This window comes from Arvicola amphibius, chromosome 5 (genome assembly GCF_903992535.2).
Source record: "Arvicola amphibius chromosome 5, mArvAmp1.2, whole genome shotgun sequence".
Classification (NCBI taxonomy): domain Eukaryota; kingdom Metazoa; phylum Chordata; class Mammalia; order Rodentia; family Cricetidae; genus Arvicola; species Arvicola amphibius.
This window is the reverse complement of record NC_052051.1, coordinates 21,742,761-21,884,501: the sequence shown is the minus strand read 5'-3', so window position 1 is coordinate 21,884,501 and position 141,741 is coordinate 21,742,761. Positions and strand designations below refer to the sequence as shown.

Genomic DNA, 141,741 nt, shown 5'->3' with positions numbered 1-141,741 from the left:
CTTGGACTCTGTGTCCCCAGTGGTATCTCTTTGGCACTCTTCCACTGATCCATTCAGGAGATGTCTGGCATCAGGGAGTCTCCTTAGCTGACCCTGGAAGAGGGGGTTTTATGAGCGTTCCAACCTAGAGGGAGATGGCCCCGAGACTGGCTTAGGAGGCTCCTTAGTTTCCTAGGTTTTGTGTCTGGCTCTCACACAGTCTAGTCTGGCCACAGATACTGTGTAGCTAAGGATAACCTTGAACTTCTGATCCCCCTGCCTCAGAGTGTTGGGAGCACAGGTACATATTACTCCCAGTTTTACATTGTGCTGGGAATTGAACTCGGGGCTTCCTAGATGCTAAGCAAACACTCTACCAGTTAAGCTTCACCTGCCCTTCCCTGGCAAGTTACCACATGCTTAGGATCTTAAAACTCTGGAGTTAAATCAATCTGTACAGTTTGCCTTATGGGACAAAGGTCAAGGTTTCGGTAGGGCTTCCAGGGGGAACAGTACCATATCCTGTTAGCATGTGCAGGCTACCCCCATTCCTTGACTTGTCCTTCTTCCAATCAGCAATGGGTTCCTTCCAGCTCCTGCTTCCACTATCCTGTCTCGTCTGTTTCTCATGTCTTCATCTTTTACCACAAGATCCCTGTGTTTACATAGGCCCCATGGAAAATTCCAGATCGTCCTCCATCTCAGACTCTTTCCCTGAATCATATGTGGGAAATCTCGTTTGCATGTGAGGTAATGCCCACAGCTTCTGGCTGTGAGGGCATGAATACCTTTAGGTACAAGCCTTTATTCTACCTACCGTAGCAACTGATACCACGGACTCCTCTGGTCCCTCAGCTCCTGCCTGGATTTTTGTACCATCAGCTTCAAGATGGAGGCAGTACTCATGATTCAAGTCCACTGTGCTCTGACTGGGGAGGAACATAAGAGACGATCCCATCAGGAGCAGGGGAGATGGCTCAGTTGGTAAAATGCTTGTTACACAAGAATGAAGACCTGAATTCAGATCCTCAGAGGCCACATAGAAGCGGAAGTGGCAGGTTTCATCTTTAGTCCCGGCACTAGGAAGAAAGGCAGACGGGGGGCTAACCAGCATAGCTGCATTGAGGAGCTTTGGGTTCAGTGACAAAACCCCGTCTCAAAAAAATAAGGCAGAAGGCACTCAAGGGAAACACCCAGTGCCGACCCCTGGCTCCCACACATAGGAGCCAACGTGTGCACACACGCACACAAACAGATACGGATATCATTCTCACACGAAGAGAGTGTTTTGCCAGATTCTCTCTTCTAAAGGTGCTTGATGGAAGGCAATGTTTCTGCGACAGAGTGACAAGGTGTCCCTTATAACTCCTGTCTCCGACGGTTAGAGCCTCTCCCTCCACCACATCATTGCTGTGTCTGTGTGCACTCATCTGCGGCTGCGTCGGTACTCTCGGGATGGCCAAGGAGTGACTCTTTTAAAAAGGCCTTTTCTGCTCTTGTTCTAAGGAAAATAATTACACAAGTGACTAATTTTATCCCTAATCCCATAATTACTTTATTATGTAGCTGGTGAGAGGGCTCCGAGCTGTGCCTTTGGCGCCACTCTGGCTGCTGGCCCAGTTGGCCTGGTCCTACAGCCATGGGAGTCTTGCCCTGCTTCTGCCACGGGCCTATCAGAGGGCAGGATTGCTCTATTCCCACTTGGGCTAGGGCCAGCTACATTTTGGTGTTTGGGGCCTGAAAGCCCACCTTCTTTTCCTCCCAAGTCTGCAGAGAAAGGCAGCTTCCCTGACAGCAGGGATTTGTTCTGTAGGATTCAGTCAGTGGGAGTCAAGGTTATAGATCCTTTCGCAGTAATTCACTCCATGACCTTGAGTAAGTCGTTTTCTGACGGGTCTTGATCCTGTTGTCTATAAAATGGGGTTCCTGCTAGCTTTAATGGTCCACGATTTCAGGAGGGGACCTCAAGAGCTGGAGCTTTGAGACTAGGGTTCCTTCTTGTTACCCACAGAAAACATACTCCACATAGCTCGTGTGAAGCCCTGGGTTCAAGCCCCAGTGCTGCATCAATGAGTCAATTAAATAAACCCTTGTCAACTATCCCCACACCATAGTATTTGTGATATAGTACTGTGTAGCAGGCTTTCTATAGTTCTCATCAGGACTCGGATAGCAGGGCCCATAAGCCAAGCTCTTAGCCCCGCCCCCATTGTTTTCTTCTACTATAGAGGAATTGAAGAGCCACTCAGTTAGGAAGCAATGGGACTGGGATTTGAACCCAGGTCTCTCTGTCCCAACCCTTTCTTTAAAGTTGACTCCCAGAATTATTAGGCTTGTCGGGGTTATTAAACTCTTGGCTATGTAAGCTCAAACTCGATGTCATAAAACAATAAGGGTGGCACGATGAACCGGAAGGTCCTGTAGATAAGGAGGCTGAGTGGTTCAAGGTTGTGTGACATCTGAATGTCTTTTTTTGTCCTTTGTTTTTTGAGACAGGATCTCATTACGTAGCCCTGTCTGGTCTGGAATTTGCTGTAGAGACAAGGCTAGCCTTGAAATCCCAGAGCTCCATCTCTCTGTTGGGATTTAAGGTATCTCGGTAGAACTGCGGTCTCAACTCTCTCAGGTCGCTTATTCTGTCGTTAGCCTTTAGTCTTCTCTTCACGTTCGTTTTCCTGTGCAGCACTAAGTTTTTCTTTAAATTGTAGCAAAATGTACATATCCTAAAATTTGCTTTGTGTGCGTGTATGTATGTATGTGTATGTATATGTGTGTGTGTACGTGCAGATTGTATCTTTTTGTGTGAGTATATGGGGCACATGCCCATGTGCATCAGTGTGGAGACAAGACCAGGATACTGGTGTCTTCCTCTGTCACTTGCTGCCTTTCTATCTTGTCAGGGTCTTTCACCGACCCGGAAGCTTGTTCTTTCAGCTAGGCTGACTAGCTAGTGAGTTCTTGGGCTTGACCTGTCTTTGCCTTTGATGTGGAAGTTACAGGCATATCCATCTACGTCTGGCTTAAAAAACAACAATAACAACAACAAACAGGCAAACATGGGTGCTGGAGATTCGAACTCGGGTCCTGACGCTTGCAAAGCAAGTGTTTTTGCCCATTAAGCCGTCTCCTTCAACCCTCGGGCTTGTTTTTTTCATTTTTGTTTGTAGACAGGGTTTCTCTGTGTGACCATCCTGGCTGTCCTGGAACTCACTCTGTGTACCAGGCTGGCCTCAGACTCACAGAGATCCCCTTGCTTCTGCCTCCCAAGTGCTGGGATTAAAGATGTGCGCCACCACCACCACTACCTGGCTAGACCCTCAGTTTTTTAAGTGTACGTTTTAGTGGTGTTAAGGATGTTCTCATTGTGTGGCCATCACTACCATCATCTCTTTAACTTTTAAAAATAAAACAGCATTGTTGTTGATGATAATGGTGTGTGTGTAAGAGAGAGAGGGAGAAACGTGAGCAGGTGTGTGTGTGTGTAAGAGAGAGAGAGGGAGAAACGTGAGCAGGTGTGTGTGTGTGTGTGTAAGAGAGAGAGAGGGAGAAACGTGAGCAGGTGTGTGTGTAAGAGAGAGAGAGGGAGAAACGTGAGCAGGTGTGTGTGTGTGTAAGAGAGAGAGAGGGAGAAACGTGAGCAGGTGTGTGTGTGTGTGTAAGAGAGAGAGAGAGGGAGAAATGTGAGCAGGTGTGTGTGTGTGTGTAAGAGAGAGAGAGAGGGAGAAACGTGAGCAGGTGTGTGTGTGTGTGTGTGTGTGTGTGTGTGTGTGCGCCTTGACATGTTGGAAGATCAGAGGACTTTCGAGGGTTGCTTCTTTCCTTCCACGTTGGGATCTAGAGATCAATCTCAGGCTACCAGGTATGAGACTCTTACTTCTTACTTGCCAAGCCTTTTTGTTGGCTCTACAAAACTTCTTTATTTTGAAAAACTGAAATTCTATTCATTAAACAATAACTCCCCATCCCCTGTCTCTTCCAGCCTGTAGCAGCCACCACTCTATTTTCTGCCTCTGTGAATTTGACTAGAAATCTCCCCTACGTGGACTCACACAATATTTGTCTTCTTATGAATGGCTTATTTCACTTAGCATAATGTTCTTAAGGGTCATTCGTGTTCCTTTCTGAGGCAGAATAATACTCCATTGTGTATGTCACATTTTGTTATCAATAGATGCTCTTTTTTCTTTTCTTCTTCGTTTTCGTTTTTCTTACCTCTTGGCTATTGTGAATAACCCAGCTGCAGCAGCTCAGGGTGTGGAGCTGTCTTTGTGGATGATGTTTCCACCTCTTCTGGATTTATACTCAGAAGTGTATAGTTAGAGTGGGCACATGCATACCGGGGTGTTTGTGTGTGTGTGTGTGTGTGTGCGCGCGTGCGTGCACGCACATGCACACATGAGGGTCAGAAAATAACCTCAGGTGTTTTCCACTTTTTTGAGACAGGGTCTCTCATTGCCCTGGAATGTCACTGAATAGGCTATGCTAGCTGACCAGCGAGCTTCCAAGGATCTACCCGTTGTCATCCAACTTACAATTGCTGGGATTGCAGTGTGTGCCCCAGCACCCAGATTTTTATGTGGGTTCTAGGGATCCAAATTCAGATCCTCATACTTTGAAGGCGAGTGTTTCACTGACTGAGCCATCTCCCCCACCCCACTATTGCTTATTTAAAAGCCGGTGTTTATTGTGTCTGGTCAATCCTGTGGTGGGAACTAGGTTAGATATTTGATATATGTTGTCTCATTCTGTCTATCAGCCGGGTATAGCAGAGAAAATCAGCCCCAATTTATAGTGGACAAATAAAGACTCAGAGACTTTGGTTATTTGCTCAAAGTCCCACAGCTAGGAAGCCTTGAGACAGAGGAGTGCTGGCTGCTGTCCAAGCCCTGCTTTGAATCGTCGTCGTGAAGTGCTGCCTGCCTCCCTGCAGCCTGAGTGCCGCCACCAGTCTGGGCAGTTTTCTGCCTCGGTTGTGCTGTCCTGCTCACCTTTGCACCACTTTTGCCGCCTCGTGAGTTCGTGCTCTCTGGAAACCCCGAACAACGTGCATGAAAGCCTTTTGACGGCCAGGAAGGTTTTGTGTGGTGGAAACCGACAGAACAAGGCCTGTAATTTGCTTTCTAATCATAGACTTCCGGATTCACAGTGGCTGCCGGGATCTCCTTCCATATCATGTGGTGACCAATTTGTAGATCTTCAAAGAACCAGCCCCAGAGGGCCAGCTCCTTGGGGACAGGGGTACTATACCCCACAAAGAGTCAGGAGGGCCCAGCCTACCTGGTTGGGCGCCCCTAGCTCCCAGATTTCCTGGTAACAACATAAAATATTTTCTAGAAAATTCTATAGAAAGCTGAGGAAAGGGGCTACTAAGTAGACTCCATGACACTTGCCCTTCTCTGACTTTCAAAACTATCAGAGAAAAATATCCCGACGTTTGGATGACTTTTGTGGATCAGTTTAAAATTTGCATGCTCGCTGCCATCTTTCTGGGTCTTTTTTTCTGCTTTTTTTTTTTTTTTTTACTTTTTACTATAGAGAATTTCCAACGTTTGGGAAAGAGGAATAGCATCATGAATTCCGAGAAGCCGCCATGCACAGTCCTTGTCAGCGGCATGGACGATGGGCTTTCCTGCATTCATTCACAGCTTACCCTGTAGATGCTCGGCAATAAGGAAGTACCGCCTGAGTACACATCCCCTTTCTCCTGAGTCTCATTTTCCCCCATCACTACTTTAAGGGGCTAGGACCAGCTGATCTTTCATTTTTTCCTTCTTTTTTGAGACAGGGTTTCTCTGTGTAACAGCCCTAGCAGTACGTCCTGGAACTAGTTCTGTAGACCAGGCTGGCCTCAAACTCATAGATATCCATCTCTCTCTGCCTCCCGAGTGCTGGAATTAAAGGCGTACGCCACCACTGCCCAGTTAAGACCAGCTTATTTCCAAAGAGATCCAGAGGCCAGAACATGCACACCGGTGTCAGACAGTTGTTCAAATTCATGTGCTGCTATTTATTAGTTGGATTTCTTTAAGCATGTTAGTGATCAGTTTTGTGGTTTGTAAAATGGGTATAGAAACAGAAGTGTTTAGTTCTTAGGTGTGGTTGTGAGCATTACCTAAAGCAGCTTTCTAGATTTGTTTTGTTTTGAGACAGGGCTTCCTGTGTCACAGGTTGGCCTGGAACTTGCTATATATAGCCAAGGATGACCTTGAACTTCTGATCCTCCTGTCTCCACCTTCTAAATGCTGGGATTATAAGTGTGCACACCAGGCAAGTTTATGTGGTATTGGGATTAAACCCAGGCATCTTGCATGGTAGGCAAGCTCTGTGCCAACTGAGATATAGTCCAGCTCTAGCTAGTGCATTTTTAAAAGTTTTTGTTGTTGTTGTTGATGCTTGTTTGCTTGTTTGGTGTGTGTGTTGTATTTCTGGGAATCAAACCCAGGAACTTGTACTTCTAGACAAACTCTCTACCACTGGTCTATATCCCCAGGCCCCTTGTCACTAGTGTTTTTTATTATTGCTTTGAATATTAAATATTCTAGTGGGAAGAATCCATGCATTTTAAAAGTACAAAAATAAATTGGAGTCTACTAAAATTGAAGCCCTAAGATTTTTTTTTTGTCCCAGTCAGCAGACAGTCTGAGGTGCAAGAAAAGGTTACCACAGCCAGAACCAGCGCTTGAAATGTGGAGGCTGGGAGCAGGCCCATAATGGGGGCCGTTCAGGCTCAGAGTAGGGGCCATGCAGGCCAGCTCTATCTCCATGCTTCTTTTCCGCCTGCCCCCATGTGGATACAGTGGCCCCCATGAGAGGAGCAAGCCAGCAGTCCCCTCCCTGGTGAGACAGGCCCAGCTGGAAGAGCCCAGAGGTGGAGAGAGTGGTGGCCCTGCAGGAGATCTTGTTGCTAGGATACCCGAGGAGGCAGCAGGACCCATTGCCAGAGGTGGGAGGGAATGATGATGGGTTGATGTGGCGATGCAGGGCACGTGGCCCCAGATGGGCTTTTGTAGGGTTCTGGGAGGAGATGGTGGTGCAGCCATTGGGATCTTTGCCAGGAAGAGAAGAGTGGGTAGGAGGAGCAGAGACTCTGCAGAACCTTCTGTAGAGCATGGGCTCAGGACAAGCTGTTCATTTCTTCCATTTAGCTTCTCGTCCGTCAAAATTGCATGCGCACTGGCACCCCAAGTCATGGTATGACTCTCGCAAGCTGCATGGCTACTGCGTTTGCTGGGCCCCAGTCAACTTCTTCATCTGTAAGACGGGCTCCATCCATCCCAAGATGTGATTGAAAATGTGCCTCATGGGGAGGAAGAGCCAGTGCAGATGTGAGGCTTTGCTACCACGCCAGCTTGTCTCATAATTGCTTTTTTCCTTTGCTGTAGAATGAAGGCACTGAACTCCCTCTGGCAGGGATAGATTCACAGGCAGGGAGCCCTAGAGGGGACTTCCACTGTGGGGGCTATGTCAGGAGATGATGGGGACCTGCTGGCCAGGCTCCCAATTAGTGAGACTCCAGGGAGTGGCTGAGAAGGGCAGCAAAGTTCAAAAGCAGAGGGGAACTGTGGGGACTGAAAGAGGGGCTCTGTTGAGATTCTAGGAAGGATTTTTAATAGTTCTGGCCAGAGATGAGGCTGCCGTTTCTCTAATTGCTCTTTCTCTAATGCAAATAATACATGTCCATATGTCTACCACAAAATAAGCAAAACAAAGCCCAGAGAAGCAAAAATAAATGATCCTATTTTGATGAAAAACCTCTGGTAACATTAAAAAATGATGTATTTTAAAGTGTGAGGACCTGAACTTGACTCCACCCTTGTTTAAAAAAATGCTAGGTGACATGCACTTGTAATGCCAGCACTGAAGATCCGGAGGTCCTTGGGGGCTGGCTGGTCTGCTTGGGGAGTCCCAGGCCATCAAGAAACTGTGGCTCAGACAGCAAAGGTGTCGATGCCTGATGGCTGTTGCCCTTAGGTCTCCGTGTGCACATGCATGCAGGTATGCATACACACAGTATATATTTTTTAAAAAAGATTTGTGTGTATGTGCATATGTGTGCACATGCACAAACAAGTGTGTGCAAATATGTGTGTGTGTGTACATGTACACCCACGGAGGCTGGAAGGGGGCATCAGATCCCCAAGAGGTAGAGTTACCTGTAATTGTGAGCTGCCTGATGTAGGTGCTGGGGACTGGACTCAGGTCTTCCGGAAGAGCAGCACCTGCTCTTAACCGCTGAGCCACCTCTCCGGTCCAAGATGATTTTCTAAATTGAACATGGTGGTTCAAGTTTGTAATCTCAGTTCTTGGGTGGCTGAGGCAGGAGGATTGCTAATTTGAAGCCAGCCTAGGCTACAGAGTATGATTCTGTCTCAAAAAAATTGTGACATTTTCCATTTCTTATCTGTACATATACACACTTTCTGTAGTATTTAGATCACAGATTTGTGTTTTGTGGCTGCTTCATTTTTAACTGTGTGTTATAACCACAATTACATTTACATAGCAACACATAGATCTGCCTCATTTGTGTGTGTGTGAGATATGTGTGTGTGGTACACATGTTCTGCGTGCATGTGTGGGAGGGTATATACACATATATGTGCACATATGGAGGCCAGAGATTGACATTGAGTATCTTCCTCCAATGTTCCCCACTTTATTTCTGGAGTCAAGGTCTCTTCACTGAATCTGGAGCTCTCTAGTTGGCCACACCGTCTTGCCAGCAAATTCTGGGACTCTGCCTGTTTCTGCCCCGAGAGTGTCCAAATTGGTGAAGCTTCCCAAGGCTCGGTCCTTAATATCCAGACCACAGCAGTGTCGTGGGTATCGGGGAGAGACGCAAGAGTAGCCACCAGGAAGGGGCTCTGACTAGCCTGGCAAGGCTAGATGGCTGTGCTGTGGGGTTGCCTGTGCAGTCCGCTGTGTTGGCTCACACTGGTCAAGGGAGAGTGTGGTTGCTCCTTGGTGCAGTCTGGCTTCTCCTCATACTTGGTAGCTTTTTCCCTGCTGTGATCTGTGCCTTGCTTGCCGCGATAAGCATGGTTGCCGATCCAAGCCATCCATCCTAGAGGTTGGCGTGGCTTCCATGGCCAGGTTCACACATTAGAGCGTTCACGTGGTGGATAGTGACCTGTGGGGGCTGGCGGCGGCAGCTGTAACTCTGACAGTAGACCTGCCCCACGTCCTGTCTCTTGGCTTCTGAAAAGAGCTCGTGTGTTTCAAGCGACTATGCTACCAGGTGTCTGTCTGTAGGTACAGCCGTTGGCTTGGTTCTTGGAGGCGGGGAAGGGAGAGACAGAGTGAGTTGGGATGGAGGCAGCATCGGGGAGCCTTTTTATTGGTTGGCCTCCCAGCCAAGGGCTTGGAGTCGGGTGAGGATGAGAGGCAGGCTCTGCTCCTTCTGCTCGGCAGACCTGGGAACAATCTGTCTTTTCTTTGGGAAGCAGCAGAGCGGCAATAGTTTGTGTTCAGGACCCCGTGCCCATTCTCCACTGAGTCAAACTCCAGGAGGGAAACATGGCAGCGGCCCACTATACAATACTGTCCCGCCAAAGCCTGTCTCCAATTTTCCTCAGTGGAATCTTCACATGGGGTAAAGATGGGCAAGTTTGAGGCCAGTATGGACTATAGTGTGATCCTGCCCCCCCTGCCTCCCTCCCTCCTCTCTCTCTCTATATATATTTATATGTATATATCACATATATAGTAGATATATATATATATATATAGTGTAAATATAGGTATCTTTTGTTTTTCCAATGTGTGCATGCATAGAAAGTGTTCCTTTAAATTAAGATATTAACACAACACACACACACACACACACATGCATGCACATGCACACACACACACACCACACATATACACATGCACGCGCGCAGAGAGAACAGACTTATTTATCATGGTTCATCAGACAATGTTTCTAAGTACTCATGGACCCAGAGGGTGATCTATGCATGGGCTTCAAGAAGTCTCCTTTTGCCTGAAGGTACAATAAAGACATGAGCGTAACACTTGTCTGCTTGATGCCATGTGCATTTCTAAGGGAAAACCCTGCAGTTTTCATTGTGTTTTCAAGAAAAATCATGTTTCCTGATAAAGTTAAGATGTATGCTCCTTCAGCCTGTTCATGTTGTAGGTGAGGAAACTGAATGCTTGCTCTTTTATTGATTTGGTTGCTTGAGACAGTATCTCTTTCTATAGTCCTGGCTGTCCCACAACTGATGTAAACCAGGCTGACCTTGAACTTACAGAGATCCTCCTGCCTCTGCTTCTGTAGTGCTGGGTGCCACCATGGCCAACTGCTGCTTCCTCTCCTTCTCTCCCTTTGTCGTCCTCTTCTTTTTCTTCTTGAGACAGGGTCTTACTTTGTAGCCCAGGCTGGCCCTGTCCTCCTGTCTCTGCCTTCCAAGTAATGTCCATTGAACATTTTCTTTAGTTGGACATTTTACTTTTTCTTTTATCTTTTTTCTCTTTCTGAGATAGGACCTCACTATGTAGCTCTGACTCTCCTGAAACTCACTGTGTAGACCAGATTGTCCTTGAACTCACAGAGATCCGCCTGCCTCTGCTTCCCAAGTTCTGGGATTAAAGGCATGTACCACTATGACCATCTTAGTTAGATGTTTTCTAAGATATGATATGTTACCTCTGTTTGTCCTTACAATAACCACTTAGAGTTGTAATAAGGAAATTGAGGCACAAACATTAATCATTCCTGCTAAATGGCTGAGTGAGGACGTGAAGCCAGGTCCTCTGACTCCAGAGACCAAGGTTGCCCTTGAGCTGTGGTGTGGCTCTGAGCATCTATACCGCAGAGCTCAAATTTTAGCATCCATCATAATAAGGGAGCTGATGGACACTCTTGAGCCGGCTTCTGATTCAGTAGGTCTGGGCGGATTCTTAGGATCCCACACCGGGAGTTCCAGGTGGTTCTGCTGTCCAGAAACGACACCTGGAGAACCAGCACCCTTCTGCTTACTGGTAGGGAGAAATTAGTGGAGAGGAGAGATATGATTCTTTTATTCCCTGTGTGTATGCGTGTATGTAATGTGTATTTGTGTGTGCAATATATGTGCTGTAATGTGTATGTGTGTGCATGTGCATATGTGTGTAATGTGTGTATAGTGTGTACGTGTGTGATGTGTATGTGTGTGTAATGTGCATGTATATATGTGTGTACTGTGTATATATGTGTGTAATGTGTATGTGCATGTGTAATGTGTGTGTGTATAATGTGTATTGTGTGTTCATGGGCTCATTCCTGTCACTACTTACATGTGGAGGTCAGAGGACAACCTCACATTTTGGTCCCCCCTTCACCTCTTTGAGACAAAAGTCTATCTTTTCGCTGTAGTGTTTGGCAGGCTAACTTCCCCTCAGGCCCTGGGAATTCCCGTCTCCTCGTTCCATCCCTGATAGGTGCACTCTGGGATTATAGACATGCACATTACTGCAGTTACTGAAATGCATGCCTCCATGCCTGGCTTTTGCTGGGGTCTGGGGGTCAGGCTTGCACAGCAAGCTCTCTGGCCCACCCAGCTCTCGCCCTTCTCACCAAGAGGTGGCTCTTGGTCTCCCCAGGACTATTGATGTTCCAGTTTGGCTCCTGGCCTCTACTACGCTCCAGACATCTCCTCCCTCAGGTGCAAACCATCTCCGGTCACATCCCACATCTTCCTCAAGTCCTCTCACTCCCTTCTGTTGTCCCTGTCACTCTGCCACAGAGATTCCTGCAGCGATGGACGGGTTCGGACCTTCAGAGTCCGCTGAGCACCCAGCGCACGTGGCTGTGGAGTTCACGTTTTGCCTCGTTCCCGCACAGATCACGTGTGGCTAGTTGTTAGACAGGGCCGGCAACCACTTGGAGTATCATTCAAGGCTCTGATTGGCACCACCTGCCTTTCCAGTCCCTGCCTCAACGCTCAGTATCCCAAGTGCTCCCGTGCGTGCCCAGTTTCCTGCGCCCCTCTTGTCCTTTCTCACCGCCCTGTTTTTATACTAGCTTTTAATTCAGATTGTTCAGTCCTTAAAGCCTTTGACATCTGCTTTCCTTCCATTTCTTTCCCCTCCACGTTTCCCCATCATCATAATTTCTTCGTACCTTTCCTGATTTCTGTATTCTGCTGCAATTGGCTGGTATCCTATTTTATTTTCTACCGAACTGTTAGCTTTGAGATCATGTGACCATTTCCTATAGCAAGCTCTCACTTCCCACTGTAGGTCCCTTCCAAGTATGTAGAGGATCTAGATAAATGCCACAGACTTTTGCACTGGAGCACTGGGAAAGCAAAGATGAAAATGTATCTTTCCTATCCTCACGCTGCTTGAGGCTCCTATCAGTCTGATCCATGCCCAGAGAACCACGGCAGCCAATGGTTATTTTGGGCAGGGAGATAAAAGTCACAGAGGGCCCTGTTGGCCAGGGGACTCCAAGCAGGAGCCGTTGAAGCAGAAGGCTGTGTTTACACACAGGCATTTTCTCTACCCAATCTGGCCTGGTACAAGTAGATGGGAACACCCAGACGTCGCTGCCTGGCTGCCTTCAAAAGCTGGATTAAGTGGTGGTGCAGCGGCTGGTCTGGGCGTCTGGTCTCTGCAGACGGATGGATGAGGAGAAGGTTGCAAAGGCTGCAGCCCAGCGCCAGCTTGTGCAAACGGAGTATTGGAAGGGTGGTCCCAGGGTGGAGACTGAGAGGCAAGCACATGCTTGAAGCAGAACAATGGGCAGTGGGTGAATTGTTGTTGGTCCTGGCTCGGTAGTTCATGAGGGTTTTCAGATCAGCTCTTATCTGAATGCAGAGGCGATTGGAAAGAAACAAAGAGACGTCCTGCTGTTCTGAGACCCTAATGCTTAAGAGCATTTCTCGCCCCTAAAATCCCCAGCTCACAGAAAACATTTGTTCAAAAAATTTTCTGTCTTAGTCCTGGTGTGGTGGCTCATGCCTTTAATTCCAGCCCTTGGAAGGCAGAGGCAGGTGGATCTCTGTGAGTTTAAAGCCAGCCTAGTCTACTTAGTTCTAAGACAGGCAGATACATAGTGAGACTCTGTCTCAAAACTAAAACCAAAACCACCTTTCTAGAGCTGGGGAAATAATTTGAAGATCCAAGCTAAATCTTCAGGATCCATGGTTTTTGCCTTGTTTTTAAAGTAAGCCCTGGCATGCTTGCAATCTCAGTGCCAGGGAGCCAGAGACTGGTAGATCCCCGGGGCTGTGAGAGACCCTGCTCTGAAAACAAACAAGATGGACAGCATCTTCAGAAGGACAGCCAAGACTGTCCTTTCTCTGTTACTGCATTCGTTCCCACACACGTCCACACACAATAAACTTCCTTATTTATTTGTGTTCAGCCAAAGGCGTGCAGGGTCATGAGGGGACAAGCACAAGCTCCAGGTTTAGGTACGTCTATGGCTGAATCTTGGTCCTCTATCCATTAGCAGTGGAACACTGAGCTAGTGACTTCAGTTTCGCCCCCTGTAAAATCAGGGTGGATATGTAATTTCTGCCTTACAGGGCGGTGAGAGATTTAAGATGGAAAGTGGAGGCAAATTGCCGGGCGCTGTGCCAGCCTGTAACTGGGGATCCTAACACTCTGCAAAAATGATGCTGATGGGTAGTGACGCCGCGGCCTCATCTCGCACCTGGACCACGGGCACACAGACAGCTTCTCCCCTACCGCCCCTCCCTCCTCACAGCCTCTGTGTGATGCTCTCTGAGATCTCCTCTGACTGCAAGGAGCCTGTGATGCCACCACAACAAAACCCCAGCTGACGCCTCGGGCTCGGGATGGCAGGCTGGGTGGCAGTCTGTATCCAGTGGGAAGTCAGCCATTCAGGCCCCATAGCGTGGTTCCCAGACTCCTAGAGGAGGGCAGATTTCCCACGCAGTTCCTGGAAGCATGGAGCCCCCAGAAGGAATTGTAGCCAAGGTGAAATTGAGATGGCAGAGCTCATCCTCGGGAGTATCCTGACATTCTGGTGAACTCCTGACTCCCCTTACTTCCTGATCTCTGACTCTGGGGTGAAGGTGATCATACTGTGCATATGAGCACCAAGTAGGACCCACATGGTTTGAAAGATGCAAAGTGGCTCCTCTCAGAAAGCGCATCAGAAGGTTTAGAGCTTTCTGCAAGTCACATGACCCAGGGCCAGTGGGCAGAGTGCTGGAAGGAGGGGAAGGCCAATGTTGTGTGTAGCTGTAGGGGGTTGTTGCAGGGAGGAGGGGGTGAGCAGGGACTTCCTGGGCGCTGATGAGAAAGACCATGGGAAAGGGGCAGTTCATCCAGGCAGAGGAAAAGCACATGTGGAAGTAAGCTTGTGGCCGAGCTGCTGTCGCCTGGGGACCCAGAACTATCAGTGTGACAGAGCCAGTCTGAGGGCCTGAGACTGAAGCTGAGACACCAAGGAGAGACCCGGCTGGCAAAGGTCTCGAGAGCCAAGCTGAAGTGAGTTCCTTCACCAGAGAGTGAGGTGCTGCTACAGGCTCTTCACTTAGAAGGTGGGCAGAGTGTGCCCTTGGTTATGCCCCTTGGAGATCAGCACGATAGTCAGATGTCCATGCTATGGGGATGGATGCTCAGCTCTGTCCAGGGCTTGGTGGTGAGTACCAAGATGGCGGCGGAGAGCCAGCTTCCTGCCTGTGAGAGGAGGCAGTGTTGTTAGAGTGCCTCACTGACCACTGAGCCTGGAACTCAGAAGTGGAGACAGGAGGAGACAAGGAAGTGGCAGGCAGAGAAGGCTCGCTGGGCTGGGTGGGGCCTGGATGGAGGAAGCAGAGAGGGGGTGCAGGAGGGGAGGGCAGGGTGGCTTTCCTTGGAAGGAATGCACTCGTGAGGCTCTGCTGACTTGTACTCGAATACGAGGGTGCTGCAGAGGTAGTTGAGGGGTCTCACCTGTGGTAGGGGAGAGTGTCTGAGCTGCCCCCTTGGTGGATAATGTCTTACCATCTTGTAGCAGTGCTAAGAGGATGTGCCATAGCACCCCAGGTTCAGGCAGGTCAAGGCTTTGCCAAGGTCTTGGAGCTCCTGTACCGGAGTGCCCCCATCTTGTACTGGAGTGAGTGTCCCCATCTTGTACCAACCCTTCACAGGGGTGGCTTCACTCTCCACCGCGCTACGCTAGCTATGGACGCTAGCTATGGACAAGTTAGCACTTTATACTCCCGGCTGCCCTTGGGGCACCAGTGGCAATCTGCACCAGACTCTGCGTGGGAGCGTGCAGTTCCCAATCTAGGCCAGGGTTCAAGGGGAGGTGAGACCCGCTGGGTACTGCATTCTGGGAGGGTCCCTGCTGCTCTGTGCTGTTGTCCATCTAACCCTGCCTTCTCCTTCAGCTCAGACCCAGCTGTCCCGCAGTGGCATCCATGAGTGCCAGCAGTGAGGGAGAGCAGCCTTGCCAGGCTGAGCTTCCCAAGCCCAAGGGACATGCTGATTTGGAAAATTTGGCTCCAGTAGCTTCCTCCCTCTGGTCCAGCTCTCGGCTGCCTGGGGCTTAGCTCAGCCCTCCCAGGCCCTGCTGCCCTCTGGAGCCAGAGCAGGATGTCTTGCCAATCTCTTGCCCCGAAATACCCTCCTTGTGTGACCTCTGTTTTAATCCAGTGTGTCTTAGCTGCCCCTTCCTCCAAGATACCTTTTCTCACCTGCAGGGACTCTGTTAGGACGTCGGAGTATCTAAGTCCATACTGACCAAAGGAAACAGAATATGAGCCACACATGCAAGTCATACATACAATTAAGAAGACAAAAAGCAGCTCGTGTGAGCTTTTAGTCCCAGCACTTGAGAAGCTGAAGTGGGAGTGTCCCTTGAGTCTAGGAGTTCAACTCCAGTCTACTGGGCAGCATAACAAGACTTTATGTCAAAACAACAACAAAAACTGAGAACAAAACAAAAAGAACCAAATTGGGTGTGATGGCGCACACCCTTAATCCCAGCTTGTGGGAGGCAGAGGGAGATGGGTCCCCGTGACTCTGAGACCAGCCTGGTTGGTCTAGGCACTGTGTTCGGTGGAAAGACCTTGTCTCAAAACGATCAGGTGGAGCGCACCTGATGTACTCCACGTGCACTCACATCCATGTACATCCACATGTGCACATACTACATGCACACAAAGCCAGGACTGGCATTAAGCTTAGCTTAGATAGTGTTGTCTAGCATGCCCAAGGTCCCAGACTGGATTCTTAGCAACACACACACACACACACACACACACACACAGAGAGAGAGAGAGAGAGAGAGAGAGAGAGAGAGAGAGAGAGAGAGCAAATGACATTATTCTAATGAGATTTTATTTTATTGGATACATCTATAATTTTCAATTAATTAATTTTCTTTGAGCTAGTAACTAGGGCTAGCCTTGAAGTCCTGATTCTTCTGCCTCCATTTCTCAAGTGTTGGGAACCCATACTAACATGCCTGGTCTCATGATATCAATACAAGAATGACTGGGATATATAACTTTCTCTTTAATTGTATCACACAGACTTCAAAATCTGCCATCTGTCTTACGTTTACTGCCTGTTTCCATTTGTAAATTCTGGGTAGTTGATAGCCACCTGCGGCCAGCGGCTCCCGCGTTGATTAGCGCAGACCTTATGGACAGGAGGAGTCAGTCTGTGAGGGTCGGAGCTCCTGGTTTGGCATCAACTGGCTCTGGCGGTCACGTTCTAGTCGTGACATGCGTGTCAGCAGGGTGAGCTTTGGCATGCCATCAGTGCTCTGAGCCTCGGTCACTTCAGCTGGAAAAGGGATTAGTAATTTCAGGCTGGAGAATTGTCTCGGGGATTACTCACATGAATGTGTGTCTAGTGCCAGGCTCAGGGAAGTGCTCAGCGAGTGGCAGCGTGGTTAATCTGCCCTCCTCTGATGTGCTTGTGTGTGTGTGTGTGTGTGTGTATTGTCCTCGCCCACTGGACCACTGTGAATTCAAGGGCACACTTCCCGGATCTTCCTTCTCTGTGTCCGGGTATTGCCTCGGTGCAAGCGGCACTGATTACTGAGGGAAAGATGTGGCTTCCAGCACTGAGAAGGCCTCTCACCTCTCCCTGTTCCCACACCAGACCAAGAAGCCCTGGGTGATGCAATCCCTAGACCCCTAACTACCTGGGGTAGCTTTGGCAGGTTCTGTTTTGCTTGGGGCCTGAGTTCCTCCTCTGAAAGGTCCAAGGATGTTGGAGGAGTCCTGTCTGACTCTGGTGCAGTCTCTGACCCTCCAGTGGTCCTGGAGGCCTGGGGCTCTGCCTTCTCCCTGTGTCCTGGCTTTCATAGATCTTGGACTTTAATACCTTCAAATCCCCTTATTTTTAAAATTTAAGAGAAAAGACTTTCTCCTCCTCCTCAGGCAGAGCAGGGAGGAAGTTCAAGCGCCCTGCCCTCTCTCTTCTGCTAGCCTCTGCTGAACTCCCATCACGGCAGTAACAGATGTGTAGCAGGGAGTTCCTCTTAACTTATAAGTGATTAAACTGAGGCTCAGAGAGGTCAAACAGCCCATGCAAGTTAAATAGAAGCGGGAGACAGAGCCAGGGCTGGAAGCAGACTAGTTCACGTCTAAGGACACCGTGCCATAGGCTTTCTCACCAGGATCCCTGGTGTTTCTCTATGGAGGCTTTCATGAGACATGGTGGTGTTGAATCAGTCCCATGCCTCAATTTCCCTGTTTGGGGAGTGGAAGCAGAAAAGTAACAGGATAATGATTTCAACAATGCCTGTAGAATCATGCATTCTTTAGTGTCCCCATGCGGTCTCTTATTTGTGGTTTCTCTGGAGAAATTATGTGGGGGAAGTGGTAGGGCCCTGGTCCAGGGAGCCCACATTATTATGTAGAGTGACCTTGGCCAAATCACTTCCCACTCTAGGCCTTGGCTACTTATTTATAAATTGCGGGAGGGGAATGACATTGTGTCAAATGATGCTGTGAAATCAAGTACTTTGCAAACTGGAAAGCTAATAGTAGGACTAGAGAATAATCACAGAAAATGATGATAAAAACAATAGAAATAGAAACAAGCATCATTCTAGAAGCAGCTCAGTTTTCAGCATGTTGCCACTGACCGGAAGTGAATTGGGCCCTTTGGGTATGAATCCAAAATGAAGTCTGGGAACATCCTGCTTTGGTCCTGAAGTAGCCTGGGTTTTCCTGGGAAAGCGAGAGGTTCCATGTGGCTGATGAGGCTGGGAACCAGGCTCAGCCCCAGGGGAGGCCCGGGGGTGGTAGCGATGCCTGGGGAAGGGAGAGGGGGTATCTGGGAAAGAGTTAAACTGTGAGGAATGGGAGGGCCTTGGCTTTGCAGCCTTGGGAGCCTGTGGTTGAGAAAGCTGAAGAGGAAAGGTTACCGTGGAAGCAAAATGCCGAGAGGCAGGCAGTGGAGGGAGGCCCTCTCCACAAACGAGCCCATGGAGCAGCAATTTCCTCTGCTGTCGCTCCTGAGCTTGGCAGGTTGGTCCAGTAATGAATTCAAATAAATGCTGAATTCAAATAGTGTATACTTTTGAGGGTCAGTGGTTTACCCAAAGGTTCTCCTCCTAAGGAGCTATGTGAGGCTTCCTGGGTGAGGGAGGCCAGGGGATAAGGTCTGTCAGGGAGCACTTCCCACTTGGCTTGAGCGGATCTATTTCCCACCTCTTGTCTGGAGCTGGGTGTGCTAGTGTCATTCTGCAAGAGCAGAATGGACAGCAGGCAGCAGCAAGGTCCTGGGAGCTACCTCTTGAGGCACCAGATGAAGGGACAAGGCCTGGTTGGTGGTAGGGCAAAGGGATAGAGCTGTAGCTGCCTTGGATTCCCTAAGGAATCCTGGGAGAGGGCGTGGCCTACAGAGTTCCAGGTTTGGGGTTAGGATTTATGTTACCTGGAAGAGAGAGATTGGGGAGGAGGTAGGTGTGGGACAAGCTGAGCAGAGGTGGTGCACACACACACACACACAAGATAACACTGCCAACTGCAGTGTGTGGAGGGGGTAGATGACAGAGGGCTCAGACCACATCTGGGGGGCTTCACAGTTTCGGGCTACCCAGTACTATGGCACAGAGCAATGGCCTGCACATAGTAGGTATGAAGGTGGTTAGAAGGATGAAAGACGGGATGTACACATAGTAGGCATGCAAGATGGTTGGAAGACTGAAAGGAGGACTGCGCATGCCGGGGTAATGATTAGGAGTGAGGGGTCACTTGGGTTACCGTTGTAGACCCATGGAAGCAGTCGTTGGTGACCGTGTATGAGTTGTTTGAGTTGCTGCCATCTCTCCCAGGCCTTTCCCACAAAACTGGGGCCCAGAGACAGGTTTAGTTCAAATCTAATCCCTTCTTTCATGGTTTGCAAAGGAAAGCCTAGAGCGTAGCAGCAACTGGCCAACAGTACTTGCTGAACCAGTAGCAGAACTAGACTGGAACCCAGGTCCTCTATTTCCCAGAGTGCCCTGTGACTGCCAAAGGCTTGAGATAAGAGGGAGGTGTCCTGGTGGAACTGGCTTTCTGAGTTGTAACAGCGCTGCGGGAGGGGAGGAGCAGGGTTTAGCTTGGCTTTGAGCCATGACCTCTGTGGCCCCTTCTTAGAATCTGGCTGCACACACCACGGTGTGCCCTTATATATAGTAAACATCTTTATGCAGGTCCAACTCCTACAGGATTCCTTCGCTGTTACACTAATGTCATGGTCACAGAGGCACGTACTGGGGCACACACACACCCAGGAGACACTCAAGCCGGGATGATTCCCGGAAGGCAGTTGCCATGCGGATTCCCTAGTGGGAGAGGAACGCTACATCCCAGGCGGGTTGTGCCCCGCGCTGGGCTGCAGGGGAGTGAAGGGGATTCGACTCTGTGGGATGGGAGGCCCGCAGAGGCTGAGTCACCTCTTCTGAGTCAGGGATCCTCCTCCTTCTCCCCTCCCCCCCCTCCCTGAGCCCCCACTAGGGCTTGGCCCAGCGAGCCCGCGAGAGAGCGAGCGAGGAGGCCGGCTGTCCAGGGCCCGGGTGGAGACGGCCACCTCCGCCCGCAGTGGACCGCGGGTGGCTGGGACAGGAGAAAGGGCGGGGGAGGCAAGGCAGGCAGTCGAGGAGGCGGAGGCAGGGGTTGGGCGCCGCTAGCGAGGAGGCAGGCTCGCGGCCGCCCCTGGGCTGGGCACGGAGGCCGCGGCGGGGGCGGGCCGCGCGGCGGGCGCCAGGCCCGGGGCTGTGGGCACGGTGCCCAGCCCCCGGCGCACGCCGACCGCCGCGGCCGCCGCCGCTGCTGCAGTCGGCATCCATCAGCAGGCGGGGGTGTCGCGGAACAGGCTGCTCCGCAGAGCCCGCCCGTGCCGCCCCGCCCCGCGGCCTGCGGGCCCGGAGGAGCCGAGGGGATCGGCCCTCGCCCAGCCTACCCGAGATGGGGACCCCCAGGCCCAGGTAGGCACGTGGGGAACCGGTGATCAGGTGGCATGGGGGGCCCGGGTGTGCTACATCTAGGCCCAGCCTCCAGCCCTCAGGGAGGAGAGGGGGCGAGATTAGGAGCTGAGTCTGAAGGCTGTTGGCCCCCTTGGCCAATGTGGGGAGACCTTTGCTGGTCCTCTCACCTTCGCAACCTCCTCAGTGCCAGGACTCGGCTGGCACCTTGGTGTAGAATGAGCTGTTGCTGGGCGATGGGCTCAGGAAGCTGGCCCACTCTGTTCTGGAAAGCCACCCCAGCTGCCTTCTTTGGGTCTCTGGTCTTCTCTAGCTTTCCGATGCTGCAGGACAGTATCTTGGCTGGAGGCTGGCTGCTTGAGGGATCCCTGGTATCATCCTCATCCTCTGTTTACAGACCCTTTCCCACTTGTATGGGCTCCCCATCCCTCCTCTTTTCCCTCCCTGAGCTGGGTGTATGAACCTTACCCCCAGCACCTCTGAGGATTGAGATTAGCATAGCCCTGCCGGTGGTTTGCACCCCTAATCAGAGGTAGATGCCTTGTGTATGTCACACTTGGAGAGGTTGAGTCCCCAAGAGGCTGGGGTCCTGGGGACAGGTGTTTATTGGGTGCTGAAGCCGCTGACTGGCTGCATGGGCCAGAGAGTCCACAGGGTCTTGAAAGCAAGCGTCCCAAAAACATTCGGAGTCTTTCTCTCTAGGCCAGCCATGGTTCTCGCTTCTTGCTTCCCCTAGAGCTCTGTGATGCATTGGTTCCTGCGTGTTCCTACCATCACTCTGGGTTGTCGTGTCACCCCCCCTGCACCCCAAGGTGGAAAGGGCTGGCTTTAGGACCTCTCTGGAGCTGGGCAGGGTCCAGCCGCTCCATCAGACTGGCCTCTGTGAGCCTTAGCAGTTGGATGGTGGCCCTAGATGTTCCTGTTCCAGTCTGGGGTATGTAGAATAGAGGTGCTATGTGCCTGCTTCCCATCCATGACTCCAGATGGAGCTTGTGACAGAGGCAACATCCAACAGCTTCTACACAGTCCTGGTGGCCCAGAGAGGCGCTGCCAGTCCTGGAGCTAGCTTCTGTTGGCCAGCCTGGGGTCCCACTCGCTGAGAAACTGATGTATAAAACTTACAGCTCACCGAACACAATCCCTAGGATTTGGGGAACACCCGAAAGCAGTCTTGGAGGAGGCCACTGGGGAGGGCTTTGCTCCTGTTAAAGCATTCCCTGGGCCTGTGGCAGTGCCCTGGGCCCAGATCAGTGAGCTTCTTGAAGGGGTCCTTCAAAAGAGCCCCACACGAGAACAAGGCTGGGCCCTGCGGTTCTCACCGAGTTACTGTAGAAAGCAGGCAAATGACTTGTCCAAGGTCACACAGCTACTCATTGAGGGAGCTAGCACTAATGTGTTCAAGCCTTAAACTTTTTGATTAAGGCTTCTTCCTTGCCCACAGGCCTGCTCCCTGGCTGCTGTGGTTGTTATTCCATAACACTCTGCCAGGGGCTGTGCATTAAAGGCTGGAGGCCATGGCCCCGTTTTAGGAGAGCCCTCACATTGCCTCCCAGCTCTTCCTGCTCCCGAGAGCCGAGCAATAGAGGCCAGGTCATAAAGGCCTTGGGTACTCTTGGAGTATACAGAATGGAGAGGACGCTGGGCCTGAGCCGCCAGGGACAGTCAGAAGGTCTCTTGACTGGACAAACTGCAGTGGGAAGGGCCTCTGTTGGCTCTAGCCTCACACCTCTGTGGGCCACTGTCTAGACTTCTCTGTACTCTTTATTAAAGGGAGGTGACCATTTCAGCCTGGAGCACTACTAGGGACTGTTCAATCAGAGAGATGGTATTTACTGGGCACGTAATGCATGCTGTGCCCCAATAAGTGTTATGTGCTCTCTCCCAGCAACCCTGTTAGATAACATTAGACACTTTTGACAGATGCATGGAGGTTACCTGCCAGAGGCCACACAGCTGGAAAGTATGGGGCTGTACGAGTCTGGAACCTCTGCGTTTACCATGACGGTATTCCTGGGACAGTGTCTGAGAGCACCTGGTTAGTGTCTAGTTGAACTCCGTGATTAGCTGGCAGCCCGGGCTGATCCAGGTAGAGAAGTCCTTGCGCTGAGTCTATCAGTGAGGCAAGGGTAGTTCTGTGGCTCCAAGGCCTCGAGAAGTAGGGTCAAAGAGGTATGAATGGGAGGGGTTAGCATCAGCCTTCTGCTTGCTAGCTGGCCCTGTCACTTGTCCCTTGCTACATTTGGTAGAGCTCCAGCGGCCAGAAGCCACACAGAGGAAATGTTGAAGCACCGGCCGGGATTGTATCCCCGTCAGCAGGGACCTGTGCCTGGCTGGGGGTGGCAGCAAGCTGGTCCTGCTTTCCTTGTAGGAAGGAGACTTATGGATAAGAATAGCAGCAGCTAACATTTATTGAGCTCTTACTACATGCCAGGAACTATTTTCATTTCTTACGTGTACAACTCCTACATTCCTCACAAAACCCTGTGAGGTAGCAATTTTTCTTCTTCCCACTTTGGAGATCACTTTATAGGTTTACTGAAGGCCGTTGAGGGATGGGAGAGCCAGGGTGGGTCAGAGCCGCTTTCCAGAGTTTAAGAAGGCAGCCAGCCTGTGCCGTCTAGAGGTCGTCTTCGGATTTTACACTTGGAAGCAGTCATCCAACCAGATGCATGCCATTCCTCAAAAGTCTCAGGTCTAAGCTGGGCATGGGCTCATGTCGGTCACAGCAGCACTTGGGAGGCTGAGGCAGGAGGATTGCCATAAGTTTGAGGCCAGCTTGAGATGCAGAATGAGCTCCAAGCCAGCCAGTATTAAGTCGCATAGTGAGATTCTGTCAACCAAAAAAATGAACAAAAGGAACGGGCCCACGAGATGGCTTAGTGAATATAAGCACTTGCCACACAAGCTTGGCAATCTGGGTTCCATCTATAGTGGATGGGAGGACTATGCACATGCCATGGCACGTGCACACGTGTGCATGCATGCATGTGCACACATACACACCTCTCTCCCTCTATAAGTCATGGATGGCAGAGCCATCCTGGCCCCAGAGGTAAGAGTACACTAGAGTGTCTGCCCATTTTGATGCACAGGGAAGGCTTCGAGAAGGGCTGGGCCCTTAAACTGGCTACTAAGAGTTCAAACGTTGTAGGGTGTGGAGGGAAATGATGCCTTGGAAGAAGAGCAGGTGACACGGGGTGCAGGAGACAGAGTCCAGGGAGGGCCCAAGGAGCTGGGAGGTGACTCAGAAAGTCAGCTTGTGCTTGTGTCTCCGAGCAGGCTCTGGAATTCACTCTGCTGGTCTTGGGAACATCACTTAGCAGGTTTGGGCTTCATTTTCTTCATTTGTAAAATGTGGCTGTGGGACCCTCATGGTGGTAATTACGTAAAGGCTCGCCATGGTGCTAGCACATCGCATCGCAGCAACTCTATAAGGATTTTTCCCTCTATCCCTTCTGTCTTAAATGTCAGGCTGAGGTATTTGGGCTGGACGTGAGCCTGGAGGTTCTGGGGACATTTGGAAGGATTTGGCCTGCAGAGGAGTGTTGTAGGATGGTGTTGGGGAAGGTCGCTTTGGCAGGTGTGTGGCCCAGAAAGAAGGGGCAGACTGTGACCTTGCCAAGAAGCCTCCTCTTGGAGTCTTAGACTGGGAAGGGAAGAAGGTTGAAGCTGCATGAAGATGTCCCTCCGTGGGATGGCATGTGGCTTGCCAGGTTGAGGGAGGAACAGTGTGGTGGTGCAGTGTGGGGGTTGGGAGAGCCATGGGGAATTCAGCTTGAGGCTTGGTGAGACAGAGAAGGGCTGGTCTCCTGTCAATCATTCCGTGGGCTAGGCAGCATCTTATTTGAGCATCTGGCTTTTTTCTTTTGAATGAATTCCTTTGGATAAATCCCCATCAGAACTCGTCTATAATAGCAGCAAATTGGGACTAAATGTCCAACAATAGGAAGATGATTGAGAGCGTTTTGGAACATACACTGGATAAAATAATATGCAGTGGTGAACAGCCGCTGATCCCCCTCCTCTCAGAGCACGGAGCTGGCTGCTGCATGGCCCCTTGCACCCTTTTTGCCTCTCATGCTTATGACTGCTGGGTGCCAGAGGGGCCGTGGCTTCCTTCCTTCTGTGGTTGAAAAGGTGAGGACTTGTCTCTGTCCGCCTTGAGGGCGGGACTTGTGTTCACTCCTTACCGCGTCATTGGCACATTGCTCTGTGATCAGAAATGATTGACTGGTGGAAAAGGGAAGAGGGGAAGTGATTTGCTCAAGGTCATGTAGCTTTTAAACTTTATTTTCAGTTTTTAAAAAAATACTTATTTTCATTTTATATGCTTGGGTGTTTTGCCTGCGTGTGTGTCTGTGTACTGCATGCATGTCCAGTGCCTGCAGAAGCCAGGAGAGAGCGTCAGATGCTCTGGAACTGGGGTTATAGGTGGTTGTGTGCTGCCATGTGGGGGCTGGGAATTGAACTCTGGTCCTCTGGAAGCAACCAGTGCTCCTAACAACTAGGGCATCTTTAAAGCTCTATTTATTGTGCGTGCGCACATTCATGTGAAGGTCAGAGGATAACCTTTGAGAACTGGTTCTCTCCACCATGCTCAGGTGCTCGGGCCTGGAGGTGAGTGTCTTCACCCTCTGAGCCATCTCAAGGTTCCAGTCATGCAAGTTGTAAGATCCAATAGTTGCCACATCCTTACCACCTCTATTTACCACATTCTTCTCATTTCCTACCCAGTATATATGCTTCTCGACTGACAGGGAGCTGCATCCCTATAAACCGGTTGCAACTAGAAAAAGAAATCCTATGTTGAGAATTCATTGAATACAATGACCCTTCGAGTTGAGCAGCACTGTATAGCATAGAGCAGGCTGTTCACCCTCATCGTTAAAGGGCTGACTTGGAGCTGGGGCTCCCTGTTGTTTCACCCAGCGTTCCCAGAAGGCTTTGCTAGCTCAGGGAAAGATAGAAATTCAAAGTATGGTTTTACTCAATGCATATTGCTTTCACTTCTTTGTAAAGCCGAGAAACCATCCGTTGAGGACCATCTATAGTAGTGAGGGGAAAGAATGGAAAGATACCGTGTAAGGACTTGGGACTCTCGTAGAACAGGGCTGAAGTCTTATTTCTATTTTTACCAGCTGCAAGAGTTTGGGGAATCAGCTAATCTCTTGAAGGCTCAGTCCCCCCCCCCCTTTAATGTGGGTAGTCCTCATCCTGCTCTTGAGACTGTTAGAGTCCATGAGTTAAGGCATAGAAAATCTTAGGCATTAGCTCATCCATAATAAAGGACCACAGTGAAGAGGTCACAACGTGAAGGTGTTTATGATGCTATTGATGTTAAACAGGAGAAGTCCACAAAACCCACCAGCATCCAGATTACATCCAGATTACGGATTATTAGAGACACAGACTGGAGGAAGTCAAGCAGAAATGGAGTCACACAAGTATAATTAGAAACAAATAAGATTGATTCAAGCAAATCTTTCTTTAATGTTATACTGTTTTTTCTCAGCTTTTTTTTAAAAGCTCTCTCTCTCCTCCCTCCCTCCCTCCCTCCCTCCCTCCCTCCTTCCTCCGCCCCCCTCTCTGAGTATGAGATTTGTGTGAGGACAGACACACAAATGTCACAGTAGTGGAGATCAGAGGACAGTTTATAGGAGGCAGGTCTCAACTCCCACCTTGTTTTGAGGCAGGGTCTCTTTTCCTTCTGCCTGGTTTGTGAACTTCCAGGAGATTGTCTTGTCTCTGCTTCCCACCTCACAGAAGTATTGGGATTACAGGTTCAAATACCATGTCTGGCTTTTTACATGGGTTCTAGAGACCCAAACTCAGATCCTTAGGCTCTCGTGACAAGCGCTCTCGCTCTCTGAGCCAGCTCTCCAGCACCTTAGAGGGCTTGCTGTGTTGTGTTAAGTTTAACAAAATTAATGATTCAACCTAATTTTACCTTCTGTCTCTTCATGGGTTCCAGGGTGGAGATTAGTCAGGCTTGCAAATGCTTTTTCCAGTCAAGCTGGCCTCCTGGCCTCTTAGTTTAATTCAGAGATGCAGTGAGATGGCTCAGCTGTGGAAAGGTGCTTGTCCCCAAGCCCGATGAGTTTGATTCCCAGGACCCTCGGGATGGAAGTTAGTGAAAACCAGTTCCAAAAACTACCTGACCTCCACATGTGTGCCATGACATGCACACTCACACACCCCCAACACACATATACACGCAGATAAATAAGCACAGTGTTTAAAAAACTATCTAAAAACTTGGAGTAATTCAAAAGCTTGTTCTCATCTTCCCTGCCATAATCCTACTCTGTAGAAGTAGCCAGATGCAACATAAATCCTCCAAGCGGATTTTCTGTATGGGGGGGGGGGAAGGAATAAGGGCCCCAGACAGGATTACTGCTTTGTAATTAGCATTTTAAACTTAACCATTTATTTTTCCTATCTGTGGACATGGCAGTCACAGTGACATGTGATGCTTTGTGATGACTTTAATGAATCAATCCCAGCTGACCTACCCCGCCTCCTGTTGACGGAATTCCAAGCTGTTTTCTACTTTTACCCTGTTCTCAACAAATGAGCTCTGTTGGTGTTAAACAGTCTCTAGGAATCAAGGGAAGAGAGAAAAGGTAGAAACTGCGAGGCTACGGGTTTCCCTTGAGGATCTGCTGCTTTTTCCTCTTCCTACTTCCCCTGAGGACCTGTCCCTTGTCATCCTCAAAGTGGGGCGATGTCCCAGGGAGACCCCAACTTTTTCTTGTGTAGTATACCCCTCACTTGCAACAATCTCAACTCCTCTTAGGATGCTGCAAGCTGCCCTCTTGGATCTTGCTGCCACTTGTGCCTCCAGTGCCCTTGAACAGCTTTTGCCTTCTCTGGACCCGGGTTTGTCCATCTGTTTGTAGGGATGCTTTTCTGGTTATAGCCACCATTGCCACCAGCTTGTATCTGCTGTGTGTCGAATACTGTGCCAAGGTGAGCTTGGGGCCGTGTGGATTGCGGGATGTTTCATTCTCACAACGCATCAAATGCCTTTGATGTGTCAGGGTGCCCTTCCCATTTTACCTGCTCACACTGGTTTTCAGAGAAGCTAAATAATGTGCCCGAGGTCACCCGACCTATGGGATTGCAACCCCAGTTCTGGCTCCGTTTTTGAGTCTGTGCCTCCTCAACCAATCACCTCTCATTGGTGAGATCCAAGCAAAATGATAATTCTGAAAGAATATTGTGATGGGGCACGAAGATAATCCTAGCTCCCAGGAGGAGGAGGCAGGATGATCTGAAGGTCAAGGAAAATCTCAGCTTTAGAGACCTTGACTCAAACAAATATATCAACAAAACCATCCTTTATATGTAAAGAGCCCTGCATGTGTGTGTGTGGGGGAGGGGAGGATTGAAACTACTGTTTCAATTTCTCTGTCCAGAGCAACAGCACTTTTGACTACGTGGTTTTCAGCATGTTAGAGGTCATGGGATGTAGCAGGATTGAGGGAGAAGGAGCTCTGGGCTTTGAGCCAGCCGTCCTGGGTCCAGTCCTGGCTGTACTCAAGCTGCCTAGCTGTGTGACCTTGACCACCTGATCCAGCCTGGGGAGTAAACCCTCCACCCTGCATGGCCCTTGCACAGCTCGGATAGGTGAGGTACAGGCCTGAGAGACTTTCAGACAGCCCTGACGAAGGAGGTCTTGGCTGCCTCCTGCAGTTGTCAGTGTGGTTCAAGCTCTCCTCTTTGATGTCCTTACTCTGCAGATCAAGGCTGTCACGTGGTCCCCAGTCCACGCCGGCACATCAGTCTGGCTCCTTCGTAGCCTGTGAAACTTTGGGACAAAAAGCCGTGCTGGCAGGTGGTGGCTTCGTTGTGTCGTTTGATTTTGTTTAATGCAGTTCTCATGGGTACTGCAGGCCTTTGACAAACTGTTGTCTGCCCGTGCTGCGTTTAGAACTGAGAACCCAGCCGTAAGGATGGCAGGAGGCTCTGGTCTTTTTAGACCATGTGGGCCTGGCTCGGACAGCACAGCCTGCACCCTCCCATCATTTTGTTCACGTCCATCCGGTGTGACTGGAGGAAGCCTGTGCTCAGCCTGAGGGGGGGAGACCCCTGTGGGATGGAGCCCTGCTGCCAGAGGGAGAGAAAACCTCCAACGTGTGCACTTCTGATGTTTTCTCTTCTGACTTCTCAAGCAGTACATGTTCACAGTGGGAAAAGGGAAGCACATGGGCAAAAGTGAAAAGCCCTGCGAGTGGTAACAGGTTGGCCTTTGAGCAGCGGTAGAGGCGTTGAATATCTCTGGGGCCTTAACTGTGGGACTTGGCATTGCTAAGTGCTTTGTGAGTGTGATCTGAACCCAGCTCCACATTTACAATTGGGGAAATCAAGGCACTGAGGAGGGATTGTTAGAGACTTGAAGGTGTGAAGGTGTCCTTCTGTGTCACCTAAGCTGTGTAGACTGTGCTGCTCCCCCTACCCCCTCACCCCCGTGCACCAGCATCAAGCAGAAATCCACTAGATGCTTAAACTGAGGAGGTGCTGACCAGGAGGAGAGGAGAGCTGATGAACCCCCAGGTGTTGAGGCAGGCACCCATACTGGCAAGGACAGGAACTGGTTTCAATGGGTCCCCTGAGCTCCATGATGGCTGGAGCAGGGCAGGGGGCTGAAGAGTTGTCTCCACCCATCACAGTGGAGGAAAGCAGGGAAGGCAGCTTGCTCACTGTAGCTCCTGCCTTCCCACCAGACCCCCAGAATCAGCAGGTATGGGAGCTTAGGGTCAGGTCAGTGGGCTAGCCGCCTGTTACATGCATACGTAGTATAGATTTGGAAGTTCAAATGGGGCCACGAACCCTGGAGGCCTTGTTGCCAGGGAGTGGGAGCGAAGTGTCTCCTTGGCCTCCTCAAAAGAAAGAAGACTGGATAACTGGTTGTTGAAAACGTTTACGTGAGATCTCTTGGTATTTTGGTTGTCTCTTGTCCCCTCTCCCCATCCCCTTTCTTGATGCTTCCCCCTTTCCCAACTGCCTTCCTCACGTCTCTCATCTTTTCTTCCTCTCCCTTCTCCTCCCCTCCTTTCCACCACTGCTTCTGAATCAGAGTCCTCTAGGCAAAAGTGTTCGGTCATCAGTGTCCAGGACTTAGAGGAGACAGCCTCACCATCAGAGGGTGACCGCTCCTGTTTCCTAAGCACACAAAGATGCACTTCTCTGACACACTTGACTGCCCTCCCCTCTGTGTTTGGTGGCACTCTAGCTTTCCGATGGCAGAGTCCTTTCAGACTCTGTAATCTTGTACTGCGGTGGTATTACTCTGACATGGGAGGCACGTGTGGAAACAGAACTAGGAAGTGGCTTGCCTGGGGGCTCATCAGGTAGGAAATGGCAGCCTTGAAATGAAAACCATGGGTCCAGATTCTGAATGTCACTCTTCCCAGGGGAGCTGCTTCTCAGTCTTGAGAAGTCTGCCCTTTGCCAGCAGAAAATGAGCTTCCCCTGAGCCCCCCTGGCCTGAGGATGCTGAAGGGCTGTAGAGTAGGAAGGCCTTTGAAATCTGGGATCTGGCTCGGTGTATGTCCTTGCTCAAATCAGTGTCTTGGCAGCTGTGGGTTCTCATCAGTGCAGGAAGAAGGATAGTGGCAAGGGCTTGGATAAAACATCCCGTGTTTCAGGTCTGATAAACCAGAGGAGAGGCTGCCTGGCCAGGAGCTGTGAAGGCTCCTGAGGTGAATGCAGCCTGGGGATTCTGGCACTGTTACCAGCTGTGTGTGATCTTGGGCAAAGTTACTTTTCTACTTCTCCATTTGGAAAATGGAGATTATAAGAGTTCCTGTCACAGGCTATTGTAAGGATTAGCTATGCAAAGTCCATAGATCAAAGCCTGGCACACAGCAAACTATGAATGTTAACTTTGTACAATTTTAATTTTCCCTGTTGTTTTGTTTGGAGGCAGTCTCACTTACATAGCGTAGGCCGGCCTTGAATTCTTTATCCTCCAGCCTCTACCTCCTGAGCCCACACAGGACTCTGTTTGATTTTCAGGTGGGGTCTTGAAGTTGTTCAGGCTGGTCTTGAACTTGTTTTTACCACGTATCTCACTCAATGTTTATAGTTACATATCAAAAATTGCTCTGAGGCCTGGCAATAATGTTGAATGAGACAGATCTTTATGGATTATATTGTAGAGGAGAAATAGAAATAAGTAAATGAATCAATAAGTGTAAATTCAGTTTGGGATGATGTCTCAAAAAAACCCCACTGGAAAAAACAGACAAAATATTTAAAATAACATAAGCACAAACAAGTTACCATGCTGTAACTATTGAAAGTCAGGGAGAGAGGCAGACAAAGAGTGTACAGAAGGTGAAAGTTGTCTTGCCAAGAGAGGGGACAGAGTCCCTGTTCATGCACAAGGAAGACAAAGCCCTTTGTAGGGACAGGCCTGCACAGTGGAAGCACAGACAGACAGAGACTGGAATGACAGACTTGCAGTAGAAGAGGCAGAGCCAGCTGGTAGGGATGGAGCCAATGCTGGAAAGATGGGCACGGGCCACAGACAGGGGCCTATAGCTTGGCAAGGAGGATGTGTCTTTTATTTTGATGAGAAGTCATTAGAGTTGTTTTGGTTTTATTTGTTGAACAAGGGCTCACTATGTTGCCCAAACTGGCCTTGAACTAAGATCCTCCTGTCTCAGCCTCCTGAGGGCTAGGATTACAGACTTATGCTACCACATAGCTAACTGGAGGGTTTTGTTTTATTTTGGTTTTTTGTTTTGTTTTGTTTTTCAAGACAGGGTTTCTCTTGGCTGTCCTAGAATTTACTATGTAGACTAGGCTGGCCTTGAACTCACAGAGATCCATCTGCCTAGGTCTTCCAAGGACTGGGATTAAAGGTATGTGTCATCACCACTACCACTGGAGGTTTTAATGAGGGTATCTAACTAGACTTCTGATTCCTGTGACTGCTCTTGGAGAATAAACTCTAGGAATGACGGCAGTGAGAGCCTGTGTCAATCAGGTTTGGACCTGAACAATAGCTAGGGGAATTGAGAAAATGATCAAATCTGACTGTCTCATAGATGCTCACACATGCTAGCCCTGATTAGAAGGTTAACCAGATGCCAGCTGATTCATTTTAAAGAGGGAGTACAGTGCCAGGCCAAGTGGATGCTGCCTCAGCTGAGGAGCTGGCTCCCTACAGGCCATCCAGATCCGAAGTTTAGAGCCTGTGAGGGCTGAAGGCTGCTTAGTGGTCCTGCAACATTACAGAGCTCCGGATGCTGGCATCCTGCTGAGCCAGCCTCAGCCCAGGCCACACAGGGCCCCTCTAGACAGTAGTGGTATGGATGCTGTTGGCATTCACATTCTGGCTGACCTTTCTCTTTTCTAATCCTGTGCATTTGCTGCCCATGTGTTGGTATCACCAGTCTGGCCCCGCTGGCTGGCCTTTGTCTTGGGCACCATTCTCTTTCTGCCTCTATTCTAGGCAGACATGTCTGTGCTCTAGCTCTGAGTGTTCATTGTTGTGCTATGAGGGGCCTGGGGATGATGGGAAGTCTTTGGCCAGAGCCTGGCCACACTGCCGCTCCATGGTGGGAATCCTATCCTATGCTAGTCTCTGACACTTCTGACTCTTGCAAGGCTTCCCACATGATCCTAGTTCCTGCTCTTCTCCTGGTCAGCCAGTCCCTCCTGCCAGACAGTCTGGAGCTCCCTTTGCAAGTTTCTTGAGGTGTCAGAGCATCCAGGACTGACCCTTTGCCCAGATGGTGACTCTGCCTAAGTGCCCTTCCTGCCTTCACCTCTCTAAATGTTTCAATTCCACTTCCACCCCGACCCTAGAAGTCTTCTTTGAGAACCAAGACCACATTCTGAATCACCAGGTCCCTAAACTCTTATGCAAAGCTAAAACATACCCTGATGGACCTAAATCCCTTGCAGGCGTCTCCTGGGACAGCACCATCCTCTCAATGCAGAGAGCTCCATGGGAACCAGCACGTGCTTCCCCCCCCAGGGGCCCTTACAGTGCCCAGTCTGGCCTGGCCACCCAGCAGCTCTCCCAGTCTGTGCTGTCCTGAGCAAGAACGATGTTCACCTGACAGACCGGCTGTGTCAGAAGCCACAGCCCAGTTCTTGGCTCTCTTTCTATGGCCTAGTGAGAAACAATGCTGTTATCCTCGGACTTGTCAAAGAAAGATTTTTATTGTAAAATTTTTTAAAATGTTATTTTTATTTTAATTAATAAACTTTAAAAATAGGCTTAAACAGGATTTATTGATCTCCTTTGCATCTTGTTATCTGAAGCCATGTATATCTGAAAAAATATTTTTAGCCTCTAGGTTTTATGTGTGTGGGTTTGTCTATTTATTAATTTGAGTCCAGATCTTGCTAAATACCCACTGCATAATGCAAGCTGGCTTCAAACTCATAGCAGTCCTCCTGCCCCAGCCTCCTGAGTGCTAGGATTACAGGCGTGAGCTGTCATACCTAGCTAGCCTCAAGCTTTAAGGCAATCATTTAAAGGTCTAGGCCAAGAATGGCAGCTTAGTGGTCCACACCGTTCATCCCTCCTCTTGGGAGGCAGAGGCAAAGGCAGGTTGATCTCTGAATTTGAGGCGAGCCTAGTCTACATAACAAGTTTTGGGCCAACCAGGTGTAGAAAGAGGTGGGGGCAGGCAGAGGAAAAGAAAGAAAGAAAAGGAAGGTAAATCCAGGCATGGCAAAAAGGAGGATCAGCAGCGTTATCAAGACTGCATGGGCACAGTGACAGGTCCTTGAAGTCCCAGCTGCTTGGGAGTATGAGGGAGGAAAATCCCTTGAGGCTAGGTGTTTGACAGGAGCCTGGTCTCAAGCAAGCTACTGTTAAATAAAAGGAAAATGTTAGTCTGTTCTGTCGCCCAGAGCCAACCACAGCTGACTCTTCGCTGAGTGACCGTCCTAGATACCATTGACTTTCCAAGTTGTTCTGTCCTGACAAACCCATCACAAGTTGAAAGTAAATGCCTGCCTTATGTTCCCATTTTATTGGTAGTATAATATAAACTATTAAGACTTCCCAAAGAGACACACTGGAGACCAGAACTGAGAGTAAGAAATCCTTAGTCTTAGAAAGGTTGTCAAAGTGAGAGGGCATGTGTTCTTGAGTGTGCTTCGTTTTTATTTGTGTGTTGTTTTTGAGACAGGGTTTCTCTGTGTAACAGCCTTGGCTGTATTGGAACTCACAGACTGACCTTGAACTCACAGAGGTGAGTTCTACCTTTGCCTCCCAAGTGCTGGGATTAAAGGTGTGCACCACCACTGCCTGGCGAGTAGGTTTGTTTTAAGAATTAGGAATTAGGGGGCTGGAGAGATGGCTCAGTGGTTAAGAGCATTGCCTGCTCTTCCAAAGGTCCTGAGTTCAATTCCCGGCAACCACATGGTGGCTCACAACCATCTGTAATGAGGTCTGGTGCCCTCTTCTGGCCTTCAGGCATACTCACAGACAGAATATTGTATACATAATAAATAAATAAATAAATAAAAACCTTGGAGTCTGTTTAAAAAAAAAATTAGGAATTATCAGGACACTCAGGGGTGAAAGTAAACCAGCCTGATGTGGCACAAATAAGGAGGTTGCTGAAGTATTTAGGAACAAAATAACAATCCTAAAACATTGTACTGAAATTTAAAATCCCTGGAAACGATGTGCTGAGTTTTCAAATATAAAATTCTCTGTATTTTAATAAGTTTATTTGTACAATATGCAGTCTAGGTAATTTTAATGTGCAATCTTGAGACACATCCACCAAAGGAGAAATAATTGCCACTCGTAGATGAAGAAATGAGGGTGTCGTGATGATTGGAACAAGAATAAATAAATGGCTGATGTGTTTGGAGAATGTGGTTCAGGAGCAGTGTTTTCCTGGAAGTCCCACAGGGCTTTTGTTTGTTTGTTTGTTTTTTGGTGACCTCTATCCAGGCCTTGACTTCCACGGGTCCATTCTTATCACCATGCCAACACCACGCATTACCACAATAGCCTCTATTGAGTACTCTTCAGTTCTTGTTTCCAGTAGATGTGACCCTTGACCCTGGGAGGAACAACACAGTGAGCACAGCACAGCCCTGAAAGAGCCAAGGGGAAAAGTCAACAGCCAGTCAGTGCAGATGATGCTCGCCAAAGGCATGCAGGGAAAAGATTGTTCCACGGGGCGGAAAAAGCATGCAGATCTTTTGGTGGGGAGATGGCTGGGGAAGGGTTACTGGAAGGGGGAGCAGTTCAGCAGTGTGTTCAGGAAAGAACACAACCCAGATAGAAGGCTTGAGGAAGGGCTGGGCTATGTCACCCAGGTGATGGACCTCAGCGGGTATTTAAGAGCAATGCACTTCCTTATTTCCCTCGTGCAGAAGTGTTATGTAAGGAGGTAGTTGAAGATTCACAGGGTGTGCTGAGATGAATGTGATGAGAAAGTCGGGATAAAGGAGTTTGAAATTTTAATGCAGGGAATGATGAGCTGTCAGTTAAGCTGGAAGGTGGGGAGGGGACCGGCGGCAGCCATTCCAGGCAAGCGAAAGCGTTTCTATTCCTGGCCGAACTTTGAGTACCGGCAGTTATCTTTTATCTTTTTATGGGGGTTGGGGGTCCCCAGCATTTCTTTACCTAACTGGTCTTCAGCCTGGGCCTGGGCCATGTCTCCTTTGAGGAGGTTCTGTTGGGCTTTTTGCTGGAGGTGGTTGTGTGCCAGGGAGAGAAAATGGGCCTGCAGTTAAGATCTGGAGAGCTAGGCAAACCATGGGGAAGAGCGCAGGCTGGAAGCTAAGCCCACTGTTTGAGGAAGTGACTGTCACTCAAGTCCGACCCTTACTGTGACAGAAGTAACATAGTTTTCAAAAGGTGTCCAGCCCCTTCTACCTATGGCACTGGCTACCAATTCCTAGCTATTTCCAGGAAGACTCAGGGGGAAAGTTCCAAGTGTGGTCTGAAGCCCCTAACAGAGGACACAGGCAGGAGAGGAGTGGTTGTACCCCTGGGGCTGCCTGGACACTAGGGTCACGTGGACTCTGTCACAGCAGAAAATGTCTGCATAAGTCTTTGGCTTTTTAGAAATACTTTTAAGTATTTATTTTATTGTTTGTGTGTGTTTGCCGTGTGTGTGTGTGTGCGCGCGCGTGCGTGTGTGTTTGCCGTGTGTGTGCGTGTTTGCCGTGTGTGCACGCGCGCGTGTGTGTATGTGTGTGTGTGTGTGTGTGTGTGTGGTGTATGAGATGGACACTGTAAGAAGAAGTCAGACATCCCTCCCCACCCCACAGCTGGAGTCACAGGCAGTTCTGAGCTACTTGATGTGGGTGCTGGAACTTGAACTCAGGACCTTTGGAGGAACAACAAGTGCTCTTGACCTCTAAGCTAACTCTAAGACCCAGTCTTAGGATTTTTTAAAATGCAAAATTAGGGTGTGAAGGGAATCTGACTGCGAAGCTGTCATCCCATTGATTGCCAGGGCTGATTCGGCTGATCTGGCTGGCTAGGCCCGAGTCCCCTTCCTCCCTCACCGCTCCTTTGGCGCCCCTCCCCTCCTGATTCTGGGTTGAAGAGGAGGACCTTCTCCTAGAACCTCCAAACTAGCTCTCAAGATCCATTTAAATGCAAAATTATTTAGAGTTCTTGCCTATTGACCCCACCTGACCTGAGGACTGGCTATCCCTCAAGCATAGGCCCAGGGAAGGTCCTGCGCTATCAGACAGGACTCAGTATGACCCTGAGTGGCCTGGGACTCCCTCAGAGCAGCTGCTGTGGTGTCAGCGCCCATGGGAGTGGTGGTCATGGCTGGAAAGGAGCCTCTGCGTGGACTGCAGTGTGGCCACAGTCCTCCCTTCCTCCCACCTGGCTGCACAGCAGCAGCACCGGGGACGCGCACAGCTCCTGTCTGTGCCCCAGCTTTAGCTCCGGAGGACTTCCGTGTGGGCCCTGCGGCTGGAGGACACCGTGGCCTCTTCATGGCCCCAGGCTCACTGTAGTCTGCCTAGTGCCCTTTGCGTTGGGCCAGTCCAGTGCCCGTGGGAATGCATGGAGGTACCAAAGAATCAAAACGAATGGCCAGGGGCTTGCCTAGCGTGTCTGAGGCCCTGGATTCCACCCCATCCCATCCACAAATTTGAATTAGTAAATAAATTAAACTGTTTTGTTTGATGTGGTTTGGTTTTGGTTTTTTTTGAGACAGGTCTTATTTTGTAACCTAGGCTGCCCTCAGACTTGTGATAATTCCCCTGCCTCAGCTTCCCAAGTGCTGAGGTGGGACACCACACCTGATGTAAATAAATAAATGGAAGTGTGAGTCCTGGAGCATGTGCGTGGTTCGGAGTGTTCAGTATACCTGCCCGTCTGAGGCCTTTCCTGGTGGACGGTTGAGGAGAGGTTCCCACCAGGTCTTGCGTGGATCTTTCTCATATACTGTGATACAGTGAACTTAGAGAAGGGTCTAGACTAAGGAGTGATGGTTCCTATCCATCATTTCTCTTACTCTATTATATATACATATATGTATATGTATATTATATATTGTATATCACATATATCAAATATGTATACTGGTTGTGGTCATGAATGAGTGCTTTTGCCTTTAAAACAAAACAGACTTACACATTAACATGCTTACTACAAATACCCAAGTGTTGGATGTGATGGCATACACCTGCAGTCCTATTGTTGGGAAGGCTGAAACAGAAAGATCGGAGTTCAAAGCCTTAGCTGTTGAGGTGGCTTCATGGCTAAAAGTGCTTGTAGCACAGAGCTGGAGACCTGAGTTGGATCCCCAGAACCCATCATGGAAGGAGACAGTCAGATCCTGAAAATTTGTTCTCCACACACATGCCATGACGTGTACATGCACGTGTGTGCACACATGCAACAACAACAATAAAAATTTGAAAAGTAGTTTAGTGCCAGCATGGCCTACATAGTGATTTCAAGGCTAGCGTGGGCTGTATGGTGAGACCTTGTCTCAAAAACAAGAAAAGATCCAAGTAATTCCGAAGTGTCTAGAGCACAAATGATGCTTCTGCTCCTATCCTTCCCATCCCTGTAGGTCTTTCTTGACGGTGGCAAGTGTCCTTCATGATCTCTTACAGGATGAATAAGCCATGAAAGCGGCACTGTTAGGATCTGGCTAATTCCAGCAGGATAGCTGGACAGCTGCTCCTTGCTTTTCTCTGGCATCTCATTTAATGTTTCAAAGAGGAAACTGTTAAGGACAGCCTGTCCCAGAGATATTCCCCCAAGTCCCTCCGTTTATGGGTGAGTCCCCGAGAGGTGAGGTGCCGTGCCACGTTTGCTGTATACAGGCTGAGCCCTGCTACGCTGAGCATTCCATGGGTAGCAAGTGTGTTTTTTACTAAATCTACCTGTTCTGATGCATGGAACCCCCATCTTGATGGCATCCTGTGAATCTGGAGCTGGTGTGTGTGTGTGTGTGTGTGTGTGTGTGTGTGTGTGCAGCTTGGGAAGTCAAGGGAGTTGCTTAAACTCACACACACAAGTCTGGAGCCCAGGGCTTTCTCAGTTTGCATTCGGTGTGCCCTCCATTAACTAAGGGGCTGTTGTGTGCTCATGGGCCAGGTGTAGTGGGAGAGTCAGCCTGGCCAGGGCCTTGCTGGCACCCTGTGCAGAGCAAAGTGCCCTAGAGAGACCCTCATCATCCTTAGAAAGGGTCAAGATCCCAGGTCTGGACCAAGAACTCTGGATTTCTATGTAACTGTGGACACAGAGGAGAGGAAGCCTAAGACTTCCTTTGGAGCCACTAACCCTCCCGTCCTCTCGTGCCTCCCGTCCCTTTGCCCCACCCCCACTCTCTTCTCCCTGGTTCTTTGTCCATTGGTCTCCATCTGTCCCTCACCGCGTGCGGTTCCTGTCACAGAATCATCTCCCCCCACCCCATCACATGCTCGCCTTCATTCCAATGCAGGCGTGCTGGTCACCATGACAACAGAGACAGGCCCCGATTCTGAGGTGAAGAAGGCTCAGGAGGAGACTCCACAGCAGCCTGAGGCTGCTGCAGCTGTGACCACCCCGGTGACCCCCGCAGGCCACAGCCACCCAGAGGCCAACTCCAATGAGAAGCATCTGCCCCAGCAGGACACGAGGCCTGCTGAACAGGTGTGTACAGGGACCTGGGCTGTCCCTCCTCCTGCCCCACTAATCCTCTTGGTCCAGTTCTTAGGGCCCTAGTATTTTCTCAGCAGGGAAGGAAAAAGGAGATTTAGATGCATTTATGACTTGTTACTTGCTGAGCTCTGGGCAGGGGGCATGGCCGTCATTTTATACTTAATTCCCCACTCTGCAGAGGGGAGCTGTCATTTACCCCCATTTTATGCTGAGAGGACCTGTGACTCAGTGTACCCGGATCCCCAAAGCCATATGGTAACACTGGAGGTCAGACCCAGAACTGGTTCCAGATACAGTCCTTTCTACCTTAGTCTCCGGCCTTTTCACTCAAGCTTGGCAAACCCGGCGAGACCCTGACAGAACTCATCCCCGGAAAACTACAGGAGACTAAAGGCTATTGAGCCCTCCGTTCATGACACCCAGAGAGGTGCGGACTTGCCCACACTCTGGAGGGAACTAGCTCTTCCCTCCATTATGAGCCCCATAGCTCTAAGCCTCATGCTAGACCTAGTGATGGGGAAGCTGGGAGAGCGTAGTCCTGATGAGTCAAGTACCGCTCTAGGCAGAGGGACAGGCCAGCTTGGTGGGGAGCTTAGTTCTCTGCGCTGCTCCTGTCTGCAGAGGCTGTCCGTGGTAGCAGTGGTCTGTAGGAAGACACGGCCCCCTCAGCTCCCATGAAAATATCAAATTTCTACCCATGCCTGGTGGTGGTGGCGCACGCCTTTAATCCCAGGACTTGGGAGGCAGAGGCGGGAGGATTTCTGTGAACTCGAGGCCAGCCTGGTCTACAAAGTGAGTTTCAGGACAGCCAATACTGTTACATGGAGAAACCCTGTCTTTAAAAAAAATCATTACCTATATCCACCAACCATAGCCCCCAGCCACCCTGAGGGTCTTGGAAGGCATCGTTTCTTATTTTAGGGTGCACCTTGGCCTCAGCCACCCGGTCTCTTCTCATTGTTTCAAGTTCACTGACTTCTTTCGTTGTGGGCCCCGCAGAGCCTAGACATGGAGGACAGGGACTACTCTGAGGCTGATGGCCTGTCGGAGAGGACCACGCCCAGTAAGGCCCAGAAGTCGCCCCAGAAGATTGCCAAGAAGTTCAAGAGTGCCATCTGCCGAGTCACTCTGCTCGATGCCTCTGAGTACGAGTGTGAGGTGGAGGTAGGGAGCGCCCAGCACCATATGCCCTGCCCCAGGCCCGCTGGCCTCAGTGCCAGGCTAGCTCCTGCATGTCCTGAGTCCAAGCCAACCCAGAGCAGGACCAACTGCGATGTCCAGAGGGGTGGCTTGGCCTGGCCCTCCCTTGTACAGATGGTGACACCGAGGTCCAGAAAGGGTCATCACTATTGCAATCCAAATTAAGACCCAACACAGACTAGCACCAGGAAAAGGTGTCTCAGGGTGGCTGTGCCTTGGTAAGAATGTCACCATTTTAAGGGCTGATATGTAGGGCTGACCACAGAAGGATAGTCCCCATATGATTCTGAATTCCAGGCTATCTCCTGAATGCACACACACATACACACACACACACACACACACACACACACACCAACCACTCAGCCTTGCATCTTTTGAGGGCATCTTCTCTTCCTCTCACCCCCAACCCTTAGGACTTTGGCTTTTGGCTTCTCTTGATTTTTGTCAAGGGGAAATCTCCAACACGCTCCCAAGTGGGTCCATGGTCTAGGAAGACCTTGTCAGGGCTCGTAAGGGAGACCCAGATGAAGTGGGCATTAGACGCGAGAGTGGTGCCAGGTGGCGGAGTGCTGAGGTCCTGCCCAGCCACAGGGAGGCTCATGGGGGCTTGGTATTTGTCCAGGGGAAGCTGGGTCAGCTCCCTGCGCCACCTGCAGGGGCACCAGCCTCACGGTAGCCTCGTCTCTCTCCCTCAGAAGCACGGCCGGGGCCAGGTGCTGTTTGACCTGGTCTGTGAGCACCTCAACCTCCTGGAAAAGGACTACTTCGGTCTGACCTTCTGTGATGCTGACAGCCAGAAGGTACCTAGCGGTGGGCAGGGAGGCGGCCCCCCAGACCTGCACCAGCAGCCCTGACTACTCGCAGTTGTCTGACCCAGCCCCCTGCCCCCAGTCTTTCCTAAGATCCTCGCAGACTGGTACCTGGAGAATAATGACTTGGCCCTGTGGGTTCCCCAGGGAACAGAACAGTCCACATTCAGTGTGGGGGCAGGTGGCTCACTCTTCTAGCGATAGCTCTAGTAGCTGGCCACTGTGGCCATCTCAAGGCAATACCAGGCCTGATGCCATGACTGAACCCCACTGGGAATCCAGGCCTCACTCCCTAGTGCCAAGTAAATCGATCCAGGAAAGAATGTTCCCCGTGAGAGTCTGTGGCGGGCCACTTCCGGGTAATCACCTGTCTCTCCCAGTCCCACTCTGCCTACTCCGTCATCTTCCTTCTAAAGGATGAATCTTCAATTCTCTTCCAGAATTGGCTGGACCCCTCCAAGGAAATCAAGAAGCAGATCCGGAGTGAGTACTTGCTCGTGGCTGGTGTGTGTGGATGGGAGGCAGGGTCTGACTCTAGTGATCCCATCTGCTTTGGAATGTGCTCCTGGATCCTCATACTGCTCCGCCATACATGGCAGGTCTGAGAGAAGGCAGGGTAGGAATGATGTTGACATTATTTTATAGGTAGTGAGTCTGAGGCCCAGACAACAGAGATGACAGTACATCGCAAATTAGTAAAGAAACTGCAAATGCATTCAGGAGATCAGCTTTGCAGAGGACAAGGGGATAAACCAATGATCCAGAAAGAGCTAACGTTCTGTCCAAGGATGGTGTGGCTAGCAAGCTGTAACTCAGGCCTGGAGAATGGCAGCCACTTACATAAACCTACAGAGCCAAGTGCTGGCCGAGCCAGTCTTGAGCCCTGGCCTTTGTCTTGTTCTCTTCAGTGCCCAGGGAGGAGGCAGATGAGCAGGTCAGCAACCTGTCTTTTCTGGCCCAGCGAGAAGCAGCTTGTTGGGACGGATGAGAAAGCTTTCAAATAGTGGAAGGAGGTTGGTAGCCTCTGCAAACAGGCCTGTAGGGGACAGAGAGCATCTCTGCCTCCACCCCAGGCCCCACCCTGGATATGCTTGGGCTCCTCAGGGTTGGACTCCCTGGCCCCCTGGCTGGGAAGCTGTAGCTGAGTCTGTTGCCATGACAGCAGGCAGCTGGCCCAGGGAAGCCAGCTGACTCTATAGGAGGGGGCTTGAGGAGATTTTCCAGTAGGTTCCTGATGGTTGGAGACAAAGAGGCAGGCACATAGGCAGAGCATACTTCTGTGGGTCAGCAGGGGTCTGGGGCTGAATTTCAGGCTGCTTTCTAGTAGTGCCTGCCCAGTTGGGAAGCCAGCCTTTCATGCCTGGAGAGAACTGGTACAGATACAGGCAGCCAAGTTGCAGATTTTAATAAGAACCAGTAGCCTGGAAAAGAGGCAGGCCAAGTGGCCAGGCCCTAGGGTCATTCCCAGAGCCATCCTGGAGGCCCTGCTCACCTGGCTTGACATATGGGCCATTGTTCCTGTGACAGCTCAAGCCGTGGCTTCACACGTGTAGCCTTGGTCCCAGGAAGTGCCTCCTCTAGAGAACTGGGAAGTCGGCTCAGGGGAGAAGGTACTTGCTGCCTAAGCATGAGGACCTGAGTGTGGATTCTCAGTGCCGACGTCAAGCCAGCAGAGCAGCACGCATGTGCAACCCAGGCGAATTCTAGGGGCTTGCTGTCCACAGTCTAGCCACATTGGCAAGCTCCAAGTTCAGTGAGAAACTAGTCTCAGAAAGTTAGGCGAACGTGGATGACCCAGCACCTGTGCAATGTTAGGGAGCACTAGCTGGACTCAGGGTGTACTGAAGAAAAAAGGGAGGACACGCAGGTGAGAAGGAGGCATGGTAGGGTGTCAGGGGAATGGACATGGATATGATCAGGATACATGGTATGTATGTATGCAATTGTCAGGATGTAATCAGGATATGCGGTATGTGTGTATGAAATTGTTAGGATGTGTATCAGGACACACAGTATGTATGTATAAAATTATTAAACCTAGCCGGGCCGTGGTGGCGCACGCCTTTAATCCCAGCACTCGGGAGGCAGAGGCAGGTGGATCTCTGTGAGTTCGAGGCCAGCTTGGTCTACAAGAGCTAGTTCCAGGACAGGCTCTAAAGCCACAGAGAAACCCTGTCTCGAAAAATCAAAAAAAAAATTATTAAACCTAAGTGGGGCCGAAGACGTGGCTTGGTGATTAAAAGCAGTTGCTGCTCTCTCAGAGGACCTGGGGTTGATTCCCAGCACCTACCATCTGTAGCTCCATTTCCAGGGGAGTCTGATACCCTCTTCTGGCCTGTATAGACACGGCATGCATATGGTGTGCTTAATACATAGGCAAAACTCTTACATGTGTAAAATAAAAATAAATCTTTAAAAATAATAATATTAGCTGGGCCATGGTGATGCACACCTTTAATTCTAGCACTTGGGAGGCAGAGGCAGGAGAATCTCTGTGAGTTCAAGGCCAGCCTGGTCTACAGAGTGAGTTCCAGGACAACTGGATCTACACAGAGAAACCCTGTCTCAAAAAAACAAACAAAACAATAATGAAAACAATGATAATAATGACAATAATAGTAGTAGTAGTAATAATAATAATAAGGTAGATAGCATTAGAGGAAGACATCAACCTCTGGCCTCCACATGTATGTGAACAAGGTGAACACACACACACACACACACGAACACACACACACACACCTGCATGCCCGCATACATGCCCCTTCTCTATTAGAGCTTTGCCTTTGTCCAGTCTCTGAAATGCCAGTCCTGTCCTTTGGGACTACAAGAGAGCAGTTTTGCCTCCTTTCTGTTGTTGATCACATCTCCTCACCCTTGATGGTGGCTTCATGAGCCCTTATATCCTGGGTTTCTGAGAAAGGTATCCCTCCCCTCAAGCCTCACTGCCTGTCACCTAAGACACCTTGAACAGGGCCTCTGAGTCTCTGATTCTTCTTGGCAAGTGGACCAGCCATCCCTGCCTCATGATCTGGGAATGACAGCAGAGTGACACACCCTTAGACATCGCCAGATGCAGTGGCTGCTTTCTTCTGGACACACTTTGGATTTGAATTCTAGTTCAAGCCCTAATTCTTCTGTCTAGTAACTGTTCCGTACCTCAGTTTCCTCCCTGCAAAGTGGGGTCATGATAACACAGCTTTGGGATCGCTGAGAGGGTGAAATGGGGTACCCATCATACGTGTGACACTCGCTCTGTCCTGCCCCGTGCACCCCGCATGCACCAGCTTTGAGCACTGTTTGCTGGCACTGCTTTCCTCCTTGAGACAGGGCTTGCGTCCCTTGCTGCTTTCTAACGGGTCTTTGTGATTAAGAAAGAGCTTGGGCTCTGGGGTCAGATGACTAGAAACGTGTTCTCTGTTACCAATTAGTTCATTGATCCTTAAAATGTTTGTCTATGGAAAGGAAACTCAGGTTGGGAAGGTAGCTCACTGGCAGAGTGCTTGCCTGGTGTATTCATGGCCCTGGGTTTGATTGTGAGTGCTGCAAAAACAAAAACAAAACAACAACAACAACAACAACAACAAAACCAATCAATCAATAAAGACCTCACTCTCAGGGTGATCATGAGATTAAATTCCTATGCCTGTGGGGAAAGCTGGTCACTTTTGTTGCCTGGGCCTCCATGTTCTCAAAATCGTAGTTTAGTGAAGCAATTTGGTGCATACGTGTGGTGTGCACGGTTACTTTTCTTTCTTTTTTTATCTTCTTTCCCATTGTTAGCTCACAACTCTCTCAGGAAATGTATTTTATTATTTGTGTGTGTGTGTGTGTGTGTGAGAGAGAGAGAGAGAGAGAGAGAGAGAGAGAGAGAGAGAGAGAGAGAGAGAGAGGGAGGGAGGAGGCGTGCCACACATACAGAGGTCAGAGGTCACAGGACAACTCTCAGCAGTTTCTCCTTGCCCTGTGAGTTTCAGGGTTTGAACTCAGGTCCTCAGGCTTTCATGGCAGGCACCTCGCGGGCCTCCTCACAAGTCTGTTAGCCTGGGCCTCAGTTTCCTCATCCATCAGATGGGAATGATGTCCTAGAGAGGGAAACCTGTGAAGGATGGCTCACAGGCTGGCGCATCCTAGACAGCCACTGGGATGACAGGGCCTCGCTGACCTTTCCTGCATTCTCCTCTTAGGTAGCCCCTGGAATTTTGCCTTCACAGTCAAGTTCTACCCTCCTGACCCGGCCCAGCTGACAGAAGACATCACAAGGTAAGAACCGAAGAGAGGAACAGTGAGTGGGGCCGGGCATGCTGGCCCTGGGAGATAAAGACTATGGTGGGAATGACAAATGCAGATGGCATTCCCAGAGAGACTGTCTCAAGACAGTAGAGACTACGAGGAAAGCAGGACCCAAACGCAGGTGACTTTAACCCTGGAGAAGGTGTCAGAGGGGTCCATGGGGGCCGTTGTGCATTTCAAAAGGCTGATGTACCTAAAGTGGTTGTTGTGGTCTGGCAATATGGCTTCTCAGGTAAAGGCTCTTGCTGTGCAAGTCTGGATCCTTGAGTTCAATCCCTGGAGCCCATGTAAAGACAGAAGAAGGAAAGCAATTCCACCAAGTTGTCCTCTGACTTCTACATACATGTCCTGGCATCGTTACCCACCTCCACCCCCTCATACACACACACACACACACACACACACACACACACACGCGCACACGCACACTCTGATAATACATTTTTAATAATTAAAATGATTTTCGACATGCTCTGGGAGTCACTGGCCTGTGGGAATTGGACCTGAAAGTTGAGTGAAGTTAGATATTTAGATATTTGTGTTTGAAAAACCACACATTTTAAATCTTGACAGTGAACACAAGCTTTTTCTAATCTCAGAGGGGACCCTCTGTGGGCCAAATGACCTGGCACATGTCTGATATTCTGCACAGAGCTCTGGTTTATGGTGTTAAGAAGGAAGGAAGAGAGGCTTGTGTGGGGGTGGGGGGAGTTTGGTGTCCTCTGTGCAGGAGACGTGTGTGGGGTGGGGGGAGTTTGGTGTCCTCTGTGCAGGAGACGTGTGTGGGGTGGGGGAAGTTTGGTGTCCTCTGTGCAGGAGACGTGTGTGGGGTGGGGGGAGTTTGGTGTCCTCTGTGCAGGAGACGTGTGTGGGGTGGGGGGAGTTTGGTGTCCTCTGTGCAGGAGACGTGTGTGGGGTGGGGGGGAGTTTGGTGTCCTCTGTGCAGGAGACGTGTGTGGGGTGGGGGGAGTTTGGTGTCCTCTGTGCAGGAGACGTGTGTGGGGTGGGGGGAGTTTGGTGTCCTCTGTGCAGGAGACGTGTGTGGGGTGGGGGGAGTTTGGTGGCCTCTGTGCAGGAGACGTGTGTGGGGTGGGGGGCGTTTGGTGTCCTCTGTGCAGGAGACGTGTGTGGGGTGGGGGGAGTTTGGTGTCCTCTGTGCAGGAGACGTGTGTGGGGTGGGGGGAGTTTGGTGTCCTCTGTGCAGGAGACGTGTGTGGGGTGGGGGCAGTTTGGTGTCCTCTGTGCAGGAGACGTGTGTGGGGTGGGGGGCAGTTTGGTGTCCTCTGTGCAGGAGACGTGTGTGGGGTGGGGGGAGTTTGGTGTCCTCTGTGCAGGAGACGTGTGTGGGGTGGGGGGAGTTTGGTGTCCTCTGTGCAGGAGACGTGTGTGGGGTGGGGGGAGTTTGGTGTCCTCTGTGCAGGAGAGGTGGATGTGATAGGAGGCAGTGAGCCCAGTGGAGGCCGCCTGGGATGCTGGGGCGCACATGGACCACCCAGGCTCAAGGGGCCTGAGGTAGGGACAGCATCCTTCAGGGTGGGGGCTTGCTGGGCCCGTCCTGCCTCTGGAAAGCTGAGCAAGGAGAAGCCCCTCTCTTTAATCCTGTCAAAGACATGGGCTCGTTACGCTAACCTGCTCTGGCACCCGTCACATCACGGGACTTACACCCAAAGTAAGACATGGGCGTGGAGTCTCCTGCGGAGGGTGGGATGGCTAAGCTGCCCTCGCCCCCCCACTAGGTTCCTTACTTCTCTTTTTTCTTTTGTTGGGTCCTGGGGCTTGAACCTAGGGCCTTGAGAGTGCTAGACAAGCCCTCTGCTTAAGCGGTGTCTCCAGCCCTCTTTTTATTTAAAAATTTTAATATTTATTTTTATTTACGTGTACATGTCTGTGTGAAGGTATGCCATGTGTGTAGAGGCCAGGAGTGTGTTTCAGATCTCCTGGAGCTAATATTTCAGGCAGTTGTGAACCACCCTGCAGGGCTATGGGAACAGAACCCAGGTCCTGTGGAAAAGCAGTATGTGCTCTTAACCACTGAGCCATCTTCCCAGCGCCACTTTTTAAAGACATTTTGAGACAGTCTCATTAAGTTTCCTGGGCTGGTTTTGAACTTCTGACCCTCCTGCCCCAGCCTTTTTAGTCTGAAGCTATAGGCCTAGACAACCAGCCTTGGATATCATGTCCATTTTTAGTGCCTGATACCCGTTGACTAAGCAATATACCAAGTTCAAGATGCTGCCTCTGGCCTTGGGAGAGATGACAGACGTTCCTGGAACAGAGCAGGTCCCAGGCCTTGGCTTCATTAACCCCGCTCTAAGCCCTGAGATCTGCTTGGGGCCAAGGTGACAGCAGCCGTATCGCAGTCCAGAGCTTTAGGCCAACACAGCCACCAGCGTGTGCCTCCTCTGTGCCAAAGCCTGAGTCTTGGGCTTCCAGAGACACCGGGGGAAGGGTAGCCCTGTCCAGCACAGATGGCTCCAGAAGGTAGGGTCGTAAGAGCAGCTGATTTAGTCAAAAATAGTGAGGCCCAAAATAAACCAGTCAGAATGACAAATTGATTGAAATGAAAGACTGGCTGGAGTGCTGGCAATGATTTTTAAATTTTTAGACTCTTGAACAAAATGTCATAGGCCCATGCAGGACTCTGGTGATGTGTGAGCGGCAGTGGCGTCTGAACCCGAGCACACACCAAGGCTGCTGTGACCATTGCCAGAGCTTTGGTTCTGACTTTGAAATGTCACAGAGCACTAAAAATTCTAAGTCGAAGTCATTTTTAGCAAAGAGACTTGGGCAGTTAGGAAAACGTTGGCAAAGCGTGCAGAAAAGGACAAGGAGGGAGCCCTGGCTGCCGCTGACGCAAGGCAGGGGCCTTACTTCAGTGAACAGTGGCTGCAGACGTGGTAGCAAGTGACTTAAATGGTCAAACCCTCCAACCGTGAATGTAAGCTGCAAAAAGCCACAGCCTGGTGCCTGGAAATGCTTCCTCAGACCAGTTTGGTTCTTAAACAATTCACTTAGAGCTGGAGGCAGAAGAAGGTTTGGGGAGGGGGCCGGCAAGATGCTTCCACGGGTAAAAGTATTTGTCACCAAGTCTGATGACCTGAGATTGATCCCCAGGACCCAAGTGGTAGGAGGAAATCTACTCCCAAAGTTGTCCTCTGACCTCGGCACGTTCTATAACCTGCACATGCTTCCTTTCCTCCTTACACATGCACACACACACACACACACACATGCTAACAACGAATCAATATAGAAAAAACCATTGGGGAAAGCACTGATAAGCAGGTCCATCTTGTGGGATCAGGCACAAAAGTTAAAGTGCATGTGGGGTGGATTGCTGACACGGAGACATTTCTTAAATTATGTCACTGGGTGTGACAAAGAAAGCTCTAGAATCAGATGTAGCATTTGATATCATTTGCATATGAAAACACCCATAAATTAAAGCCATATAAATTTCTGTGTGTTTGTGGAGGAGAAATGTCTGGAATACCATGTGACTAGCTGGTGGCTTTGCAGAGGGAGCTGGGAACCAAGAGGAAACTCAGACACACCTCTAAAGTTTCTTTCTTTCCTTCTTTTTCCATCTGAGAACTTATTAACTTGCAGGGCGGGGGATGCAGCTCAGCTGGCAGAGTGCTTGCCTGATGTGTAGGAAGCCCTGGGTTCCATCCCCAGCACTGCAGAAAAGGTGTGGTCCTGCACACCTGTCATCACATCACTTGGGAGGCTGAAGTGGGAGGGTTACTGTGAGTTACGCAGTGGTACCCTGTGAGAAAGAAGACCCAGAACATATTAGATTTCATAGTTAAAACTACATGATAGTCAGGCATAATGGCATATGTATATAGTCCCAGCATTTGGAAGGTTGAGGCAGGCAAGAACAGTGTAGAATGTATGATGAGTTCCAGGCCCGTTTAGTGAGACCCTATCTCAACACCAAGTAATTAGGCTAGGGAGGAGTTCAGTGGGCGAAGTGCTTACACAGAAGTGTGGAGCTGAGTCTGGATCCCCAGAACCCATGTGTCGTCAGACCTTTTTATCAGGACCACTGGCTCCCCAATAGTGACATGGAGACTTATTATTAATTATGAAAGCTCGGCTGACAGCTGAGGCTTGTTACTAGCTCTTACAACTTAAATTAAACCATTTTTATCAGTCTACTCTTTGTCTTGTGGCTTTATTACGTTTACTCTGTACTGTCCATGCTGCTTCCTCTCTGACTGGCAACTCCTCGTGTCTCTGCCATCTTCTTCCCAGCATCCTTTCTGCCCTGAAAATCCTGCTTAATTATTGACTGTTCAGCTTTTTATTAAACCAATCTGAGTGATATATCTTCACACAATATAAAAGAATATTCCATAGCACCCATGTAAAAGGACAGATGTGGTAATGTGTGATCCCAGCACTCCTACACAGAGGAAGTAAAGGCAGGAGAAGCCTCAGAAGCTCCAGGGCCAGCTCGCTTGGTATATACAGAATCAGACAACAACAGCAGCAACAAAGACCCTGCCTAAAACAAGGTGGTTAGCAGGGATCAACAATCAAGATTGCTTTGGGGGCTGGAGAGATGTTCGGTGGCCAGGAGCACTCGTTGATCTTGCAGAGAACCCAGGTTCAATCACAGTACCCACATGGCGGCTCACGATCCTCCATAACTCCAGCATCAAGGGATCTGACGTTCTCTTCAGATCCCCATGGGCACCAGGCATGCACAATGTACATACATACATACCAGCAGAACACTTGTTCACATACACTAAAATAAATAACTCCTAAAAAATTATTATCTGGCCAGGCAGTAGTGGCACACGCCTTTAATCACAGCACTTGGGAGGCAGAGGCAGGTGGATCTCTGTGAGAACAAGGCCAACCTGGTCTACAGAGAGAGTTTCAGAATGGCCATGGCTACACAGAGAAACCCTGCCTCAAAAAACAAAAAACAAAACAAAGCAACAACAAAAAGCAAAAACTAAAACCTTGCTCTCTGACTTCCATAAGCACACGGTGGTATGTATGTTCTTGCACACACATATATGCACACGTACACAAAACAAACTGATTGACAAAAACAAATAAACAAAACCACAAGTCATTTTCCCCCGAGGGCCCAACCAGTAGTAGTCCTACTGAGCTTGGAAATGAATTATAAATCTCAGAAATTCTCCTAGAGTAGAAAAAAATTCCTCAAATTCAGAAATGAACAAAAAGGCTTCAAGTCCCATGGCATGTCTTAAAATCTGCTCACAGGATGCACCCACTCATCAGCATGAATGCCAGTGTCTATGGGTGCCATTTTCCACATAGCTGATTTTGCTTGGTTCCCGTAGCTCAGCTGTTGGGATCTGGACCACCTGGAGGTGTAGACCCATGCCCACCTCTTTCCCTGTCTCTAGGTATTACCTGTGCCTGCAGCTGAGGGCAGACATCATCACAGGCCGGCTGCCCTGCTCCTTTGTCACGCATGCCCTGCTGGGCTCCTATGCCGTGCAGGCTGAGCTGGGTGACTACGATGCAGAGGAGCACATGGGCAACTATGTCAGTGAGCTCCGCTTCGCCCCGAACCAGACCCGGGAGCTGGAGGAGCGGATCATGGAGCTGCACAAAACATACAGGTGACTGCGCCGGGCAGCCTGCTGGCTGCTGCTGTCCTCTCAGGCTGAAGGGCTAGGCCCTGAATGCTGTGTCTTACATATGCCACTTGGCCTGCTCCTGGCACAAGGTGCCTGGAAACAGGTCCTTTCTGTGAGGTGGGCATAATTGGGACCATCTGCGTGATCGTAAGTGACCACTTGGATCTCAATGTCTTGAGTTCCTGTGTGGGTAAAATTCCCCGTCCTGAACCTCTGGGGATCAGTTTTTCTGTTACTCAGTTATAATAATGGTGGCATGCTTATGGGGAAGGGTACTGATACAGTAGTTTTAGCAAAAGAAATCCAAAGTTTAAATGCAAATGCCAAACCTGACTGTGCCTCTTTCTAACCAGGGAATGTTGACAGGTCATATTATTACTTCCCTGTGCCTTGGAGTGGTCATCTGTTCAGCGTGGTGCTGGTCAACATGTCCCATGGGGTTATTAAGGAGGACACACAGCAAATATTAAAGCCACATCACATGTGGGCTGAGTGTTGCTATCCATCAATGGGGCATTTGTGTTGCTGATTGCATACTTTGTTGAGCTGTTGATTGCATATTTGTTGAGTTGTTGATTGAATACTTTGTTCTGGAGTTAGAAGATAATTGGCCAGATGTGTGATTGTGGGCTAGTTGCTGAACCTCTGTAAGCCCCGTTTTCACCTATAAATACACAGGCTGGGATGATGAATGTTGCTCAGCCGCTGTTACTTGGGACAGCAGAATTCATCACACAGGATCTTATGCTTCCTTGGGCTGCGGATATTGAATACCCATAGCACCCCTAAGCCATTGCAGCCATGGGAATACAGCCCACTGCCATTCCTCAGTGCCTGCTCTGCAGAGAACACTACCTATCCCTGGATGAAAATGATCTACAGGGTCCTTTGCAGCTGGAAGTGCTGTGGTTCAAGCTCAAGGTTGTTATGGGAACCTGATGTGAAAGTACATTCTAAAGGATACAGTGCTGCACCTGTGGGAAGGACTTCAGCGACATTATCTCATTCCTGTGACGGAGGGAGTGGGGAGGGTTGTGTGCAGTGGGCTGGACCTAGAGAGGAGGATCGTGGTCACATGTGATGAGTTCATATACGGGGCTGAGCCTGCTAGGCGTGAGGGATGCTGGGCCAAAGATGGCAAATAAATGCTCGCGGAGATTTGCACATCAGCATTGCTGGGTTTGTACTGGCTGCTGTGGAGTCACGCTAAGGAGGAGACAAGTAGTCGTGGCCACCAGACATAGGAGGAGGATGTCATGCCTGCCATCTTCTTAATTGGTGGGAACTGAGACAAAAATCCTAATTCCCAGGCTAGTCCTTGTCTGCCTCCTGGAAAAAACAAGACAGAAGATGACCTGAGTTACAGAAGACGAGCTTAGTGGACTGAAGTAGAGGGGCTCTCCATCCTGTCCTGAGGGCAGAGGAGAGGGCCTGAGGCCTACCTTTCTGGCACGGCCAGTTCTGGTGGTGATACCTACAGCCGGCTGGACTCAGCCTGGGCCTTTGCCACATCCCACAACCATCCTTTCTTTCCTCAGGGGCATGACCCCGGGAGAGGCAGAGATCCACTTCCTGGAGAACGCCAAGAAGCTTTCCATGTATGGGGTTGATTTGCATCACGCCAAGGTACCACGGAGTCCCAGCAAGGCCTCATCTTAGGTGGTTCCTTGGGAACTAGAGCCCCTCCAGAGGTAGTGTCTGGGCTGTTTTGCCTCCAACTTGGAACCTTTGGGGTTCTTTCTCAAAGTTAATAACCTTTTATTCTCTCCGACCTTTATCATCTCCCCCTTGGATTCGGTTTCCTCACAAACCTAGTAGTTTGTGCCACACTTGCTTGGGTACATGTGAGAGATAGACAGAGGCCTTAGCTTGTTTCTGTCACAGTGGTGTGCGGCACATGGCCCGCCATGCGTATGTTCTTACGTGTTTGTTGAGTGACTGAGTGATTGACAGAGCAAGTGCTCGAAGAAGTGAGTGATGAATCGGTGCTAAGTGGGAGGCGAATGTCCAGGTGCTCGTGGGGATCTTAGTCGAGGAACTCCAGCCTGCCCCTCCCCTAGGGGCTTGTTACAAGTGGAGCAGGTGGTGGCAGGGCTGCCCCTGCCTGGCTCCCAGTTCCCATTCTGTGCTCTCTCCTTGCACAGGACTCTGAGGGCATCGATATCATGCTAGGTGTCTGTGCCAACGGTCTGCTCATCTACCGGGACCGCCTGAGAATCAACCGCTTTGCCTGGCCCAAAATTCTCAAGATCTCCTACAAGAGGAGTAACTTCTACATCAAGATCCGGCCTGGGGAGGTGAGTCCAGCCCCAGATCCACTCTCTCCACACATCTCCCTGTCAGAGTTAGGGTTTCTTTTTTGTTTGTTTGTTTTTGTTTTTTATTTTTCAAGACAGGGTTTCTCTGTGTAACAGCCCTGGCTGTCCTGGAACTAGCTCTTGTAGACCAGGCTGATCTCTAACTCACAGAGATCCGCCTGCCTCTGCCTCCCGAGTCTGGAATTAAAGGCGTGCGCCACCACCACTCTTAGTTACGGTTTCTATTGCTGTGAGGAGACACCATGACCATGGCAGCTCTTGCAAGGAAAACATTTAATTGTAGCAACTTACAGTTTCAGAGGTTCAGTGCATATCAGGTTGGAAGCATGGGGGTATGCGGGCAGACATAGTGCTGGCTATATCTGAATATGCAGGGCACAGGAAGTTGACTGATACACTGGGTGTTGTCCTGGGCATAGGAAACTTCAAAGCCCGCCCTCCAACAGGGCCATACCCACTCCAACAAAGCCACACCTCCTAATAGTGCCACTCCCTATGAAATTATGGGTGCCAGTTACGTTCAAATGACCACCCCACACACTACTGAGAGGTTAACTGAACCTAATAGAGCATACTCCAGCAGCTGGCCTGGGTTTTCCTACCCAGGAAACGTGAGCAAGGCTCCGGGGTTCATGGAAGGTGCATCTCCCTCCTCCCTGACTCTCTACGTAGACTATACACCCTGGACATGTGGCTTACATTTTTTTTTTAAATATTTATTATGTATACAATATTCTGTGTCTGTGTGTATGTCTGCAGGCCAGAAGAGGGCACCAGACATCATTACAGATGGTTGTAAGCCGCCATGTGGTTGCTGGGAATTGAACTCAGGACCTTTGGAAGAGCAGGCAATGCCCTTAACCACTGAGCCATCTCTCCAGCCCCCTGTGGCTTACATTTTGTTTATTTTATTAGTTTGTCTGTGTGTGCACACATACACACACCTGTGCATATGTGCTGTGGTGCACATGTGGAAGCTAGAGGTCAGGTCCTGTGGACATTTTGCTGTAGTCAGTTTTCTCATTCCACCATATTGGTCCTGGGGATCAAACTCAGCTTATCTTCTGAGCCATTTTGCAGGCCCTGATGTATGCTTTCAAGCAACATGTGTGCATGTAAGCATGTAAACATGTATACTCAGACATATACTTCATGGTCAAAAATAAAATGACAACCACATGGATTCAGGCTACACCAAAGTCAATACATGTTTGCACACACAGATTTGCCCATGTACGCAAGTCCACTGTGTCTGTACACCAAGACACGCACAAGCTCATGATAACACATGATATGTACACAGAGGCACGCACCCCCGTGACCCACCTGGCCCTCCTCACCACTGTGCCAGCCACAGCAGCCACTGTCTGACACCTGTACCACAGTCCCTTTGATTGACCTCCCTGCCTCTTTCTCCTACCAACTGCTGGCATCTCCTGCACACACACCAGCCTCTATCACTGGAATAAAACACCTGATATAATCTGTCATAGCAGGGAAAGGCTTGCTTTGGCTCACAGTTTGGGAGGCTTAGTCCATGTTGATTAGCCTCATGGCTTTGGACTCATGGAGAGGCGGCACACTAAGGCAGGAGGGCATGAAGGGGTTGAGTGGCCATGCAATGTTCAAGGCATAGAGTAATTAAGGAATACAAAGACACTGGCATTTGAGGGTACACACTAGTGTCCTAAAAACTCCCAGGAGGCCCTACCTTTTAAAGGCTTCCATTACTTTCCAAATGCACCACAGTGGTGATGAAGTGTTTAACACCTTCACCTTAGGGGACATTATGGATCTCAACTATAGCACAGCCCTGTCCTTCCAGTCTCAGCACAGAACTCATGCATATGGAGGGCAGTGTTTTCTCTGACAGTTCCACCCAAGCCTGCCCAGCCGATCCTTCATCCCCATTAGCTCTTATCTGTATCTGCAACGGTCTTATTTATTTTATTTTGTTCTTTTTCCTCATGTGTGTGTGTATGTTGCAGTGAGTGTGTGTTTGTATTCATGAGTGTGTGTGGTTGTATATGAGTGTATGTGTGATGTGTACATGAGTGGGTGTGGGTGTACTGAGTGTCTGTGGTGTGTACCTGAGTGTGTGTATCAATGTATATATGGTGTGTACATGAGTGTGTGTATAGGTGTATGGTGTGTATGTTAGTGTTTATGTAGTTGTACATGAGTGTGTATATATTGTGTGGTATGTACATGTTTATATGGTGTGTGGTGGTATATGCGTGTATTGTGGTGTATACATTAGTGTGTGTGTGTGTGTTTGTACATGTATGTATGGTGTGTAGTATGAGTGTGTATACCAGTGTGTGTCTATGGTATTTATGAATGTGTGTGGTATGCACATGAGTGTGTATGTGTAGAATGTGGTGTATATATGAATGCATGTATGGGTGTGTATGTAATATGTACATGAATGTGTGTGGTGTGTACATGAGTGTATATATGTGGTGTGATCTATAAATGAGTATAGGTGTGAGCTTGATGTTGGAAATCTCTCCCTCATCCTCAACCATTCTTCTGCCTTATTCACTGAGGCAGGCAGGGTCTCTCAGGCAAACCCGGAGCTGACCAGTATGTCTAGTCTAGCTAGCCAGATTGCTCTGGGATCCTCCACCCTTCTTGGGCTGCAATTGCAGGTGACCTGCCACACCATGTGGCCTCTCATGTAAGCTCTGGGGATTTGAACTTAGGTCCTCATGCTTGTGAGGCGGACATTCACCACTAAGCCATCTCCCCCATCCTACTTTTTATTATTTTGTGACCTCCTATTCCCTAGAATCTGTGTGTTGATCCCTCCCGTGTCTCCAATGCTTAGCACTGGACCTGTCATAGGAAAGGGCTCAGTCCACCCGGTTTACATGCATGAACAGGCTGAAGTCATAGCTGTGTGAGGAGGGGGTGAGCAGGTGGGCTGGTGGCGAGTATGGCCCAGGCCTCAGCTCTAGTCCCCCCTTCTTGGCTTTCCAGTATGAGCAGTTTGAGAGCACCATCGGCTTCAAGCTCCCCAACCACCGCTCAGCCAAGCGGCTCTGGAAGGTCTGCATTGAGCACCACACATTCTTCCGGTGAGTCGCCCCTGGGTGCACTGAGAGGGATGACAGAGGCTGTGAGGGTTCAGGGGAGCAGGAAGAGCAATTAGCACAGCAAGCCCACCTCTCCCCAAGTCTCCCCTTTCTGGACTGTGAAGTATTGTAGGTGGGGGGCACTGGAGTGACAAGCCTGCTGGGGTCTGACCCGGCCTGATAATGCCGGCCTGATTCCTATCTGTCATCTCCACCACTCTGTTCTAGGCTGGTGTCCCCAGAGCCCCCACCCAAGGGCTTTCTGGTGATGGGCTCCAAGTTCCGGTACAGTGGGAGGACCCAGGCACAGACCCGCCAAGCCAGTGCACTCATCGACCGGCCTGCACCCTTCTTTGAACGTTCCTCCAGCAAGCGATACACCATGTCCCGCAGCCTTGATGGAGGTATGGCCCAGACTGGAGCTGGGATAAGGGTGGTCGTCAGGGGAAGCAAGGTGGGAGAACAAGGCAGGGTCTGCAGAACAAATGTGGTAGCTGTAGCAGATACTCCCAAGACTGTTTGCACCAGACATGGTGGTCCTACAAGCCCCACTGCTCCTGGGCAGTGCCCAGTCAGCTCTGTCTCACTGGGATGTGACGTATACTCCAGTACTTCTCTGGGTTGTGACCTTGTGGGGTCCCAGGCTCTGCCATCTAATTTTCTGGGCTTTTGCCCAAGAAGCTTAGCAGTGCACAGGTTGACATTCTGCCAGCAGAGGAACATCGTGTGGTTCACACGAAGGAAAGAGAGCCTGGCCTGGCCCTGGCCCTTCCCTAGAGGTGCCATTTTCACACCAGAGCCAAATGAAACCTAGACTGGAGGAGAGATGGTGACAAAGGTTAGCCAGAGCTGGGGACTTGCTGGGAGAGCAGAAGCCTGGACTCTAACCCTAAAGGCCGGGTTTCATGTATTGACATCCTGAAAGGACACCTTTGGGACCTTCTCTTCTTGAAGCCTCAGCTATACTCGGTCAAATGTAATTCCCAGGCTAGCCCACAACACAGAACAATGTAGGTCAAGCCAGGCAGTGTGCAGCAGTGGGCACTTTGCAGAGAAAATAGCCCTAAAAGGAAAGACAAGTTGGCATGTCTTTTTAATGGCTGCCAACCTGAAGGGTAATTGTATGTTCCAGTTGTCGTCATAACAGGTTTTTGCAGCCTTTTTATTACTAAGGCTCAGTCTGCAACGTTTTGGGTTGTACCCAGGGCCTGGTGCAGTCTCTAAACCCACCCTTCTTCTGTTCAGAAAAATATTTAAGAATTGCGGCAAGAGAGATGAACATTACAGGAATCCCTTTGAATTCTTACTAATTCACAGAGAAAGCAAACCATTTGTAAGCTTCTACTGTCATTTGTAAAAAAAAGCTGGTCTCGGGATCCCTGAGCATTGCTAGATAATGATATACCCGAGTTGCCTAAGGACCACAACCCAAACAACACTGTTTGCTGGGCCAGCATGGATGGAAGGCTGGGCAAGACACTCTCTTGTCTAAGTCCTGGGTCCTTTCCTCATCTTTCTGGCATAGATACCATTTAATGATGAGGAAACTGAGGCCCAGAGGGGTCGTGTGACTTTTACACTGTCACCCAGCCAGGAAGGGTTGGAGTTGAGACTCTGGTGCTGTAGGAAGGAGCCCAAGGCTGGGTGGGACGCAGCTTTGTGACTCCCCATCCATGGGCCAGGGTGAGCAGGGAATTGCAGTGGGGAGGACTGGGCAGTGGCTGGCATGGGGAGACTGCCTCACACAGTCACTCGGCCACATCTGCCCACTTTAGCGGAGTTCTCCCGCCCCGCCTCAGTCAGTGAGAATCATGACGTGGGGCCCGACGGTGACAAGCGGGAAGATGATGCTGAGTCAGGGGGACGGCGGTCAGAGGCCGAAGAAGGAGAGGTCAGGACCCCCACCAAGATCAAGGAGCTGAAGGTAGGAGCCCACTGGATTGCCATGTAGCCTGCTCCCAGGGGACCTGGATAGTGGGCTGAGGCCTAGACTTAGCCTTGACCCTCAGTGTCCTAATTGTATCCAAGCACCCTTACTGCGGGGCACACCATGGACAGGAGCTTGGCCTTGGGCCGTACTCTACTCCTGGACATACAGAGTAGGGTTGGGATTGGAAGTGGACATGCTCTCCCCTTTTTGCCCAGCTTCCCTGGGTCGCAGTGAAGTTTCCTGGAAAACATATCCCCGCCTTGCTCGCTCCTTGTATTCCCTTTAATTGTGGTCTGGCTTCGTGTCTCCTCTCTTCCTTGTGCTTGGCCAGGTCACCAAAGGCCTCGGTGTGAAGTGTGTGTCCTTTCTTGCACCCCCCCATGGACACCCGCATCCCCAGGATGTATACGTACACGCACACACAGCCCAGCCTCACGTGTAGCATTCACTTTCACACCTCCACACCCCAGCCTTAGACTCATGCACAGACATGATGATAGCATGTTCACATGCACAGGCTTGGCCACACACGGGCCAGGCGTGGCTTCTTTGGCATCGCTGAGCAGTCCTTGTCTGCCATGCAGGCCTGCAGTGCGAACTCAGGCCCCCTAATCACATCCTCACTGTTAGAAGCAGCAGGAAACCCTGGACACACACCAGCCTGTGAATATGGCTCTACCCACTTGGACTCTAGTCCCCTGGCCCCTCCTTTGCCTTCCTGGGATAGCTACCTGCTTCCTACCCCACACTTTCCTCTGAATGCCTCGTTACCTATTACCTTAGCCGCTTTCCTGGCCTGCACTGCATGGTGGGGTTGGGTGTGAGCGCACAGGGCAACCTTGCTGGACCAGGCTAATCTGTTTATTCTACTGACCTTGCTGGTTCCTTTCCCTCCTGCCTTATCCTACCAGCCGGAGCAGGAAACCACGCCAAGACACAAGCAGGAGGTACTGCATGGACCCATCCTTCCCTTGACAGCCATTTATATCCCTAGTTCATTTACCACCGTGTCACTCTGACCCCAGCTCATGGCCCTGGCACCACCTCAGCTTCAGCTTCATTCTGACCAACGTCCATACCCTCTCCTCCATTTCCTTCCTCTCTGGCCACAGCCCCTCCCCGTTAAGCTCATGCCTTCGGCTCCCAGGCCAGAGTCTAGTCTCATCCATGTGCCCTGCCCCTCTACCCACTGTCGCTCTTCGCTGGTGACCTACGCTTACCTCCCCCTCATGCCCCCAGCCCACATGTGTGCTTCCATGTAGCTCCTCATTCCACTCCCTCCCTCCCCTCCCCTTTCCCTGTTTGACCACACCTCCATCTCAACTGTGTTCTCTGCATCTCTTGACAACCAGATGTGAGTGCGGGTGGGGCCTGTGTGGGGAGGAGGAGTCCTCAGGTCACATCTGCATCTGCTCAGGCTCCAGTCCCCCTGCCCTCCTGCCCCTGGACACTTCCTCCCCTTCTCTTCTCTCGTCTTCCTAGTCAATGATTATATCAGCTTCTGCCCCCTGCCCCCACTTCAGCCCCCTCACAGTATCCAGGTCTCTCTGGAGATGATGTTTGATCTTGGGCTGGCCATGGTCAGGGTCCGCCATGGTGTCCTAAGATCTGGGCTCCAGCCCAGCTCCCATGCTGACTTTGGGTCTTAGAAAGGCTCTTTGGGCCCTGATCCCATCTGCACCATAGGGCATGCACACTACCTGTGACTCCAGCTATACCTGCCTCGTTTTTGTGCCAGGCCTTGACACTCACCCCTTGGTTTCTTCAAGGCCTTTAGCCTTTAGGGATCCCGGGACCCAACCACTTTCTAGCTTCTGGGAGCACAATTCACCGCAGGGCCAGCAGGCCCATTTGGGATCATCCCAGGTTAAGACCCACTCACCATTGACGCTTGGTCTTACCCCCTGTGCACACCCACTTGACCTCTCAGATAGACACAGGCTATGGTCAGCTTAGCCTGGGAGGGAGGCCTGAGGCCTGATCGGATGTCTGGGGAGATAGCAGAAGCCTCTGTGGATTGGCTTTCTTTCTGAGAAGTCTTGGGAGCAACTATAGTCATTCTTAGATGCCAGAGACGAGCCTAGGGGAAGAGTCTAGCCCTGTCTAGGGCAAGCTTATCTTCCAGATGGTCCTCGAGCCTTGCAGCGAGTCTTTAGGCTGCCAGCCCACTCATTCTCTCCCAGAAGCAGGCAGAAGACCAGCATTGGGTCTCTGTGGCTCATCCTCACTGGGCCCAAGCAGACCGCTCCGTCTGTAACACTGGCATGGACTCAGGTGTCATAGATTAGCAAGGGACACACCCGGGACTCCAGCTCTACCTGACCCATTCTTGTGCCAGGCCTCAAAGCTCATCTCCTCTCCCTCACCTCTAATTTCTTACCCAACACCAACTTCAATCCCCCACCCCCTCAAAGCATCCTGTTCTCCCTGACAGGATGTGACTGTCTACTTTTAGAGAGTCGGGGCGGATGGCATCTGGGAGGTTCTGTGATGGAGAAGGCAGTGGCCTATAGCAGAGAAGGCTGCCTAGTCTTTCCTGGCCCCGAGTAAGGGAACAGGTCCCATTTTTCTGGACAACCCAACTTAGTCATCTCTTTAACCCAGGCTTCCACACGGCCTGAGCAGTTGGATGGGGCCCGAGAAAAGCCTAGACTGAACACACTATTAAGTACAGTGGTCCAAGTCTTGAGGAGCGGTAGGAGCCAGGATTCAGAGGGTTCTGGGAATCCAGCCAGAGAGCCTGTGCAGCTCAGTGAACACACCAGGGACTTCTCACCTTGGTACATGCTGCCTGCTGTGCCTGGATCGTAAACAGGAAAGTCATCTGTGTGTCTGACTCCATCTGGGCTCAGAACACAACGGGAGCTCACCCAGACTTGAGGGTTGAGTGGAGTTGAATGTTCTGGGGTAAGGCAGGGAAGAAGAGGGGTGACTTCATTAGACTGTCCTCTTTGTCACCCACATGCCCCTGCCCCTGCTTAGTACATCTCTTGGAGTTCATCGTCCTTGCTGCCTTGGCTCCTTGGGTTATTATAAGGATGACAGGCTTGGGATGGGATGGTGGAGGGCGGAGGTGATATTTTTCCCGTGCTGTCTTTGCCTGCTCCGCGCCGTTCATCTTATACCTTTCCCCTCTTCCCCCGTGCCTAGTTCTTGGACAAGCCAGAGGATGTCCTGTTGAAGCACCAGGCCAGCATCAATGAGCTCAAGAGGACCCTGAAGGAGCCCAACAGCAAACTGATCCACCGGGATCGAGATTGGGAGCGGGAGCGCAGGCTGCCCTCGTCGCCCGCCTCCCCCTCCCCGAAGGGCACCCCTGAGAAGGCCAGTGAGGTAGGTATCCTGCTGAAGACTGGTCATTGTATTAAAAGGCACAGGGTAGGGGTACAGGGTTAAGTCTGTATTTACCTTCATCCTCCAAACAAATCTGTACCTGTTGCTGCCTTAGGCTGGTGGGATGGGGAGGCAGGTTAGGTTGAGAGGGTCAAATCCACTAACCGCTGGGTCCTAGGGACCATCTCAAAAAACTTTAAAAACTCCTGGTAGCTTGGTGCATTCCCCTTCAGTCAAGCAAAGAAAAAGGGAAAGCGTGCTTGTTAGAAAGACAGGTTCTGAGACCCCACAGAGGACCCACTGAAGCAGAGGAGCCCTGGGCCCAGCCTTTTAAACAAGTGTCATAGACAAGTCTCTTTCCTACTCAGCTTTAAGATTCCAGGAAGCATTACCCAGGAGCCAGCTCCTTTGGAGCATCTGACCATACGGGAGATTGTGGTCCTTGCTGGAAGGATTCTCACTTCATCAAAGCGGTCAATCCTCTAAACAAACCAGACTACTCCCGAGGCTTTCCCAAAAGGGCCCCATGTATCCTGCCCTCCAGGGTGGAAATACGCTGAGGGTATTTTCTCAGCTGAAAAAGATATGATTTGGGAAAATCCTGTATTTCTACTCCCAAGCTCCAATTATTTTTAGCAATTTCTAAGTCTTGGCAGAATTTACCCCAGTTCCAGTGTGTAGGTGTCTTCTCTCTTTAGCTGCCGCTCACCGGTCACCAGATGGATTGCCGTCTAAACTTAGTCTCCTGGTTCCATTACCTGGGAGCTGGAGGACTCTGGGCTTGTTGCCTCATCTCCCTGAGGCCCTGTTAGGTGGAGATGTTTATAGTGATGTTATAAGGGTCAGCTGAGATAATGCCTGGAGAGGGACCACACGGCTACGTAGGAGCTATGTGGCGTTTCTTATGGAGTCCCAGGTCTCATCCTTGCAGATCTCTAAATCAAAGCTAGAAGGATGCTAGGAACCCTCTCTGTTCTAAGACCTTGTATTACTGAGGCCCAGAGAGACAAAGAATAACTCAGTGTGATAGCTGTGCTTGTCGTGTTCCCCAGCATTGTCTGGTAATTCACAGCCTGCTTGAGGCAAGACCGAATCGCACGCAGACCAGATATAGTCAGTAGTGTGTGTGCTTTCTCTCTAGTGCTTTGGATGTTGGTGATGGAGCCGTGATTGAATCCGTAGAGTGTTGATCGAACTGGTCCTCGCCATAGTCTGAGTCCACCAAATAGCAGAGGGTTTCCTTTGTGAGGTATAAACTCTTGAGACGGCTGGAATTCCATAGCTGCCAAAGTCCCGCTGTTAGGAATGCTTTGGGGGCCTTGAAGGCTGGTACCTTAGAGAGAAGATAAATCTCTGCACCTATGAACAGAGGGGGCACACTTAAACATTATGACACGACACTGTCATCTACACATGTATGGATCAGCTGTTGTACTTACCCAGCATGCACACAGCCCCCAGGCTGGAGGTTGGGCAGGCCTCTGAGGGCTTCTGTGGTCCCAGCACAGCCAAACCCTTAAACTGGGCTGAGGCTGTGATGTAGTGAGCTGGTCCACAGCACTCTCCTCTCGACCCCTCATTCCCTAAGGAGAGACTTGGCCAAAGTGACCTCTCAGTCCTGAGATGGCCAGGTCTTGGCCTGGATCCAACTGAACTGTGATGTAGAAACCTCCTGAAAGGTGAGATGTCACCAGAGAAAGGAGGGGCAAATGAATGCTGGTGAGCTAGGACCTGGAATTGTAGTTGTGCCCCACCTGCTGGTGACAACTGGAACTGCTGGCTAGGGACCTTATTAGATGGAGGCTGTTCCAGCCACCACCTCCTTAGCCCTGAAAACTGCAGTCGCCACTCCTCTCAACTACGTTGGAGTTATGAACTATTTAGAACTTTCCTTTATGCCCCTTGGCATTTATGGGTTCTTGAAGATTGGCAAAATTGGGATGAGCCATAGACAAGGACTTGACTCTGTCCTTGGGTGAGTGATGTCACCTCTGTGAACCTCCTTTCATAGGCCATCTGAAAGGGGACCAGAATGTCATTCCATTGGGTGGTCATTGGCAAAGCTAACTGGATCAGCAAAGATGGAAGCTCATTGTCTCCTAGGAAGTGTTGACAGTTATGGGGCCACTGCTGAAGGTGACTAGAATCCCTGACCTAATGGCTCTGTGGAGGACCCTGTGGGGACACACCACCCAGAAATCCAGAGCTGTCTCAAAACATGTGTGCCCCACCCAAACCAAGGAGAAAGCAGCAGGAACTTGAGCAATTCCCATTGGGCAAGCCTAGGTTTTAGTTTGAAAGACAATTATGTGTGGGTGGTGTAGGTGTATATGTGTTCGTGTGGGTGTGTGCACATGTGAAGTACACATGTATGTGTGCGTGCATTCATGTGGAGGCCAGAGATTGGCACTGGGTATCTTCCTCAGTCATTCTCTAGTTTTTATTATATTTTTTATTTATTTGTGTGTATGTGTCTGTGTGTGTGTGCGCAATGTGTGTGTGTGTTTGTGTATGCTTCTTTGTGTGTGTTGTGTGTATGGAGGTCAGAGGACAACTTTTGAGAGTCTCTCCTTCCTCCATGCGGGTCCTGGGGATTGAATTTAGGTTTTCAGGCTTGGCAACGGGCACTTCCACCCACTGAGTGCCAGTCTCTCCACTTTATTTTTTGAGACAAAGCCTCTCACTGAGCCCGGAGTTCACTGCCTGTCTCCACCTCCCCTGAGTTGGGATTACATACGTGTGCCGCAACACCTGGCTTTTTTCACAGGTGCTGGGGATCTGATCCCAAATCCTCATGCCCCTGTATAAGAACTTTACTAATTGTGGCATCTCCTCAGCTTCTCAAAAGATATGACTATGACCCCAGCTACAGGGTCAAATCATAGTCTAAGCCCATGACACCTTGGGCTGACTTGAAGTCAGAGTCTAAATGGTAGGATTCCAGACTCTTGAGTGTTAGTGGGCACGAGAGACTGGCAAGGGCCACAGGACTGCCTCACAGCCAACCACAGCTGCCCCTCTCTGTCCCTCCCTCAGAGAGGCTGCCCCTCCCTGTCCCTCCCTCAGAGTGGCTCCTTCCTGACTGAATCTGTGAACTAACCAGACAATGTGGGGCCTCCAAAGCTGGACTATTTACAGACTCTGTGTGTCTCTTCTCTCCTGCTCTCTCTCTCTTTTCCTTTCTCCCTCTCTCCTTTTCCTCCGGCCCTGGGCCTCCCCTGCAGGCCCAGAGGACCCAGGACTCTTCTCAGCAGGACTTGGTACCTGGAACAGCAGCAGGCTTGGAAGTGTTCACTCAGAAAAGCCTCGCAGCATCTCCTGAGGTTACTGTCTTCACTTTCCCACACCCCTCCCTCCCAGGCCTCCAGCCCATCCCTGTCCACCCTCCGGGATCTTAAGGAAACCCTTTCCCTAGGGTGAGGGGAATAGGCCAGACTCTGCCATGGAAAAGAGACCAGGGGTGGCCCATGTTGTCCCATGTTGTAAATGTCGTGTCCTCATCCCAGGGATCCATGGAGGGCCAGCCCCTCCGTCATCTGTTGCTTACCAGGAAGGGCAGGATCATAGCTATACCCAGAAAACATAACTGTTCACCTCTATCTCAAAAGGGACACAGATATGAGCCTCTCTGGAGGCCGGCTCTAACCCTAAGCTTGAGTGTGGCCTGCCCTGAGGTCTTGGTTCTGTTTAGAAGCCTGCTGTAGTCTATGGGTGGCTCGTTAGGGTGTGGTATTAACCCTTCCCCTGTTCCCAGCTATCTAACCCTATCTGAGACATTGGTCTGAGTCTCCAGTCAGGCAGAAATCGATACCTTCCTCCCCCAAACATCCTACTAAGTGAGGAGTTCTTTGTTTCTGGGTCCAGAGGAGCATCAGATCATGGGTTCTTGGGGTTTCCTGTGGCCCTGTGTGGATACTGGGGATGGACTCCCCATATCCCATCCCACCCGCACGCCGGGATTACATTGTCTGTTGAGTTGAGAACCAACTGACTTGAGAAACATCCTTCATGTAGCCTCTTCTCCGTCTGTTGGTGTGGCTCGTGATGGCGTGGACCCTTCTCCTTCTGCAGAGAATACTTGTGTAGCTGCTGTGAGTGTCGTGACTGTCAGAGGGGCATGAGCAAGTGCCACACAAGGAAAATGCAAACCAAAGCTTTCCCCGAAGTCGTCCCCCATGGAAAACTGAAAGCAAACCTATCAGTGTTCTCTCTCAAGGGCAATGAGACAGGAGTCCAGAGCATCCCAGAGTTAGGGACATGGTGATGTCCTAGTGTCTGGAGATACTCTTAGAAACAAGGACGATGCCTGTCTGGGGAGGGAGCCAAGATGTGAGCCTTTGATCAGTGGCGTCCATCTCCTGCCCTTGAGCAGCCTGTGTTGTCTGTTCATCCACAGGACCAGCCGGTCATTCCGTCGTTCGATCCTACCTTCATGTTCCCTCCCCCACCCCCATCTTAGTCTTCTTTCCACGAGGCCTTTCCGTGTTACCCTGACTGGACTCAAATTTGTGGTCCTCCTGCTTTGGTCTCCCAAGTGCTGGGCATGAAGTTTTATTCAGGTTGACTAAAGTCTGCCCTTTGGATCAGTTGCCTGTGAGCATCCTCTTGCCTCCTGGTGGCCATGGCCCCGCTTTGCAGCCTCCCTGAGGGACACCCTTCAGATTGAGCACTTTCCTTCTGCACCCCTTCCAACAGCTTCTCCCAGGATGTGGATTCTTGAGAGCCCCCTTCCTGGACACAACCTGACCCCAAATGTAATCCAGAGTTCCAGAGGGCTCGAACAGCCAAGAGTCAGGGGAGCCACCCTCTGGAGTTTCTTCTTGTCTGGCATGAAGCAGCGCTGTCCGCTTGTCCTGCTCCTGTGGCTGGAGGAGAGGCAGTGCCATCAGGTAGCAGGAGGTACTCTAAGGAAGGCACTGAAGAACCAGATGTTGCCCCATCTTGTGACGAGGGCCAGATGTGGCTTTACCAGCACACTGATGCCAGCAAATTTGTCCTTTTCTTTTTGTAAATCCCGCCCCTCCCCATGTCCTTAACTGTTGTTTTTTAGCAGAAGAACCCTTGTTTCTTCCCTCACCACGACTGTGATCTGCAAATCCCCTCTAGGGGAGCCTTGCTTTCCCCTTCTGAAACAAAGTTGCCAATTGGAGTAAATTTAATTATGTAGATGAGGGCTGGTGCTGCCTGGCATCTAATAACTAAACATTACCATGTGTTTCCCTTCTCTGCCTCTAGAATCTTTCCAGTTCTCCCAGCTTCCTCCCCCACACGCCGTTGCTCATCTAGCCTATGCTAGACGGGATTGGTGTGGGAATATTCCAGGAGGGGCCTCTTTGGCCAACTTTGACCATCATCACTAGGCTGATGATGTTAAGAGCCGAAATGGAAGCAGCTGGCAGAACTTGCTTCCCAAGGAGATGAGAAGGGTCCTTACCTCTGCAGGCCAGCAGAACATGTCCCTCTGAGAGTTCAGGCACAGACACTTGAAACGTCTCAGAAAGCTATGCCAGACCGTGTCTGGACCTCCCTTCCTTTGATCTCTTTCCCCTGGTAAAATTCTGTCAATGAAGTCAGATTGCCTGATCTGGGAATAGGATTCACAGAACAAGGATCCCTTGATCCTTCCAGCTCCTTCAGACCTCATGGGTGTGGCAGACTCAGCACCAAGTCACACCCCAAAAAGAAGCCCAAGGTCATGTAAGCCTCTGGTCTCCTGCTTCTGGGAGGAGTGTCAGGCGCACCTGCCGTGGAGGCAGTTCTGCTAGGGCAGGAAGGTTAAACTTTAAACACTCAGAATCAGGTGTTGGGTTCCAGGCTCCGTGACTTGGCGGTTGAGTTGATTTCCTTCCCTAGGCCTAGATTTAGAAGTTGATTTCCATGTCTGCCTCATTGTGACTTTGGAGGAAGGAGGGATCTTAAGTATGTGATCTTAAGCACATTGCAGGACTGCAACCTCCACAGGGCTGCTCAGTGTTTGCAGTATGCATTTGTCAGATGGGAATTCTGATGAGATTTTATGGAGAGAAAGTATTCTGTGATCCCAAGCCTAAAATCCCAATGCTCTTAAGGCTTTGCTAATGATTTGAGAAACCATCAGTACCTCTAAGCTGCTGGGGACAGGTAGAGGACTATTCTGGGAAGTTTGATAGTGACAAACTTGATAGTCTCTTTGGTGTTGTGATGGTGTCCTCTGTGGTCCGATCTGGTTAGTTCTTTTCTATTCTCTCCATGGGTTTTTGTTAGCATTCTCCAAGGATCGGTCTTAAAAACGTTTCTTTTAAGTGGAACCCCAGAACATTCAGACTGTTTTAGCCATTGCTTCAACGGTGCTAACCTGACTGGTATCATGGCTGTTGATCTGTTTCCTTCCCAGAAGCCCCTGTAGATGGGTCATGTTTTAGGCTGGGGCTTGTGAAATATAGTTCACTGTTTTCCTCTCAGTTGGCATCAGCTCTCAGTTGGCACCCATGTTCAAGGTTGTGAGTTAAGAGTTCAGGCATCAAGAAGCAGCCGTTCTTTTCCTGGCTCTGCCATCAGCAAACAATGGCCGCAACCAAGTCATTTTCCTTCTCTAGACCTCAGTCCCTCCCCCCCCCCACGAAGGAGGTGACACTGGATGTCTTTGGAGCTCTTTTGGCTCAGTATCCAGAGATCCCTTGTAAGCGCCTTCCCCACGATAGTGAGAAATGTTCAGTTCCAAGAGGAAGAGGCCGGTCACACCCGTAGAGCTCCCTTTTCTGTGGTCCCTGGGGAGAGAGGCACAAGACCCCATCCCACTGTATCGGGATGAAACCAGCTATTGAAGAAGGTCAGTCAGTTTATTGGGGATCTTAATGGGAAAAAGAACTTTGATCATGATGAATAGCTTTGTCACCCCGTTCTGTCCCTGCCCAGCTCCTAGAACACATAGTCCCAGTGACAAACCCTTCGGTGTAGATTGGTCCCTTCTTGTAGAGGGAAGAGGCCATCCCTTCAAGTGCCTGCTGTTTCATGTTAACTCTTCTTGCTCCAATTGCAACACAGGGCTCAGAGCATTGGGTATTTATAGAAAGAGTATACACTAGGCCAGAAGAACTTGGCCTCCTAACCATGGCCACCACACAACGGGAAGGAAGTGAGGCAGGCCTCGCTGAGATCCTTGCTGATGGCAGACTCTCCAAGGTAGACATTCTGGTGGACAAGTTCAAAGTTGAAGTGGCCACAGAAGAAACAGTGGGAGCCGGAAGAGCAAGTACTCACCAGCAAGGGAGGATGATTGCAAGTCCAGGAGAGTTTGAGACAATGAGAGAGGAAGGCCCATGTGTCAAGGGAGGCACCCAAGAGACTGCTCAAGCTTCAGGCTACACATCAACAGACAAGCTTCCTGAGGGCTCCAAGCCCAAGATCAGGAGCCACCGCATCTCAGATGGTCAGCTAGAGAGCCCAGTAGAGCTGAGTAAAGGGCTGGAGGGGCTCCAGACTTGGGGAAGACCTACAGCTCCGGGGACTGGGCCAGTGCAGGGAGAAGTTCTTTCTCCTGCATCAGACAAAGGAGGACTCCAGTCTTTCCTGTTGGATCCAGCCCAGGCAGAAGCCAGAGCTGACTCTAGCGATGAAACTGATACCTCCTTCGCAGAGAGGAGCTTCTACCTAAACTATGGAGAGAAAGACACTGAAGACGGAGTTTTCCCTCTACCCTCAGAGGACAGAGAAGAGCGCCTGGATGCCCCTCCTGGAGATGGGACCTGGCTGGAGCTGGCAGGGGAGCACACGGAGCGCTTGGAGCTGAAATCCTCAGCCCCAACAGGTTCTGCCCCAGGTTCCAGCTGGAATAAAGATGAAGGCTGGTCCTCCAGGGACCATGGGAGGCCTGGTGACCTACAAGGAGCTGCTGTGGGGCAGACTTTTGCAGAGGCCTGGGAAGGAGCACAGCAAAGGCTGGAAGGAGAACTGACCTACCCAATGGCCAGGGCAGCTGAAGACGAGGAGGCTCTCATGAGTATAGACCAGATGGGAGAGACTGAGAGAAGTCCCCCAGGGAGACGGAAGAAGCAACCCCCTGGTGGAGGAGGAGGGGTGCACCTAGATGCCCAGGCCTGCGCTCTTCTGAGGACCATTCCTCCTCATGTTAGGAAACCAGTCAGGAGAGACCAAAGCAGCTTTCTGCCCAATGAGAAGAGGCCAGTTTCCGCTCAGGCTGTAGAACCCATGACAGAGGAGAGGGAGGCAATCATCCTGCTGCCAGCCTCCTCTGGTCACATTGATGTTCTGGCAGCTGTGAAGGACACTTCTCAAAGCCAAATCTCTCCTGGGTCAGGGAAGCCTTCAGAGTTTGGGGATCCTTTTGGAGATCAGTTCCCCACAATTTTCAAACATATCCATCTTTCTGAAGAGAGCCCTGTGCCCAAGGACACACGAGGTGAACGCAAAGCACCTCCAGTTGCCAGCAAGAAGCCCAGAGTTGTCCCTGAAGGAACTGAGGGGCCTGCAGTCCTGGAGTTTGTGTTCCCTTCAGGAAAGCAAAAGACTTCCCTCCGGGCTGGGGACCAAAGGGGTTCCCAGGAAGATATTAGCAAGACCTCAGTGGCTAACAAGATTCGGATATTTGAGACCCATGGAGTTGAGTCGTGCCGAGCCAGTCAGGGTGAAATAAGGGCCCTTCCACATGAGCTGCCTTCGGAGGCTTCCCCAAGGCAGGTAGAACATCAGCAAAATAGGCTTCTAGACTCGGGTTTTGTTCAACTCCAGCCCCCTGGGGACTTGGCCAGCCCCAAACTCACGCCTTCTTCTGTTACACCTCTGGCTACCCAGCACTATGGGGAGGGCACCTCTGCTACTCCCCACCAGGAAAGATGCACAGAAGCAGAGCTCGTGTCCCCTGACTCAGGCTGTGAAACCACGCTGGAGGAAGCTACCGTGGTAACTGGCCATGTGAGCCCCCACCCCCAAACAAATCCCCACTTGTAGAAACTGACCGCATGCTCTGTAGCTCTTAGAGGCATGTTTTGGTGGCCCCTCGTCATTCCTGCAATGATGCTGCTTGTTCATCCCTAGAAGGTCTTCTCCTACATGGCCCTGAGATAGCCCAGGCTGAAAGATGGGGCCATCTGCTTAGCCCTTGTTAGCTTGTTTGATTCCCCCAGCCTTTTGTGTGAGACCTTGTGTCCAGAAGGTCACACAACAACCACGGAGAAGGCACCAGCAGCAGCAGTAGATCACGTATCTGCATCACGTACCTGCTCTGCCTTGCTCGTCTCACCTGCTAAATTCCTCCCTATCTTGCTTGGCTTCTCCGGCGATCTTTCTTCATCCTTTCCCGTCCCTGGTACCCTGCCTTGTGGAAGCTGACAGTCCAGAGGTTGCCTCCACTCTACTTCCCTCTCTAGTTTCTTTCTGCCTCCTTAAGACTAACTGTCTTCTCTAATCCAGAACAAATCCGGAGATGCGGGCAGGGAAGAGAAGAGCTTCTTCAGCCGCTTAGCACCAAACACCCCTGGGAAAGGGGGGCGCCTGAGATTCACCAGCCCTCCAGCCCCTCAGGTCTCTACAGTCCCACTGTGCCTTGATGACTCGTTCATCTTCATCCGGCTGGGATGCTTCATTCCCTAGAATCCCACCTGCTCAAGTAGCCAACACCCCGTGGCTGTTCACACTCTGGCTTGTCTAGAATGTGTTCCTCACACCTCTCAACCTTCCAGAACCTGGCCAATGGGAGGCTGGTTCACAAATGAATCTCTGAAGCATCCTGAACCTCCAGAGCCCGAAGCTGAGTTTTTTCAAAACATTTTGTGGGTGTTAGATTGGTCTTTAAAAAAAAAGTCGCAAACTAAGACAAAGAAATAATAAGCAAGCAAATAAACAAAGCCGTGTATTGTTTAATCCCTGACAGGCCAGTTGAGAGGTATGTATTTAGGACAAAGTTTGCTGGTCCTCCTTGGGCATTCCCTTGGCCTGCTGTCGTCAATTACACTGATGGGGCCAGAACTTCCTCTCCATGGTTGCCATAGAGTTCAAAGTGATACTGAACTCCCTTGGAGCTAGAATTTCTCCTCTCCCTGGTTGATGCTGGCCCTCCCCACCAGAGACTCAGTGCAATTGACAGGCTGCTGACTTCTGTGTTCCTCAAGCTCCCAGCTTCAGCCTCTTTGCCTCCTCTCCTGAATTTCTCTGAATCCCTGACCTCCTTCCTCAGTTTACCTCTCAATGCCTCCTGCACGGATGGGCCTGTGATCCAGGCCTCCATCCCTGCCTTTCGCACAGTGCTGCTTCTGATAGGCTTTCGGATCCTAGCCTTGGAGGGGGCCTCCTGTCCAGAGCTTGCTGAAAGGATGCCAGCTTGCTTTGCCGTCCTTGCAAGACACTCCAAAGGAGCATCCCCTCTCTGAGAAGTTTTTGTTTCATTTTGTTTTGTGCTAGATTCCAAGGAAAGCTTCCTGGGGCGTGTTTTTCATTTCCTGACCTGCTCTTCCATTTGAGAACATCGTTGCAGCCTTGAGATTTCTTCTGACATTCTTCTGACTATCTTGACCTCTCTCTCTCTCCCCCACCCCGTATCCCCATTCCCCTGGTTTTATCTGGCCATAGAGAGCAGGGCTGAGGGAGGGCTCGGAGGAGAAAGTCAAACCACCACGTCCTCGTGCCCCAGAGAGTGACACAGGAGATGAGGACCAGGACCAGGAGAGGGATGCGGTCTTCTTGAAGGACAACCACCTGGCCATCGAACGCAAGTGCTCCAGCATAACGGTCAGCTCCACCTCCAGCCTGGAGGCTGAGGTGGACTTCACAGTTATTGGTGACTACCACGGCAGCGCTTTCGAAGACTTCTCCCGAAGCCTCCCCGAGCTCGACCGGGATAAGAGCGACTCTGAGACAGAAGGCCTGGTGTTCTCCCGGGATCTCAAGGGGCCCTCCAGCCAAGAGGACGAGTCTGGGGGCATCGAGGACAGCCCGGATCGAGGGGCCTGCTCCACCCCAGAAATGCCCCAGTTTGAGGTACAGTGGAGCTTCGTGGAGATCCAGCCCAACAGGGCACTGCATGTTCAGAGGGCCTTGGGCCGTGAGAAGACCAGCTATCAGCTGCAGCCTGAAGCTCTGTCTGGTGTTGCATGACCGCCCCTCCGTAGAACAGCATGGTTCTGCGACCGCATGTTTGCTGTGTCGGTTCACCCCTAACACACGCCCCATGGTGTTTTAACCCTGTGACCCCATCGCTTGCTGAGGTCAAGCGATGCCAGTGTTACTGACGACTCCTTGGCCCCCGCCCGTGTTGCATGGCACCTGCAGAGAGCATGTGTCTGTGGACTCTCAAGGCTCCCACAGCTGGTCTGAAACCTGAGTGGTTTCTCTTGATTCAGGCCAGGGCTCGTTTGCCCGGGGCCTGCAGAAGAGGCCGTTATTTAAACCCATCAGGTCCTGAGACCTCGGTGTGGAGTGGACACTCCAGGAAAAGAGAAGACACAGCCTTTGGGCAGGAGGCAGGGCCAGCATCTGGGCTTCTCTGCTTTGAGACCCCTTGGTTTTCAGAAACTCATCTTTGCCCTTTACCTCTAGCTGAGCCCTCCCTCTCTCCCTCCCTCCTTCCCTCCCTCCCTCCCTCCTTCCCAGGCAGTGATCACCAGCTTGTCCATCCAGGACTCTTGCTCCATACTGTACCCTCTAGGCAGAAGACCTGTCGTTCCTTTCTGTGCCTCCCTTACAGTGATCAGGACGGAACTCACACATCCCTTCTCTATGCTTTTCTGGCCACCCGGGTGGCAGTACTGTCCCCACCACACCCTGCTCTGCCCTGCCATGCTTTGACTCTAATGTTTCCCCAGCATAATGAGGACAGTGGCGGGTGGCTCTGCCCTCCTGCCAGGTGCCAGCTGTTGTGAGGCTGGCTCACACTCAGCACTAAGGGATGATTAATTGGATGAGTGGCTAGATCACAGGATTTTGGAAGAATCCCTCCTTTCTCCCTATTCTTTCCAACTACATGACAAGCTAGGTTCCATTCATCCAACCTGCAGTGTGTATAGCCATGAACTAGGCCCAGGAGAAGACTCCAAAGAAACAGGTCATGTGGCTTGAGTCGCACAGAGTCCTGTTTGTAAGCTGGTGTCCCTGGGCCGCATGAGGCCAACTGATGTGTTTTCTCTGGCTTTAATGTAAAATTAAAACACTACATTTCCTTATAAAATAAATAAATAAGTGGGTATAATAGACAGACAGACAGAGAGAGAGAGAGCAGAGGCTGTGCTAAAAGTCAAACCTGAGCGGAACGGCACTTGCTTTCTGTTTCTCTCAGCCAGCTAACCTCCTCACCAGTTCCCTCGCTGCCTGGCCCTGGATATTTCCCCGTATGTAGTTCTTGCTTTGAACAGTGGTTTACCTGAAGCGGCCAAGAGGTGGAGGCAATATGTGTGGAAGAAAAGCTCTGAGCACAGAATTTAGCCATCCTTTTAGTACAGCCTCAAAAAGACATGCAGCCCCTAGGGCACGAGGTCAGGCCTTCTTCATGCTGGGAGTGACTTTGGCTCCTCCTGCATCCCAGTTGCCTGTGAACAGGAGTTGTGTCTGGGCTTGAGTTTTCAAGTGTTCCCTTCATGTCCCCATAGTCCGTGAAAGCAGAAACTATGACCGTCAGCAGTCTGGCAATCAGAAAGAAGATCGAGCCAGAAGCCATGCTGCAGAGCCGAGTCTCCGCTGCAGACAGCACCCAGGTAACCTGCGCCTCCTCTGTAGCCTGACAAGGGGATCAGGCATTTGAGGAAAGGTCCTCAGTAAATGGCCAAGCCCTTTGGTCAGCCTTTTCCTTCCCTCATCCTCTCTGAGATCTGAGATGGGAATGGTGGGGAAAGACCATGCTTCTTAAAACTCAGTGTCCCCCATCTGTAAATGGGGGTGATCCTGCCTCCTTCCTCCTGGGAGTGTTCAGCACTCACGGTGGCTTGACAGGGGTGGAGAGGTTCTGCCCCAGGGTGGCTTGGGGGAGAGAAAAGGAGAAATCTCAATCGCTGTTTGGTCAGAACAGCTCACACGGGTCATTTCTTATGCATGGAGGTTCCACATTAGATTGGCAAGATGAACAAACCAAGGTCAAATGACTGAAGGTGTCTGTGTTAGTGAGTCGAAGCTCACTTGCACCCTGTGACAGCTGGTTTGCCTAGACACAGCCCACAACTTAATACATACTTTCCATGTGTCCTCTGTGGGTCTTTAGATCTGAAGGCTTATAGGGCTGAGTTTGTGGGTCTGAGAGATTGCCCCTAATTTTTCTTGCCCAGAAGGGCTACAGTACTCAGTCCCTACTCCTGTTGACCAATCTTTGTCTTAGCTGCGAGAAGGGCTGAGCAGATTGGTTGGTCATTGGCAGAGCCTTGCCCTGGCTTCATGCCCAGCACAAACAACCTGAAATATGACACAGAGTAGCGCAAGCAACTGTCATTTCCAGCATCTTTTTCTCCTACTGTTCCAGCGTGCAAACACGCTGTACAGGTGTCTCGTGCCACAGGAGTGTCATGAGCTGGGTCACCTTGGACAACCCACTTGCCTTCTCTGACTTGCTTTGTTTTCATAGCTTTTGAAAAAATTTTTTAAAAGATTTATTTATTTATTATGTCTACAACATTCTGCCTCCATGTATGCCCGCATGCCAGAGGAGCACGCTGGATCTCAGTACAGATGGTTGTGAGCCCCCATGTGGTTGCTGGGAATTGAACTCAGGACCTCTAGAAGAGCAGCCAGTGCTCTTAACCTCTGAGCCATCTCTCCAGCCTGTCGTAGCTTTTGTTTTAATACAAGGTATACAGAAACCCAAATGACCCCAAACTCCATAACCTGGCAGCTCTTTGTCATCAAAATGTCAAAAGACTGAGTGACACCATTTTTATGCTGTCGCGAGTGGGGGGGGAGATATAGGCGTGTTGCCAACAGAGATGTTTATATCTGCTTCTATTTAAAATTATTAGATCCGAGTGACCTCTGCCTTACACCATACCCTCTGCTCTGAGGTAGTTTAGAACTTACTCCTGTGCACCTCTCCGTGTCTCTGTCTCTCTCATGGCATGAGGACAGGGTTCCTACCAGCTGTCCCAAGCTGGCCTCAGACTTACTGTGCAGCTGAGGATGACCTTGAACTTTCGATCCTCTTGCTTCAGGCTCCCCTGTGCTGGGGTTACAGGTTACACCACCATATCCAGTTTGGTTGGTTTTTCTTTTTCTAAATGGGGCCTGGGAGTTGAACCTAAGCAAGCATTCTACCACCTGTGCTATGACCCCAGCCCTGTGTCCACTAGTCCCAGGCCACTTAGGAACATGTCCTAACTGTCACTGAACCCTGTGGTGGGTTTTATCTGGGGTAAAGTCTTCTCGTTCATGTTTCTTGAAGAACCTTGAAAAAGCACCAGTTTCTGTTGTAGTATAAAACACCGTGGCCAAAAGCACCGAGGAGGAAAGGGTTTATTTGGGTTTACAACTCTCAGGTCATGAGCCATCACTGAGGGAAGTCAAGGCTGGAATTTCAGGCAGGCACCTGGAGGCAGGAACTGAAGCAGAGGTCATGGAGGAGCGCTGCTTCCTGGTTGCTCCTCATGACTTTCTCAGTCTACTTTTCTGGTTTTGTTTGGTTTTGGTTTTTCAAGACAGGGTTTTTCTGTGTAACCCTGGCTGTTCTAGAATTAGCTCTGTAGAATCAAGCTGATTTTGAATTCATAGAGCTCTGCCTGCCTTTGTCTCCTGCGTGCTGGGATTAAAGGTGTGAGCCATCACCGCCCGGCTTCAGCCTTGTTCTTATACTGTCCAGGACCATCTGCCCAAGGACGGTTCTGCCTCCAGTGATCTGGGTCCTCCCACATCATTAGTCCAGAGAATTCATGGAAGACTTGCCTACAGGCCAGTCTTGTGGAGGCATATTCCCAATTGAGAATCTCTTCCCAAAATGACTCTAGCTTGTGTCAAGTTGACATAAAACCAACCAAAGTGCCATGTTAACTTCCCACGGGTTGCTAAATCAAAGCTTGGGTAGAATTCGTCAACTTGGATGTGGTCGCCCTTCCTTTGTTCAGTAGACATTGAAATGAACCCTTTGAAGAGCCTTGGGGCCCTCTCAAGTGCTCCGTGACCACCCCCGGTGCACGCCCCCACTCACGGAGCTTGTCATTTTGTAACTGGGACTGCCACAAGCCAGGTGACATAGTCTCTAATGCCTCCTCATCTGCTTCGCAGGTTGATGGGGGTGCCCCCGTGGGGAAAGACTTCATGGTGACCCCCCCTTGCATCACCACAGAGACAGTCTCCACCACTATGGTAAGTGGGATCGGGTGATTCCTCTCTCTGACCCATCCCTCATTCCCCACAACAGCCAGAACTTGGCAGCTGTTTCAGGAAGATCTTAGCTGCCCTCATGGTGGTGAGACAGATGACTGGATTCCTGTTGTCTGGTTCCTTGGTTGCCTTTGTACATAGCGTAGTCAGTCTTTGGTTTTCCAGATTGAATAACGTGGGGAGTGGAGTCCCAGAGTCTTAGTTTTCCGGGCCATCTCAGCCATGCAGGAGTAGAGGGAGGGTAGAATGGCCTGATTCTCGACATGCAGGAATCTTGCAATTCCAGGTGACTTTTACCTGTAAGTAAACATTGGCCTGAAAGCCCCACCCCACCCCTATCCTGCCAGCAAACCTAAACCAGTCACCAGCAGTTTCAGAACACTTTCTCACTGTGACCAGTAGATGGCAGCAGTGAACCTGGGTTGTAAACGCAGAGGTTTTGGACGCCTTCTAAAGGGACCTTGCAGATTTTGCTGTTTATTTGCTGTCTAACCAGTAAAGTCCTTGGCTTCCAGTGTCCTCATTTGTAAAATAGGAGTCACCCCCCTTCTGTGTGGCTCACAGCTTCTTACGAGACTCTAATGAAGTGGTTCTCAACCTTCCTAAGGCTGTGACTCTTTAATACAGTTCCTCATGTTTTGGCGACCCCCAAAACATAAAACTATTTCATTGCTACTTCATAACTTTAATCTTTCTACTGTTATGATTTATAATGTATATCTGATATGCAGATATCTAATATGTGACCCTTGTGGAGGTCAAGACCCAGGTTGAGAACCACTACTCTACAGCCCTTAACAACGAAATCGAACAGACAGCATATTCTAGCCACAGGTTGTGGTGTCAGGCAGTCTCCAGAGACGTCTGACCTTTGGGTTATAAACTGTGGTATCCACTGTTCTTTCTTTGACATCCTTTACAAATGAGAAAACAAGTTCAGGGGTGAGTAAAGGGATTAACCCAAGGTCACATGACCAATAAATCCCAGTTTAGCCTCAGGCATTTTGACACCAGAAGTCTCAACTTCATTGGCAGTCGCTCTGCTCTGCCCCTGTCCTGACCTGTGTGAACATCAGCTTTATGGGTCTGGGGCTGCAGAGTGTAGCAGTGTCTGATCAGATATTTCCTGAGCTAGAGAGAGTTGTTTTTGAATGGCTTGTCTGACCCCTGACCTCTACCGGAGAAGATGGTTTCATTTAAGTCAGAGTTCTCAGCAGGTGGGTTGTTTTAAGTAACCAGTCTCTACGATCAGTACTTTAAATCAGTCACCAGAGGGCACCATTTCCCTCGTGGGTCAGTTCTGGCTCTCTCTCCAAACTGTTACTCTGAGGCATTGAGATACTTGTAAGGATACATTTAGATTCCTCTTCATGGTGAATAGACAGCTACTCCATTCATCTCCTCATCCATCCATTCATCTGTCCATTTGTCCCGAAAACATTGATGAGTCTCTACTGTCTGTCTAGCACAGGGACCCGTGCTGCAGAGGCCCCACTGCCTACTAGGATCCTGTGTTCAGTTGTCATCACAGTACCTGTCTGTATGTCCGTCTTGGGCACACAGTGATGAGCAAGGCCCAACCCTCACCTTGGGCAAGTCACCTGCACCTCCCAAACCCTTCACTTCCGCCTCTGTAAAGTGGGTTGGGAACAATACAGTGCGTGCCTTCAAGGGCTCCTGCGAGCATGAGCAAGTACCCTGTGCAAAGCCCTCCCCCCAGCAATCCTGGCCTTGGTGTCCCCAGATGTCAGCTGCTGCTGTCTCTCTCCTTCCTTCATGGAACACTGGGATGAAGCTGTGAGTGACGTCTCTGCTAGGAGGATCTGGGGAAGGTGTCACCCAGGCAGGGACAGGAGAGCTGTGGGGGAAGGATGGGTTGAGGTGTGGTCACAGGAGAAGACTTCCAGCTGCGGAGAGCAGGAGGGGGCTGTGGGGAGGGCTGCAAAGGACTGAACCAGAGGTTGCAGTGTTCCCAGTGCCATGTAGGACTGTTTACACTCTGTCCTGGGGACAACAGGCAATAGTATTTCTAGAGTAGAAGCCTGTCGTCAGCTGCATGCGTTGATTAGGTTATCAGCTTGTGTGAGTGTGGCCTGGACCTTTAATAAATATTTATTGAACACTCACAATATTCGAGGTACTGTGAATCCTGTCCTGGAGGAGACAGCATCTCTAGCCCTGGGGCGCACATTAAGCCAGAAAGAGAAGGTGTGAACCTGTCTGAGGGTTGCTGGTGTCCAGCAGGGGCACTGCCAGGGTGGAAGAAGGTAGGTGCCCCCGAGTTAGGGATTGGAGATCCTGGAGTAGGAAAGTGCAGTGTGTGGGCACTGGTAGGATACCCAGGAGACAGGATGGACAGATGGGCTGGGGACAGTGTTTACTGGACGTGTGGTCCCAGGTGCCTGCAACAAAGGCATAGTTCCCCACCCTGCTCCAAAGCTCCTAATTCAGAAACTTGGGGATCCTAGGAGTCTGTGTTCACAAGCCCTCTTGGTGACGCCCCTTGGGGTAGTGTGAGGGGAGTGTAATGCTTGTGTTAGGTTCAAGCAACCAGTTCTGCTGCAGGTCTGACCAGTGTGAGACATCTCTAGGGTGTTTCCAGGGAAAGGCTCAGGAGATGATTGGGTTTGAAGATTTAGGGTTCAAGATCTGGGCAACAGGTAGGATAGGACTGTGGCACCAGAGAGGCAGTAGAAATCCCTGGGTATCTGCAGGTGGATGGAGGGGAGCCCTGAGGACAGATGTGGAGGGGGGTGCCTTGCCCAGGGAGAGGAACTGCTTCCTTGAGTTGGGACATAGTTCTGGCTATAAATACAGTCAGCGTGGGAGGGAGGAGCACCTAGGTTTTAAACAACCTATGTCGTATTTACTGGCTTCTGTTTCTACCATGAAGATTGAGAGGAGCCGTGGATGCTGGCCTCAGGACAAGAGGGAAGACAGAATCAGAAGCTATATGCAAGCATAGTCTGAGAGACAGAGGACCCAAAGGGACCTGGTGTCTGTTGACTAAGCAAGAGAAAGAAAACACGGCTAGAAATGGCCTTATAGTCTGGGACCCAAGATGTAGGGAATGCATCTCAGGATGGCGTGCCATGTGACCTGGTCACTGACAGTCAGGGCAGGAGCATGTGTGGCAGAGGCTCCGTCCTCCCCCCATGCTGTGGCAGAAAGACAACAGTCTAGGTCCTTGCCGTGCACAGACCGAGACTTTCCATTTAGCTGAGACGCTTATAGCCAAGCTGAGCTGGAGACTATGCAGACGTGAGAGACAGCAGAAAGACCCTCAGTGTCCCTTGGCCAGATACAGGACACCAAGTCCAGTGACAATTCCAGGGAGCTCTAGCAGTTAGAATCTAGAATAAGGCCAGGGGAGCTGGCTCAGGAGTGACAGTTCCAAGGGCAGAATGCTAGTTTGGACCACAAGCACCTAGCAGCCACGGAGGCTGTCCAGCTGGGAGTTGACTCCTGGTTCCACCACTGTCGTACTGTAGGACATGAACAAGCCACATACTGTGTGTCCCCTGTAGGATAGGACTGCTGCCAGGGATTGCCTTCAGTGGCTATGAAGGTTAAATGAGGTCACACGCATGCACATACCTGGTGAATGCCCAGTGCCTGGCAGGTCCTGGGAAGTACCTACATGGTTCATCCACCTGTACTTCTGCATTACCAACAGCTTCTGGTTTACAAACCCTTTTCCCTATATTCTCCTCACAAGGGCTCCAGGGGAATAGACAAAGGTCCTTTTCCACAGACAGTAGGGAGGGAGTGGCTCTGCCTCAAAATTCACAGCAGGTCCAGGATAAGAGCCTGGGCCCACCCAACTCCTTTTAGGGCTTCCAGAGAGCAATACTGTATCCTGTTCACCTTGGCATCCCTAATAGCAGGGATTCAGTAAATGTTTGCTGAGTGAGTGTGTGAGCGAGCATGCGCGTGTGTGTGGGATTGAGCAAGGGAGGACTGAATGGGTGCCTCAGCTCTCTGCTTCTGTGTTGATGATGACCACATGGTCACATGCCCTGGCTCTCCTGGAGGCCTTCTGACCTGAGACCTGGCCATCTGAGCACTATTGTCTCCCCAGGAGAACAGTCTCAAGTCCGGGAAGGGGGCAGCTGCCATGATCCCCGGCCCACAGACGGTGGCCACGGAAATCCGTTCTCTTTCACCGGTAAGTAGGCAGGACCAGCTCAGGCTAGGGGACTCGGAGCCTGGCATGCGGGCACACAGCCACAGCAAGTGCAGTGAGGGGCCAGGGAACTCGGAGCTGAGTGTGCCAGCACGCAGCCACAGCAAGTGCGGTAAGGCGCTCAGTACCATTTCAAATGCCCACATGCTCCCCGAGGTGCCCATCAGCACCCCCCATGTAACCAAAGCATTGTCATCAGGGCTGAAGGTAAACAGGACGGGGACACACACACACACACACACACACACACACACACTGCTGTGTCAGCTTATAAAGCAGGAAAAGCAGGGAGTTAGGAGTCCAGAGGCTTGGTTCTAGGCTGGACTCTGTTGGTGACCGCCCCACCGGTGACCCTGAGTCTGTCATTAGAGGTCTTTTATGATGCTTTCATTCTGTTTGTTGTTCTCAATATCTAGTCCAGAGAGAGCATGTTCCTGCTTGTGACGGGATGAGGTCCTGCAGGCTCTGTCTGCCGCCCAGATCCATCTGGTCATTTTTCTAGGATTCTTCCATTCTAGGCCGTTGTTAGGACGCTGGGCCTTAGGGATTCATCTAAGAGTTATAGATGCCTGGGTCTGGGAATGTTCTAGGTCTAGAAGTGGAAAGATTCTAATATTGTATAAGAATTGATGATTCAAAGCATCTTGGCATCCCTGCTTCACCTTCACGGGCCCCTGCTTCTCCCTGGGAAAGTTTCCCTAGCCCTGCCTGCTCCTTCAGAGCCCAGTGCCCTGACCTGACCCCCGGGGTGGGGGTGGTTATATTCTGCAGATCATCGGGAAAGATGTCCTCACCAGCACCTACGGCGCCACTGCGGAAACCCTCTCAACCTCCACCACCACCCATGTCACCAAAGTGAGTAGCAGCAGGCTCCCGGGCCCCAGTGGGCTCCCAGGCCCCATGGGCTCCCAGGCCCCAGCGGGCTTCAGGGCCCCAGCGGCTGTAGGTGGGAAGGTCATTACCATGCTGACCCCTGGCTCCTCATTCTCTAAGGCTCACGGAGGGGACCTTGGCCAGTTCTGGAGTGTGCTGTCCTGTGCTACTGTTGTCTGGGAGTAGGCTTTGCACACAGCATTGGCAGCTAACCCGTGGGGTCAGATGTTCTCTCCAAACAATCATGTCTGCATCTTACAGGCTTTGAGAGCCAGGAGAGTTCAGAAGAGTGATGTGCGGGAAGCTCCCCAAAGTCAGGCCTTGTCATTTAGAAAAAGCTGCTGTTTGCCAGACCTGATAATACAAGCCTCTAGTCCCAGCTACTTAGAAAGCTGATGTGGGACTGAAAGCCCAGGGCAGCCTGGGCAACATAATGGGAACTTATTTCAAAATAGAAAGTGAAGAGGAATGGAGATATTTCTCAATGGTATAGTCTTTGTTCTGTCCTCCCTGCTGGTCCACCCACCCAAAACAAGAGAGAGAAGAGAATGGAGTTTGAGTAGGGTCCTGGGACTCTGCAGAGCACCTGAGGGCACAGCAACCAGGAGGCGTGCTATGCTAGCAGGAGGGGCAGAGACACTGGGTGTTTACCTCTTTGTTAAGCAAAAGCTAAGTGACCATCAACCTTCCTGGACTTCCAGGCTGCTGGAGGAGGTGTGTTTGTAGGAAACCAGGAAGCAGCGTGTAGATAGGGGACTGGGAAATTAGGATGCACTTGGGGCAGGGAAGTGCAGAGTGGGGGCAGAGAAGATAGGCACCAGACCCTGGGGCAGAGAAGATAGGCACCAGACCCTGGGGCAGAGAGGATAGGCACCCGGCTCTGGGGCAAAGAAGATAGGCACCAGACCCTGGGGCTGATTTGATCATGGAGGATCCTAGTCACTAGGAAATTTAACTCAGGTAGTGACTCAGTGGAGATAGGCTCCCTGGAGCTGTCTGTCTGATAGATGTGAGGAGGTAGAGGAAGGAGAACCAAGGCCTGGACTTGAGGGCTTCCGCCAAGGGGGAGTTGGAAGAGACCAGGACAGAGAAGGGAGGCATTCCTAGGGGCCATCAGCTGTGACAGCCAAGGAACTAGGAAGGGTTGAGAAGGAGCCTGTTGCAAGTGCACAGCTGAGCCGCCAGGGAGAACTGGAGAGGCCCAGCCATGACTGGAAGCCAGAGGAGCCAGGCTGAGCCCCAGGGTTGAGCAGAAGGGCAAGTCTGGTTGATAATACTCGCCTGCAACTTTGTAGCATTGTCACCTTGTCACATCTCCCAGGAAGCAACCTCTCAAAACACCTGAGAGAAGCGCATGGGCTTTATGGGAATGCCTCACACGGCACACCCCACAGTGGATGGCGCAGGAAACTCTCCTCTGTACCTCACCACTCAGGGGCCCCTTTGGTTCACCCTTGCCTATCTCCAGCTAGGCTTTTCCTGGGTCACATCCTCCTTGACCTTGCCAAACAGTTAGGTCCCCTCCCATCCTCTGCTTCTAAGCCCCACTCTTTGAGAAAACAGGAGAGGCAATAAAGTATCTTCATAGGATTGTTCCAAGTCTTTTAAGGTAGACTCTTGTCTCCAAGTCTTTTAAGGTAGACTCTTGTCACCATTCACATTCCATTCATGTGCTCATTCAACAGATCTACATTCAGCACTGCCAGGTCAGGTGGGGAAAGGTGCGGGGTGAAGGGACACTGAGGTGATCAAAGTACAAGCCCCCCTCTCCAGGTCTTGAAGTCTGGAGAGGTGAGCGAGGCCATGTGCACATAGGTCAGCACCATGTAGAGGCCCAAAACGGGGAGAGATAGAGACTCAGTGCTTGGGGAAGGCCGGGACAGGAAGCCTTGGGACCCTGCCAACCAAGGAGCAGCATCTGAGCTGGGTATGGGAGTTATAAATGGAACAGTTTGAGAGCTGGGAGTGATGATAACCTGAAGTCCTCAAACTAGAAGAGAATGCCGAGGAGGGCAGGAAAGGCTGGTTGACTGAAGCCGAGGTGTGTAGGTCTGTCACAGCTGACCTAAGAGGGACCTCGCCTTTCTCTCCCCTGCCCTCTCCTTCTCTCTCCACAGACTGTGAAAGGAGGGTTTTCTGAGACAAGGATCGAGAAGCGAATCATCATTACTGGGGACGAAGATGTCGATCAAGACCAGGTACAGAGCTAGGAGAAGTATTTCCAGGGCACAGCCCAGTATCCAGTCCCTCCTATATGGTGGGGTGACCTATGGGGGCTACCCTTCTGAGCAGAGAAGGTGTCCACCCCTGGCTGACCCCCAAGAAGGGGCATTGGATGGAGACTAGAAGATTTCAACTCTAGTCTTGTCCTCTGACTGTTTAACTTGTCCCCTCCTGGGCCTCAGTTTCCCCAGCTGGGCAGTAGGGGCTTGTGTTCGGTTTCTCTCATAGGCACTATTCTGTGGTGCCTCACTATGCTTTTCTGCCACCAGGCTCTGGCTTTGGCCATCAAGGAAGCCAAACTACAGCATCCAGACATGCTGGTAACCAAAGCTGTTGTCTACAGAGAAACAGACCCATCCCCGGAGGAGAGGGACAAGAAGCCACAGGTACAGGTCTGGATCTCAGCAGTGTGGGAGGGAGGAGGAAGCAGTAAAAAGATTCTTGGAAGCCAGATGGTGGTGATGCACACCTTTAATCCCAGTACTTAGGAGGCAGAGGCAGGTGGTCTCTGAGTTCAAGGCCAACCTGGTCTACAGAGTGAGTTCCAGGACAGCTTGGGCGATGCAGAGAAATGCTGTCTCTGGAAAAAAAAAATTCTTGGGAGAGTCATTTCCTTTGAGAGCCCAGGTGGCGTGATTGATAGTGCAGCTGTGGCCCTTACCGACCTGGCTTGTGGTTCTAAGGAGAGAGACAGTGGCCCTGCTTCAGGCCAAAGGAAGGAGGAGGGGAAGATGATGTCAGAAAAGCGAGTCCACAAGTGGCAAGGGAAGGATGCTGAGGATCAATAGGGGGACTATATAAATGGAGGCGCTGGCCAGTCTGGGTGCCATATTCCCATCCCTGAATCCCTGTCTCTATCCGGGTCATGAGATGCTCTAAGGGGATGTGATGCCTAGAACCCTTGGTCCCATCTGCTTTGCTGGCTTACAAACCCAGGACTTCTCAGGCCTTCCACACCCAGATGCAGTGCTGGGACATGTTGGGCTCCTCACAGCCTGCACTAGGGAGGGTTCTTCTGCCTCTCTAGAAGCTTGCTGAATTTTATCAGACATAGAAGACAAAAATCTCACAGACATGGGAAGTACCTACTGTGTGGTTCCATCCTCTAGATGTGATTAGCAGGCAAAGTTTTTATCCCATTGGGAATAAAAATAGACCAGTGCTTCCTCTAGAATGTGCCAGTGAAGAGCTACAAGGAACTTTCTAGGAATGTTTCCACCTGGCTTGGCTGCGTGAAGATACACATAGATAAAATTTTTTAGGGCTGGGAGTTTAGCCTAACAATAGAGCAGATGCGTACCATGAGTGAGGTACCAGGTTCCATCCTCAGCACCACCACCCCCCAAAGAAAAGTCAAGCTCTTATTGCTCTCAGGTCTGTGCACTGCAGTGAGAAAACTCCTACCTCCAAGTCCCCACAAACAGTAGCTGCTTGCCTCTTTGCTTTTCTTGAATCAGTGAAAGTTTTCCAGAGCAGTACAAAGACTCTTCTCTTCTTTTGAGTTCTGACTTCCTAGAGAGAAAAGTGCTGAAATGTTTTCCTGCCATTTGAAAGGATGCTAACCCAGAGTCTAGACCAGTCTCACCCGAAAGAACTTCTGTAACGGTTGCAGTGTTTTACCTGTGGGGTCCAATATGGCAGTCACTGCCAAATGTGGCTGTTGAGTACTTGAAATGGTTCATCCAAGAAGAGATGAGCTCTAAGGGTAAATTCATGTAGGATTTTGAGGATTTAGTATGAAAAAAAGTCAGCTATCTCAGTAATTTTAATGCTTATGAAATGAAAAGGGATATATTGAGTTAAATAATACGCTCGATAGGGTTTTTGCGTCTTTTTGGTATTATTGGAGGCAGGGTCTCATATAGACTAGGTTGCCCTTGAATATCCTTTTTGGCCAAGGATGACCTTGAACTCCTGATCCTCCTACCTATACATCTCCATCATTAGGGTTACAAGAACCAGCACTCCTGATATTATGCTGCCCCAGAAACCAAGGGCTTTGCTGCACACAAGGCAAGCATTCTACAAACAGAGCTGCATTCCCAGGCCCTTTTGTTTGGTTTATTTGGTTGGTTGGTTTTGGTTTTTCGAGACAGGGTTTCTCTGTAGCTATGGAGCCTGTCCAGGAACTAGCTCTTGTAGACCAGGCTGGCCTCGAACTCACAGAGATCCACCTTTCTCTGCTTCCCGAGTGCTGGAATTAAAGGCATGCACCACCACTGCCCAGTTGGCCCTTTTGTTTTTTAAGGCAATGGAGATCAATCCCCAGGACTTGGCACATATTAACAAGTATTCTATTACATCCCCAGATCCCCACATATATTATTAAAATGAATTTCACACGTGTCTTAGTCACTCACTGTTCTATTGCTGTGAAGAGACACCATGACCAAGGCAACTCTTATAAAAGAAAGCATTTAATTGGGAGTTTGCTTACAGTTTCATCATAGTGGAAAGCATGGCAGCAGGCCAGGCGGGCATGATGCTGGAGTAGTTGAGAGCTACATCCTGATCCACAGGCGACAGACAGACACAGAGAGAGACAGAGACAGAGAGACTGGGCCCACCCCCCAGTGACACACTTCCTCCAGCAAGGCCACACCTACTCCACACCTCCTAATCCTTATTTTCAAATAGCTACACTCCCCAGTGGCTAAACATTCCAATATATAATCCTATGGGGACCATTCCTTCTCAAACCATCACACATGTTCACTTTTTATTAAGTTAACATTTAGAATTTGAGTATCAGAGACATAGCTCATTCTGTAAAGTGTTTGCCATTCAATTGTAGGACCTGAGTTTGAACCCCAAAAGTCACTTTTAGAAAGTTGGGTGTTATAGTGCACACTTGTAATCCCAGTGCCAGGGAGGCAGAGGCGGAATCAGGCAGTTGCCTAGGGCCTGCTGGTCAGCCCATTTGACCTCAGTGAGCTCCAGGCTGGGAAGAGACCAGCCCTGCCTCACACAAACAGACGAAAAACAATGTAGACAGATAAGCCACCACCCAAAGTTGACCTCCGGTTTAAACGTGCACATGCATTCATGTGTACCTCATACACAGATATGCACAAATACACACACACACACACACACACACACACACACACATGACATCACCTTGGGAAGCTGCTGGAGAAGCCTTGTGATAGTCTAATCTGGAATGGCTCAGCAGGGACCTGGAACCTCTACTGTCTGAGAATTACTGCTTAGTTATACATTGGTCCTTATGAAGTTCCCACGTAGCCAGATGTAGGAGCCATGGTTCTAAGAGCTCTGTACTGGTGGGACTCAGAGGCCTAGCTTTGTAGCCATTCTGGTGACCAGTAAGTCAGTTTCTTCTGTTAGGGGGACTCAGTCTCATCATTTGCAAAGTGAAGAGCCGAAGCAGGTGCCCTTTCTAGTTGCATTCCTCTGACTGTGTGCTATCCTGGGGTGTCTTTCCTGTCACCTCCATTTTCTCTCGCACTCAGCCACGTTTTCCCCAGAGGCTGCTTGCAGCTAGGACCCTGGGTTCTCGCAGCCTCCACACGGGACCTGCCCCACCTCTTCAGTCTTCGACATTAGCCCCGCTGTTCCCCTTGTTGCTTCATTCCTTCCTCTTCATGTCTTTGTGGCAAGCACCATGGGATGCCCCTATTTTCCTTCCAGGCCATTCTGTAAAGATCCACTTTGGGGAAACGTAGTCTCTATCTCGCCTACTTTTTCCACGTGCTTTGCCAGAAGTTATTGCCAAGTAGGAGCCATCCCAGACTCTTAGTCCCTCCAACTAATTCTGGGGAGTGCTCTTTCTGAATTAAACAAAACAAATGAAACCCTTGCTTCCTAAGGTTCCTAAAAATCCCTGGTTTGACAGATAGATGCATCTTGGTACCCCAGAGAAAAACCCTGTAGTCCCACAGCCCTAAGTTCAAATCTCAAGCCCTCCTCATTTTCCTCCTCTTCCTACCCTTTTTTGGAGCTATGTTTTGCTATATAGCCCAGGCATCCTGTGTTTTATCAGCTGACAGGTACCAGCAATTCTAGTAGTATCCGTTGCTCTTATTCATAGGGTGCTTATGCTGTGCCAGGCACCAAGCTTTGTGCTGTCAGCTCATTCATTTTAAAAGTAAGGAAACAGATGCTCAGAGACCTTAACTGGCTTGCCTGTAGCTACGGTGCTGGGAACATGATGAACTGATTAGAAGCTAAACCTACTGTGTTAGACTCCAGAGCCACCTATGTTCCTCACCACACTGACTTCCCATAGTCTCTGACTCATAGAGATCATGTTTGTATGGTAATTACCACAGTGCCTGGCACACAGTAAATATTTTATAACAGTCACTTCTGTCATTATGGTGGTAAGATATCAATGGCTGTCCTAAACCAAGAATGAATTGCTGTGCACAGTATTATTTAGGTCCCCCTGGCCAGGGTTAAAAAGCTTTTTACGGTCATAGAGCTGATGATGGGAGGACTTGAAATGGTGTGATTGTGCCTGCCTGGAATCCCAGCTCTTAGGAAGGTCAGGAAGGAAGATATTGAGATCAAGGGCAGCCAGGCATCCCCTCAGAGAGGATCTCTCTCCTGAACAAGAGGACAGCACTCACCTGGCTGCCTATAGCTTTCTCACCTTCCTGGGGTTACCTTGCAGGGGAGGGGGTTGACCTGCTTCAAAATAGGAACCTCGGGTTCTCACCGTCACCTTGCCACCAACCTGCTAAACCATCAACCTTCTGGGCATGAGTCTTCCTCTCAGTCAGCCGACCCAAGAAGGACTCTTTTATGACACTTTGATTATACCGGATCCTATGTGAGTCAGGAATGCTGTTCCGTGTACAAAGTGTGTGTGTGTGTGTATATATGTGTGTGTATATATATATATATATATATATATATATATATATATATTACATATATATATTATGTATACAATATTCTGTCTGCATGTATTCCTGAAAGCCAGAAGAGGGCACCAGACCTCATTGCAGATGGTTGTGAGCCACCATGTGGTTGCTGGGAATTGAACTCAGGACCTTTGGAAGAGCAGGCAATGCTCTTAACCTCTGAGCCATCTCTCCAGCCCCACAAAGTGGTTTTGAGTAGTTGCCAGTGGTGAAGGTAGGGAAATGGTAGCCTTCACTGTTGGGGAAATGGGGCAAGAGCTATGATGAAATGGGGTAGCAACGAGGCCTCTGTTCACTCAGCGCTCCTGTATCTAGGCCCCTCTGTGGTGTCTCTCTACCTGTGGAAGGCAGGTCCCATTTTATAGAGAAACTGATGGGAGCTAAGAGAGGTTGAGACACTCTCCCACAGTTACAGAGCAGACAGGCCAGGGTGGGGTTTGAACTCGGGAAGTGGGGCTGCAGAGTCCACGCTCTTAAATTCTGAGTTCTGTAGGTAACCCTTAGTTGGAATCCAGACTCTGGTTTTTCTTTAGGCACTGCTGTCTGCCATGCAGGGCTATGGGGAGTAGAAGACCTGCAGCCAGGGAGAAACAGCCCCAGAACTGAGAAGAGCAAGGGAGCACAGTAAAATGGCGGAGACCAGAGTGCCTCCACATTATTAAAGGACCATTTAAAAAAATTTCAGACCGGGCTGGAGAGATGGCTCAGAGGTTAAGAGCACTGGCTGCTCTTCCAGAGGTCCTGAGTTCAATTCCCAGCAACCACATGGTGGCTCACAGCCATCTGTAATGGGGTCTGGTGCCCTCTTCTGGCCTGCAGGCATACACACAGACAGAATATTGTATCCATAATAAATAAATAAATAAATATTTTAAAAAAATTTCAGACCAAAGCAAAAGATATTGCCTCCTCAGGAACAAAGACACAGACGCACAGGGATCCTGGAGTTAGTGCGTGTGTGCTATTCCTTAGCTGCCACCAGTAAGCTGCGCAGCCTTGGATGAGTCACTCTTTCTGGGCTACAATGCAGGGCAAACAGTAGCTAGGAAAACTGATGCTGTGTGTTTAAAGGCAAGTGGCTAAAGTAACTAATTTCCTTTATCTTCCTTCTTTTGTACTCATCACCCTGTTCCCCTGCTTCTGGCACCCAGGAATCCTGACCTCCGTGAAGAGATGCTGGCATGTCTGGTCCAACCCAAGCCAGAGAACCATTAAGAAGGGGCCTTCATTCTGGATTCTCCGACAACACCAACATCCCAGCTGCGACATACTGTTACTGATGAGAGACTGGGAAGGGAAAGCATATATATATAGATATATATAGATATAGATATATATATAGGAAACACCGCGTCCTTGCACTGCTCTGGGGCTGGCGGAGCTGTCAGCTGATGGCAACAACCGACATCTGCAGCAACCTTCATTTCCTTTGCAGACAAATTGAATTGGTGGGAATTTTTTTTTCCAGGAAAATATGTAACAATCATAATCTCTTGTTCCCTGGCCCCTTTCTCCTGCCAAACTACAAAAGCAGACCATGATGATTGTAGATGTTCCCTTGAACCTCGGCTGCACACACTCCAGGATGGGCGAGCACCCGTTTGTTCTCCCCAGCCTCTGTTGCTCCCTCTAAAGCAAAGGAAGAGAAAAATAAGATCACGTAGCCAAGCAAGAGAAGTCACAGCCGCAAGACACGCACAGTCCACTGTTTTCCAAGAAGAAAAGAATGGAAGTCTCCCACTTGGAGGAGGAGGGGGAGGAACACTCGATTGTTACTTTCCGGGTCTTGACACTGGGCTGTGACATCCACTCTTTGTCCTTCTGCCCTCCCCACTTCACCCCTGACTTCTGCTCATCTTGTCTTCATTTTCTGTCTCAGCTCCATCCTGCCTTCCCCCCCCCCCCGACCCTCCTCTTCTGTGTCCTGGTCCGCCTGAGGGCCACTGCGGATGACTCTCATTGGAAGAAAAAGAGACTACGAGAGCAAAAGGAAGCCATGGGAAGGGAAGTAGACATTGTATGTTTCCGGTTTCTCATGATGGAGGTGCAGCTCATAGGAGATTGTATGACTGTGATTTTAAGTTATGTATATTACATGTAACAGGAAACAAATATTAAAATAAACTGTGCTGGTAAGTATGCAGCTGACATTTTCAAGTTATAATTACCTTACTGTGATGTATCCCAAGGTTCCTAGATCTTGCCAAACTGGCCCAGCCGAGGACACTGGACTCTGGGTGTGGCCAGCTCCCAGTAGGGCTGACAGATTCAGTGTAGTGAAACTGTGTGGTGTTTGTAACTGGGTGATTGGTGGGGAGACTGGGGGGCCCTCCATGAGAGGTGAAGGTTCGGCCAGAAGGAAACAACACAGATGTAGTCCCGAACATGCCAGGCCAAGATGCCTTCTCCCCCAGCAGTAGCTGTCTGGGCCTGGGCTGTGCTCAGGCCTCTGCTGCTGAGGTCATAGGTTAGTCCTCCTAGCTCCAGGGGGCTTGCCGCGGCTTTCAGTCCTCTTTCTGTTTTACTGTGACCAGGATCTTTGTTTTGGTTTGTATTCTGCCATGTCTTGCCCTGCTCTTCACCTCCTCATCATCGTCAGTTCCTTCTTTTAAGGGAGGTGGTGCCCTGGCTGAGGTAGAAAGCAGTCCCTCTAACCTGGTTTTCTGAAATGCCCAGCCAGTCTTCCCCCTCTGCCTCTTCCATCTTGTGAATTGTGCTTTTTCCTGAGCTAAGGTAGCCGTGATAAAGAGGTCATGAACACAGGAAAGGCCATGATAGGCCTTCTGCATGATAGGCCGTACTGCGTTGCCAAAGGCCTCACCTATCCCAGAACGATAGCAGGTATGAGGATTGTTGCCCACTGGCTCCATCTGCCTTAGACTCTGGCTTGTAAGACCTCTGTCAGTCAGTAGCCAAGCTCAGAAATGGCCTTGAGATGACAGGAGCCTTTGGGGGAAAACCCGGCCACCAACTTGGCTTTGCACTCTGGCATATGCAGGCTCCTGGCTTGCTTGCCGTGAGCAGTGTCCCTTTCTGAAGGAAATGTCCTACGGCAATCCCATTTCACTCCTAGTCCCGCTAAGGCAGTTCATACATTTATTCAACAAATGTTTATGAGTTGCCTGATTGTGCCAGGCTCTGTTTGTAAGGTGGAAGGAGAAGCATGTAGGGGGTAGGGAACCTGGGAAGCCACCGGGCAAGCCTGTCCCTAACCGTAGCTGGCTTGTTTCAAAACACATCTCTACTTCCTCCATCTGATCGGACTTTACCTGGAGTGTCTCTCAGGGGGCCAGGGCTAGATGCGCCCTCTTTGCCTGCTTATTAGTTACTCCTAGGATGGACACCTTCCCTACTTACAGGTGCTGGCCTGACACAGGGCATGCAGCTAGAACAGCTTTTCTCTGTGGCCGCTGAGAAGTAGAGCCAGGCTCTTAGCAGAGTCAGCCATTTGCCCTGGTGCAGGCTGGTAGGCCCACTCCACTCCAGTGAGACAGAGCATTCTCTCTGCTCCGGGATCTTTGTCCATTCTTGGTGGAGAAGCCACAGAACCTCCTGCCTGCCCTTTAGAACCTGCAAGCTCCTGCTGCTTCTGAGCCAAGAGCAGGAATGGCTCTATCCGTTGGAACTGGGCTCAGGCCTCCCCTGCCTCTGCAGGAACTCTGTGGCCTGCACGCACTGGACGTACATACCTCAGAGGGAGGACCTTTGTTCCAAGGGTTGCACCTGCCCTGAAGGTGGGCTACAGGGCGAGGAGAAAATGACCCGCTTAGCTTGTGGGGTGTTAGAATTTAGGGAGATACTCGCTCCATGGGTGTCCTGACCTTCTCCCCGGAAAGAGGTGGTCAGCACCCTGCCCAGGGAGGAGGGGACCTGCAAAACTCAAATCTAGGGAACTGTTTCCTCCCCGTCCTCCACTCCATAGAGAATAAGGACGTTGTCTTACTGTCTTCAACCTATTTTTTTTCTTTTTGCCTTTTTATGGTGTGTGTGTGTCTCATCTCTATCCAGTAGGCCAGGTAACAGAGTGGGGAAATTCTCAGAGAGCAGAGTTCTGGGTGACCATCTCGATTCAGCTCCTAACTCACCACGTGACACCGGACTACTTCATCCCACCTAACTAAAGGAGCAGGGTAAACTAGTTGCACCTAACTAAACGAGCAGGGTAAACTAGTTGCACCCTGAGCCTTTTCCCACTCTGTCTCACACACCTTTATTTTTCCTGACTTTTGCTTTCTGTGGATCTTTTCCATGTGAAGGTATAGGAAGTGCCAGGACCTGTTTCAGTTTTTGAATCCTGCAAGCACATACCAAGACTGGCCTGAGATTGCATGAGCAACATCACTCTAAATATAGATATATTTTTTTTCAAAAAGCACCTTACCAACCAACTGCAATGCTGTCGTGTTCCTTTTTACTCAGTCCCCTCTCTCCTCTCTTGTCCCCATGCTCCCCCACCTCAGTGCTCCGTGCTGTATGCGTGTGCTCTCTGTTCTTGTATACTCAATAAAAGTGAAATAAATGTGTTTGATGCTGAACCATGGACTCCCTCAGCCTCCCTTATCTCCCTCCTTTCTCTCTCCTCTCTGACCTCGGATGCTGGTACAAGTTGATATAGAACAGGAGTGGAGACATCCCAATGTAGAACACATTTTTTTGTTTTGTTTTTGAGACAGGATTTGTTTTGTTTCTGAGACAGCATCTCACCATGTAGCCCTAGCCTGGAACTCAGAGATTCTCCTACCTCTACCGTCCTAGTGCTGAGATTAAAGTCATGCATCCAGCCAGGCTCTAATGGAAAACAATTTTAATCAACAAAGTCTGGAGTTCCTACTGTGGCCCAGGCCTTGGCTTAGGCTCTGTGGGCTCCATGGCACACAGGGCAAAGTCCTTACTGGCCAAGGGCTTTCTGTCCAGTGGAGGAAACAGACAGGAAAGACAGGTCAGAGAGAGCAGCTCTAGGAAGGAAACACGGGGGAAGCAGTGGGGGTTACTGAAGGGGTCACTTTAACAAGGCCAACGTTGAGAGTGTAGATCAGTGTGTGCTTAGCATGTGTGAGGCTCTGTGTGTGATCCCCAACAACACAAAGGGGGAAACTGGTTTGCCAATTAAGGACCTCCCTAAGGAAGTCATTTTTGAGCTTAATAAAGAGAAAGACCCAGTAAGGCGAAAACCTTGAATAAGAACTTTCTATGCAGAGGGTACAGTAAGTATGTAGGTCCCGGGACCTGGAGCGGGGAGGTGTAGCATAATCATCCAAAAGAAAATCAAACCCCTCTATGGGAGCCTGGTAAACAACATGCCCACAATCCTGCCACGTGCTTCACGTCATCATGCCACCCATTACTGACTTAGCTTTCCTTTAACTCACTTGGGAAACATTTAAGAAAGGAAATTAGGGGACTGGTGAAGATGACTCAGCAGGTAAAGTCTTAGCTAAAGCACTTGCCATCAAGCCTGACGACCTGAGTTCGATCCCTCAGCCCCTCATAGTGGAAGGAGAGGCCTGAGTCCTGCGAGTTGTCCTCTGATCTTCACATGCACATCGTGGCACACGTGCTTCCCCAGACAGACCATAAAATGTTAAAAAATAAAAGCAAAATTGGAGCTAGGGATGTAGCATGCTCTAGGCTTTAGGTTCAACCCGACAGTACTGCAAAAATTAATAACTTTAAAAATTCCAAAGGTAAATAACTAGTGCCACTTGCCAAAGAAAAGCATGGCCACAGAAATAAATGGGAAGGGCTGGGGTGCATAGTGAGTATGCTGGGGGTGGGGTGGAGTCGTATAGCACCAGCCTGGGATGCACACAGCTTACCCCTGAAAGAAAGCAATGAATAAAGATTAAAATTAAAATCATAATTATGTAAAAGCTAAATTCCCTTGGGTCACTTAGGGTACACATTCTACATTTTCTGTTTTATCCTGTCAAGAAAAGCACCCAGGTCATCCTTCTATGTCTCTTCAAGTCTCACAAAAACAAGTCTGCTTTGTTTTGTTTGTCAAGACAGGGTTTCTCGGGCTGGAGAGATGGCTCAGCGGTTAAGAGCATTGCCTGCTCTTCCAAAAGTCCTGAGTTCAGTTCCCAGCAACCACATGGTGGCTCACAATGAGGTCTGGTACCCTCTTCTGGCCTGTAGAACATAGACAGAATATTGTATACAAAATAAATAAATAAATAAATAAATAAATAAATAAAAGACAGGGTTTCTCTGTGTAGCGCTGGCTGTCCTGGAACTCACTCTGTAGACCAGGTTGACCTCAGTCTCAGAGATCTGCCCGCCTCTGCCTCCTGAGTGCTGTGATTAAAGGTGTGCCCCAACACTGCCCAGTCAAAACAAGTCTCTTTTGAGTTGAAGTTATCTGTACCTACCATCCTAAATACTTTTTGAAACCTACGTTCTGAACATCCTGTCATTCCAGATACGATTTTCTCTGTAAAGGCAGTTCACTAAATGACACAGGGCCACACTGTGACAGGAACCCACTCTTCTCCAGAGTCCTGTTTGCTGTGAGAGGCAACGACCACAAGGAGTTCTGTGAATGTTTTCCAGACCTTTCCTTGTAGGTTTCTTTTAATAAGCAATTACTTTTAGAATCCTGGAATAGGACTTAGTTTACAAACATTAGGACTCCGTGCCTCCTGGGCCTGTAAAACTAGTTTCTCTGCTTCCAGGGGATAGTTTTAATCCTTATTTTTCTCAGCTTGGGTTGAAGAGGGTAATGAAACAATTTCTAGACACATTTTTTTTGGTCACAGTTGTCTAGTGTTCTATGAATTGGAGCCTGGGTTTGCTGCCTAACTTCTTCCAAAGCCCAGAACAGCTATCTTCAATTAAGAATTACCTGGACCCAAATACCCATGGTGCCAAAGTTGAGAAATTGTGATTTGGATGAACATAGTTCACAAAGTTGGATTCCCAGGCCACCATCTTCATATCATACAACTTTTGTTGTTAAATGCCCTGAGTCTCTGAAAAGATGCTGAAGCCATCTGAAAGAGGAAGCCCAGAGACAACACCACAGAGATAAGCTCTGAAGATGTCAGTGGAGAGGGGAGGGGAGGGGAGGGGAGGGGAGGGGAGGGGAGGGGAGGGGAGGGAAGGGGAGGGGAGGGGAGGGGAGGGGAGGGAACGAAGCTGAGCTGCTTCCCAAGGAAAATGGGACTGACAGGGCTGGTTGAGATTGATGTGCCTGTTGGTGAACATCGCCTCTGGGCAACCTTGTGGCAGCTCAATGTGATTAACCATGATTGCCCCATCTAGCCTGGTCTGAGATGATTCAATCTCCTAAGAGATGAATTGTGAAATTGTGAGAAGGACATATTGATGGATTCAGCTGTCACTGGGGAAGTATGACAGACAAGGAACAGCAGCACAGGGACCAGAGCTCCAGCTAAATAATGTCTTACACCCTGGTCCTGCATTCTCCGGGTCTAGGCCCCTCTTTGAACCTCAGCTTTTTTTATTGATTGAAAATGCTAATTACCAAATTTTCATCCCCATCCTGTGTCATTCTTCTCTCTTAGAATTGTAGCACCAGGCCGGGCGGTGGTGGCACACGCCTTTAATCCCAGCACTCGGGAGGCAGAGGCAGGTGGATCTCTGTGAGTTCGAGGCCAGCCTGGTCTACAAGAGCTAGTTCCAGGACAGGCTCTAAAAAAGCTGCAGAGAAACCCTGTCTCAAAAACCAAAAAAAAAAAGGAAAAAAAAAAGAAAAAAAAATTGTAGCACCAGCAAGAAGACACCTTTAGCAGCAAGGGAGATTCATTCTTGGTTAGGAACAGAAATAGGAGATAAATCAACCTCTTGACCAATTGGGGCTGAGGAGATGCAGGTATGGTTCAAAGGAAATGAGGCCAGTAAAGGGGTGGGGGAACTCCTAATCTTTCCGGGAATGTCAGGGGCTTTCCAGGAATTTGGGCATGCTTTTGTGCTTCCTTTTCGTTGACGACTGTCATATTGCCGGAGTGTGGCACTCAAAGGCAGATGGGTGACGAAGTGAGAGGCGATTTGTCTTTTGCTCTCTCTGTCAGCCATTTCAACCGATTTTGGTAACTAACCTGAAGAAGAGATTGGAGGTTTTTAGAAATCCTGTCTTCAAAAATAAACAAGATCACAGCAGGGTAGAAAATCAGGCAGGTAAAGTTAGCAGTACAAGATTAGGGAGGGTCACACACTGGCTATGGTTATGTAAAGGTTAAAAACAGTGTCCAAGTGGCGTACCCTATGAATTTTGGTGCTGTTTAGCTAGCCCTCTCCATCACATAAGGCAATTCTTTGCAATACATGACATATATCATCTCCTAATGGCTCTGGGACCTAGCACAAGGTCAGACCCACGAATGGTCATTTACTATACCACATTATTAGTAGTAGGTAATGTATCTAAGACAACTAGCTATGGACTAGGTCCTAAAGAAATGGTGAAGAAAAAGACAGGCAGGTTTCCTTACTCAGTGCACATTTATAGCTTGCCTATGTAGGTCTTAGACCGACAAGACACAGGGTGATCCTTGCCAGGCAGATTGCTGTGGTGGCTGTTGAAGCAACTGGTTCTCCCTTCAGACAACAGCCTTGGTTTCTGAAACTCTACCTAGGGACGAGTGTGCCTAGAATCGGGGACTGTGTGGTAACAGGGCATCTTTGACTCTGTGACTGGCATACTGATGTGGCTAAAGAGGGCCGGCCATGACTGATCTTGTCTAACTGTGGCTTCTGGGTGCCGCCACCTGGACCATAATTTGGTGCCCGTGTCTGCTTGAGACCAAAGGACTGTGACTGGTGAGTATGTTTCTGGAAGGGGAAGTGCATAGTTTAATTAAAATTGTTATCCACAATTCAGGTGGTAAAATGAAACACTAAGAAGAAAACCAGGGCTTTATCGCGAGGAACCTGCAAGCACGGGCCAATTCTTCTGCATCCTGGGGCTCCGCCGGACCACTTTTTCCGTAACACCTCTCCCGTGCCAAAGCCGCCGAACTTCCGTCCCGTTTCTGTGGCGGCCGAGCGTGAGACTTTGCGGTGAGTGTTGGCTCCTGTTACTTCTTTCGTCCTCGGGTTTCGTTGTGTGTGGCCAGGTCACCTCGCTTCTCCGCTCAGAATCGCGGAGTGCATTTAATTAGGCCCCTGTCTCCTAGCCAGCCGAGTTTGTGGGTTTGTAGGCTTGTGTCTCAGGAGGCCTCTCTCTCTCTCTCTGAAAACCTCACCAGGGACATCGTGGTCAGGCGCCCTGGGGCCCACGACGTAACTTTTTCTCCCTTTTTAACTGTAGAGCTTGGAGACCAGAGACCTTATCCTCACTCGATCTGGTTCTGCCCACCTCTGCGTTGTTTCCTGTAAGTCACCCACCGGCCTCCGGACTTTATTTAAATGTGTGTTGTATTCTGGGCATACAGGTGTGTTCCGTTCCACTCTACCCTGCTAGGTTAGTTTTAAACAAGGGGACTAGACCCTTTATTTTCCCTCACTTTCAACTGGGTTTTTGATGAGTTTGAAAAGCTCTCCACTCCTCAAACCTTTTTATTAATTTTATGTGCTCATGGGAAATTAGGTAGCAGATTTCATTTGGTCATTTTTTTTTTTTTTTGACAGATCTTATGGTACTCTCTGGTAGCAGGTTTTAGGTAGAATGTAGTTTAAAATGATTTTTAGCATAGTTCTAGTTTAAAGTAGGCCTTGCATGTTTTTGGTTTTGTTTCTCCATCCTTACCCTCTGTTCCGAGAAAGCCTTGGATGCAGATTCTTGTGTGTGCAGTGAACACAGGCCTGTGGTACCAGCAGCCAGGCTTTGACTTTGGAACTGTGTGACCTTGGGCATGTAACCTCTCAAGTGGTGCCTCTGTAGTGGGGAGTGAAGACCCTTGCTTGTTAAATCAGAGCCCCATCCTGATTTCCTTAGACAGATGCAGGATTCCCATGAGGATGAAGGGAGTTTCTTCTGTCAGGATTGAATTCAATATGTGACATAATGTGCAAGAAATGAAGTAGCCTTTCCATGTTCTGGTCAACTCATTCTGGTTTTTTTTTTTTTTTTTTCCTCTGCTCTTCTAGAAGACAAGAAAGAGTCCTGCTTTTGGCCACCCACCACTGGCCTCATGGCTTCCATGCAGATGGATCCTGAGTTAGCCAAGCAACTCTTCTTTGAAGGAGCCACTGTGATCATTCTGAACATGCCCAAGGGGACAGAGTTTGGCATTGACTACAACTCCTGGGAGGTGGGACCCAAGTTCCGGGGTGTGAAGATGATCCCTCCTGGCATCCACTTTCTCCACTACAGCTCTGTGGACAAGGCCAATCCCAGGGAGGTGGGCCCTCGGATGGGCTTCTTTCTTAGTCTGAAGCAGCGGGGGCTGACAGTCCTTCGCTGGAATACTGTCCAGGAAGAGGTAGATTTGTCTCCAGCTCCAGAGGCTGAAGTAGAAGCTATGAGAGCCAATCTCCCCGAGTTAGACCAGTTTCTGGGCCCCTACCCATATGCAACACTCAAGAAATGGATCTCACTCACCAACTTCATCAGTGAGGCCACCATGGAGAAGCTGCAGCCGGAGAGCCGGCAGATCTGTGCCTTCTCGGACGTGCTGCCTGTGCTGTCCATGAAGCACACCAAGGACAGGGTGGAGCAGAATCTGCCCCGCTGTGGTACTGAGTGCAGAAGCTACCAGGAGGGCTTAGCCCGGCTACCTGAGATGAAACCCAGGGCTGGGACAGAGATCCGCTTCTCAGAGCTGCCCACTCAGATGTTCCCAGCAGGTGCCACACCAGCAGAGATCACCAGGCACAGCATGGACTTGAGCTATGCCCTCGAGACTGTGCTCAGCAAGCAGTTTCCTGGCAACCCCCAGGATGTACTTGGTAAGAAGGAATTAGGCTTTTTGGGGGAGGATGCTAGTGGGGGTGTTTTAGAATAGAGGGCTCATATTGGATTATCTAGTTCAGAGTTCTTAAAGGAAGCTAGGAGGTATACTCCCTAGTCATTATCGTACATATCTATCTTTGCCCTTAGCCTAAAGATTTTAAGTCAAGAGATCTAAACAGGGCTCCAGCAGTTTGGCTGTCTGGCTATTCATCTAATTATTTGAGCATCTTAATTGAACCTGTGTGCATAATCCTATGTTTGTTAATCAGTGGCATAGCCTCGCTCTGTAGAGAGTAGAGAGAAAAAAATTTGGTGGATAGTAGTCACACTGAAACCACATTGCCCAAGGCTCCTGGTTGTTAGCCAGTTCCGTCTATTTTCCTATAAGCCCCTATCTGATGCCTCACTTTGCTTGAGCTCTTAAAATGTTGGTCTCTTCCCTGACTTAGACCAGGGCTTTTATTTTTATTTTAACTGTTACAGTTTGATTGCTGCTGGTTCTCTATTGATTTAAAATAATATGTATTTATTACAGAGCAGAAACAAAAATAAAATTTACTCCAAGTCTTGGATCTAGAAATAAGTATTTTCACAGTTCAGTGCATTTTTTCTTTTCTCTCTTCACTGTATTTCTGTACATTTCACTTGTCTTATATTTCAGTCTTTGAAACTTCAGTTGTCTTCTAAGAGTGCATGTGGTCTTTATAGAAACAAGGCTGTAGAGTAGGGTTTTGTGATGTGTTGAGTATTTCCATGTCGCTGCTCAGTGTCCAGAGCTACAGCACCCGTTCTCAGTGGTCACTCCTTGAGATGCTGCTCTTTTCTGATATAAATACAGCCTAATAAGCACTCTGGAGTGTCACTGCCTAGGCTTAGGGTTGGACTGTGCTTGTTGTCAGCTTCTGCCTCCTGACAGCACTCAGCATGGTTTCTTGGTGAAGCTGTCTTCAATTCAGCGGTTGAAACACGGCTTCTTATTTCCATCTCTATTTCTCGAATACTAATGACAAACATTTGTACTGCTGTTTGTGCTTCATACACGTGCCACATGTGGAGGCCAAAGGTCAGCCCCTCAGGTATTGTTCCTTTTTCTTTTGAGACAGGTTCTCTCATTGACCTAGAACTCAGCAAGCAGACTAGGCTAGCTGGCCAGTAGACCCCTGGCATCTGCCTCCCCAGTGCTGGGATTGTAAGCACTTGTACCATCACTCCAGTTTTAAATTCTGGTTCTGGTACCTAACTCTGGTCCATGTGCTTGCAAGACAAGCGCTTCACTGACTGAGCATCTCCCCAGCCCCTTACACCTTTAACACCTGAACTTTTCTTATAAATTGTCCAGGGCATTTACATAGTTTTCTGTTGGTGGAGGTTGGTGAGAAGTTTTGTTAGACTTTTTTATATCCTTAGCTGAACTGATGATACAATAGACATTTTAATGGGTGCATCTTAATGCATGACATAGTAATATAAAATGAATTAGTGTAATTAATATAAATTTCTCTGTGTAACAGCTGTAGCTGTCCTGGAACTCAATTGGTAGATCAGGCTAGCCTCGAACTCACAGAGATCTGCCTGCCTCTGCCTCCTGAGTGCTGGTATTAAAGGCATGTGCCTCCATATGTGGCTGATTCATTCTTTTTATGGCTCATATATACGTAGCTTAAATTTTTGGCCACCTTTGAAGCCAGGGAGAATGTGTCTGGCGAGTCAGTGTGAGTGTGTTCGTTTATTTAGAGTCAAGGTCTTGCTCTAACCTGGATGGCCTGGAACTTGCAGTTGCAGTGAACCCCCTGCCCCCACGTCCTGAGTGCTGGGATTACAGATTGTACTACGACATCTAGCTCAGGTGTAGTCTCTCTGGCAGGCGGAGCCCCAGTTGCTTGCACATGCATAATGGCTTCTGGATTGTCAGATCTTTGCTGGAGACAGGTATCAATTGGAGATTCAAATAGAAACTGGCATTTTGAGTGTTGCTTTGTGTCCCGTATTATTCTAAGTGTTTACTAGGCACTGTAGTAAGTAATTTACTCTTTATTATAATTATCAAATAAGAAAATTAGGCATAAATAGATTACAAAACTTGCCTTAGGTCATACTTCTGCTAAGTAGTAGAGCTGGGATTTGAATCTAGGCAGTTTGGCTCCAAAGCCCATGCTCTTAGCCACTAGGCTGCTCAGAGATGAAATCAGAGCCCCATGATTGAATAAACAAAATAAGCTGACAGGTAAGCTAGCCCTGGAATAAGAATTTAGGAATTTCCTGCCGTGGGAGGTTCTAGAAGTGTTTCTACCCAGCATCAAATCTGTTATAGCTTTCCATCATTCAAACAGTAGTTATACAGTCTTGGGCATGCCCTTGACCTCATCTTAAAATGAGGGAAACACTGCCTTCCCTGATGACCTAGAGGAACTGGGCTGAGAATTGAGGGTGGTGTGTAATGCAGCTTTTCACCAGCCCTAGAGTGGGTCGTGCTGCCCGGGAAGCTTAGAATATTCGCCACTAAGGGGACCTTTTCAGTGATGTGGAAATGTTAAAAATTGGTTGTAAAATACTTTGCACTGATCTTGTTTTCACAAATTCTGGAGTTCATTTCTCTGCTCAACCAAAATCTCTGACTTGACCAACTGGGCAGCTTTACTTACTTTTTTGTAAGTTTTAGAATTTATTATATTATTTTTACTTATGCCTGTGTGTATTTGTGTGTCTGTGGTAGTGTGTTTGTGTGTGTGGTGGGTATGTGTATGAGGGGATTTCAGATCCCCTGTAGCTGGAATCCCAGGTAGATGTAAGATGCCTGTAGCAAGTACTAGGAACTGAACTCGGGTCCTCTGGAAGAGCAGCAAATACTCTTAACTCCCGAGCCACCTCTCTAGCTCTGGGCAGGTTTGCTTTTAATGAAATCCACTAATAATTCTGATGGGTAGGTTTAGGGTCCACCTCCTGAAATGTGAGGCATTTAGTAGTATTACCACTTTTCTTAGGACCCACTTTTGTGTAAAGACCTAGCCACAGTTTGGTGTCCCATGGTTTGAATTTTTAGCCGTTGAGCAAGTATTTTCTGAGTGCTTGTTGGGTGCAGAGTCCCACCGTAAGTTCTGTTGGGTGACAAGGGTACACGGCTCCGTGTTGCTAAGGTCTAGTGTAAATGATGGCGTTGTAAATCATGTAGGGAAGTGCCAGCTGGTTGCCTTGCTATGGGGATCTCACTGTTCTCTCTGTACCTCCTAGGTGAGCTGCAGTTTGCCTTTGTGTGCTTCCTGCTGGGCAACGTATATGAGGCATTCGAGCACTGGAAGCGGCTCCTGAACCTTCTGTGTCGGTCAGAAGCAGCCATGGTGAAGCACCACACCCTGTACGTCAGCCTCATCTCCATCCTGTACCACCAGCTTGGTGAGATCCCTGCCGACTTCTTTGTGGACATTGTCTCCCAGGACAATTTCCTCACCAGTACCTTACAGGTGAGCAAACTGTGGGTGACACACATGCGGGTCACAGGAAGGCACCCATGTTGGAGCGCCCTCATGAGCGTCACCTTCTTCTTTCTTGCTGCTTTTCCATGACTCTAAGATTTCTTGAGCTTACTTTAACCTTGAGGTGTTTCCGGGTTCTCTATCTTCTGTGTTGTAAGCACCTCTGTGCCACAGATCCTCTCTCTGGCCTCGTCCTGGGTACTTAGAATTTGAATCCTTTCCACCGCTTTGGACCGCCTGGCTGCATTGCCAGCTTTTTATTACTGTAAGGAGATAACTGACACACCTACTTTGAAATAAAGGGATTTATTTATTAATTTGTTTTTTTATTTCTTAAATTTAGTTGTGTGCCATGGGATGCTGTGGAGGTCAGAGCTTAGCTGTGGGAGTTGTGTGGGCTCTGAGGATTGAACTCGGGCCATCGTGCCTGTGCAGCGAGGGCTGTTACTCAGCGAGCCATCTTGCAGCCCCAACAGAGGCTTATTTAGCTCATGATTTGTAGGCTCAAGAGCTCAAAACCTGGTGGCCCTACTGGTGACAACTTCTTTGAAGAACCCACTTTTGCTACATTAATCCTTCCCAAGAACATTGTCCTGGTGAGCTAAGAGCCTCTCACCAGGCCCTGCCTCTTGGCATTGCCAAATACATGGAACTTCCAAGGCACGAACCATGGGGGATAAATAAACCCCAGCTAAGCCAGAGCACCAGCTCGAACAGCTTCCAGGGCTCGCTGAAGCTCTGAGTTGCTGCAGCCTAGTGAGGCAGAGTTTTGGAGCTTGTTATTCCCAAGAAACATCTGCAGCTCCTTAGATCTCATTTAAGCATTAAAGTAACTTTGATTTCCTGTTCAAACAAAATGTGCCAGTTTCTGCAGAGATTCTCTGACAGAAAAAGTGAAATTTGCTTTTAACTTGGCAATTAAATTTTCATTATGAGTGGTAATTAGGGAAGGAGCTTCAAACAACTTAGAATCTTCATCCTGTGCTATTTCCTCCCTTGGCAAACAGATTAGTTTCCTTTCTGTACTTGGGACAGCCTCTGTCACTCACATTTTGTAACTTTCTAAAGTATAGCAGAAAAGCAGCTAGTTGTCCGTTTCCATAGCTTTTGTACCACCAGTGTCTTTCTTCTCTGTGCGTGATGCCCCATGAGGCCTGTTCTGTTCAAGATGTTCCTCACTTATCTCTCATCCCCACCCACAGAAGAAACTAGTATTTGTTAATGTCTGTCGGGTAGCAAACACCATATTTACTATGTTATATGATGTCTAAGTTAATTTTTCTGTTGCTATGACACCCTGACAGAAGCAACTTTATGGAATCCTGTTCCATAAAGGGGTAGTGACAGCAGCAGGAGTTTGAGGCAGCCGGTCACATCACATGCAGAGAGTGGTGAACTCCTGTGTTGAACCCACTTGCTTCTCTTTACATATTCCAGAATCCAGCCTAGGGACGAGTGGGTGGATCTGTATACGATAGGTAATCTAGTCAACCAAGTCTGTATACAGGTATGCCCAGAGACCCTTCTCTTAGGTGACTCTTGATCTCTCTTATCAGATTGGCAGTTGAGATGAGCCATCACATGTCGGCTCCCCGGAACCCTGTTGGACAGACCAGATTATTTTCATTTTTTCAAATGAAAAAAAATTAGAAAGGTTAAATCATTGACTTACACTAGAAAGTAGAAGTCAGGATTTGCATAGGAGCTTGGAATTGGTTTGGCACTTGTGCTCTTGTCCCAAGGTACTAAATACAGTGTAGATCTCCCCCACATCCCACCAAAAAAATCCCGTGGATGTTGTTTCTCAGAGGCAGAGAATGCTTTTCCACAATTGCCATGCTATTGCAGTCTCTGTAATTAGGCAGCAGGCAGTTGCCTGGAAATGCTGGCATTTGGAGAGCTTGTGCAGACTGTGATGTGTCTGTCAGATGACGGCTTGAGCCGGGCACGTTCTACTTGAGAAGAGTTAAACTGCCCTTTCCTGTTCTTTATAGAATCTCTGTCCCCTCTATGGGGACCATCCTCACAAAGTCACTGAGCTGCCAGGCAGCTGCTAACTGGCCTGCACTGGTGGCGGCAGCCATGGGGAACGATGCAGTCTAGGGAATGACATATTGCCCTCATGGTGTGAGTGGATGCTGTCACACAAGAACAGGAAAGCTGTGGTGTTGCTGGCTTGTGTTGCAACAGTGATCTCAAAATACCAAGGACCCAGCTGGACTGCTGGATGCTTGTGTGGGTTGTGCATTGCTGATGGTTTGGAATTTTCTCTGGACAAGACATTTGATATCATTTGGTTTATTTTGGGGGTTTGTTTTTAGACAAGCTCTCTAGCTCCAACTGGCTTCAAACTCCCATTGTAGCCAAGTATGACCTCGAATTTCAGATTCTCTGTTACCCACCTCCCAACTCCTGGAATTACAGGTGTGTGTCAAACACACCCAGTTTATGTGGCACTGGAGATAGAACCCAAGGCCTCACACTCTGCTTCCTGAGCTATACCAGCTGGTACCATTATTTGGAAATGTTCAGGACATATGCCTTTAAAATAGTGCACACTAAATGCTTTTGAGCACCTTTAAAATAGTGCACACTAAATGCTTTTGAGCACCTTCCACTTCGGTTGTTGAAGAATACAAGTAAGACTTAGCTGGGGCTCCTGTCCTCAAGGGTTCATTGATTAGGAGTCACTGACTAAGCCCCTGCTGCATATGAGGTTTTGTTCTAGAAGTGAGAATGTCACTGAACAAGAGTGTCAGAGTCCCTGTCAGCAGGAAATAAACCCATGAATTAAATGAAGAATTCCAAATAGTAGTGTTACAGAAGCCATATCTGCCCTTGTACTTTGTCCTAGCTGGGGCTTTTTGGTCTCCACTAGACTACATCAGAGTTTATTAACCTCCCTGGTTATCTTGTTAAACCACCTGCTTCCCACACTGCTGCCTCTGTTGCTCCAAAATACATCTCTGATCCTGTTTCTCTGTGGCTCTCCCTTTTGCCTAGGAAATTTAAATGTGCCAGCCTTGACTCCAAGGCTCAGGGTTCCTTGGCTCCTAGCCTGTTCCCTAGCTGCTGTTTCCTCCCGTCAGGATAGTGTCAGTGGTCTGCACAGCTCCGTCAGGATAGTGTCAGCGGTCTGCACAGCTCCGTCAGGATAGTGTCAGCGGTCTGCACAGCTCCCGTCAGGGTAGTGTCAGTGGTCTGCACAGCTCCCGTCAGGGTAGTGTCAGTGGTCTGCACAGCTCCCGTCAGGATAGTGTCAGCGGTCTGCACAGCTCCCAGACAGGCCATGCTGTTTCATCCCTCTCCCCCTTTAAGACGGGATCTTGCTTTGTTTCTGAAGCTAACTTTGAACTCCTGGGCACAAGTGATTCTAGCGGCCCAAACAACTGGAACGACCCACGTGAACACTGTGTCTATACTTCCTGTGCTTTAGTTGTAAAAAGCGCATCATTTGAGTTTGATTTCCTCTCAGCACATTTAAAAATGTTCAGAGCAGTATTAACTGTAAGCATGTTTTTCAGAATGTTCTCTGGAGCCTCATATAACAGAAACTTTGCATCCATATTTCAGGCAATCTGGACTGAAGCTGATTCTCCAGTCTGTCATGTCCTTCCCACACTCCCTCTCTGTGAGGCCCTCCCTTGTCTCTGCCTCCTCCTGGTAGTCTTAGCCTGCTCTGGACTTGCCACTTGCATCCTGCAACGCTTATGCTTCTGAAGTGAATACAGCAGTCCTCACAGAGCCGGAAGCTTGCATTTCCCCCTCATTGATTATTGTCAACACCTAGCATTTGACCTGTGTTACTGCCTGTTTTTTTTACATGTAAAGCATTTATAATTCCTTTGGCAGTGTAAGTATATGTATAAACAATAAAGTCTAGCAAAGGGCATCTAAGGGTACATCTAAGAGGAAATGGTGAATTCTGACTGGGGTTAATATTTGAGGGGCTTGAGGGGTTCTAGAATAGCTTTATGTGAGAGACATTGATATTTCCAAAGGCACAGTGTGGACTAGGATATTATAAAACCTTTTTTTCAATGTCTTGGCAGTGAGAGTCCGATTCCTCACGCAGAGGCATTCACTTGGGGTTTTTGTGACTGAATGAATCAGACCTTAAAAGCTTCCTCAGCTTGCTCCCTGCTCTCTCTGCCACTAGTTGAGTGGAGTTGGCTTCCTTGCTTAGAAGCATAAATGTCTACTGTCCATGGAGACTGGTGTGTGTGTGTGTGTGTGTGCACTTAAAGACATTAAAGGCAGCCATATTAGCGTGCATGAAATCAGTCCTTTATGACCTCAGCCATTGATTTTTTTTTTCCTCCAAATTTCCCAAGTGAGACACTTGAATAAATGCCACTGGCTTTTACAAATCCCTTGGATTTAGCTTGAATAAAAATGATTTGTTTTACAAAAAGTTTTTTTCCTCTTATTTAAAGTAACTTAACTTACCATAGTTTGTTTAAAGCTAGTGAAAAGATAATCTGGAATTAATAGTGTGTGGGAAAGAGTTGTGCACAAAATAAGAATTCTAACTGCCGATTGCATAGTATTTAGGCATATATCACATAACCCGTGGTGTTTGGAGATCTTGTTGTGTTTTTATAGCTGTAATGCATTCCAAGCAAGCACTGTGCCTTATTACTATTTTGGGTGTCATTTTTAACAATTATAGATATAGATGGGTTTTTTTGTGTGTGTGTGTCTTATTTTTGAAATGGGTGGAGCCTTATGTATCTCATTCTCACGTCAAACTTAGTATGTAGACTTACATGATCTTTAACTTCTGATCCTCCTGCCTCTCCCTCCCAAGTGCTAGGTTTAGTGGCATGTGCCACCATGTGCAGGTTATGTGGTGCTGGGGATGGAGCCTAGGACTTTGTACTTGTGAAGGGTGTACTCTACCAACTGAGCTGTAGCCCTAGTCTTAATAATGTCTATAATGTTTTATCATAAACTTTTTTGTTTTTTGAGACAGGGTTTCCCTGTAGCTTTTTGAAGCCTGTCCTAAAACTCGCTCTTGTAGACCAGGCTGGCCTCGAACTCACAGAGATCCGCCTGTCTCTACTTCCCAAGTGCTGGGATTAAAGGTGTGTGCCACAACCGCCCGACTATCATAAATGTCTTAAAAAATATATGTGTATGGGTGTTTTGCTTGCATGTATGTTTCTGCAACACTTGGATGCCTAGTGCCCATGGAGGCCAGAAAAGGATGTCGGATTCTTTAGAGTTGCGGACTGTTGTGAGCTGCCATGTAGATTGTAGGGACTAAACCCAGATCCTCTCTGGAAGAGCAGCCAGTGGTCTTAACCAATGAGCCATCTTTCCAGCTTTATATCATAAACATTTCTAATAGATGAATTTTTCTACCTCCTCCTGCCATTGACTGTGGCTTTTGTATGCTTAATATACATTACCTTATTTACCCCTCAAAACAATGCAAGAAGTTGAGTATACAATTCTGTTGTGTAGATGTTGTAGGCCTTGTGTTTTTGTCTATCCTCATAGAACAAGGGATGATCTGGCTGAGGTTTAGATTTGAAGCCCACTGTAGGGCTATGTTTATAGCTCCTATATCTAATTATAACTCCAGATGAAACAGCCCAAATTTCCTGAACTGACATTGAAAGATATGAGTCCAGGCTGGTGAAATAGCTCAGCAGGTAAAGGTTGCTTGCCACTGAGACTATATTGTCTTAAGTTTGATCTCAGGATCCCACATAGTAGAAGGAGAAAACTGACTTCTGCAAGTTGTCTTCTGATCTCTACATGAATGGTGTGTGTACGTGTAAATTAAATAAATGTAATTTTTTTAAAAAAATTTAAAGACAGGAGGCCAGGAATGCTGGTAAATGCCTTTAAACCCAGCTCTCGGGAGGCCAAGGTAGGGGGATCTCTGTGAGTTCAAGATCCACCTGGTTTACAGTGTGAGTTCCAGGACCACCAGGTTTAACGAAGATGGATTCCTGGCTCTCGCTCTTGCTCATCACTGCAGTGCTGTGGTCCTGCCCTTACAGCCGCTTCAGTTACAGTGAGAACCAAGCCTTCTGCCAGTTTGATTTGTTGAGTCAGTCCCTTGAGGCTTGTGTTGTTTAAGGAAGTTCCTTTGTTGGCCTCTCTAGAAACTTTAGGATAAGACAGGCTCAGCTGTCCCCTGTGATGGTTGACTTTCTCAGTGTGACTGGACTGTATGTGCTGCCGTCACTGACCTTTGCTCTTTAAAAGCTTTACTGTTTATGACTGGAGGGGGGTTTTGTTTGTTTTAATTTTATGATAGACTTAATGATTACAGTGTTGGTACTTTTTCTATAGTTGAAGAAAGATGTGTTGTGGCTGTTTTTTTTATTTTTATTGAGTTCTACATTTTTCTCTGCTTTATTTTTATTTTATTTGGGTTTTTGGGATTGTTGTTTTGTAGCCTAGATTGGCCTGGATTCTCTATAGACTCTATAGACCAGGCTGGCCTTGAATTACAGATCCACCTGCCTCTGCCTTCCTAATGCTGGGATTAAATTCATATGCTATTACCTCACTTGGCCTATAATTTTTTTTTTAAATTTTTTTTTTAAAAGATTTATTTATTTATTATTATGAATACAATACTCTGCCTGCATGTGTACCTGCACCCCTGAAGAGGGCACCAGATCTCATTATAGATGGTTGTGAGCCACCATGTGGTTGCTGGGAATTGAACTCAGGACCTCTGGAAGAAGAGTCAGTCCTCTTAACCGCTGAGCCATCTCTCCAGCCCTTGGCCTATAATTTTTATTTTAGATAAATACATTCATTTGCAGAATGTGATGATCCTGTTTTAAAAGTCTTTTTTTAAAAAAAATTCAAGATTTATCAACTAAAATTAAGGTAATTCATTTTTCCATGGTGTTAGAAATCTTTACTTGATTTTACCTCAGGAAATAAAGTAACTAGATGATTACTAAATTTTTTAAAAGAAAACAGAATTTATACTGGTTCTTTTATCTTTAGAATAAACGCAGCCCCAGCCCCGGCATGAAGGAGGTCACTGAAAACTGAACCCAAGGTCTCACCTAAGCTAAGCAAGCGTTGTGCCACTGATCTGTAGTCCTAGCACTGACTCAGTACTTTAAGAACATCTTTTCTGAATTGTTTTTGAACTATCAAGCAGAGTAACACTTACCTCACTTGGGAGCAAGGCTGAGGCAGAATTGAGACTGGGTAACCTAATAAATTCAAGGCCTTTCTAAACTAAGTCTCAAGAAACTGTGTCTCAAGAAAAACCAAATTAATTATTCAGTTTGTAAAGCTATAAAGAAAATTAAGAAAAATAAATAAAAGATGGTCGAGGCCAGGGGTGAGGAGAGGGAAGGTGAGGGTTGAAAGTCTAAGGGTGACACCAGAGTGTTTCTAAGGGTGGCCAACCTGTTCTGAAGCCTAAATATGGTGATGCCCCAGCAAATCCATAGAGGCTTCCTGGCTGAGAACTAAATCCCAAAAGAAAGCCCTCTACCTGTGTGTAATCATCCACTGGCTGCATGGTTACGGGTGTTCACCCCAGTGGGTCAAACAGTGCAGTGGGAACATCTAATTGTATGCAAAGTGTACTTCAGTAAAGTTGGTCTTTAAAAATGAAAGTCATTGAGGTCTATAGCCCAGGTTCTAGATACCTGGGGACAGTTAGGGAAGCACCCCACAGGACAGAACCAAACGTTCAGTATCAAGGATGTATTTACCCTGTCAAGACAGATGAAGGTTATAGTGGAGAAATTAGAAGATTGACCGTCCCTGCTTGTCTGAGCATGGTGAGCACAGTGTAGTGAGTGACCCAGCATCCTCATCTGTACAGCGGGATTAGCAGTTTCCTGCCCTCCAACCTGCTAGGCTTGTGGTAAAGATTTAAATAGCAAGTTAAAAGTTGTTTTCAAATTAGAAGCTTTTAGAGAGAGAGAGAGAGAGAGACAGAGAGAGACAGAAACACCAAAGGCTTTGCTTGTGCCCACTTCTAGTTGATTTTTTTTTTTTTTTTTTTTTTGGTTTTTCAAGACAGGGTTTCTCTGTAGCTTTGGAGCCTGTCCTGGAACTAGCTCTTGTAGACCAGGCTGGTCTCGAACTCACAGAGATCCGCCTGCCTCTGCCTCCCGAGTGCTGGGATTAAAGGCGTCCGCCACCACCGCCCGGCCTTCTAGTTGATTTTACTCTCAAGAATGTTGAGAAGGTAGGTGGAGAAGGTGGGTGATGACTCTTGAGTGCAGCTTGTTCCAGCCTCTCACTTCCGGCTATTGCCAGGTTCAACACAAATCTGTGTTCTGTGTTGTACTTACTGATTGGTGAGCATCCTGTGGGCCCTAACTCCATGCCAGGCTCTGGATGGTATGCTGTGTTGAATACACTGGGATTCATTCCCCACTCTTTAAGCATGGACTGCTGTGATGTAAGACAATATAGAAATGCCATGAGGGAAGCCAGCCTAATGCTAAAGGAACAGAATTCAGGGGAGCGCATTTTAGCCTGGACCTTGCAAGAGTCACAGAAGCCAGCAGCATTCTGGGACCTGGTGTGCAGCTTATCTCTAGCCTTTTCTACAGCACCGTCACATATTATTTGGTGCCAGGAACTGTGCAAAAGATCCAAAAATAAATTTTCTTTGAGCCTGTGGTTGTCTTCATTCTCCTGACATTAAATAAGTTCTGTTAGAAACCAGAAGTGTAGAATGCTAAAACGTGGATGAACCTCAACGACATGCTAAGTGATGTAAGCCAGCCACAGAGCAGGTACTATATACTTCTTCTTCCGTGAGGTTCCTAGCCAAGTCAGATTCCTAAAGACAGGAAGTAGAAAGAAGAAAACAGAAAGAGTGTTGCTAAAAGCCAGGGAAAGGGAGTGATAGGGAACACCAGTTCTGGTGGATAGAGTTTCTGCTGGATAAGATAAGAAGTTGGTGATGGTTGCACTATGGGAATGCACGTAGTGCCACTGGCTAATCACTTAAAAAGAGTTTAGACAGTAGCTGTATCTATTTTACCACAATTTCAACAATGGTAATGCTTTTTTAAATGAATATTAAAGACAGCTTTTAAGAGGAATAGAAGCCTCAAACTGGTATTCTGTGGCCCACTTAGAAGATGAGAGCAGCAATTCAGCCTTGTTGGCTGAGGGCCTGGGACTTTATGGGATTCAAGGGCTTATGTGTCTCCCCAAACTTATTTACACCACCTGGTATAACTGTCTTTTCTTCTGTGCTATTGCCCAGGTGCCCTGAAGATCTTAACACCTCCCTCCCTGCCTGGGTGGGGCTACAGTGGTAACTCTGATGGCCATACTTTCACGGGGCATCTGTGCCCAGCATGGTAATTTTCCATTCCAGTCCCGTTCCAGTGTCTTCCTTCTTGGTTTTGGGGGTGCATAGCAGGTGTCTTGGGACTGTGCCAGCAGCAGCTGATCTACTACCTCAGAGAGCTGAACACTAGGAGGAAATTTCCACAGCTTTCTTGGCCCCCTGATCTCAGGAGTAACTTACCCTCTGTTCTCTGCAGGTTTTCTTTTCTTCTGCCTGCAGCATTGCTGTAGATGCCACCCTGAGGAAGAAGGCAGAAAAGTTCCAAGCCCATCTGACTAAGAAGTTCCGGTGGGACTTTGCTTCAGAGCCAGAGGACTGTGCCCCAGTGGTGGTGGAGCTCCCTGAGGGCATCGAGACTGGCTAGCTGCAAATCTGCAAGCCAGGGAGACCCCTTTCCACATGGCTCCTACCTGGTGTCTCTGCTCATCTATCTGTCCTTGAATCCTCCAGCCTAGTGGCTCAGTCAGGTCCTGCAGAGATGGAGCCAGGATTCCTCTTCACCAGTTAATACATTCCTTTGCTGCCAAAGTGGAGCACTGTGGTTCCCTTCAGCCTGGCCCTGGAGTTTAGTTTCATAAAAAGGCCCTTGGAGAAGGTTCAGGTGAGACCTGCCCCAGCAACAATCTAATTCCTTCTAGCAATGAGAAAATGAACCTTAAGTCTAAAAGACTAGCTGCTTATTCCATAGCTGGTTAACAGGGGAAAGAAGAAACCTGGTCCATCCCAGTGGCTAAGGTGTTAGTGAAGTTTTAAGTTAAATGTAGGTTTGAAGTTGAATGAGGTTTGTACAGAATTTTTGCCTGCTCCATGTGGAATGGAAGGAGATCACCAGCAGACGGGCCGCTGAGCTCTCTGGAGCCAGCCTGGGCAAGGGCGATAGGAAGATGATGCACTGAGTCTGACAAGTGGTCAACTTCAGCTTCCTCTCCCAAGGCCCCTCCTGCCTAGAAGCCCTTAGATCTCCCAGAATTGGCGCCTGCTCTTGGGGCTCCATCCTGAGGCCTCTCACTCTCAAGTGGGAGATAGAAGCTTTCCACGGTCTCATTTTTCACTAAGGCCACCATGACTTTTTCTGGTAATGTGGAAATTCAATAGCAAAAAGAAAGGTTCTGTCCCATGTTTGCTCCTTAGACCCTATTATGGGTGGGACCTTACTTCAGAGCCATGGAGATAGCTAGGTATTAACTTCCCAGCCCTGCCGTGGGGCCATCGTCAGTGCTGTCACATTTCTGGTGTTAGGGAGTCTTGAGGGCACACCCCTCATGCTGTGTGGGCAGAGTTCTGCCTCAAGAAGAGCTCCCAGGCCCTCCATCCTGACCTGTGCCATTTGCTGTGCCCTGGGATCCCAGTGACATCCTCTTCTGAGGTTCAAGCTCCCAGCAGGTCTCTGAATGAGAGTCCTGCTGCTTAAGACTTTCGGTTCCTCTTGTTTCCTTGGAGATGGTTTTCCAAGAGCAGAATGTACATTAAAGTTTTTGATTTGGGACTAATCCCCCTGTGTGAGTCTCTAATAACCAATCTGCCCAGTTTCCGAAGCAGCCAGGCCTACTGTCCGTAGACAACACATGTACCTGCAGAGCCTGCCCAGGAGACCCGGCAGCCTGCAGTTTCTGGAGAAGGCAGGCAGACAGCTTTGCCTCTGTTTCCAGTGAGACAGACACACCCTGTAGCTCTGCGTTAACCTCAAGTTTCACCTTGTGGGAAAGTGCTGTTCCCTGTCCTCAAAGCCCACTCGTCAGAACTACCTGGGGAGCATGTTCAGAGCACAGATCCCAAGAAGTGAAGTTCTGGTGCGTGCTCAACATGAATGAACCTGTGCCCGGGGCTGGGGAAATGTCTCTCTCGGTGGATAAGTGCTTGCTGTACACACGTGAGGACCTTCAGAGCCCCAGAACTCATGTAAGACGTCAGGGGCAGCAGTGCACAGCTGTGATCCCAGTGCTGCAGAGGCAGGAGGAGCTCGGGGCTTTCTGAGCAGCCAGTCTAAGCAGATGGTAAGCTCCAGGTTCAGTGAGATACTGTCTCAAAACCAAGTGGAGAGTGACAGAAGACGACATCCAGTACCAACCTTTGACCTGCACACACCCCCCACACATTCATAAACACGGAAATGACACGTGTGGGGAAGGAGACCCAACAACAAGCATTCTACATGGGCACGATACCGAGCAGGCAAATCCACGGGGTGAAAGAAGAGGAGCGGTGTGTATTCAAACCGCAGTTTGTGGTGCAACGCTTGAGAAAGTTCAAATCCCCATCTTACTCCTTGGGCGGCAGGGGCTTCAGTTCTCAGGGACACTCAGTTTCAAGTGATATTTTTAAGCAGTAACACATACTTGATGCCTAGAGCACCTCTGGGGAAAAAATTGTCTCACATTGCCATTGTGAAGGTAGCACCTTGGAGTTGGATCATTCCCCGAGTGTCCCTGTGTCTGTGTACAAGAGCAGCTGTGTGAGAAATGCTGTTCTGTGCTCTCACTGCATCCTCTCGGCAGCATGCAGCGCATCTGCAGTCGAGAACATCACCTCTCCAGGGCCACACAGCAGTAAGTATTGGGGACAAGAGTCAAGCCCATGCTCGCTGGCACCCACAGCCCTCCGTGGCTCTGATTTACCTGCACTGCCCTTCTCTGTATAGCCTTCCCTTCCACCCCTGATTTCAGGCTTTGCTAGCTAGCTGCTGTGTGACCTTGGACAAACTGGTTTGGGGAGCTAAGTCTCCTACAGAAGAGAGTTAACTTGAATTTGGGGGTTCTGATACAAATTTTCCAGGGTCCTCCAAGTAATAAACGTTGGCCCTGTGTTATTTTACAAATTACAGAAGGGAAATTGCATTCATACAAGATGGCATGTCTGTGGCATGAAAAAAAAAGGTCTCTTGTTTGAAGCAGAAATGATTGGGTCTTTGCATGTCCCAATTAGCAGTTCTCTGTGTCTCTGTCTGTCATTCTTTTTCTTTGCATGTGTGTGTGTTTACATTTGTCTGGAGGTCAGAGGACAACCCTGAGGAGTGGACTTTCTCTTAACCACCATGTTGGTCTAAGGGATCAAACTCAGCCATCCTGTTTGATGAATAAAGAATCTGAAAACAATTATTATTTAATGCTTGCAGTCTTTATGGAAGAGAAGCTCTTGGAGTAGAGTCACCATGGCTGGTCTCAGAGCTCTTTTCCAGTTTCAACACATCCAGAAGTGAAGCTATTGGCAAGACCTGGCCTGGTTTTCAGGTCTCAGGCGCAGGCCTCCTGAGGTCTAGCTCTTATTTGCAAGGCTGGGTTATCCTATTAACAGAATCTGCAGCAGCAGTAACTTGCCAACCCCTCCTGCGAGCCTCATGACAAGCCCTTTCTCTGCTCCTCTCGATCTAATGTCTCACCACTTGAGCAGGGGAAGAGTCCCCTGGCATTGATGCCTCTTACCATCAGTAATTATGTCCCCGACGTCATCCTTGTGAATATTAATATTCCCAGGGCACTGTGACATGCTGGTCTCTAGCTAATCAGACGTTGGCTTGCCTGAGGTACATCCCCTGCTGCATGACTGGAAACAGCCGAAGTCCAAACCAACACTAAATCAATCACACCTGCAGATTCAGAACAAAACATGGTGGCAGTGCTCACCTGAGCTGCCAGGGAATCCTGGAGTCCTTCTAGTCCTTAATAGTCTCCATTTCCTGTTGACCACAGCCATCTCAGATCTCGTGTCTCCTTCCCCTGGGCAGGATTAGTCCATTAGACCCATCTGGACCTTGCTTGCTAGAAAGTAGCCAAGGTCTGGGTCCTGGGCTTTTCCCCAGACAAAGCCCTGGCTCCTGCTGTGGACTGTGATGTGGCATAAGAGCCAGAATCAAGCCTGTCGCTGGGGGCAGTGTGCTTACTGTCCTATCCCTGCCCTTAGCCCCGTCCTTGCTGGCCAGGCCCTACTCCATCCTGGAACATTCTGGTAGTTCGTACAGTATTCTCTGACCCCAGGCTCCTGGGAGGTCCGATCCCCAGGACCTGTCCCAATCCTTGGGTTCCCTTTTCTTGGATCTTTGGCTTTTTCCTTCCTGTCTGTCACTTCCACCGATGTTTACCAGATGCTGACAGAATTACATCTTGAAAGTTAAATCTGAAAGAATTGCAGGACCAAAGAGCAGGCAGGGGCAAGGGCAATGTGGAAGAGGTGTGCTTACTGAGTATAGTGGGGCCCTGTGGAAGAGGCCAGAGAAACAGCCCACTCCTCATCCCGCCAACCCTTCACTGGTGTGTGCCACATCCCAGAGCGTCCCCTCCAGTGTGGAGAGCAGATAGGTAGTATGTACTAACAGTGAGACTCTTTGGGCTGAGGGAGCAGGATAAAAGAATCTAAGGGTCCTAGCAGGGTGAGCAGAGATGCTTCTATTTGAATGGGGTAATTTTGGAGCAAAGATGAGGAAGGAATAAGTGAGGTGGGAATGGTAGAAGGAATCAGGTTGCAGGGACCTGACTGCCCCTGGTTAAAGGACTGTTTGCTGTAGTCGAGGCGTTTAGGTAGAAGAGAGACGTGATCTGACTTGTGTTTTGACAGCATTGCAAGCCGCTGGGTTGGACACACCGTAGTGGGTAGAGAGGAAGCAGGGAAATCTATGAGGAGCTAGTGCCACCAGCCAGGTGAGAGGTGATCCTGGTGACCCAATCAGTGCTGTTAGCACTCCACCTGCTCTGTGTCTTGATTCAGTTACAGGAAGACTGGGCACCTCCAGAAGGCCAGTCACCCCCACTTCTCTGACGTCACAAGCTACAGCTTGTCTCTCTACCCTCCCAGTCTCTCCGTGGGCTCTGACAGCCCTTCTGATTCTCACTGATCCACGTGGGAAAGTGTTGCAGCGAGGAAGTGTTGTGATGTCTGCCCCAGGTCTGGGGGACTGGATGGTTCTGTTGAGAAGCACTAGGTAAGTCGGACCCCTGGAGGCTGCGGTCACACCTGTGTGGACATCCCTGAGGGGCACTGAGGAAGATCTCTGTGGGACGAACAGGTAAGAGTGGGTGCATGCTTCCTGGTCAGGAGCCAGTCAGGCATTTCTTCTAGCAACCAGAGCTAGCATGTGTTGGGACCCTGGTCACTGGACACTGCATTGGGTCCTTCACCTGCTGTCCTAAGTCGAGAGCACCAGAGATACAGGGACAGTGTCATCCTTTGGAGAGTCAAGCTCAAAGTAGCAAGGACATGTCCTCTCAGCCACCAGTCCTGATCACATGATCTGTGATGTATCCACAGAGGTTCTGAGGCCACCAGGCTGATGATGCCTGTGTTGTCACTTGGAAAGGTGGTAGGCAGACCCATGGCTTCTTGCTCATGTGTCACACTAGACTCTATCCATATCTAGCCTGGTGGGCACACGGACTGTTGGAGGAGGCCGCTTGCTGGTTCCTGGCTGCTCAGCCTGGAAATAATCACACAGAAACTGTATTATTTAAATCACTGCTTGGCCCATTAGCTCTAACTTCTTATTGGCTAGCTCTTGCATATTAATTTAACCCATCTCTATTAATCTGTATATCGCCACGTTGCAGTGGCTTACCGGCTAAAGTTCCATCCGGCTCCAGCGGGGCTACATGGCTTCTCTCTGACTCCACCTCCTTTTCCCAGCATTCAGTTTAGTTTTCCCCACCTAGCTCTGTTCCCCTATAGCTCTGCTATAGGCCCAAAGCAGTTCCTTTATGTTAACCAGTGATATTCACAGCATACAGAGGGGAATCCCACATCACCAGACCAGACGCAAGAGGAGGGAACAGCATCAGACCCAGAAGAAGCACTGACTGCCCTGCTCCTGTGAACTTTTGGCTACCAGGGGCTGCCTAGGCTAAAATGTCCTAACACGGAAGCCTCTTCCTCAGACATTGTCCCAGAGTTGCTGGAGAGTTTCACGGAGGCTTTTACTTCGGAGAAAGATATTGCCTGATGAAGGAAGGATAAATTAGTTCTCTATGGCTGGGAGAAAACACTGGTCAAGGTAAAGGAAGGGCTTACTTGGATTTGTGGTTCTGGATGGATGGGTCCATCACCATCACTCTGTAAACAGGGAGGAAAGGATAAACTGAGAATGGCAGGTGGCTGTTGAAACCTCAAAGCCCACCCCCAGTGACACACTTTCTCCTGCCACACCTCCTAAGCCTCCCCAAACAGTGCCACCAACTAGAGACCAAATATTCAAATGCTGGAGACTATCAGGGACATCTCATTCAAATCACACCAAGGGGCTTCTGAGGGCTGAGTCCAAGGCCAGAGAACAGCCTCCACTGCCTCTCAACAAGGCAAGCACTGTATTCCAAGTGGAGCCGCCTGAGCTGGGAACAGGCTGTGATGGTGACAGGCAGGAAGGGATTCTTCATCCTCTTGAAAAGGGGCTATTTGTACATTTTTCTGCTGGTGTCTTTGGGTGGTTTTGAAAATACACACTCATCTTATAAATACCTTTTTATTTATGTATTTATTTTGAGACAGAGTCTCACTAAGTAGCCCTGTCTGGTCTAGAACTCATATGTAGACCAGGCTGGCCTCAAACTCAGAGATGCCCCTGCCTCTGGCTCTGTCTGCCAAGTGCTGGGATTAAAAATCTACATCACTAGGCCCAGCATGAAATACCCTAATACTGTAATATAAACACCAGTGACTTTGCAGCCTGTGACGTTTGTAAATACGCGCTTTACCTCATGCTGTGCCAAGCTTTCCCGCTTCATCTCGCGTTTCCATCACTTTAGGCCGGCAAAGTCCGTTCCTATCTCAAGATGAAAAGCACACTAACCTATATTTTGTTATAGCTTTTCCCAATGTTCTGCTTTTTCTTTGCCACAGTGAAAACCCTGTCCCCACAGCCCTGCTCTGTCCAGCCTCACTGCTGCCTCACACTCAGACCTCGTCTCCATTTTCTCCTTCCTACATTTAGTGTCTCACATCTCCAGCCTGTCCGCCTGTCCTTTCCTTGGCCACCAAGGGCCCCTCACAAACCCCTGCCATCCCCTCATGACATTTATAGCCTAAGTCCACACAGCCAGCCTTTGGGAGGTGCTGTCCCACCTCCAAGCAGCTGCTCACGTGCTGCTCTAAGTGGGTAACTACTCTACTGAGTGGAAGATCTCTCTCTCTCTCTCTCTCTCTCTCTCTCTCTCCTCCCTTCTTTCTTCTCCCTCCACCCATCTCCCCCTTCCTCTCCACTTCCCCTCCCCCCCATGTCTCCACAAAGACCCTCAGAGTGTCCAGTATCCAGTGACTGCTGTTACTTCATGCTTCCTAGCTCACTTGGCCAGGTTAACTTGAATTGATTGTATGAGGCCAGTTGGCCTCTTCCATGGGATGCTCCTTTTGAAAGGTACAAAAAGACCCCAACGTCTCTTGGAGTTATGCCCCTGAAAGTCTCTCAGCCTGCTATCTCCATAACAGAAAGCCCTGTATCTGAGCTGTGTTTGAGTCCCGCACAGAAGGAAGCTGAGCCAAAAGAGGGCCAGAAAGAGCTAACAGTGTTGGAGCGTCTGGATTCAGCCCTGCCTGCAGCCGACAAACCCAGACTCCCTTCTGAATGAGCCAATATAATGCCTCTTAATTTAAGCCCCTTTGTATCAGGCTCCTGCCCACTGAACCCATCCCTATCCCTGTGGTGGAAGGATGGGGGAGATGTGGTGACGGGCATTCATCCAGTGTGGCACTGAGCAGAAACTTCTTCCTCCAAGCAAAGGAGCCTGACCTGAGAAGAGAGGTGAACAGGGATGAGGTGGGCAGCCTGAAGCAATAGTACCAACTGGCCGGTCTGCCTGGAGAGAGCTCAGGAGTCCCAGCTGAGCCCCTCCTCCCTTGGAGGTTTGGCCTTCACTGCCTGTCCATCTGCAGAGTCTGGAGATGTCAAGAGTTCTAAGATGCCTGCAGCCAGTCTCACCCTATGCATGGTGAAGCAATCCCAAGAGGGAAAGCAACTTTGTTACGTGGTGACCATGAGTTATTTCCTGCCCAAGCTCTCCCACCAGCAGCCTGGACAGGGCTGCAGGCCTCTGCACTGGCTCTGAGGGCTTAGTGGCTAGTGATCTGCTGCTTTTGGCTATGCTATCCAGATGCTTTGTGTGCTGCCTGCCGCACAGGTGCCTGTGCACCGAAGGAGAACGGGGCTGGGGCACCAAGGCAGCTGCTGCTGTTCCTGATGTGTTGACCCCTGGAGGGAAGACCTGTGGCAGGCCAGGCCAGGGTGGCCCTGGCAGAGTGCTCCCTCAATGCCAGCAGCAGACCCAGAGACACTAGCGAACTCTCCAGTGCTTGGGTGAGTCTGACTTCACTGCCCAAGGTCTTAGCCCTTGCATCCAGGAACACAAATTTCGATGCCAACTGAGGTTCTAGGCAGGTGGGAGGAGGGCTCTGTGAGGACAGGGAGGACACACTGTTGATCTCCATGCCACCCGGGACAGCCTGTTAAAGGTGAATGCCTAAGAGCCTTTAGTTTTTCAAGAGAAGCTGGGAATCTGGGTTTTTATGTGAAACTTCTCTATTTTTAAATGTTGGCAATGAATTGAGATTTCTAAAAAAATAAAAAAGCCCTGTGCAAGCCAACCAAAACCTCATTTGTAAGGCAGTGGGTTGCTACTTTCTGCCTAACTATGCTCTTCCTGTAGCTCGTCCATCTGTCTGTCCTCCCTTGTTCTAGTTGGATCCACCCCTGGCTTGCCTGGACATTCATTTGCTTCTGTGTATGTTCTAGAGGCCTGCCAACACCACGGACAGTGGTGGGGTGGGGCCTACGGGGCGGGGCCTTTGGGCATGGCTAGGAGAGCAGGTTGTGTTCAGTTTCTCAGGTAAGGAGGCTGGGAGCCAGAGAGGCGGCTCCACCCCACAGTCCTCACAGAAGGATCTGTGGCACTGGATCCTATGCCTTGTTAAGCCATGGGCAAGCCCATCCTGCCACACTGGTGATGCTCATCCCCATGTGACCTGAGAGAGGGAACAGGTGTTAGGATGTGAGCCCAGCCTTGTCCTGCTGATGTATGCCGGGAAAGTCCCTGAACCTCCGAGGCTCAGCCTTCTCTGTACAATGGGAGTTGAAGCAGTTCTCAGGCTAAGCAGCAAGAACAAGCCGTGTACAGAAAGTGAACCAGGCATGAGGTATACATATGGGTGACTAGGCTTGCTTCCGAAAGCCTGAACACAGGAGGCCTTGGTAAGGCTCCTGGGCTCAGATCCTCAGCCTGTCTGTCTGTCTTCTTTTCTTCCTTTTTCCTCCCTCTTTCCCTCCCTTTTTCCCTCCCTCCCTCTCTCTTGCTCTTTCTTTTTTGAGACAGGATTTCAGTATGTAACTCTTACTGTCCTAGAACTCACAATGAGACCAGGCTGGCCTTGAAATCACAGAGGTCTGCCTGCCTCTGCCTCCTGAGTGCTGAGTTTAAAGGTATTCACAACCATGCCCAGTTCAGCCTGGTCACACTTTCTCAGCTCACACTGAACCTTAGGTACCTGTCTGAAGAGGCTAGGAGAAGGCATGGGGAACTGGCCATCATAGTTCTGTGGGACCAAAGATAGACCCAAGATGACAGACCCATCTCCCCTCAGTGGCCACTGGAGCAGTGCTGGCCATAGTGCAAGGGGACAGGTCATGATTAGTCTCATCTGCTTCCTGTCCCCCACAGGGCAGATGGGGTCTCAAGGGTACTGTATGAGAAGGGTGTGTACGGAGGCTCTCAGGATCACTGGGTGCCAGTGTGGGGAGGGCCCATGACTCTCAGGATTCTCTGATGCAAGCAGTTGATCACAGAGCTCTTCCAGGGAGGAACCCAGACAGCCATGGCCAACAGAAGGAAGTTGTCCAATAACCTGTTTCTCTTCCCTCATCTCAGAAATGGGGGGATGAACACAGACTTGGCACAGGCTATAGCTGAAGTCAGCCAGCACGCTGGTTCCAGGGCCAGAGTCCAAGCTATTCCCCATTCAGAGTGGATGCTGCTGCCAGGAGAGAACCCAGACCTACGAGGTAAGGCTGCCCTTGAGCTAGGACCTTCTGCTTTACCAGACGCTGCAGCCCTGCAAGCATGTCAGAAACCTGAGCAATCCAGAGCCTCCTTGCAGTGTCCCCAAAGGGGCTAGAGTTTCTCTATAAAACAGGAGCATCGGCTCTGCCTTCAGCTCCCATCAACCTCCAGCTCCACTTTTGAGAGCTACGTGTACCCCTTCCCCAGGAGCAGGAGACCCTTGTAGTGTGATGGGCAGAGTCAGGGTTTATGTACCAGGATGCGCTGAGCTATGGCAATAAACATCCTGAGTTGGCTCAGTACTATGGGGACAGGGACCTGGCTAGAATGAGGAGCTGTGCTTGCTTCATTTCTGTCCCACAGCCCTGAGATCTGTGCCCAGATCAGAGGAGAATAAGCAAATGGTTGGTGAAATAATATTCTAGCAGCAGCTTCAGTCAAGCTCCTGTGTGTGCCAGACTCTTAGCATAGGCCATCCATCATTCCTGTAGTAGCCGTGTGCTATAGAGGGACCCACACCCTCCCCATCACCTGCTCATATGCCTGTGCAGCCTGTTTTTCAGATCTCTCCAGAGCTCAGGATTTCCCTCTGGTTTGAGATAGTTCCAGCCAGGATAGTCAGCTACAGGCTTCCCCAAGCATCCATGACCAGGCCCCTAGCAGAATGGTCCTAACTCAGCTTCCCATGCCTGGTACTTAATTTCCCTTGGAATAGTCAAGGTTTAGCTCTGGGGACTTCAGAGGGCAAGGCTGAGATGTGGGGTGAAGCCTTGGGAGTTCACCTAGAGCCTTTGGATGGTACACACTGATGCCAAGGCCGCCTCTCACAACAGATGAGCTCTGTGTTCTCAGAGGTGTGCATGTAAAACCCAGAGCCTAACGGACTTACAGACCTTCACTAGAAAAGCAGCCTATCTTGCCTGTGACTGGGAAGTTGGTTTCCAGTTTTTAGATCACAAACCTTTCTAGAACATTGTCACCAAGTTATTCTCAGCATCAGTATAAGAAGACCCAGTTCAAGACAGAGGAAAAGGGTGCCCAGAGATTGAAGGCCAGTGTTTTGTGAGAACTCAGTAGACTTAGGAGCAGGGACCCAAGAACCAAGCTTCCTTCTTCAGAGGCTTCCATGGATCAAGGCCAAAGCTAGTGTAAAACCTGATCCATCCCGAGAGCTTCCAACAACCAACCTGGATGGGGGTTCAGCCCTGAGCTGGAAGTGGGAGCCAGGACAAGATAGCTGGGGGAACTGGAGGTTGCTGATGAACTCACCAAGAGCAGATAGCTCTGCGAGGACTCTGGGACCTCCCATGTGCTGGGTTCACAGGCACCCAGCACACAAAGTGTGCTGGGACCACTGTGTGCTGGGATCACAGGCACCCGCCACCGTGTGCTGGGATCATCATGTGCAGGGATCACCGTGTGCCGGGATCACCGTGTGCCGGGATCACCGTGTGCCGGGATCACCGTGTGCCGGGATCACTGTGTGCTGGGATCACAGGCACCCGCCACCGTGTGCTGGGATCACTGTGTGCTGGGATCACCGTGTGCCGGGATCACCGTGTGCCGGGATCACCGTGTGCCGGGATCACCGTGTGCAGGGATCACCGTGTACAGGGATCACCGTGTGCAGGGATCACCGTGTGCAGGGATCACCGTGTACAGGGATCACGGTCACGCACCACTGTGCCGTTTTGTTGTTTTGTTTTCTTTTTCTGAGACAGGTTTCTCCGTGTAGCCTAGGCTGTCCTGGAACTCCCTCTGTAGACCAGGCTGGCCTCAAACTCACAGAGATCTGCCTGCCTCAGCCCTCCCAGTGCTGGGATTAAGGGTATGCACCACCACTGCCTGGCCCACTATACCCAGTTTTATGGGTTTGTTTTGAGACAGGGTCTTGGTACACAGAGAAGGCTGGCCACAAATTGCTGTGGCCTCCTGTCTCAAACTCCCAAGTACTGGGATTTACAGGCTGTGCCTCCGGCAGCTCAGGCAAGCACAGGCAACAGCTGCTCGCTAGCTCCAGATCCTAGCAATTTCATGTCAGTGCATTCTCAAGCCACAGTGTACTGAAACCAGAAGCTCTTGGCAGCGTATTTTAGACACTCTTCAGACCTCCAAGCACAAACCTTGGAATCTTGAGGCTGTGCAGAAGGCTTCGGAGACATCTGGTCCAGCTGCCTTTCGAAGATGGTCCAAGAAGCCAGGAGCTGCCAGGGGGAAGAGAATTTGGAGTTCATTCTGGTCCCATCTGAGAGAAGAGGAAAATGAGGCTCAGAGAGGGTAAGTGGATGGTGCAGGGATGCACCGCGAACCAGAGGAGGCATTGAGCCTCTGGTCTTGGCCTCACAGGCTTAGACTTAGACTCAGCCTTTCTATAGAGGCCTGGAGGGAATGTGGGAGATGAAAGAGGAAGTATTTGGGCTAAAACAAGGACTTTCTGGAGAGCTGTTTTTGAAAAACCAAGCCCAAAAGAAAAAACGGGAAAGCAGTGGCCTCCCTTGTTTTCTGCCCGCCTTCCTTTGGGCGCTCACTCTGCGGCTCTCATGGCCTCCAACTCTGTTCGCAAGCTGCTGCCAGCCGCCCACGGGCTTCCTAAAAACGGTCTCTGCAAGCTAATTCCAGAGGGTGAATGGCAGAGAGTGCCCGTGGGGCGGGGGGGGGGGGGGGTGCTGCCTCAGCTGGCGCAGGCGCAGGTGCAGGAGTGCCCGTGTGTCGGGGCGGGGCGGGGGGTGCTGCTGCCTCAGCTGGCGCAGGCGCAGGTGCAGGGCACCTCCAAACGGCAGCCCGGACCCCCTCCCAGAGGCTCCAGCCTCCTCCAACTGGAGGAGTACAAGGTCCTGCCTCTACCTCGCAAAGACCTGACCTCTTGATGTCAGTGATTTTCCTTCTTAAAAAAATAACTTATGAAATAATTTTTAGGACATATTTATCATAAAATAAACAGGAAGGCAGAAAGTAAAGGAGCCTGCTGAATGAAGCCGCATCTAAACATCGCCAGGCTCTGGACCAAGCACATATACAGATGGGCGGATGCTGTACACGATGTTCTAACGCCTGCTTTGCCTTGCAGTCACACATCCTGTACGTCTTTCCTGGTCAGCAATTGCAGTTCGTCAATGTGACTTGCAGGGATTGTGTGGCATCCAGCATATGACTGTGCCACTCTCTGCCCAACCAGCCTGTAGCACTGGAAATGCCGGTGAGCGTCCTGGGATTGGAATTATGGGTCAGAGGATACCTCCCCCGTGAATGTGCACGTGTGCGGCATAGCCTGTGAACTTCCCTTTTTATAGTGGTCATATAACGATTATGTAATGAAGAAAAGTCATTTGGGCTGAGTGGTATCCGCCTATTTGGGACACTGAGGCAGAAGGATTGTTTGAGCTCAGGAGTTCAAGTAGAGGTCAAACAACATTTTGAGACATTGTCTCAAAAGAAAAAAAATGTTAGAAAATACCCATAAGGGAAAACCCATACATTTCTCTAAATCTTTCTTTTTTATTTGATTTTTCAAGACAGTGTTTCTCTCTGTAGTCCTGGCTGTCCTAGAACTTGCTCTATAGAGCAGGCTGGCCTTGAACTCAGAGATCTGCCTGCCTCTGCCTCCAGACTTCTGGGATTTAAAGTATGCACCACCACTGCCTGACTCATTTCTCCAAATCTTTTTTCTTTTTAAGATTTATTTATTTATTTATTTATTAAGCATACAGTGTTATATCTGCATGCATGCCTGCAGGCCAGAAGAAAGCATCAAATCTCATTATAGATGGCTGTAAATCATCATGTGGTTTCTGGGAATTGAACTCAGCACCTCTGGAAGTAACGGACAGTGCTCTTAACCTCTGAGCCATCTCTCCAGCCCCTTGTTTTTCCAAATCTTAATACTGACATGTGGTTAATTATTCTGCTGTGAAACTTCTCAGCATTTGTGTGTGTGTGTGTGTGTGTGTGTGTGCGTGTGCATGCCTGTGTGTGCACGCGCACGTGTGTGTGTGTGCAGGCACATGTAGCAGGATTGCACTATGCATACTTCATAAGACTTTGAACTTGAATGTGCTCAGGTCAGTAGATTGCACTCCCGGCATCTTTATTGACTGCAGCATTCTGTTGTGTCTTTACCCTGGCCATCTGTGCCTTTCTATGACCACTCTCCTTGTTGAGAGCTTGACTTCTTATTTTGCACAAGTATAAATAGTTTACCAATGAACGTGCTTGGAGAAACATCTTTGTTTTTGCCCACTCCTCTTCTTGGGCTCTATGCTCGTTACACAATGGATCAAGGAATATTTCTACTGAAGACCTTCCCTGAAGTCTGTGACAGGCATTGGAACCGGGAGAACGAGGCTTCCGGCAGCTGCCACCCTCTGGCTGTGGCAGCCCCTTTGCAGTTCCCCCAGAACTCTCCCTTCTCGGCCGGAACGGCAGAGCTCAGGACAGCCCCAGTGCCAAACGCTGTGCACAGGTGTGATGACAAATGAGGCCAGGCACATCCAGGCGCTGGCTGGAGACAGGCCCTGTGCTAACCAGACTTTGGCACTTCTGTATCTTGGACTGTGTTCCTCCTGGCGTTCTCGTGTTTGCTCAGACCCTCTGGAGTTATCCAGCCAGTCCTCATGAGATGGAGGGATGGCAGCAAGATTGGAGCCTCCTTCCTTCTACCCCACACCTAGGGAGGCATCTCTGAACAGCTCTCTGCTCCCCAGCCAGGTTCCGCTCTGTCACTTGATTCAACCCGGTTCTCTCTCCTGGCCTATTTTCTTCCCGGACTCTGCTCTGGGGCTGGTGGTAACAGGGGACAGATGGGACGACAATGGTGTGCTTCTCCCGCAGATGCCCACCCAAGCCCAGGTGTGACTGTGGAGGCAGGGTAGCTTCATCAGGGAGTGTAGAGGGACTTAGAAAAAGGACTGAAAGACACCCTTGGGCCCTTGAGCCAAGGGTGAGCATGGAGAGCATGACACTTAACTGGGGAAGAATTAATAGTCAACACTTAAGAGTCCCCAATAGAGGTGTGGTGCTGGTGTATTGAAATGTCCCTTGCGTTCAGTCCCAAGAGGCAGATGCTCCATTTCACAGATGACAGGCAGAGGGGAAAGTCACTAGTCCAATGTCTCAGCCAGCAGGTGGCAGAGCTGGATTTGGAGCCTGCAATTGTCACCTAGAACCACAATTCTATTCAGGCTTTCTATCTTTCGAGCCACCCTTGGCTTCCTAAAACCTCTCCTCTGGCCTGGATTGGGACTCACCCTGTGTGAACCGAGAGACACAGCTCACCTGTGAGCCACTGACTGCCTCCAGTCATGCTCATTCCCCCAGGCCAGTGTCCCAGGAATCCTCTGTAACTAGTGTAAGTGCTTGCAAGGTGGTTCTGCACAGTGAGTGGACAGGACAGACCCCGGGCAAAGGTGGAACGCAGCTGGGCATAGCAGCCAGGAATGTGCTTCAGAGGGACCCAAAGTCGAGCTGGAGAGCCAGTGCCAGCTGCATGGCTCTGGGCAGGTCATCGCGTACCTCTGAGCTTCACTGACCCCACCAGTAGAGACAGATGACAGGAACCGTCTTCCCTGTGTGAGCACTGTGGACGCTGTCTGTGGTTACAACTGCTGACACCCAACAGCACCATCGGGATTTGGCCCTTTCTGGTCAGAAGTGACCCTCTCCCAGCTCCATGTCTCTGGATGCCACTGACAGACAGCCTGACAGTGTCTGTTCCCTCCAGGAAGAGACCCAGCAAACACCTTCCCTGGCCCCATTCTATCCCTGGCTGCTGTTCTCAGTCCCTCCCCTTATCACTCATCTCCAGGCTGGTTTTCCCTCCTAAACTAGCTCTGTGTCTCCATAGGAACAGAGCAGGGGGATGGGGAGGGTCCTCCCCCACGGAAGGGAACTTCATCTGGGGGTGTCTGGGAGTGGCTGGCTGGCAGCGCCCAATGGAGCTTCCCCCACTGCCCCCCCCCGACCCCTCCATGAACAGCATGTTCCTCCGACTGTTATTTTTAATGCATTTATCCTGACGCTTAATTTATCCCGCATTGTGATCTGATTTAGCCAAGAGCACTCAGCACTGGGCCTGCATATTCATGAGCCAATTCATTCATGCTGCCCAAGGACGTCAGGTAGGCAGCAATGGACAGAGGCCCGGGTCCAGGATCTCACTGCAACGAAGGCTGTCGTGGGCTGGAGGTTAAGTGCCCAAGCTGCAGCTAGGCAGGCTAAGAGTGCAAGGTACACTTCGTGTTTGAAAGTGCCACTGTGCCCAGGCTCTGGAATCAAAGTGGTTCAAACCCTTTCCTGCCATGGCTGATGAGGATGCATTGCCTCCAGCAGGAGAAGAGGTCAGTGTGCCCATTGGCCTTGGAGGATCAGAAGGGATCATTCGTGTACAGGGCACACGGCTTCTTTTTTCTATGTTTATGGGGGGTTGTGTGGGTACAAGTATGTGCTCATGTATGTTTGCATGCATGTGCAGGCCACAGGTCAACCTCAGGGCCATCCACCTTGCTTTTTGACAGGGTCTCTCCTTGGCCTGAAGCATGCAGGCTAGGCCAGGACGGCTGGCCGGTGAGCCTTAGGAATCTACCTACCTCTGCCCCCCCAGCATCAGGGTGACATGGTGCCATCATGCCCCGCTGTTTTCGCGTAGGTTCTGGAGATTGAACTCAGAGCCTCACACTTGACAGCAAGCGCTTTGCTGGCTGAGTCATCTCTCAGCCCCACAGTGATTTGCACGATACATTTCCCTGTCACCCTGACATTTACTATTGAGCAGTGGTTCCTCGTGGGGTTTAGGCTTTACAAAGATGGAAGAAGATGGCATGAATACTTGGTGATCTGAGGGACACCATGAACCCCAGGAGGAGAGAGCTTCAGTTCCTCAGTCATCCCAAAGCGGGATCCGAGGGTCCCACGTCTCCCCCTCGCACTGTGTGCCACATAGAGGAAAGAAGAGAGCCCTTGCCCTGGCCTCCTGGTTACTGCATGGAAAGCAGCATGGGCTCTGCTGAGCTACCTCAGCACCAGAGGGCTGGCAAGAGCAGACAGTTTCTTTGTCTGGCATAATAGCCTTCAAGGGCTCGAGGCGGTGGCTGGAGGTTAGATTTCCAAGCAGGAATAAGAAAGTCAGCAGCCACTCTTGGCCATTTACGGGGCTCCCATCCCTGTCAATCTTCATGGCCATAACATGAGAGAGTGGTTACTTACTCAATTGCAGATGGAGGGCCTGATATGCAGAGAGCCAAGGGCTGAGTTAGCCTGGCTAAGCCCATGGGCTTGTGAGTCAGAATACCTTTGCTACATACAACATTCTTAGGGTACCCTTTACCTGCCGTGTGTCCTCTGTGCCTCGGTGGCTTCACCCACATTTCAGGACCACACCTTGTGACGTTTAAGTAGGGCTCTAAGGCCTGTCTGAGGCAGTCCGCACAATTTAGCAATGCTCAGGCGCTAAATGGTGCTCCCGAACCCACTTCCTCCTCTCACATTCTGAGGAAGCGCTATTCTTCTAGACATGGGCTCCCTGAAGGCAGGGACCATGTCTGTCTTGTTAATTGCTGTGACCCGGGGTTACTTGGTAGTGTTTGCTGAGTATAACTGTCTGGGGTAGTATTTGGAAAGCTACACAGTGCTAAATAGTAATCTTATTCTCTGTCTTCAGCTTGCTTCATAAAGCATTCAAGAGACGAATGTCCCCAATGGGTCTTAGTTGTCATTGCTGTGTGTCACTGTCCACCCTACTGTGCAGACCTGATCCTTAGGGAATTATAGGAAGGTCTTCAGCTTGTGTTCACATGGATGTTAAGAGGTGAGGAGAGGAGGTGTGGAGGAGGCTGGGCTCCCAGAGCAGATACCAGGACAGCTGCAGACTTCCCCCCAGCCTGGGGGTCCTAGAAAGCTCTTTGCTCTTGTCACTTGGGAATCTTCAGATCTTTAGAGACCAGGGGGCCTAGAGTCTGCAGCCTGCCTAAAGTGGACTGGGGTGAGAGGCTGCCACTGAAGACTCCCCTGCACAGGACAGTGGTTCCCAACCTCACTCTCATCCGGATCTGCAGTTTCTTTCAAGAGTTACTCAAGTGGTCCAAGAGTCTCCAAACGGCTGACCTTGAACACAGTGAGTCTGCTGTACCCAGCAGTCCCCAGGACTGTCACCTCACCTCCTTGCTGGAGCTCAGAGACCCGCTGGAGCCTCTCTAGCCTGAACACAGACACGCAGGAGTAACTGATGGGCCAGTCACTCACCTGAGAGCAGCCTGAGCTCCAGCCACAGCTGCCCCGCCCCGCCCCACCCTGCCCCCGTGGGCCTCACCACCTGCGTGGCTCAGTGTCTGTGACTCCACCCAGCTCTGCCTGAGCGCACTAGGGCTAGAGTCTCCAGGACAGGGAGCCCTCCACCCCCATCCCAGATGGCTGGCAGGACCGCCCCCTCTAGGTGGGACAACCATCTGTGGCAGTGGTTTCCACTTTTGCTTTCCTTCCTCTCCTGGCTTCCTCCTTCTCCCAAGTTAGCTAACCACTTGCACCAAACCCTCTCAGGGCCCAAGCTGAGGGCCTCCCTCAGACTCCACGCACTGCCACTCCCACACACGTTCTTTTTCATTACATATGTCTACTTATGCATATGGAGGGCACACACAGAGTGGCACTCATGTAGAAGGCAGAGACCATGTGGAGCCAGTGGATAAAGTAAAGGCGGATAGCGGGGGAGGGGGAGCAGCTTCACCTCTGCTCCTAGACAGGAGTCAGGTGCAAATCCTGAGCTGAGGACTCTGTACTGAACCAGGGAGGTGCTGATTTCTCTTAGCAGTCACTGGGTAAACACCTACTGTATACTGAAGTGGGGTTTTTTTTGTTGTTGTTGTGTTGTTTTATTGTTTTATTTTGGTTTTAGTTTTTGAAGACAGGGTTTCTCTGTGTAGCCCTGGCTGTCCTGGACCTCACTCTGTAGATCAGGCTGACCACGAACTCACAGAGCTCTGCCTGCCTCTGCCTCCCAAGTGCTGGGATTAAAGGCATGCGCCACCACCGCCTGGCTTGTATACTGAAGATTTAAAACATAAGTAAGAATAGGTGTACTTGGCCTGGGGAGGTCAGAGCTTACTGAGCAAGAGAGATTTGTCAACCTGTAGGTGGAGGATTGAGGTGTGTTCAGGAGAACCTGCTAGGTGGAGCCATCCTTAAGACGCATTATTAAGCCCTTGCTGTATACAAAGCACTGTGTGGATGGAAGAGGTGAGAGAAACATTTATTAAGCTCTGAGTGTTTTTGTGCCAGGCTGAGAGGGTGCCTCCCATCTTTTACCTCAGGTCTTCTCATAAGAAGCCCATGAAGTGGAAGCCATTGGTGTCTCTACCACGTGGAAGAGGTCCAGAAAGGTGACGTAACTTCCAGGATCACAGAGCTGGGAGTGGCAGTGCTGGGCTTCAAGAACCTGGATCTGTCACATTCCTAACCCCCAATACTATTTTTTCCCTTCAAATCAGACCAAGGTCTGTGGCTTTTGTCTTAGACACCCACTGAGTGAACCAGTTTTAAAGAGAGCAGGCCTTGGAAGCAAACCAGGCCAAGCTCCCAGCAGGCCTTCACCTGGGTCCGGCTCCTGCGGGGAAGCCCTGATCCTCAGCAGGGGCTGAGCCTGGCCTGTGACCTGCCTGCAGGAAAACAGGCCAGCTGTGCTTGCCCCCATTTCACCCTGAAGGGTCAGGGAGGGGGCTGGACCGGAACCCTCTTGTCTTTGTTCGTGGGTCTCAGATATGAACTGATTCAAGACTTAGTAAAAGCCCCTGGCTTGTACATGCCTCATGACCTAGCCAAAGGTCGCCAACGCAGGGCCTGACTGATGATAGGAGAGTGTTCTGTTCCTGTCAAAAATGGGGGACAGGCTGGGGCTTTGTTGGAAGGGTTCTTGCCTAGTGTACCCAAAACCCTGGGCTCCATCCCCAGCACTGCCTAAAACCAGATATGGTAACACACACCTGAAACCCCAGCACTCAGGAGGTGGAGGCAGAAAGATCAGAAGTTCGAGGTCATCCTTGGTTACATAAGTTAGATGCCAACCTGGGCAGTGTAAAACCCTGTCTCCAAGCAACGCGAGCACCTTGATGCTTAGTGGTAGAAACAAACTATCTAGTGTGCTCGCTCACTCAGTGGTCATCCATTTGGGCAGGGCACAGTGGAAACCATGCTCTGTCATGGTTTCTGACCTGGGAAGACTCAGGGCCACAGTGACTTGATGCTGGAGTCAATGTCTGACAGGTGAGACCTCAGCCGGGCTGCCAGTCCTACCGGCTCCATTGCCCTGAGGCTGTCTCTTTCTGAAGAGGGCTAGATTGAACTTCACAGCATGGCGCTTGGGTTACAAGCACAAGAGTCCCAGGAGCACTGAGCAGGAGCTTCATGGCCTCTATGACCTGATCTTGAAAATCACGTGGCTACATTTCTTCCACCATAGTCACGGCTCACACAAATGACACAGATCTCCCCTCAGTGGGACAGCATGTAGAACTAGAGGTGCCGCTGCGGGCTTCTTTGGTCACGTTATTTTCCACAAATATAAACGACCACTGAAGTCAACAGGTGGCAGATGGCATCAAACTTGGACCATGTGGGTGAGCAGCTGCCTCGAGGCAGAGAGCAGCGCCGGACAGGGCAGCGGTCTGATTAGATGCAGTGTGGCTTGCGGGTAACTTCCAAGATGTAGGCTACAGGATTTGTGGTGGCAAGACACAGCCTCACTGGCTGGGAACAGAGGCCTCGTGTGCTTGTCTGCCCGCCCCTCATCCACAGCCACCCACCTGACTACCCACCCACTCACCCATCTCGCCATTCTTTCCCTTGCTCTGCCCCAGCTGCAGGTCTCGGTTAGTTCTGGTGTAGCTCAGTTGGCTCAGCTGTAAACTGCTCTTCACAAACCTCACAGGATTACTTGAGCCAATTAGCCAGTAGATAGAAAGCATGCAGAGTGGTCCCCAGGATACAGGAAGTGCTCCCTGAGTATTAGTACCCGGAGTGTTACTGCTCTGTGAGCCTTTGCTATTCAGCAAGTGTAATTTATTATAATCACTGCTATTGATATTCATCTTCCGTTTTGTTGTTGTTGTTTGTCAGGACAGGGTTTCTCTGTGTGGCCCTGGCTGTCCTAGAATTCACTCTGCAGACCAGACTAACCTCAAATTCAGAGGTCCGCCTGTCTCTGCCTCCCGAGTGCTGGGATTAAAGGTGTATGCCACCACCACCCAGCTTCATCTTCAGATTTACCCATTAATCTATCTACCCACCTGTGGTGGTTTGAAAGAAAATGCCCCCCAAAGGGAGTGGCACTATTAGGAGGTGTCTTTGTTGGAATGGTTGTGACCTTGTTGGAGGAAGTGTGTCACTGTGGAGGCGGGCTTTGAGGTCTCACATATGCTCAAACCACACCCAGTGTCTTAGACCACTTCCTGTTGCTTGTAAGTCAAGATGTTGGACTCTCAGCTTTGTCTCCAGCACCTTGTCTGCCTGCACACAGCCATTTCCCACCATGGTGAAAATGGACTAAACCTCGGAAAATGTAAGCCACCCCAGTGGAATGGTTTCCTTTATAAGAGTTGCTGTGAGCCGGGCGGCGGTGGCGCACGCCTTTAATCCCAGCACTCGGGAGGCAGAGGCAGGCGGATCTCTGTGAGTTCGAGACCAGCCTGGTCTACAAGAGCTAGTTCCAGGACAGGCTCCAAAAAAAGCTACAGAGAAACCCTGTCTCGAAAAACCAAAAAAAAAAAAAAAAAAAAAAAAAAAAAAAAAAAAAAAAGAGTTGCTGTGGTCATGGTGTCTCGTTACAGCAATAGGACCCCTAAGACAACATCCACTCTCCCATTTACTTTTTTATTTATTCAGCAGTTCAGCTGAATCATGTGGACATTTAATTAATATGAATTTGACCATATTCTCTGTGGAAACCCTAGTTAAAAGGCATAGCTGGGGCTGGGCATGGTGGCACACCCCTTTAATCCCAGCACTCAGGAGGCAGAGACAGGCAGATCTCCATGAGTTCGAGGCCAGCCTGGTCTACAGAGCTAATTCCAGGACAGTCAGAGTTGTTACACAGAGAAACCCTGTCTCAAAAGCAAACAAGGAAGAGCTGGGCAGAGAGATTGTTACGTGGGCAAAGGCACAGCCTACTTACTAATCCAAGTTTGCTCTCCAAGACCCACAGAGTGGGAGGAGAGAATCAACGACTCCTTTAAGCTGTCTTCTCACTTCCACACGTGCACCACGGCACGTGCATGCCCGCATATCCACACGCATATGCACGTACCCGCACACTAAACAAATAAATGTTTAAAAAATGCAAATAATTTTTTAAAGGTCAACACGGTTGGACAGCATTGTCTACCTAAAACTGGAAAAGCCCTTGGTGGAGGAGCATCAGGCAGGCTTTGGGATGCCAGAGACATTTAAACTCAACGTTAAGGGATGAACCCTTGCCTTAAACACAGCCAGAAGAAAGGCTGCCGGGAAGAACATGATGTCAGAGAGGATGGAAAGACACACAATGTTGGGAGACATCAAGGAGTGCAGGAAGGCATAAGGGACATTGGTTGGGAGAAGTGGTCCAAGTGGCTCCGAAGGACCTGAGGACCAGTCAAGGGAGCAGACAGTTCGTCCACAGGTGGGGTCAGTTCCAGAAGTGCGTGGCTGTCACAGAAGAGACACTTTGAGTTCGAAAACCTCAAAATATTGCCTCACAGGTTAGGAGTCAATGACGCAGATTAATGGCCTTAGGTTCTGCGTGGTACTGGAAAGGACTGCTTACGGGCCATGTCTTCAGATCTACTTGCCTTTGGTGCTCTGTGGTTTGACTGTGGGCTACTGAGGCTGTTCGCAGTGTGTTGGTTGTCCTTACATTTTTCTAAAGATCATTTTGGAGTTCAATTCCTGAATCTGAGGACTATTATTTTTTTCAAGCAGTTCTGGGAAGTTCTCTCAATACTTCCTCTGCCTGACTCTCTCTAGTGTCTAGAGACATTAAATAAACATAGTTAGACTTTTTCTGCCTATTCCCCCATGTCCATTCAAAATCAATCTTGCTCTGTCTCTCTCCCTCTCTCCTCCTCTTTCTCTGTCTTCCTCTCCTCCCCCCTCCCCCTTCCCTTCCCTTCCCTCTCCTCTCCTCCTCTCCATTCCATGTTAGAGTTTTGTTTGTTTGTTTTTCCACATTTCAGATCACATTTTGCTGTTCACTAGAGCCTTACCTGCTGTCTAACCTTTCTGGGTATTACATCATCAATTATAGTTTGTATTTCTGAAGCACGGCTTGCTCTTTGTGTAGTCTCCTGTCCCTTGCTCCTTGTTGCAGCTTCCTGTATTATTTCTTTAGAGAGACTGGCTGTATTTATTTTACATGCTGGATCCTCCAGAGCCAGTACTGGAGATCTTGGGGGAATCTGACCCTTTGTCTTGTGTTTTTCGGCCTAGCTTGAGATGGCTTGTTTTTTGGTATATGTATGTGTGATGCTTTGAATTTAATTTTGCTTCCCAGTTAGACCCGTGCCTATGGGAACTCACTGAAAACGGTGCTAGTATTTGGGGAGAGTTGATTTTGCTTCTGCTGGGCACCTGGGAATATCATGAACTTCATTTTCATGTTTCTCAGACTGTCAACAATTGCACTGCATCTTACAAAAAGTTAAGGCCATAAGTCTCAGGCTAAGGAGTCAGCTCAAGTCTTAGCTGGAGAGATAGAAAACTGGTGCAATGTTTGCCATACAAGAGTGGAAACATGGCCGGGCGGTGGTGGCGCACGCCTTTAATCCCAGCACTCGGGAGGCAGAGGCAGGCGGATCTCTGAGTTCGAGGCCAGCCTGGTCTACAAGAGCTAGTTCCAAGACAGGCTCTAGAAACTACAGGGAAACCCTGTCTCGAAAAACCAAAAAAAAAAAAAAAAAAAAAAAAAAAAAGAGTGGAAACATGGATTTGTTCTCTCCCACTGATATCCTGACACCCCAGCACCAACGAAGCAGACAGGAGTATCCCTGTAGCTCATTGACCAGCTAACCTAACCTATTTGGAGAGACCTGGGTCCTAGGGAGGGACTCTGTCTCAAAAACAAAACAATAAGAACAATAACAAAAATCCTGGGGTGATGTCTTGGTGGATGAGATCATTTGCTACCCAAAAACAAGGAGCTGAGTTCATATCCTCAGAACCCATGTAACAGGCTGAGGGTGATTGTGCACACCTGTAATACCTTCTTCTGGGATGGTGGGGTGGAGACAAGAGGTGGCTGGGGCTTGCTGGCTGCCAGCCTACTCCAGGATTTGTGAGAGAGCCTGTCTCAAAGAAATAATGTAGAGAACAATAGAGCAGGGCACTCAGCGTTGTCCCCTGGCTTCTACACAAATGACATGTTAGACAAATAGGACTGTGTAGTATTGTCTGTGTGTGTTTCTGTGTGTATGTGTGCATGAGTGCATGCACCTACATACACGTATAACATGCATACATGTGTGCGTGCACACACAAAGTGAACATCTCCTAGGGAATCACACACAGGTCAATATCTTGTCTCCATATACCTGCACACATGCACACTCATTCATATACATGAACACATAAAGACGTACATAATATATAAGACTTAAGAGCACAATTTGATGAATATTTGACAAAGTATTTAAATTTGGCATTATGGGAAACATACATAGAGTAAGGTGAATTAAAAGTTTTCCCCAAAGGATCTCACTGTGTAGCCCAGGCTGAACTTGAACTCAGGACTTGCCTGTCTTATCCTTGTGAATTCTGGGGTTACAGGTACGCACCATGACATCCGGCAAAGTGCATTAATTTTGAATGTACATTATAATTGGTATGCATACGTGTAGCCCTCATCTAAATTAAGACAGAGAGAATTCTTAGCAGGCAAAAGGAATCTCCTCCATCCAGAGAGGAAGCCACTGTTCTAATGGTTACTGGTTATGAAGTGGCATACAAATAGGACTGTGTAGTATTGTGTATATGTGCATTTGAGTGTGACATGTGTGTATGTATATGTGTGTGAGTATGAGACCTGTACCAGCAGGTCATTCCATGACAGATTGCTGAGAGAGAGAGGATCAGAGAATGAGAAGAGAGGAACGCTGGGGTCAGGAGGCCTTGCCCACGTGATAGCTTATGCCAAGCATGTTCCTAGTTTAAGACAAGGGGCTATGTTCCTTCTCCATACATCTGGGCCTCAAGGAGAGCCTTGGATGAGTCTGGATCCCATGTGTTTATGTGGCATGTGACTATGTGTGTATATGTGGATGTGTGTGTATATGAGCACATGTACATGTGTTTATGTTGTATTTGGATGTGCTTGCTTATGAAAGCGTGTGGTGTGAAGGCCAGAGGTCATCAGAGGTCAAGGTCAGGTATTTTCCTCAGTAGCTTCTCTACTTGGGTTTTTGAGACAAAGTCTTCTATTGCGATTGGAGCTTACTGATTTAGGTAGACAAGGGATTGTCTCTGCTCCTCAGGGCGGGGCTTACAGGCACATACACCCCAGCCTCTCGTGGGTGGTGGGGATCTGGACGTAGTCCTTCATGCTTGCGCAGTAAGCACTTTACCTACCATGTAGCATTCCTCATCCTGGCGTTTGTCTGTGAGACTCACTCACGCATCTTCCATGGCGATAATTTGGCCTCCTCATTTCTGGGCACTGTTTGCTGCATGAGCATACCACAGTTCATTCAAGCACTCTCCTGTTGATGGACATTTGGGTGGTCTCCAGGTTGTCACTATTACAAGTAAAACGTCCATGAAATTCTGGTAAGACAATTTCTGTGAACATAGGACTTCCTTTTCTTGGGTAAATACCCAGGAAGTCACCTGGAAATGGAGTCCCATAGGTGCTGGCTGGGATGGTGCTGCCAATATTTTCTCAGGTGGCTGTGACGTGTTCCTGAGAATTTCAAGGGCTGTGCCCTCACTGGCACTTGGCATGGCCAGTCTTTAATTCTTGCTATCCTGACGAGGCTGTAATGGGATTTAACTGTGGTCGTGATTTGTATTTTCTGATAATTAATGGCCCAGAACTGTTTTTTACATAGGTCTGCGACACTGACAAATTTGATTTGTGCTCACGTCTGTCCCCCTCCCCCTTTCCCTGAGTTTGGAATTAATTGGAATTCTCTGGAAAAGTAAAGTAGCTCCCTTCCCCATCTATGACTCTTGCAGCTTTGCTGGGACAGTGGTGTGCTTCTCAGGCAATTAGAAGAAGGTCTGCTGCGTGGCATTGTCTCATTTCCAGAGCAGAAACTCCAACTGCAGCCAGTGCTGAGCCGCTAACTGAACAGTTAATGGCATCTGCAAACATTTAACGAACGGCTCCTGCGAGCCCAGAAGGGGCAGCTCCAGGACACCAGTGAGTCTGGGGCAGAGCCTCTAATGAAACTAATTGATATTTCTGCAGCAAAACACGTAAATATTCACACTAATTGGCATAAAATAGTTTCATAGTCATTGAGGTCAGATTTTTGCCCACAAATGAATCAACCGCCAATTAACTGCAAAGGAACCTTCTGTCTACAGGGATCCTCGGGTTCCATGCTGCCCGGAAAGGATTGTGGGTTTGCGTCAACTGCTTGTCCATTCTGCAGATTCAGGGTGACTTGGAAAATCCTTTCAGACTTTTGTGCAGAGTGGTGACAAAGATTTTGAACAAGATGGTCGCTTTGAGTTCTAGAAATCCATAGCCAAATTGCAGAGAAATAAACAGACATGGGGGTGAACACCTGTGATCCCAGCACTGGGGCTGGGGGCCCGGCAGTGGCATGAGAGTCAGAGGTTGAAGGCCAGCCTCAGCTACTTAGTGAGCTCAAAGTCGACCTAGGCCACATAAGACCTTGTCTTAAAGACAAAACAAAATGACAGTTACAAGTGGCTAAGGGAAGGGGTGTGACTTCCCTCAGTGGGTAGTTACTGATAAGTTGCAAACTGAGGTTATTGAAGAAATGGGGTTTCTGGTCCCTTCCCTGCTGGTGGTGGGGGTTCGTCTTACCTGGGACCCTGTGTCTATATCTCTAAGCAGCCAGTAGTGGTTGATGTAGAGGAAGTTTGTAGCGGCACCATAGTGGTCCAAAATCACATGGCTGATTGCCAAGGTGGCTCCCCCTCTTTCACCTTGCTCATCTAAGCCCATCAGGTCACCACACCTGACTTCTAAAACTCTCAGTGTTTGGGGTTTTTTGTATCTAGATTCACCGTGAATTATTGTTTGTGTGGGAGGCCAGATTTCATTTTTTCGTATGGATATCTAGTTTGGCAGCTCTTACCCCCTCCCCCATTTTAGAAGAGCCTCACGTGCCAGGCTGTGGCTCTGGTCTGGGACTCTATTCTGCACCCTGACCTGTGGCTCTCTTTCTGGACTGTCACTTCACTAATCAACTTACTGTGGTTGATTTTCTGTGTGCAAGCGTATGTGTGTGATGCACGTGTGTTTGCATGTATGCATGCTTGTGCCAGAGTGTGTAGAGACCACAAGTCTATGTTGTGTTAACTTCTCCTGCTTGCCACCTTATTTTCTGAGACAGGGTCTCTCGCTGAACCCAGAGCTCATTGAGTGGCTGGAGTGGCTGGCCAGTGTGCCCTTTTCTCTGCCTCCTAGCACTGGTATAACAGGAGTGTGCTTTTATGCCTGGCATCTTAGGTGGATATTGCAGACCCAAACCCAGGTCCTTGGGCTTGCACAGCTGGCAATTTTGCCCTTTGAACCATCTCCCCAGCCTGCTATGGGATGATCCTTCTGTACACTGTGAATATGCATTATTCTCATTGGTTAATAATAAAACTGTTGGTCTATAGCAAGGCAGCACAATCAAACTGAGGACTCACATGAAGAAGGGTAGAGTCGGGCAAGATGTCAGGGAACCAACCAAGAAGCAAGATGCTAGAGGATCAGGAAAGCCATGGGCCATGTAGCAATACATAGATTGATAAAAAAAAAAAGGTTCATTTAAAAGTAAGCTAGTTAGTAATAAGCCTGAGCTATTGGCCAAGCATGTTGTACTTAATATAAGCTTTTGTGTGTTTATTTGGAACTGGGCAGTTGGGACAAGAAAACTCTGCTTCTGTCTACACCAGCCCTGACTGTATAATGTGTTCGCGATTTAAACTTCATCTTGCAATGATAGTAGGCTGCATGTGAGCTGGGAGGGAAAACACACTGCTTCCATGTTTTCTTTACCAACTGGCTCCCTAACATCCTATACACCCACAGCACGACATCACACCCGGGATGGGGACTGAATTGATCACCAATCCATCCTCTGCTTCTATGATTTTGTCATTTCAAAATTGCTACCTAAGTGGGAATATGACATGGGACCTTCGGGCACTGGCCTTTTTGAGACTGGCATAAATTCTCTTGAGAGTCTCACGTGTGGTGGTGAGTGTATCTGCGTTTGCTCCTTTTTTATGGCCAAGTAATTTTTTTTTTGTTTTGCCTTTTTTGAGTCAGGGTCTGATACTATAGCCCAGGTTGACCTTGAATTTGTGGCAATTCTTCTGCTTCAGCCTCCTGAATGCTGGGTTTACAGACACGAGGCAGTATTTGGCCACATATCCCAGACTAGCCTCAAGTGCTGTGTTCTATAGTAATTGTATGCTTACTTTTTTTTGGTTTTTCGAGACAGGTTTTCTCTGTATAACAGCCTTGACTGTCCTAGAACTCAAAGAGATCCACCTGCCTCTGCCTCCCAACTGGTGGGATTAAAAGCATGTGCTACCACACCCGGCTTGCTTACTTATTTTTTTTTTTTTTGTTTTTTTGAGACAGGGTTTCCCTGTAGTTTCTAGAGCCTATCCTGGAACTAGCTCTTATAGACCAGGCTGGCCTCGAACTCAGAGATCCGCCTGCCTCTGCCTCCCAAGTGCTGGGATTAAAGGCTTGCGCCACCACCGCCCGGCTTTGCTTACTTACTTATTTATTTATTTATTTATTTATTTATTTATTTTTGGTTTTTCGAGACAGGGTTTCTCTGCAGCTTTTTTAGAGCCTGTCCTGGAACTAGCTCTTGTAGACCAGGCTGGCCTCGAACTCACAGAGATCCTCCTGCCTCTGCTTCCCGAGTGCTGGGATTAAAGGCGTGCGCCACCACCGCCCGGCTTGCTTACTTATTTTTAAGAGACTTTTTTTTATGTATGTGTGCCTGATCCTAAGGATGGAGCCCAGAGTCTCTGCATGGCAACAAGCATGCTCGCAGACACTGAGTTGCAGTCCCAGCACAGGACTTGGTGGTTGGCTTTTTGTCTGTCTTTCTTTTCTCCCTTCCTCCCTTCCTCCTCCCTCTTCTTCTTCTTCTTCTTTTTTTAAGAGCTGTTTAGGTTCATAGAGAAGTTGAGCCAAAGATACAGTGTTTCCAATATTCCATCCTTCCTGTGCCAATGGTCCCACTTGTTATAACCAGACACTGATGCTTAGTTGATAATCAGAACTCGCTGTTTACTTGACTGTCGCTGGGGTATGGTGCATTCTCTGAATCTGACAGATTCCTAATGACCTACATCCACTATCAAATGGAGAATTTTCATTGCCCTAAAAGTACTCTGTGCTTGTCCAGTTCACCGCTCCCTCTCCCCCAGCCGCTGGCAACCACTGATCTGGTTCCTGTCTCTATGGTTTTGC

At 49.5% G+C, this 141,741-nt stretch overlaps 2 protein-coding genes across 3 annotated transcripts; both read left to right on the top strand.

The window, feature by feature from the left end:
- The first annotated feature begins 20,240 nt into the window (after nt 1–20,240).
- Nucleotides 20,241–92,952, top strand: Epb41l1 (erythrocyte membrane protein band 4.1 like 1). The gene is made up of 24 exons (XM_042055061.1): nt 20,241–20,353; nt 38,266–38,456; nt 39,465–39,629; nt 40,364–40,468; nt 40,918–40,960; nt 44,665–44,740; nt 50,167–50,385; nt 51,942–52,029; nt 52,548–52,700; nt 55,704–55,801; nt 56,027–56,202; nt 57,574–57,722; nt 58,640–58,675; nt 60,879–61,061; nt 68,085–69,959; nt 70,470–70,580; nt 71,625–72,032; nt 73,637–73,741; nt 76,245–76,325; nt 80,425–80,511; nt 81,301–81,384; nt 83,520–83,600; nt 83,895–84,011; nt 89,666–92,952. Exons 2-24 carry the CDS (start codon nt 38,280–38,282, stop codon nt 89,672–89,674), a joined length of 4,626 nt encoding a protein of 1,541 aa, XP_041910995.1. The 5' UTR covers nt 20,241–20,353; nt 38,266–38,279; the 3' UTR covers nt 89,675–92,952.
- Nucleotides 92,953–97,476: 4,524 nt separating this feature from the next.
- Aar2 (AAR2 splicing factor) lies at nt 97,477–113,639 on the top strand. Of its 2 annotated transcripts, XM_038331702.1 has the most exons (5): nt 97,479–97,535; nt 97,786–97,849; nt 98,565–99,365; nt 102,598–102,827; nt 112,346–113,639. In XM_038331702.1, the coding sequence occupies exons 3-5, from the start codon at nt 98,609–98,611 to the stop codon at nt 112,511–112,513; spliced, it is 1,155 nt and encodes a 384-aa protein (XP_038187630.1). In that variant the 5' UTR covers nt 97,479–97,535; nt 97,786–97,849; nt 98,565–98,608; the 3' UTR covers nt 112,514–113,639. The 2 variants fall into 2 exon arrangements, with proteins under 2 accessions (XP_038187631.1, XP_038187630.1); XM_038331703.2 differs by lacking the exon at nt 97,786–97,849 and having other exon boundaries at nt 97,477–97,535.
- Nucleotides 113,640–141,741: the final 28,102 nt, after the last annotated feature.

What these genes read in the sequence shown, in the direction of transcription:
- Epb41l1 (XM_042055061.1), top strand. Translation starts at nt 38,280, where the DNA reads ATGACAACAGAGACAGGCCCCGATTCTGAGGTGAAGAAGGCTCAGGAG. An exon ending in CTGACAGAAGACATCACAAG is followed by an intron (nt 44,741 to 50,166) that starts GTAAGAACCGAA and finishes CCCTGTCTCTAG; the next exon opens with GTATTACCTGTGCCTGCAGC. An exon ending in TCAAGATCCGGCCTGGGGAG is followed by an intron (nt 52,701 to 55,703) that starts GTGAGTCCAGCC and finishes TTGGCTTTCCAG; the next exon opens with TATGAGCAGTTTGAGAGCAC.
- Aar2 (XM_038331703.2), top strand. Translation starts at nt 98,609, where the DNA reads ATGGCTTCCATGCAGATGGATCCTGAGTTAGCCAAGCAACTCTTCTTT. An exon ending in CAACCCCCAGGATGTACTTG is followed by an intron (nt 99,366 to 102,597) that starts GTAAGAAGGAAT and finishes TGTACCTCCTAG; the next exon opens with GTGAGCTGCAGTTTGCCTTT. An exon ending in TCCTCACCAGTACCTTACAG is followed by an intron (nt 102,828 to 112,345) that starts GTGAGCAAACTG and finishes TGTTCTCTGCAG; the next exon opens with GTTTTCTTTTCTTCTGCCTG.